The sequence below is a fragment of the Myotis nattereri genome (assembly GCF_964212035.1).
Source record: "Myotis nattereri genome assembly, chromosome: 3".
NCBI classification, from domain to species: Eukaryota; Metazoa; Chordata; class Mammalia; order Chiroptera; family Vespertilionidae; genus Myotis; species Myotis nattereri.
The window spans coordinates 67,952,383-68,096,561 of record NC_138077.1 but is presented as its reverse complement, the minus strand read 5'-3'; the positions used below and the strand labels follow the sequence as shown (position 1 = coordinate 68,096,561).

Sequence of the window (144,179 nt, the reverse complement as noted above, 5' to 3'; positions counted from 1 at the left end):
TGTTACCAGCATTGTTGAGCTCTGGACAACTGGCCTGAGCTGAAAGCAAGCTATTTTTCCACATGAGCCATATGTTTTGGGAATCACTCTGTGGGTAGATTTATAACCCTTTGCTGTGATCAGGAGGAAAGTAGGTGTTTCCCTAAAATATACTACACACAATTCAGGCATGACCAGGAAGAGCAGTGTAGTTCATTGCCAATTCTCTGGTCATATAAATACAAAAAGGACAGAAAGTGGATTGTCAGCATGGGAAAAATCAGACTATAGTTGTATTTTCAGGAAACCACATTTTCCCTGAAATGTTCCTTTGTTTAATCTATTTCTTTCTTAAAATATTCTTGCAGTCTTTCTAGATAAGTTGAATTTGCTTCTCTAATACCCACATCAAAGTATCTCACGGCACAATATTATAATATTGAAAAGTTAGGAACAAAATATTTTTAAATAACCTTACAGTCTCTATGATGCAATGTTTATTTGACTTAGTGCTCCAATGTATTATTTTTAATGATTAGTTGCTTTGGTAATGGTCAATAATCAGCAGTTTCATTGTCACATTTCTTAATTTTAAAGGCCTATATGCTACTGGAGACATAAACTAGACATACACTGAGTGGCCAGATTATTGTGACCAGCCAGATTATTATGACCACCCCATCAGTCCTTCATTGACACTTCTAAAAATACTGACTATTGAAAACTTCCTAAGAAAATACTCTCAAGGTTTTATTATTATTACTATTTGTATAACTAATTCACTTCATTGTACTGATGGAATGGTCATAATAATCTGGCCAGTCATAATAATCTGGCCACTCAGTGTATATAACAGTAAAAATATGTTGGAGAATGAACTAAGTCATGTTTATGCTTGAACATGGAGAAACAGGGTGGCCTTAAAACTAATTCATCAAAACCTTTGTTTCAATACTTCTGCTCTTGCATTATTGAAAGAAATGTCTGATAATCTCATTTCCTATATAATCTGAATGGGCTACACTGATCATTTCCATTCTGCCCTATCATTCAAAATGTCTTTAGCTCCATGGAAACAAGTAAAACAGAGAGAAGAAAAAATAATTGTATCACCAAGTTGCATATTGTTACAAAATACCTTCTATGCTCCATCTCTTTTGGTACTCCTATCAACTATACCCAGACACTGACTTATGCAGAGTTTCTTGAGTGTCATTTTAAACACCTATGTGCTTTCACTAACAGCAGGACCAGAGTAGCAAGTAAGGATGAATCTCCAAGTCTTCTTGATACATCCAAACTGCCTTAGAATTTCCAAGGAAGATAGCCCTTCCTTGACCCAGAAGCCCATAAAGTGCATTTAGTCAGAGATACTAGAAAAGAAAGGATACACAAATACAACGGTGGGCTGACAACAATGCATTAAAGAACTGAAAATATGAATGGCTATAAGGCTATAAAAAAGTTATAGTTGCTACTAGTATTTTTGTTTCCAGTTCAGTTTTTTTTTCTTTTTTAATTAAGTGAAAAGCCCTAGGAGAGATGCTGCAGATAAGAACATGAGAGGTGCTATGGTGACAGAAATCTCATGAAGTAGCCAAGTTCACCTAAAATGCCCTATTCCAAGAGCACAGACCTCAGCTAAAGATACACTTTGGTATGACAGAAGTGGAATATCAGTTTTCAAAATTAGAAAGAACCTCAGAGATTCTCCCAAGTTTTAAATGATGAAAGGAGATTAATAATTACTAACTTGTTCAACCTCACTCAAACAGATGATCTCTCCCACTTTGAAAACCTACACAATATAATGGAATTGTTTCCTTTGTAACCCCTCCCAGAGTTCATCACTATCAACTATCATGATATTTCTCCTAATGTCTAGATTGAATCAGTCATGCTGTAGCTTATGCCCTTTACCTTGAAAAATAGGATAAAACAAAATACACATATTCTCATTTTTGCATCTTCCTATGAAACATTCTTCAACTTAAAGAACATATGACTTTGGAGAATCTGTTTTTATAACTGACAAAAAATATTCTGATTCATACCCCATTAACTTTTCTTTTTCAAGAAAATTCTTTCTCCACTCCTTCACTAAAGTTGAAGCATTGCTTTTTGCAAATAGACTGTCCTACTATGATAATAGCTTTGTCTTTAAATGTTAAACATGGTGACTCTTCAGTTATGCAGAGTTTTGATAATCAAATCTATATTAAAGTTTTTTAAGAGACCTGTTTTTAATTTTTTTGTAGCTTTGCTGATTATTGCTCTACAGAATAACATTAATGTCATACAACAATGGAAATTAAGAATATCCTTGGAAAAGCCACCATTAGAAATTCCTTCTTGAAACCACGTTGGTACAAGGAATGCTTGGCAAAAATGTACCTGTGGGTAACAATAGAATGCAATGGTTATGCAAAGCCTTGGTTACCTATATTAAATTTTCTTTATCAGGAATGTATCAACTAATGGGTCCAGATATTAATTTACACATTAGACCATATGTTTCTTAGAATGTAGGTAAAAAGACTTTTTTTCACTCTAGCAGGAATCTGCCAAGTTATAGAATATGTTTTAAAGAAGGTATATCTTTGTTAAGCATTAACACATGCAGTACAGAGAGAACTTGCCTAGGGCACTGACACACAGTAGGCATCCAAATAAGGTGTGTTGCTCAAGTTGACTTGTAATAAGTAGAATCACTGAGGCCACAGTTCCCAAATTATTGAGGTAACCAAAAGTGGCCATTTAAATCCAAATTCATGCCTATTGAGAACAGAATCTTGCTGGCTAAAGAATGACTTTGGAACATTGTGGATATTCTCCCTTCGTTATGTTATTTTCCTTCCAGTAAAAACTCATTAACTGGCATTGTGCAGCTGATGCTAATTTGATGCCTAATATGATGTGTTGAGCCTTTTTTCAACTTTAATAAGGAGTGCACCCTCCCTAGGAGCTGCCATGTTTTCAAACTGCTGGAGTTGAGAAAGTCCTTACACATTATTCAGTTCAATCATCCCCTTTTCAGATAAGAAACTCAGATCAAGATAGATTGAGTTATTTGCTCAGAGCACTCAGCTCATTAATGACAGGGCTTCAAAGAAACCCCAGGTCTCCTGACTCCCATGCTAGTGTTGATTGCAGTCCATAAAACTACCTCTTAATCCCATAAATAGGAGATTGGAGGAACTTCTAGTTCAAAGTCATGATGAACCTTGTAAAACGCAATGTGTTGTAAACCCAAACACTGAAAGGGAATAGAGTAGGACCCACATCTTACAATAAATGAGTGCAAAAGACTAGGGAGGGCTGGCTGGGGAATCCCTGGTGCTGGGTGGAGGAGAATAGGAAAATCCCTGGGGTTTGGGGAACAATCGACCTATTATTTTTTTTTAGTCTCATCCCTTTTTATTAGAAGCCAATCCAGCCTCAAGTAAGTCCTTCAATGTTTAAATTTCAGTGCCTTAAACAACAACAAAAGCCCTAGTGTTTCTTGAATGTCTGTTATGGGTCAGAAACTATGTTAAACTCTTTAACTGCCGTATTCCATTTAATTACTACAAATTTTTTGTGTGTGTGTGTGTGTGTAGAAAATATCTTCTCTGTAATCCTCAGGTTGTACCTCCAACCTTCCATTAGGGAATTTGCCTTCCCAGAGAGTTATATTTAGATCCTGCATCTTTGTCCAGCAACTGGACTGGATTTGACTCTTCATTCTGGCTACATCATGGACAGTCAGACTAAGGATCAATCTTCCTCAATTCTTTGTCGCCAGAAAACCTTCATTGGTCTGCCTTCCAGACAAGATGAAAGGTTGCAGGTATACCCTGGAGATAATAGCAGTTGACCATGGAACTCGGCCTCCACTGTGAAGTTCCTGCCCCTTGAGCACTGGGAAAACTCATTTACCCCACTAGCCTGTTATCTTTTGTGTAGCTGTGGTTTAATATTGATTTTTAAACTACAAACCTTCCATGTCTATTCAAAGTTAAGGATGTAATGTGATAGTACAAAGTTCATTAGTCTCATGCTATCATCCTGAGCTTGAGTTCCTCTTGAGTCCCAACCTACTGATTTAAACCAGGTTAAAATTCTCCACGCTAATTTACCTCTCTGTGACTTCACACCAGCTATGTCCTCTAGTTAGAACACTCTTCTTCCTTCATCTCTCTGGAAGTGTTCATTCATCTTTCAAAGCTCAGCTCAAAAATCCACTCTGTTGAGACTTCTCTGGTTACTCTGTTCATTTTCCACTGCAGAAAGGATGTATTTGTAGAGGAAGAAAAAACAATTATGAAAAATGAGTTCTGAAGTTGTCAGGGAACTTAGAGATCAATTTATCAAAGTTTCAGTTTTCAGGGTGAAAGATGAAGAAAGACAGGATGGCTAAGATGACCAATGAATAAAGATTTTTTGATGTAGAACAGAAAGTATGACTCAGGTTTTCTCACTTCTAAACCAAGGCTATCTGCACCCCAAGAAGTTGTGGTTCACATTGAATTTTGGTTCTTACATTCTCTACAAAGGAGATGCATTTGGTTGGCTGCTCAAACCCCTTCTGTGATTGCACCACACAGGACAGTAACTGCTTTAATTTTTAAAATATATATTTTATTGATTTCAGAGAGGAAGAGAGAGGGACAGAGAGATAGAAATATCAATAATGAGAGAGAATCATTGATCGGCTGCCTCCTGCACGCCCCCTACTGGGGATTGAGCCTGCAACCCAGGCATATGCCCTTGACGGGAATTGAACCGTGACCCTTCAGTCCACAGGTGGATGAGTAACTGCTCTTAAAAATGAGGTTGAGATGAGCATTTCACTATATATTTCTGAACTGAGACACATTAATGGAGCGTTCTGAATGTTAGATTAAGATTAATGTTATCAGAAAGAGGCAGCATAATCTGCCTACTCAGTATTATGAGCAGTTTTGAAGAATGAGGGGAAAGAAACAAGGGCCAATGAGGACAGAGATCACTGAATAAGGACAATGACAAATTTATATTTGAATTAATAAATAAGAATCTTCAGCCTACCAGTTTCTCTATGGTTAACAGTTAAATATCTACCTGTTGTTAGAAAAATATCCACTGGATGCTAACATGACCCGTAATATTTGAGAAAATTAAAAGCTATTAAGAAAATAATAGAATCAAACAGACAGTGAAAATTCAGAGAACTCATCAACAAAAGAGAAGCAAGCAACTTGCTTAGACAACCCATTCTAAATGTGCTATTGTATCCAGAGGGCAAAAAAAAAATTGAGAACAAATTTTCCAACAATTGAGTTTATGGTAATGGAATGTAAACACATCAGCCCACCAGGACAAAGTACTCAAAAGATAGAAGAGAAGGAAAAAAATAACATTGCCCTTCAGAAATACATATTTTTTTAACTTTAGGTAGCAGGGGTTGAGAGGTTTCTTGATGAAAAATGCCTGAAGTCCTGCTATCGCATCAGCTTTTATGGTTTGGAACTGAAGGGTTTACTAAAAGCACCCTGAGATCAAAGCAGAAGGTGAATGTCCTGAGTCTGATAGTGTCAGACACATGAGGAGAAGCAAAGGCAAGTTTCCTGTGAATGCCAAGTGTATGTTCCTCTGGGCAAAAGGGAGGACAGCTGTTGGATTGCTCCTTGATGAGGTTAATCTTGACAAGCATTTTGGCAGTTGTTTCATCTTTATGATACCACAAGATAAAAATAGTGGTATCTATTTTTATGTCTTTACAGTTTCTTAAATGTTTCAAATTACTCGACTTTTAATAGCCTATGCTGACAATCATCCTGTGAGTTAATGCATTTTCATTGTCTGAGCTTATCTGTGGCAAGTCACAGTCCCTTCTACTCTGCCCCCAGCCATCACCCACTCCCATGTGATCTTGAACCTGTTCCCTCCTGTTGAATGAAGTCCTGACTTGGTCAGTGACCATGGCTATGACTTCCATTGTTTGATCTGCCCCTGCTCTTTGAGCTTTTGAAAAAATGCTCATGGATTCATAGCCAGATTCCAAGTCCTGCAAACACTTGAAGTTACTCATCTAATTCTTTATGCTTTTTACTACCATTCCTAACCTCCCACCTGGATACCCCACCCAGCTAAACCTTCCTTAACTCACCCAGTTGGTGGGTAATAAATCCTAATACTTCCCTGAATATCCAATATTCTAGATGGGCCCATTTTTTTAGGCAAAGAAACTGAAGCGGAGAGACATTACATTGGCCAAACTCACATAATTCATGCTTGATTTGCAACCCAAATTCAAGCTATCTCTTATCATCAATATACTATACACTAACCATTCATTTTTACTCTCCCCTAAAATATCATTTGATAGCAAATGCTGTTTCATTGTAAATGAACTGCCTCTCCTCTAAGGAGTTCAACATTGGAGCTGCCTTCTGTTTGTTAATTTTGTAGGTTTAAGACAGTGTCGTGGGCTTCATATAAGTAATATAAAGATCCAATAGAATAACATAGTAAAACTAAAATTACAATTAGGGATGTGTGTGTGTGCATGTATCTGCGTACCGGAGAGCAAGTTGGTAAGGATGATCAGTAATCAAGTTAAAGGAGTGATCAAGGCTCTCATCATAGAGACCCTGTATGCCATATTAAGGAATTTAGATTTTTCCTTGAAGACTTGAATGAAACCTTAAAGTGATTTTTATGTAAGACAGTAATCAAGTCATATTTGTATTGTTTACATTTTATGGCTTCACCCTTCTGTGGGCTACATATATATTCCCAACTGACTTAAAAATAGGGCGGGGCGGGGGGGAAGGTAAAAGTCCTGAAGAGCTTCCCAAACCATAAGCAAAACCAAAAGGATCATCTTTCATCAAGCAAATTAATTCCAACATCTATGTTTATATCTTTCTGATAATTTGTAAATTTCATATAAAACAAAGGTTAAATTAAATTATATATAGAAAATATATTTTAAATCAGATATCAGCTTCAGGGTTATTGAGCCATTTTCCATCTCATTTCAGAATATAATTAAAGAAAACATATTTTGTGACATAGTCTGTGTTGTACACCATTTAATTTCCATTAATAATAGTACCCTCCTGGATGTGTCCTTGGATGACCTAGCATTGTCTCTCAAAAGCAAAAAGATAAGTAACAAGTGGATTGTTCATCAAGTGACATTGCTTTTGTCTGGAAACGTATTGCTGTTGGAAGTTAAAAAAAAGGTTAAAAGTCCTGAATTGCCCGAGTTGCAGTTTTCTCAGATGAATATATAATAAATCATACTCAAAGCATGACTGTATAAACAAATAGTTTCTGTTTTAAAAACAGCTTGCTTTGAGGATCAGAGAATCAAAACAACTTTCAAGAAAACTAAAATAATACCATCAGCCTATGTAAATTATTTCATGGGTCACAATAATAAAAGAGCAATGCTTAGACCCAAAGAGTGGCATCTACTGTGGTCTGTAGTTCTACCTACAAGAAGCAGGGATGGCCCATAGGCAAAATAATCAACATGCCATGCAAGCAATTTCTGAAAATCAGATGAGTAACTCCTAGGAGTTGTCCAGGCCTACCAACACAGACAGTTGGTTCTAGCCCAGAAGGGTTATAAAAACCTCATTAATCAAGAATAAAGCAGGAGGCTACCATTGGATATTTCAAGAGCTATAACTTCATAAGAAACCTGAAGTGCTAGAAGCTAAACCGCAAAGATCTAAGTTAGAACAAGTAATGCCAGGAGATGGAGAACTTAGAGAATTAACACTGAAAATGCTTGGTTCTCATTACTGCAGCTCCCATGGTATGATGCAGTGAAATATTCTCATGTTGAAGACCTGGTAACATCATGTTCATATGCCAAGCCTTAAAAGTGATATTTTTAAACTCAAGCTTCAGCATTTACTTACAGCGATGGCTCAGGTGTGTGAGGAAGAAAAGGGAAAAATGGCCCCATTACCAGCCCCAGGTTCTGTACTCCACTCATCAAAACAGAAGTCTGGTGTAACATGTTTGATCCTCCTTAGAAAACAGTTAAGGTACTATCTGCTGATATACACCCTATGCGGGTCTGCTTCTTCACCCTAAGTGGCTTACCCAAATATTCCTCCCAAAACATACCCAGACCCACCCCCATCTATTCCCACCCAGGAATTCTTATTCATGAACCTGTCTCTATCTTTTTACATTCTACGTAACATTTAATGCCCCAGTCAACTGTTCAGTTGACCGGGCTCTGATCACAGCTGGATGTCAGCCATCTGAAGAGCAGCTACACATAGTCAGTGCAGCTTATTGCTTTATGGAAAATTTATAGTTTATCAGGCTTATTTAAATGCATTTCTCCATTTACACATAATCTATCCCTTAAAGCATGCTTCTAGATTGTGCCTTACAGCACTTCTCTGTGCCTAGCAGTAATTGCTAAAGGGGAACAAAAAGATTGCCCTTGCCTTAGGTACCTAAAATATAAGTGAAGGAGGAATTACAATCTAGGTACAGCACCTGATGATATTACAGGATGTGTGTAATGGTTTAGAATATACCCTCTAATACTAATTGTCATCATGACTCTAAGAAGCAAAAACACTAGTGGGTAGAATAAATAATCCCTTGAGTAAGTAGTATGATTTGGCAGCTCTATCAACCTTTGTGTGTCTCTGACAATGGTGGAAATTTTGTAATTAACTGATTGTTTTGAAATATGATCAAGCTGAATCTTTCACCATATGTTTTATATGACCGAGCTGATTCTTTCCCCAGCAATTTGTAGAATGAACTAAAGGAAACTTTTTTTGGAGTTAACAAGAGCACAATTTCCAAGTCTTTTTCAAAATTCCATTTGTTTAGAAGTCAGGTTTTCTTTTTAAAAATAGGGAATTTCAACTATAGTAAGATTTGACCAAGTTTTAAAAAAATGGAAGTATAGATGTATTTTTACATGTCAATTTCATGTACTCATTATATCCAGTGCTGGGATAATATAAACTTCACAATTAACATATTAAAGTGAAAACCAAGGACAACTTAACTTTCATGTTATTCAGTTCTAAATCAAAGCATGTTTATTGGGCAATTATTCAATAAAGAAGATGATATATGAGTCCCTGGTCTCAAGGTACCTAAGTTGTGGCTTCACTGCATGAAAATGGAAGTTAATTTGGTGGCAGGCTTGACACATTTATGACATCTCCTCCAACTTCCCATTAAAATACCAAGGAACATACCAAAAAAAAAAAAAAAAAAAGCTTTTTAAAAAGCCGGCAACATCACTGTGAACTGAAGAGAAGACAATAAGCCAAATTCACACAGAATCTCAACTAATTGCACCAGTTGTGAGGATAAAGTCAGTACATTTTTGAACTGTACAACATTTGCTCTAATCTCTGAATCAGACCAGGCTGGATGCACCTAACAAGGTTAGAAAACACTGCTTCACCTTCTCTGTAAGTGCTTCATTGTGAAACTGAAGATGAACTGACTAGGAAAACAGGTGGCCATTCTCCAACTCCAGAGGAATTAATTTTGTAGCCAGATAGAGCCAAGGTCTTAACCCCTTCATCTTTATCCCTATTATATTCTTTTTATTACCATCATTTCAACTTATAATTACCAGAACACAGCACAAAAGGAAGTTCATAAGGATGAGAAAGGACTTGCTAAGACATAGGATTTTTGTCCCCTAAACCTGGGCAGAAGAATGTTAGAAGTGCAGAATGGAGCAGGTGAGCCAGGGTGCCAGACCAAGGCGGGGCGCTGGTCGCTATCACTGGGGCGAGCCTCCAGTGGTTACTGAAAGTTCTTTGCTCCCGAGTGTTGCAGTCCCGCCTGGCACTTGCACCTGCTGCTGGTGCTAGTCCCGCTCACACCCGCTACCAGTGCCTGGCACTGGCCCCAATCACCCCTCAGGGCTTCTCTGCCTCCCCCTGCTTCTGAGGGGTGATCTGGGCCTGCAGCCACCTCTTGCATCCACTGCTGGTAACAGCCCTGCTCACACCCACTGCTGGTGCTACCAGACCCACTGCTCACAACCACTGCCAGCGCCAGCCCCACATACACCCACAACTGGCTCCAGCCCCAATCGAGTCATGCCTTCAGCAGGTGCGAGAGGGGCTCATGCCTTCAGTGCATGGGAGCAACAGTGGGAGCAGGGCTGCTGGCAGACAGGTGACTGGGGGCCGTGGCAGGAGGGGGTGGGCTCTGAGGATGGGCCAAGACCTGCCCCTGTGCCTACCGCAGCCTCGCGGCCCACAGTTCCTTTCAGGTGCACAAATTCATGCAGTGGGGCCCTAGTATAAATATAATTTGTATCTCTTTCTGTGCCCCCCTCTCATAAAAAAGGAAATCTAAAATAATGGGACAGAAAATATTTAACATATTTGTAATATTGCCAAAAATCTTTTAAGACTTTAATCTATAGTCTGAAAAAATATACTATGATGTGAAAAATATGTACACAATACTCGAAATAAAGAAATGTATTCTGGTAATATTATGATCTTCAAATAGAAGAGGGACAGACATTGATGATTGAAAGCTAGTCATTTGTTATGGGAGAAAAAATAAGATTCATTTCAGACTTTTCCACAGTAACTTTTATCTTTAAAAATGCTATAAAATCCCCAAGGGAAGAAAGTGTGATCCAAGGATTTTATACCTAACTCACCTTTCATTAAGATATAAGAATAGAAGAAAAATAATTTGGAAACATATCAACGAAAGAAGAACCAAGAAAACAGGAAACTACAGGAAAAGAAAAAGAAAAAGAATCTCTAAAACAAATTCCCAGTGAAGTGGTTAGCAGAATCATTTGCAGACCTCAACAAGCTCCTTACATTTTTTGAAAACATGGACCTCCAACACTGAAAGGTTTTCTTTAGGAGAGAGGGATGTTCATGGTGCATTATCTTTTTACAAGTAAATCCATGATGAAAAAAAGAAACAAACCAAGCAAACCAAGATGGACATATTTCTGAAAAGATTGACACAGAGGAACCTCAGGCAGGTCCTTCAGGAGGCATTACAGAAGAGAGCACAGCTGCCATGGGAGATGACAGCTCCATGCATGCTTTTGCCCCTGCAGGCCTTCCAGGGGGGGCAAGAGTGGAGGTGCTAAACAATGATATTGATGATCCTGACCTTGTGCACATGTAGACTAATGTGCGTTTGTGTCTTATTTTCAACAAATAAGTTTTAAAAAATTAATAATTTTTAAAAATAGAAAAATGCTTATAGAATAAAGATATAAAGAAAGATTATTTCTGTACAGCCATGTAATGTGCTTGTGTTTTAATTTCAATCTTACCTAATAATAGACAAACATGTAAATTGACTATCCCTATGCTACACTCACCGGCTAATCAGGAGAGTATGCAAAGTAACCCAACAAAGATGGCGGTTAATTTGCATACATAGGCATGAAGCGGCAGAGCGAAGACTGAAGGCTTGGGTCCCGGGTGCCGGAGGAAAACCGGTGCCGGCAGCCAGAGGAAGGGAAGGCCTATTGCACGAATCCCTTTGTGCAACGGGCCTCTAGTGTTATTATAAAAGAGTCAAAAATTAAAAAAGTTTATAAAGTAAAAAAGTTACAGTAGGCTAAGGTTAATTTACTATTAAAGAAAAATATATTTTTAAATTTAGTGTAGCCTAAGTATACAACATTTATAAGGTCTGTGGTAGTGTACAGCAATGTCCTAGGCCTTGACATTCACTCATTGACTCACCCACAGCAACTGCCAGTCCCGCAAGCTCCATTTGCGGTAAGTGTGCTATCCAGGTGTACCATTTTTATCTTTTATACTATATTTTTACTGTACCTTTTTATGTTTAGATATGGTTAGATACACAAATACTTACCATCGTGTTACCATTGCCTACAGTACAGTAACAGGCTGGCTGGTTTGCAGCCCAGAAGCAATAGCTATACCATACAGCCTGGGTGTGTAGTGGGCTATACCATCTAGCTTTATGTTACTGCAGGCTCTGATGTTTACCCAGTGACAAAATCACCAAATGATGAACTTCTCAGAACATATCCTTGTCATTAAATGGTACACGACTGTATAGGGCTTGTGAGCCCAGTGAATGTGGAAATTAAGGGTATAATCAATAAATATAAAAAAAGAAATTTCAAATAATAATAACAACACTAAATAAATGAGTAGGGATTAATGAGTTAGAAATCAGAAACTTCAGAACAAATAAATCTAAGAGGTGATTATTTTATAGTAACAAAAACTGCAATAATGAACTAGACTGATAGAAAACTAAATTAAGTAAAATGGGGATAGCACACATTTACAAAATAGCTATAACTAAAGGATGACTTTATCACCTTTAAGAGACTATAGTCTAGTACCTTGATAAGAATGAGTGATTTTTCTGGCAGTCACAAATACCCAACATTGATCCCAAAAAGAGAAAATCTGAACAGTCAGTTACAATAGAGGAAAAAGAGGAAGATATCAAAGAGCTAATCTTTAAAAAATGTTCCAGTCCCCAGATGGTATCACAGGGGAATTCTACTAAAGCTCTAAGGGGAGGATAACTTCAATGCTTCTGAAAATGTTTACTAAAATAGAATAAAAAGGAAGCCTACCAAATTATTTTTAAAAAGTGAGTATAACATTGATACCTAAACCCCAGGCAACAAAACAAAAACATAAAACAAGTTATCTACAGAGGAAAATTACCAGGCAGACCTTAAACTTCTTTGGCATTGAACACCAGACAACCATAAAACAGAGCAAAATGTTGTGACCCAAAAAATTTGAGTCAGAAATGTAGTCATTAGGTGTGACAGCAGCAGAAAAACAAATGTTTAGTTATGCAGTGGCTCAGGAATTATACCAGCTATCTACTGTGCTTGAGAAATCTGTTTGGAGATATTTTATCTAACTGCGGTAAATGAAATAAATAATTAAGGAATGGGGACCTCTAGTATAAGAATATTATCATTACTGCTTTATGACCCAGTGATTCCACTTCGGAGAATTTATCTGAAGAAACCCAAAACACTAATTCGAAAGAATATGTGCAACCCTATGTTTATTGCAGTGTTATTTACAATAGTCAAGTAATGGAAGCAGCTCAAGTGCCCATCAGTAGATGAATGGATAAAAAAGCTGTGGTACATTACACAATGGAATACTACTCAGCCATAAAAAGGAAGAAAATGTTACTATTTGTGACAGCATGGATGGCTCTGGAGAACATTATGCTAAGAGAAATAAGCCAGTTAGATAAAAACAAGTACCATATGATTTCACTCATATGTGGAATTTACTGAACTACCAAGCAAAATAGAAACTATAGATAGAGAGTAGGCAGACAGCTCTGGTGGGCAGGAGGGTAGAGAGATTAAGCAATAAAGAAAAAAGAGAGAGAGAAAACTCATGGATATGGACAACTGTAGTGTGTAGTGATTGTGGGGGCAGTGGTAAGGGGGTGGAGGTGGAAGAGGATATAGAGGGGATAAATGGTGGTGTGGAAAAACAGACTATAACTATGTTGAAATAAACATTTTGAAAAGAATATAATTTACACTAAAACACATATGTGTTTTAAATTATTTTTACATATAATTTAAGTTGATCTTAAATGTCCACCCATAAATTTATTTTAAAATATGGCACCAAATGAAAATTTAAATGAAGAAACACCTCCTACCAGCTGGAAATGGAAAAAAAAAGAAAACCTGTAAAGCCACTGGATCAAAGAGGAAACTAAGATACAATTCAGACTTTTGGGTTCCTATAGGTCAACTGCAGTTTCCTCGTATAAATCTCTCCATACCTCTTCCCCCTCCCCGAAAATGCATACAGATACACATAGAGGGGAAATAAAACCATCTACCACTCATTCTTATAGCATAACTAGGAGACAGAATATAATGCATCAAATTACATGTATAAAAGAAATGGGGAGTAAATATTCCAAAATATTCCAAAACCAGGTATAGAGCCATGCCATAATAGAGAATGAATGGCAGAATATACTAGTAAATGAGAAACTAGCATGGCAGAACACAGATAATACTTACATAAATAAAATTTTAAAATAGAAAATAAAATGAATTTAATTTCCAACGCAGAAAGGTAGGTGAGGAAAGGAGAAAAAGCTCTAAATATAGAAATAGAAATCAATGAAATAGGAAGCATGAAAAGAGTAAAACTAATAAATAAATAAAAATGCTGGTTCTTGGGGAAGATTAACAAAATAAGTATACCATCAGCTAATCTAACCCAGAAAAAGAGGAGATGACACAGAAACATAAATAAATTATGTGGGGAAATCACTTTTAAAATAGAACACATTTTTAAAAATATATATTTTATTGATTTTTTACAGCAAGGAAGGGAGAGGGGCAGAGAGCTAGAAACATCGATGAGAGAGCTAGAAATATTGATGAGCGTCGATCAGCCGCCTCCTGCACACCCCCCACTGGGGATATGCCCGCAACCAAGGCACATGCCCTTGACTGGAATCGAACCCGGGACCCTTCAGTCTGCAGGCCAACGCTCCATCCACTGAGCCAAACTGGTCAGGGCAAAATAGAACACATTTTAAATGTGCCAAGAAACTGTTCTATGCAAGTATGTTTGAAAAATTAAGTGAAATGGACAGCTTCCCACAAAAGTACAATTTGGTCAAAAATTTATCTCAGTTGAAATAAAAGACTTAAGCATATAACTTTTCACAGGAAAAGTCAATGAGCTACGAAAGAATTATGCCAAAAGAAGTACCAGGTTCAGACATTTTCTCAAGGGAATTCTAACATTCTTGCTCCTGAGCATAGAAAAAGAAGGGAAACTTTCTAATTTCCTTAATGAAGCAAGTATAACATTGATGCCTAAATCACATAAAAGAAGAAAAGAAAACTTAAAACAGTCCCATTTGTAATATTGATGCCAAAATTCTAGGTAAAACATCAGCAAACAGATGCTAATGGTATTTTAATAAAATTTACCACAATCAAGTGATTTATTCCAAGATGTTTTACTATAGGAAATGTATTAATACCACTCACTATCATTAATAGAAAAGGGGAAATAATAAACTAAAAAACCCAATGACAAATTTCAACACTGATTCCTGATTTTAAAAATATATACTCAACTATTGATGGGCACTTGGGTTGCTTCCATAGTTTGCTATTGTAAATAATGCTTCAGTATACATAGGGGTGTATATGTTCTTTTAAAATAGTGTTTGAGTTTTTTCAGATATATACCTAAAGGCAGAATTGCTGGGTTACAAAGCAGTTCCATTTTTAACTTTTTGAGGTAACTTCATATTGTTTTCCACAGTGGCTACACCAGTCTGCATTCCCATCAACAGTACATGAGGGTTCCCTTTTCTCCACATCCTTGTCAACACACCTTGTTCATCGGTTTATTGATGGTAGCTATTTTGACAGGTGTGAGGTGATATCTCATGGTGGATTTAATTTGCATTTCTCTGATGATGACTAATGTTGAGCATCTTTTCATAGGTTTTTTTTTTGCCATCTGTGAGTTTTTAATTGGATTGTTTGCTTTATTGATGTTGAGTTTTATAAGTTCTTTATAAATTTTGGATAGTAACCCCTTATCAGTTGTATGTAGAATCTAAAGAATAAAACAAATGAAAAACAAAGTAGAGACAGACTCATAGATACAGAGAATAGACTGATGGTTGCCCAAGAGGAGTGGAGTTAGGGGGCTGGATGAAAAAGGTGAAGGGATTAAGAAGTACTAATTGGTAGTTACAAAACAGTCAAGGGGTGTAAAGTATAGCATAAGGAATCTATACTAATAAAAGGGTAATATGCTAATTAGACCAGGAGACCTTCCAGATGTCCTTCCGGACAAAGCCATGGTGGTGGAGCCAAGGCAGAGGTGGTTAGGGGCAATCAGGCCAGGAGGGGAGGGCAGTTGGGGGCAATCAGGCCAGCAGGGGGGTGCTGTTGTGGGTGAGCAGGCCAGCAGTGCAGGACAGTTGGGGGCGAGAAGGCCGGCAGTCAGAGTGGTTAGGGGCAATCAGGCAGGCAGGCAGGAGAGCGATTATGAGCCAGCAGTCCTGGATTGTGAGAGGGATGTCCGACTGGGCAGTTGGACATCTCCCAAGGGGTCCCAGGTTGGAGAGGATGCAGGCTGGGCTGAAGGGACACCCCCCACCTCCCCACCCCCGTGCATGAATTTCATGCACCGGGCCACTAGTATAGTAAATAATGATGTAATAACTATGCATAGTGCCAGCTGGGTACCAGAAATGTCAAGAGGAACATTTTGTAAAGTATATGACTGTTTAACCACTATGCTGTACACCTGAAACTAATACAAAATAATATTGAATATACACTGTACTTGAAAAATAAAACAAGCCCTAGCCAGTTTGGATGAGTGAATAGAGCATTGGCCTGTGGACTGAAAGGTCCCAGGTTCAATTCCGGTTAAGGGCACATGCCTCGATTGCAGGTTCAATCCCTGTTCCTGGTTGGGGTCTATGGGGGAGTCAACCAATCCATATCTCTCTCACATCAATGTTTCTCTCTCTTTGTCTCCGCCCCTTCCTTCTACTCTTTCTAAAATCAATGGGAAAATATCCTCCGATGAAGATTAACAAAAAGGTAAAATATATAAAACTAAGTGAAAAGGAATATATATATACTCAATAAATAAAAGTTGATTCTTTTTTAACACTAAATATATATAACTCACATCTAAAGCCATATTTTTACTTAATAGGGAAACTAGAGGTAGTCCTATTAAGGTCAGGAATAAGTTAAAGATGCCCACTATCTCTTCCATTGTTTAATAATATATTATAGGTATTAACTAATAAATGCAGATAAAAGATTATTTGAGCCATGAAAATTGAAAAAGAAGAAGCAAAACAACATATTTTTGAGACTATGATAGAATATGTATCAATTCAAAGTACTAAATAATCAAACTAAAATAAATAAGGAAATAAATTAATGTATAAAGATACAAAATTAACATATGCAGCTAGCCTTTAAATATATAAATAATAACCAATTAGAAGATATAGTATAACTAGAGGCCCGGTGCATGAAAATTCATGCCCGGCCTGCCCCCCTCACAGTCCGGGAGCCTTCAGGGGCGGGAGATGACCCAGCAATCAGGGGAAGGTGATGCCTCATCACACCTCTGCTGCTGCCACTGCCAGCAGCACAAGCCTCGGCCGGCCCTGGTTACCTGAGCCTTGGGTGGCCCTGGGTGGCTGGGCAGCTGCCATCCGAGGCTTGCCTGTATGGCTAGGGGGTTGGGGGAACTGGGGGACTCCAGAGGCAGGCGTGCGGCAAGGCCGGGCCCACTGTACCTGGCCTTCCCATGCGCCTGCTGCCCTGGCGGGTTGAGGGGACTGAGTGCTGCCATATTGTGGCTGTGGGAGCCACCATCTTTGAGGGATGGGCAGTAATTAGCATATTCCCTCCTTATTGGCTGTGGGCACTGCCATCTTTGCAATGGCATTAGGGTCAATTAGCATATTTCCTCTTTATTAGATAGGATGATAAGTAACTGAGCTGCAATAGAACTAAGAATTAACTGATATTTTTCTCCTTGTGTTCCTGCTAGTAGTCCCAACTTATTTTGGTTTTACTTTAAGCTTCTTTTTAAGGGCCATAATCTTCTGTTTAAGACTTTTCTTTCTATATCTAGGCTATGATTTCAATGCAGAAAAATCAAATCATGAGTTTCTTGAGGGGAAGAATTCTTTCTTACTCATTTTTTTTTCTCTCCAGCATTTAATAGTGCTAAGCATATAGAAACCCCATAAATTCTTAATTTGGGAATAAATAAACAGAAAAAATACATTGTGAAAAATATGCAGATAAATCTTTAATTTTTTTCAAAGAAATTTATGCTTAAAATCTAAAATAATACCACCTTACTCTACTTAAACAAAGACAAAGATGAGATGAAGTAAATTAAGGACAGATGAAGGATAAAGGGATGGTAACTCTCCTTTGTAGGAAGTGACATCATTCTGGAGTTTTGTTTTCCTATTCCCTGTCCTTTACTTTCAGTGACTATTTCATCAAGTTTTCCTGCAGAGTCCCTGATGATACCGTCAGTTATAGCCTTGAGCTGTACTAAATAAAGGAAAATTATAAATTTCCTAGTGAAGGTCTCTCTGACATTTCATTCTCTTGTGGGGAAGTATATGAGAGAGGAAGGTGGGTAAAATATCATGATTACTTTTTCTCATCACTTCCTTTTTTCTCTTGCCCATTGTATGTTTTACTACCATCCATCAGAGTTATGCCAAGAACAGGTTTTACCTAAAATAGTTGAAAATACCATAGTCCATCACTTAACTCTGTCAGTGAGTCCATTTGAAACTCACTATCTTTTACTAGGTCAAAAGGAATTGCTAATATTTTTAGAGAACATGATGGATTATAGTTAGGATTCTATCAAAAGATGACCAAAATAAAACATCAACATCATTTTTATTTCTGAACCAGATGGAAGAATGGGAAGAGCATAGAAGACATTCCCCATTCAACCTTATTTGCCATGTATTTTGAAAGGTAGGGAGAAGGGCAATGAGAATAAATTCCAAGCCATCATTTAGAAACGTGGCCACAGGCACTTGTTATTGATATGTCATTGCATCATGCTACTTGATAACATTTAAAATGCATTTTTCTTTCCCTGAGTCTGATTTAAGGTTATCTTGCTCCAAACTCCTCCAGGGATGCTTCCCTCTTTGTGTCTTCATTTTTCAAGGATTGTGAGTTTTACATGAAACTTTTATAGAGTTTGGCCTTGAAATCATAGAGGACAGAAACTTGCTGTTTTGTGGAATCAGTTCCCCCTCCTATAGGGTACTCTCTGAAATTCTGGTGTTCTTTCCAGATAACTCCTGAACTAACCAGAACCACTACCCCCAGTCTCCAGCTGCATTCAATATATGCCTTTGCAGTCATCACTTCAGATGCACCTGGTTAGTTTCTAGTGCTTACTTCCCTAGCACAATGGTGTATAAATTGGTGTATAAATTGGAATACTTCAGGGGCAAGCATGAGGGGTGAGGGGAGTACAAAAGAATTGTAAAATCTGCCTCCCATCCAAAATACTTCAGGGGCAAGCATGAGGGGTGAGGGGAGTACAAAAGAATTGTAAAATCTGCCTCCCATCCAAAATTTATCCACAAAACTTCTGCCTTTATTTGTTTTATAGGTTAAGGTTAATTCATACATCATATTGATTAAAGGCAACACTGGTTTAAAAAGTTGGAAAACCATTGCTCTATCTAATTTAGACAACAGAAGAAAGGCAGAAACAAAGAAATTTAGAGATAAAAGGGATTTAGGTGACAGTTAAATCTAATTGTCTGATTATATGAATGAGAACATTGGGATAAAGAGCATGAAGGGTCATGTCTGGGCTCATGGTTATTCTAACCCAAAATTATTTATTTGTTATATAAACATTCAACAATGCTTAAAGAATAAAAAGTGAGGAAACATCTTTTCAATGATCAATTAAACATCATGATGTTGCTAGCTATATTAAAAATCTTATGAAGTATTAAGACAAATTAGTCCCCATTAGAACATCCATCCATCCATCCATGCATCCATCCATCCATTCATCTGTAGCAAAAGAAATGTAGGTTATTGCTAGAAGCCAGTTACTGATATATGTATATTTTAAGAATTTTTATTGGTTTTGAGAGAAAGAGAGAGGGAGAGAGAGAAACATTGATGTAGCAGGGATTGAGCCTGCAACCTGGGTATGTGCCCGGACCAGGAACCAAACCATCAACCTTTTGGTTCAGGGGATAATGTCCCACCACTGAGCAACACCGGCCATGACCCTGATTATATTTTTTTACAACATGAATACCATAATGAATCCATATATTTCCCAAGCACTTTACATCTGAAGATTGAAAGCATGTCTTCAAGGACTTATATGAGGGCATATATTCCAGATCCTATATATAAGAGAACAGTGAACAAGAGAATGGATACATGCATAATATAGAACTTCTGATCACAGATTTCTGGGGACTTCCAGAAATAATTCATATTAAAGAGAGAAAATTCCTGCCTAGATTTTTCTTTGAAAACCTGGTTATTGATATATCAGGTGGAATTACATACTGATGTCACTTTTTGTCATAGGAATCCAGGTATCTTCAAGACATACATCCTCTCTCCTGGACCTGTATTATGCTCTCAAAGTGCATAAAACAAGGGAATTACAGTGTCATTAACAACCTGGCTTTCACTGGTGCTTACTGTTATCTGCTAGTATACAGGCTGCCCTCCAAAAATGTATACACACTATAAGAGCTGATAGATCAATTTTAAAAATGAAATATCCTATATAATAAAGAGGTGATATGCAAATTAACCCTCATGCCCTCACAAAATGGCTGCCTATGACCAGGCTGGCAGGGGGGTTAGTGAGGGATGACCAAATGACTGAACAGCAGGCTGCATGGGTGACCAGGCGGTCAGGGGGGCCATGAGAGGTGACTGGGCTGGCAGGGGGGGAAGTTGGGGGCAACTAGGCCAGCAGGGGAACATTTGAGAGTGAACAGGCCGGCAGGGGGTGGGGGAGGCAGTAAGAGGCAAGGGGTGACCAGGCTGGTGGGGGGTGCAGTTGGGGGCAACCAGTATGGCAGGGGATGCAGTTGGGGGCAAATAGGCTGGCAGGGGGGGGCAGTGAGGGGTGATTAGGTTGGTGGGGGGCAGTTAGGGTCAACCAGACCAACAGAGGGGGCCAGTTGGGGGCGACCAGGATGGCAGGGGAGACAGTAAGGGGTGACCAGGCCAGTGAGGGGGGCAGTTAGGAGTGACCAGGTTGGCAGGGAGGGAAGTTAGGGGCAATCAGGCCAGTACACAGAGGCAGTGAGGGGAGATCAGGCCGGTGGGGGGGGGGGAGTAGCAGTTAGGGGCAACCAGGCAGGCAGGCAGGTGAGCAATTAGGAGCCAGCGGTCTAGAATTGTGAGAGGGATGTCTGACTGCCGGTTTAGGCCTGATATCCTGGATCAGGCCTAAACCAGCAGTCAGGCATCCCCTGAGGGATCCCGGATTGGAAAGGGTGCAGGCTGGGCTGAGGGAACCCACCCCCCATGCACGAATTTTGTGCGCCGGGCCTCTAATATTTTAATAAACTGCCATGATAATTATTCGAAGTGTGTATATATATATTGTTGAGACATCCTATAGTATTGCCAGCTCCCACACTTACCCCCCAGTTTGTAACTGGTGTCTCACATGTGCTTCAGATAGTTCTTTTAGTAACCAAAAGCCATATGCCCCTTTCTTGTTCTGCTCCAGACTCACTCAGAGATGCCTGGTCCCAAAGCCTCCAGTGCATTTGGACTCACATGAAGGTACCCTACATCAGCGAGCAGAGTCCATACTGATTCTCTCTCATGCAGGGTACTGCTTCATTCCTGGGTGTCAGTATTGGCTCCACTGGGCCCTGATGCTACTGGGTCTGGTCCCAGCCCCACCCTGGTACTGCTTCTTCTAGAGTGCTGTTAGAAGCCGCTGCCACAATATTCCTCTCTCCTCTCAGCACACCACCACCACTAACTGTGGCTGCCATCACTCCTGCATATGAACCATCAGGGAACCTGGCCCAAAGTTGTATGGGGCTCTAAGGACAACGAAATAGCCATTATCTCTGCCTTGTGTTCTTCTCTTTAGTGAGCTGTCACAAAATGGCTGTTATGGCTGCAAGCTCTACAGAGCTTTTATTGAAATAGCCGTGATGAGATCAAATTAACACACAGATGTTCACAGCTTTTTCTTCTTTTTATTTCCACTTAGCTTCTTTGCTTCCCTCCTCTGTGAAGAGATAAAGGACAAAATCTAAGTGGTTGTTTGAGAAAAGCAATCAAGGAAATAAAAAACACATCTCCAGCCCAGGCCAGTGTGGCTCAGTTGGTTGGGCATTGTCCCATGCACAGAAAGGTTGCCAGTTTTATTTGTTTGTTTGTTTTAAATTGCTTTCTTGTCTGTTTAAAGTATTACATATGTCTCCTTTTTCTCCCATTGACCCCTCCCCAGCCACTCCCACCCCCAGGACATGCCCCCACCACCCCAGTATCCATGTCCATTGGTTATGCTTATATGCATGCATACAAGTCCTTTGATCTCTGGCCCCCTCCCCCCACTCCCCAAGGTTGCCAGTTTTATTCTCTCGGTCATGGCACATGCCCGGGTTATAGGCTCAATTTCTCGTAAAAGGCAACTGATCAATGTTTTTCTCTCACATCAATGATTCTCTATCTCCCTCTCCCTTGCTTTGACTCTAAAAATCAATAAAAAATCCAAAAAGAAAAAAAAATCTCCAGGTGAGGTGGAGTGGGGGGCATATGGTAGAGGCATATGGTGAATTCTGTGTGCAGAGGAGAGGGGAGGCTGATGGGCCAGGATAGAGAGGACAAGAGTATGTAAATGAGAAAATTCTGTTAGGGTGCAATAATGAGAGACTTCCAGGGATTTGGGGATGCTCAAAAGTTTGGAGAGTGCAGGAGGCTTTTGTTAGAATAGCTGTGGACTAAGTTTCTCACAAGATGTTGGAAAAATAAAGAAGTATTAAATTTTAGGCTGGACCAGTGCAGTTTATACATACTATGTAGTTATTTCTGTAGTTTTGTACCAAACATCATTTTATCTCCACCCTATTTCTTTTCCCTCCGTAGACTAAGGTATGAGTTCATACAGACTAAATCAGGAGACAAATATAAAATAGAGACAGGATGTATACAAAATTTCCACTGCCTCACCCGTCGGTGTGTTCAGTGGTTGACTCAGTGGTTGAGAGACGACTCTTGCACCAGCAGGTCCCTGTTCCATTTCCAGTTATGGCAGATGCTTGAGTTGTGGGCTCAATCCCCAATAGGGGGTGTGTAGGAGGCAGCTGATCAGTGTTTCTCTCTCATTAGTGCTTCTATCTCTCTCTCCCTCTCCCTTCCTCTCTCTGAAATAAAAAAAATATATACATTTTTTTAAAAAAGTCCCACTGCCCCTTAAGCCTGGGGTTTCATGGCCAAGCCAAGCCTGATTGTGTATCTCCTGCCATGAGATGAATTCTCAACAAGACTACCCTCAGTCTTATAAACTTCTGGTAGATCTGCTTCTGAGTTGACCAGAGTTAGCCAGCCTGGCCTGAGCCACAGCCAAAGGAACAGAGTTTAGGCGCACTGTGACCCCCACCATTCTCACTTTCAATGAAAAGCAGAATCGCGATTTGGATCAAGCCAAGTAACTTTCGCTTTTGCACTTGAGTTCTTTGGGTGCCAGTGTAAGCTGACACTTTCATTGTTTTCTCATTCCTTCACTCCAATTTTATAAATCCCCAAATTAATTCAGAGCAGCTGAAGATGAATCTGCTTCAAAAGGCGACATACTTCCCAAAGTATCCCCGTTGATTTAAAGACTGATTTATTGTAGACTGTGGGCTCACCAGCTTTTAACTTCATTCTGCTTCCCAGATCGGCATCTGTGTTTGTTTAAAAGCCACAGGCTGAATTACCCTTAGAATCATGGAAGCCATGTGGAAGGCCCAAGGGCCACATGGCTCTGCTCCTGAAGTGACACTGTGGGTGTTTATATCACTTGTCAGGTTGGGATTTGTTTTGTGGAAATTGATTAAGCTCAAGGATTGAGTCTGCAAGTTTCCTGGAAAAATGAATCTCAGAATTCTCAGTGACATGGAGTTTTCTCAGGCATGTCAATATGCGTTCCTCCTAAAACCAAAGTTGAGATGAAGCCATTTTCTGAGAGCAAGGAAGTTAGATATAATTTATGTTTTCAAAGTTTATTTCATTCCTACCATGTGCCAGCATGAGGTACAGGAGTCCCTGAAGTCTCCATTCTCAACTCAAGGAGTTCACTACTCCTACTAAGGGAGCAGATAGCTACCAGCCACTAGACAGAGTGAAATACACGGGTGTACTCAAGGTGTGTGCCTGGATTCTGATGGATTGGTGATCAGGTTTTGGCTGTGGAGGGAGGAGCAGCCTGTGGAAGAGCAGAGTGAGGTGAGGATACTTAGCCATAAATATTTACATCACTTCATGAGGGGAGGCACTTGGCTTAGAAACCTTTACAACTGCTCTTGGTACAAGTCCCTGCTATCTTCCCCCAAATGCCCCCTCCCCGAGTTAGTGTGGTGGTTGCATATCAAAGCATTTAAAGCACTTTTGAAATGAGAGATGCCCAAATCCCACCACAGACTGACCAAAAGTGGATCTTAGGGTGGGGTGAGGGTTGGGGATCTCTATTTCTTAAAGCTTTCTTTGCAGAGGTGTGCTAGAGATTCAGCCAGGCAGTCTGGCATAAGACTTTAGACTGGCCTCTGAAAACCGTTGCTCTAAAAGTTCTCCCCAAATGGCCCCAAACAAAATCCCTTAGAGTCCTCCATTGGAGCTGGGTGAGTACCCCCTGAAGTGTGCCATGTGACATCATCTGCCTTTAAAATTTCAGCTGCAAGCCCAATCTGATGCCTGGGCAGAAGATGGTATAGGCCAGTGGTCGGCAAACTGCGGCCCCTTGAGTGTCGCTCTTCCACGAAATATCACGTGCGGGTGCGCACGTGCAGTGTGATTGAAACTTCGTGGCCACACTCAAGGAGCCAAAGAGCCACATGTGGCTCGCGAGCCGCAGTTTGCCGATCACTGGTATAGGCTCAACTTGGAAGTCCCCCAAGGCTGTTTTGATACTATCCTCCATGTCTAGACTCTCATTTGCCACCATCAGATCAAGTAAAGCTATTTAGGACACAGGCAATCAGACTGCCATGGGCCATAGGGTAAGTAGAAGAGTCCAGCTTTAGGTTAGCTTCAAGGTTAGCTCTCAGCTCCTGCATACATTCCTGAAAGTATTTATTTGTTAGTCAGGTTGAGTGTTCCTACTCCTCTTGTGATTTGAGGATATGCAGCTTAAGCCACTTGCTAAGATCAATGAGCTGACTGAAAACTTACTTTGCATCCCTGAACCTCAGATGTCATAGGCACCCTGACCACATGCACTTCTCTTGCCCAGTATCAACATGGTAACAGGGCAAGACACCTGGCTTCAAGTCCTGACTGTGCTACCATGTGTCTGTGTGACCTTGGGTATCTCACTTAGCTTCTCTGGGTCAATTTCCTTGTCTATAAAATGAGGTTATTGGACTGGAAAATTGTCAAGATCAGAACCTTTTTTCATTGGGGTAGTGTAGGATTAGTAGTGCTTTGGAAATGGTTATAAATTGATTTACATAGATATTGTACCTGCCAATGTTTTAAGTAGTTAGAAATGTGACTACAAGAAGCAATCATTTTAAAAAATCATTTTTATTAATTAAAATGAGAAAGGAGAAAATAGCCAAATATTTATTCAATGTCTATCATGCACCAGACATTGTCTTGGAGATAGTTTCTTTTGTGAGCTCATCTAACCCCTCTAAAAAGAAAGAAAAATTCATGTTCTAGGTAGAAGACCTTGTAAAATACTCATCTATATATATACTAGAGGCCCAGTCCACAAAAATTTGTGCACTCGGCGGGGGTGGAGGGGGGTGTCCCTCAGCCCAGCGTGTGCCCTCTTGCAGTCTGGGACCCCTCGGGGGATGACCACCTGCTGGCTTAAGCCCACTCCCCGGGGGATTGGGCCCAAGCTGGCAATCAGACATCCCTCTGGCAGCCCAGGAGCCCTCAGGGGATGTCCACTTGCCAGCGGGGAGCAGACCTAAGCTGCAGTCGGACATCCACTGCTGAGGAGGCAGGAGAGGCTCCCACCACCACCACTGTACTGGCAGCCATCAGCCTGGCTTGTGGCTGAGCAGAGCTCCTCCATGTGGGAGTTCACTGACCACCAGAGGGCAGCTCCTACATTGAGCGTCTGCCCCCTGGTGGTCAGTGTGTGTCATACTGACCAGTGATTCCCAGTCGCTCTGTTGTTAGGGTCAGTTTGCATATTACCCTTTTACTATATAGGATAGAGGCCTGGTGCCTGGGTGGGGGCCGGCTGGGTTGCCCTGAATGGTGTCCTGTATCAGGGTGGGGGTCCCACTTGGGTGCCTGGCCAACCTGGATGAGGGGCTGATGGCTGTATGCAGCTGGTCACACCCCCTTCAGGGTGGGGGTCCCCACTGGGGTGCCTGTTTTCAGGCTGGCTGGTGACTGAAGCTCCCAGCCTCTCCTTTTTTTCTTTTTTTTTTATTCTGGGATTTATTTACTTTCTATAATTGAAACTTTGTTGCCATTCCAGCTCTGAGGCCAGAGCCTGCTGAAAGCAGGTATCTGGGGTTTATTTAGCTTCTATAATTGCAACTTTGTTGCTTAGAGTGGAGCTCAGCGCTGGGCCATGGCAGGCGGGGAACCTTGTCTTCCTCCATCACTGGAGCAAGCAAGCCTCCTGCTCGCTTCAGCTGGGTGGCTGCCTGCTGCCATCTTGGTTGGGTTAATTTGCATATCCTGTTGATTAGCCAATGGGAAGCGTAGCAGAGGTATGGTCAATTACCATGTTTGTCTATTATTAGATTAGATGAAAGGCTAATATGCAAAGTGTCCCCTCAGAAGACACTTTGGTCCGGGAGACCAGGAGTTTGATGGCTCACTATGGCATGCACTGACCTCCAGGGAATGGCCCAGAATGAAGGAAGGCCCAGGCTGGCAGCCAGAAGGCCCCGATCAGCCCTGATTGCCAGCCAGGCCTAGGGACCCTTCCCATGTATGAATTTCGTGCACTGGGCCTCTAGTGCCAAATAAGAAAGCAGACTCAGACATAAAATAATTTACCTAAGTTTACAGAGTTAGTAAATAACAGAAATAGGGCTCAAGTTCATGTTTTGTGTTCTACATCCAGTGCTGTCGATAGCTTAAATTCTATTATAATCCTGCAGGTGGAAGAGGCTTTTCCCTATAATTGAACCAGCCCATCTACTTCAGTGGAGAATGACTGGCTTACAATTCGGGCAAGCACTGATATTTGCCTTTCATTTCCTTCAGAGTTCTCCATAAGGCTTACATTAGCAATTCATTATCATAGTTACCAAATGAATGTCTCTGTCCCCTTTCTGCTCTCACCAGCTCTCCTTTCTTAAAGAGGAAAAATAAAAATAAACCATATCTATGTATTAAGATGAAATTAATGTTGGATTTTTAATCATGTAAATGCCAGCAAAAATCTCAAGTTTAAAATCCCAAAGCAAACATAGCTGAGCCAGTTGTATTATCACAGGAAGAAATTAATTCTATGCATGCTAATGAGAAATTCTAAGTATTTGCTAGGATATTTTCTGCCTTCCTATATGACTAAAATATCTATGTTGAGACTGCATTAACTTTTGAAAATTTATTTATTTATTAAAAATCTTTATTGTTGAAAATATTACATATGCCCCTTTTTACCCCTATTGACCCCTTCTATTTTTGGCGGGGGCTGAAGGACCCAAGATGGCCTCATTTACTTAGAGCAGCGGTTCTCAACCTGTGGGTCACGACCCCTTTGGGGGTTGAACAACCCTTTCACAGGGGTCGCCTAAGATCATCAGAAAACACATATGTAATTACATATTGTTTTGTGATTAATCACTATGCTTTAATTATGTTCAATTTGTAACAATGAAAATACATCCTGCATATCAGATATTTACATTACGATTCATAACAGTAGCAAAATTACAGTTATGAAGTAGCAACGAAAATAATTTTATGGTTGGGGGTCACCACAACATGAGGAACTGTATTAAAGGGTCGCAGCATTAGGAAGGTTGAGAACCACTGACTTAGAGCCTTGGTACTGGCTGCCAGTTGGAGCATCTTGTTTCTTTTCCAAATATCAAAGAGTCTATCATGAACTTCTTTACATGTCAGCTGACTTTCAAGAAGGTGAAAATGTGAAGCTTCAAGGCCTCTTAGGCCTATGTCCAGAAATCATCATATTCTAGTGACCAAAGCTAATCATAGGACCAGCTCAGATCAAAGGGAGGGCAATTAGGTTCAACCACTTAACTAAAGGAGTGGCAAAGTTATATTGCAAAAAGGCATGCAGGATTGTGGGTTCTAGCTCGTCTTCAACCCCTACCCCAGGCCTTTGCCACCCTATTGTTTTAAGGATAACTCTGTATCATTTTATTAAACAGTCTTTAAAAAGTGAAGCATCACTAGACAGACCTGAAATATTAAAAGGAAATACATGAAAGTGTTATTAGCTGAATTAGCAATCATCAAAGATGAGGAAACCGCTTGAAATGACTCTGAGGTCACACAGTAAGGACTTTAGGTTGTCAAACTCCAGTTGACCTTGATACCTGGCAAATGTTTAAACAACACAACTGTGGACCTATTGTTTTGAGTGATAGAAATGTCTCTTGTGAACTCTACTCTGACTACCTATCTGCCTGTCTGCCTATTATCTATCTATCTATCATCTATCTATCTATCTATCTATCTATCTATCTATCTATCTATCTATCATCGTCATAACTGTAAGCACAGTCCTTCTAGTCTGGATCTGTGATATTTTTCAGGAATTTTACTGTCTATTTTGTTATCTTAATTTCTCTGGTTTGGTTTCAATATAGACTCAGGAAGGCCAATAGATAAAGTAGATATCACTGGTTTGCGGGAGTAATTGCTTTAATGAGGGGTCTGACAAGCTTCTGTTAGTCCCCAGGAAGCATAGCAGAAGGGACTGTGTTTATAATTGACTCTAATCCCCTCTAATCTTTCACCTTAACTTCATGAAGAATTAAGTGATTGATTTTTTTGATTTCTTGAAAGAAAATAAAGACCTCCTGGGATGAAACTTGGCAGTTGCCCAAAGACAAAGGGACAATCAAGGTCTGGCACCATTTGTATTTGGATGTGGTGAACTGTCTTGATCTAATCAGGCAGTTTCCCTCCCACTTCACAAATGCTAGTTCTTGGTTCCTAATTGAGCACTAGCATGATCCTGGGTCAGAGGTTAGATAGAATTTCATTACCATGTCTTTACCTCAATGCCAGATACCCGTTAGACACAACATGGCAAAAATAGTGTAGGCAAAGATTATTCTTTAGTGCCCTGCTTCCTCTAAGGATCATCCCTCACTTCCTGACTCCCAAGTCCAAGGCCTGTGGTTCTCAGTTTGCTGAGCTTAGGCTGAAAGCACAACCCTTTTTCTCCTCGCTCCACTCAAAAGAGCCACAGTGTGTAGTCTCCCTCTGACAAAGCCAATTGCCCACATATATTGATGTTAGCTAGTACAACAATGAGCTGTTAGAATAAGGAGCAGCTAAATTTCAAATTGGATATTATTCTACTCCTTGTTTTTTAAGCCACTAGTGAAATTACAGCAAAAAGTATGATCCAGTGGGAATGGTGAACAATGGAGAAAAAGTTGACCTTCTCCCTTTTCTCCCTTCTCCCCTTCAGCCTTCCTGTTGTCCCCATTCTTCAGCTACCTTCCTAGTTTCCATTACAGCCTACATACCCCATAGTCAGCAAATTTACTTGTCTCTCCTTTTCCTTCTGTACCTGGACCTCTCAACCGTCTAACGTCACCACCTTACAAGCAGTAACCGCCTGTCACACATTCTCCTCTCCTGCTCCCTGACAGTAAGTACCACTGATTCCAGTCCAAAGTCAACCTGTCATCTTGCACCACATCCTCATTTCTGCTCAGGAACCCTTTTCTTTATTTCTTTGACCTCCTGTCGCCATCCTCCCAGTTGCTAGTTCAAATCTTCCTGCTTCATTTTCCTCAGGGATCCTCTCACGGATGTTCAACAAATGCCCCACCTTCTCTTCTATTTATATCCAAGGTTGAAGACTCAAATCTGAAGGTTTTTAACTTCCTTACCTTCTACATCCCATTACTAGCATTTCTCACCATAATGTTGTTCCTTTGTTAAAGGAGAACCACTTTGATTTTCCTTGTCAGTCTGATTACTCCATCTATGCTCTGGAACTCGGCTCCTTAATCTTATCCCAGATACGATCCTTTATATTTGCCCCTTTCCCTGAATTATTAGTCTCTTCTTCTTACTCTCTGCTTCTTCTCAGCCTAAAATAAATGCTGCATTATCAAAACTCTGTCCTGAAAGTACTTAACTGCTTCCCTCTCCTGCTACTTCTGACTCTGCTTATTTCCAGAAGAATTTTCTGCTCTCAGCCTTCGTGCACACTATTCCTTTGCTGCTGCTTGTTTGAACTTGCTGGTGAGAAACAGAGCAGAAAGGTTAGACAGAGAAGAAAAGAAGAAAGAAGACAGAACTTCAGGTAGATGATATTGTGGAGTGGAAGGTTGAACGGCCTACAAAGAAGAAGGAGAAGAGCTGTCCACACAAGTGTGTATGGAGGTGGGGTGGTGGGAACAAAAAAGTACTGCTCTGGACTTGCCTTTAGAAGTCAGAACAAGTTTCACAGGAACCCCACCCTCCGAGCAAGGGGAGCTGGGATAGGAACGAGCCAATGTTCCTTTCCAGCCAGGCGACCCCTTAACCCAGTCAGTTCCTGGGTGTGTTGCTGGGACAGAGTGGAGCCCCAGTGCAGCAGGTATAGGGCTGGCTTTGATCCTCCTGCCAGGCACTGCTGGGCAGAGAAATCAGTCAGTTGCTGATGCTATGGGGCCCAGAAATTCTAGATAGAGCTACCAGAGAATGAAGGTATCTTCTGATTGGGTGGTGTGATGCCTCTCACCTCTCCCCACCGGCCCATCCACCCACACCTTCCAACCCAGGTACTTCTGTTTTGACAAAGCACTATTCATTTCCAGGTTTTGTTCTGATTCAAAGTTGTCTACTTTTTTCTCTGTGCCTGTGCCAGATGATGTCATTTTTTTTTAAATTAATGGAAAATGTTTTTGGTCTTCCACTTATCTGCAAACTTCAGACCTATCATCAAACTTATATTTTTAAGTAAAAAGAAAGCCAGACCAAGGCTCAAGTATAACTCAAAGAGAAGAGGGTACTTTATTATTTTGTCACACTGAAGCCTTGAGCCAGACAGATCAAGTTTATGTTAGAAAGGATTAAAGAACCAACCCTACAACATGTGGATTTGGGGGCATATGTCACATTGAATATAGGAAAGAGCAGAATATCCCATGATTGGGTATAAGGGAAATATCAGAGGCAAGTATAGTCAATAAAAACCTAAAAGGAAAGGAAACCAGTGCCAAAAGAGCCCTTGAGTTTTTCTCAAGCAAAGGAAACGAAGCTCCTCACTCAGATAGACAATACTGCCTGAGTAATACCATCATAAGAGTATTCAACTTTGTGTTCTCACTGTCTTTTATGCTATCATTATTCTAGACAAGGATCATTTCTCTCTGGTTTCCATTGATCCCCCAAATATCACCAACACATAAACACTAACTCGCTTAGGGAACTCCACTGGCAGCAGAGCCCAGGGAAATTGTGTCATCCATTTAAGATGTCTCACATCCTAGACACACTGGTATCCTGGGCCATTCCTGGCTCCCTTGGAAGCAATGAGCAGACAGTACAGGAAGCTGTCAGGAAATCCAATATCTAAACACAATATGGGATTGTGGCCCCAATCTAATAAGAATAGATTCATTTTGCTTTATTCCTATTCTGTCACCTGCTTTGTGGGAAAAGTAAAACATGATAAATCAGAACATTTTGGCCACCTCTGAGTACATATTGATTCATCATTCCCTGAATATTTATGAGAATGTGAGCTCCTAGCCTCTTTATGCCTAGTGTTTTGAACCATGTAAATTTGTGGAGAATGAGTGTTTTAATCATCCCCCTTTTCTATCAAGGTGTTACAACCTTCTTCTGCTGCAGAAACTTGAAAAACTTCCTCAAGTTTAGCTTAAAAGACTCAGTTGCTGAATAATCTGGTGCTAACTTAAATTCACAAGTGAATTTGATGGAGATGTAGACATTTGTATGATCTAGATTAAATAACATAGAACCAACACCGTGCCAGGAAGTAACTGGGGTAGGAGCATTGGTTAACTTGCCTATGACTTCCACAGAACCTGGTTTTAATAAAACTTAAATTTGATTTGTTCAAAATTGCTAAGGAGGCAAAATGATAGAAAATATGAGATTCTAGCCTCTTCCAGTTTAGAAGTTTTTTTTAAGTCAAATTTATCTATTAAATTTTAAATGTCTTTTATAGTGTCTCTATGCTCCAACTAGTACATCTATATATTGGATGGCTGTTTACTTTAGATTTTTATGTAAGCTCTAGAAAGATCTTCCCATTAAGCCAATCATTATAGCAGGCTATGATTAATTCACTGTAACATTGATTTTTAAGGATCAGAGAAAAAGCCTCCTTAGTGGTGGGCGGGAGAGCATTAAAGGATTATAGGCTGCATCTGCCAGAGCTAACATATTCACTCATATAATTTATTGTAATTTTTTGTCTTACATGGCCTATCCATCTCTATATTTTATGGATATCTTATGCTTCATAACTTAATGGCAGGCCAAGCAGACTGCATAATGTTGAGATCTCTCAAAGTCATTTAGTGATGACCATTAAACTTATCTTGAATCAATGAACTAGAGGCCATATTCATTTGTGTGATCTTTAGCAGTTTACTATTTTATTGATGAGGAAATGCGAATCCAAAAAAGTTAAATGACTTATCTTCATCACTGAATTGGGAAAAAGCTTTGTCTGGAAATTTTCCTTCTCTTACCTCCTCTCCTTTGCATCTTATTTTTATGGACTTTATTGTGGCTTCATTAGCTATACTATGAGCCAGGCTCTGGACTGAGTACTTTTATATATGCAGTCCCACTGAATTCTCATAACAACTATACTGAGGCTCAAAGAAGTTATTTGACCAAGGTTATTAACCGAACATCTAGTGAATCTCAGATTTTAAATTAAAGCTAATTTCAATCCACACCTTAAGTTCCTGACCATGCCCCATATATAACATTGCTTAGAAAGATGACATTGTAATATTCTCTCTCACTCATCTCATTTCCCCAATGTCTCTCTTAAGGCAAAATGTGATTTTCTAAACTATTCCTCTGAGCTCAAATCCTTGTCTGAAAAGCACTTTTTTTAGCCACCTTTTGCTCCATACATCACTGTCTGTGTTAGGGACTCAAAACATAGCTGGGGACTTCAGTTAATGTTGGATAGCACTAACCAGAACACAGATCACTTTTCTCCAGCTCTTTTGAATCTGCTGTTGACACAAAGAGGAAAAAAATTCAAATTGTTTTCATTAAGGGAAGAATTGGGCAATAAATACAAGTCAACATTTGGCAAAAGATCATTGTTATTATATTTTGTGTTAATTTAATAGGTCATTTTACAGTAGCTTTATTTTGGTGCCAAGCACTGTATATAGCATCAATCTTCACACCCATCTGTTTTACAGATGATAGGACATAGCATCTCAGAAAGTTTAAGCATCTTCTTTAGGTTACAGAACAAAATGAAAACAACTCTTACGATTTCCTTTTCTTTTTTCATGAGATCTTTGATGAGAGCCTCTCTCAGGCATTGCCAGTAGGGGGAGCTCTATCCCATAAGATTCACCTCATTTGCATATGACTAAAGAGACATTTTTTAAGCCTTTCTCTAAGGAAGAAGAGTCCTCAACTATCATCCTGCTGCACATTGTTTGACTGGTGGTTTCTGAGGTAGTAGGCTGGGCAATGAAGGGTGAGCCCTGCTCTAGTACAGGTCGACCCGTAAAGAAAGCCTGTGACCTCTCCTGTTACATTAACTGAAGACCACATAGCTGGTATGCTGCACATTACCTGTTTGTCCCTCTCTGGATCCTTTGGGAGGCTAAGCTGTGTGGACTGTGTAAACGAGGTCTCTTGATCTCTGGCTTCAGCAAATGAGTGCAAATAACTATCTGACCTAACTCTCCTTTTTCCCTCTAAGAGAATGAAGTCAGGATATTTATGTCCCCAGCTCCTTTCCTACCTGAGGGTTTGCCAGTTTGCACTTCTATACTGAGGCCACGTTCCTGTCAGCAAGTCCCTCCCCACAACTACTCTCCTGCTGAACCTCCCCCATTTCCCCTCAGTTCTGGGGGAGAAAATGGCTTCCCCTTGGTGGTAGTCCTTAGAACTATGTCAACCCTTGTCTCCCCTACACCCAACCACAACTTCATAAATGAATTACACATTAAACTCTACCCGATTATCACTTTTGAGTGTGCCTTCTGTTTTCTGCTGGGATAAAATTGGCTTACCATGTCTGGAGTAATGCAGCTCCCAGGGAGCTATAACTTTAGTGAATGCTAAGCCATAGTGACAGCAAAGATTGCATTGTGGCTTTTCTGATATTTTTAAATACTATGTGTCTATATGTAAGAGCCCTGGATTTTATCACATTCATTTTCCCATAGTTATAGCATTATACCCTTTAACTCTCTGGTTATCAGAGAAAAAAATCTTGTCTGATAGACATTGGTAGGCTTAGATTTGTCACCCTAACTTCTATCTTAAGAACTGCTATTGAATTTCAAGTCTTATGTGACAAGATTTCTTTATTTTCTCCAGTTGATTTGAGCACTTGAAAAGTCAGCCAGGAAATGTCTTTAAACTTTATATTCACTTTGTCAAGGTACATATTGTCTGTACTTTTGTCAGGGAATATACTGTTGGCACTTTTATGAGCTGCTAGTTTTTTTAGTCTTATATCCTTCCCAGGGGGCCTAAAGGTCATATTGGTGGTGAATCCAACAGAGGTCCTTGAACTGCTCATACTTATAGAGGTCACCCCTTTCCATGATAATGCTGAAATGGCGCAGGGAGAGGTTCTTTATCTTTATCTCTGAGTCAATCCTACTGCCTGACATGTAGATAGAGTCCAATATTTGTCGAGGAATACGTTGGAATAAAAAAAGTCCTATTTTTAGGACTATTTAATAAGTTTATTTCAATATTGTAAACATTGTGAGATAAGTATGCTATATTGTTGTTCCCCTTTATGGGAAATGGTATTACTTAGTCAAGAGAGTATCACCCAAAATATGTACATAGTACCTATGATGTGCCCACTACCATTCTGAGGACTGGGGTTAGAGCAGTGAGCAAGGAGACACCATAACATGCACTCTGCCCAAAAGCACAGCCTAAGGTAAGGGTCTGTTTACAGGTACTTTGGACTATTATTCTCTGGAACAGGAATGGGAAATTTAAAAAAAATAAAGCAGGGAAAAAGAGAATGCCAGTCCAAAGGTGCATTATTAAGCAGTTTGCACCATGGACAAATGTGTCTGGGTACCCTGGGCACCCTCTGAGGAGCCATGTAAAATACACGTTGAGATCAACCACCTAAACATCTGAAGAGGAAGGATTTATACACCAGCTCCTGCTCCCATGAGTCATGTGTTTTCTTGTGGGCTGTTGACTTCCATGAACTTCCAGGGTTGTGCATGTGTCAGGATGGATGAGGCACTGTGTCTCTGCCCCAAAGATGCCACCTCAGAAAATGGGAGGCATTCGGAGCCTCTGAGGAGAGGTGCCGTCAGGTTGTGCATGTGAATAGTTGGTTGCCTTCATAGCAGCTGGAGTAAAAGGGAATTTTGGGAGGTATAACAGATGACAAATATACAAAGCCCCTGTCCTCAAAGAGTTTATAATCTAACGGAAGGTGAAAACATACAAATACGAAAATAAGCAACCTACCTTCTCATAGTGATAAGCACCATGAGGGACGTACAGCTCTTGATGTGACAGCGATCCATGGCAGGGGCTCCCTTAAATGCTTATAGGACTCAGGAAAGTTTGCGAGGGGAGAGGGTATTCGAATGACCTCATTTATAAAATGAGTGGGGGGTGATTCTTCAGATTGAGAGAATCCAGTTAGGAAACAAGTCTGTGGAAGAGTATTTGAAGCAGAAAATTTGACAAATGCCTCCTGGGGTTTAATGAACAAGGATCTTCTGAAGGATAGAAAAGATAGAGGAGGCAGAACTATGGTGAATGAGGGAGTGTGGGATTGAGCGGGGGGGAGAGGGAGCCAGGGTCAACCGAGTCATGCTGGTCCTGGCAAAGCTGTGGTGAAATGTTGGGTTCCTCTCAAGCATCTGTAACTTAGCGCCCACATTTCACTCTGCTTCTTTTACTCCTCGTCATGCCAATAGCAACATTTATGACGTTATTCATCTTTATGAGGGAAGAAATGGCCCAAGGTAAAGCCAAATTCTTGAGTTGGTATTTATGTTATACATAACTATGTGGCTTCAAGTTTATCATTTCTCTTCACGGGGCACCAGATTCCTCATTTGTAATAAGGGGAGGGGGGTGAGTCTTCTGAAGTCCCCTAGTTCCATAACTATGGCTGGAGGATGAAAGTGATACAAATATTCCCAATTCCAAGGCGGTTCTAACATCCTCAAAAGCTACAAGGCATGATTTTGCTTTAGGATAGAAAAACTTTGAGGATCCTCGCTTGTTTAAGAGGACTCTCCACACAGCATTTTCCTTTGCTCATTTGTTTGCATCATCATCTGGTTCTCCTAGAAATGGGGCCTTCCCAGCTAGGCATTGGGTAATTAGGGCAGCTTCCCCATGCAGCCAGGGGTTGTGTGTGCTGAGGATCGATGAGAGGCTAAAAAGAGAAAGAGAACTGTTTGGAGATGTAAATAGGAGACCCACACTGCTTTTTCTGAGCCAAACTAAAGGGAAAAATAAATACATAGTAAATGGCTAAAGAACCATGAAAGTGAAATGAATTGATATTGAGTTATATAACACCAGTATGAGGTTAATTCAATACCTTCAATACAAAATAGTGTATCTGGATTTACCCAGAGTTGGTCAGAGTTCCTCCAGGAAATCAAATTGAACAGCGAGCAAGTGAACAAAACACACAAACAGAAGCTTCTTGAGCAAATATATATATATATATATATATATATATATATATATATATATATATCCTATCTAATAAAAGAGAAACATGGTAATTGGTATATTACTGCTACCCTTCCCATTGGCTAATCAGGGCGATATGCAAATTAACTGCCAGCCAAGATGTTGGCTGGCAGCCAGGCAGCTTAAAACTAACATGAGGCTTGCTTGCTTCAGTGACGGAGGAGTCCAACGTTCTCCACCTGCCGCTGCAGGCCTCTGAGCTGCAACTCTAAGCAACTATGTAACAAATATAGAAGCTAAACAAAACCCCAGAAACCTCCTTTAGTCTGCTGGGCTTCAGCCAGCAGGATCGCAACATTGTAAGCAAAGACCAGAAACCTACTTTCAGCAGTGGTGGCCTAAGAGCTGGAGTCAAGCCTCAAAGCTAAAGCTGGCCCAGAATAAAAAAGAAAAAAAAGAAAAAAAGGAGCGGTTGGGAGCTTCAGTCACCCCCAGCCTGAAAACAGCCCTCAGCCCCTCACCCAGGCTGGCCAAGCACCCCAGTGGGGACCCCCACCCTGATCCAGGACACCCTTCAGGGCAAACCAGCCAGCCCCCACCCATGCACCAGGCCTCTACCCTATATAGTAAAAGGGTAATATGCCTCCCATCACCGGGATCAGCGGAGCCGCGAGGCCTCCCGGCACCAGGATCAGCGTGACAGGGGGCAGCGCCCAAACCCCCTGATCACCCTGTGGCTCTGTGTGTGACAGGGGGCGGAGCCACAACCTCCCTATCCACCCTGCTCTGTTCGTGACAGGGGAAGGCGCCCCAACCCCCTGATCAGCCCTGCTCTGTGCCTGATAGCGGGGAGCTCCCCAACCCCCTGATCACCCTGTGGCTCTGTGTGTGACAGGGTGCAGCGCCCCAACCCCCCCCCCCCCCCACGGGCCCTGCTCTGTGTGTGACAGGGTAGAGCCATAACCTCCCCATCGCCCTGCCCTAAGTGTGACAGTGGCGGCGCTCCAACCCCCTGATCGGCCCTGCTCTGTGGGTGATAGAGGGCGGCGCCCCAACCCCCTGATGGGCCCTGCTTTGTGAGTGACAGGGGGCAGTGCCCCAACCCCCTGATTGTCCTTGCTCTGTGCATGACAGGGGGTGGCACCTCCCCATCGACCCTGCCTTGAGTGTGACAGGGGATGGTGCCCCAACCCCCTAATCGGCCCTATCCTGATTGTGACTGAGGGTGGCATCACAACCTCCTGATCGCCCTGCTCTGTGCATGACAGGGGGCGGCGCCCCAACTCCCCAATCAGCCCTGCTCTGAGCCCGACCAGGGGCTGCACCTAGGGATTGGGCCTGCCCTCTGCCACCCGGGAGCAGGCCTAAGCCAGCAGGTCGTTATCTCCCGAGGGGTCCCCGACTGCAAGAGGGCACAGGCCGGGCTGAGGGAGCCCCCTCCCCACCGAGTGCACAAATTTTTGTGCACTGGGCCTCTAGTGTGTATATATATATGTTACTATTGTTGCCTCTGTGATATATAGGTAAAGGTTAATAAAGAGAAATGTCATGGGAATTACATTTTTTGTAAGGTATGATTTCTAGACTGGTTCTTATTTGTCCATATATTAGAGGCAATTTGCACTTTAATTTGAAGAATGGTTGGTTTTAACTGTTGATTATGTTAAATTAAATAACTTAATAGTGTAATATAAGACTCAATATAACAAGTAGTATGGGATTCTTTACAACAAGCTCATTAACTTAGGCATGGCACTTTTACCTTTCAAAGCTCAGTTTCTTCATCTGGTGGTCTCTATAAGAACCTCAATCACCAAATAAAATGACATAATGTTCATCACAAGGTTTTCATTGAGCCAGAAATGTGAAACAATAACATAAAAAAGATGTTCAGCAATGAGAACTAACTTTCTAACTTACTCATTTTTCCTCCCCATTACAATCCTTCCTCCAAGAATTTGGTTTAGTTCTTGGTTAACAGGAAAATACTTTAATCATGATATATTTTCTGATAGCATTACTTAATTGAGGTTGTATTGAGCTACACCATCACAAACAGTAACAAATATCAAAGTGCAAGTTCCCCCTTTCTCTTTCTCCCTCCCTCTCTTTCCTTTTTCTCCCTCTCTCTCCCCTTCTGCTCTCTCTCTTCCCTTCCTCCCTCTCTCCCTCCTTCTGTCTTGCTTTCACACTCAGAACTCTATTTAAAAGAAAAGTTGGAGGGAAAAAGTAGGATGGGGGAAATTACTAGCAAAAGATCAGATCCAATCCTTGGTAAATTTTACCTAACCTATTGTTTTCACCAAGTATAGAAACACAATATTTCATTGTAAATCTACAGTTGTAAAAATACAATATAGTTAAGAATATTTTTGTAACACAGACAATAGTGTGGTGGAGGCCTGGGGTGGAAGGTGGGGGCAGGCTAGAAAGGGTCAATGGGGAAAAATAAAGGGGACATATGTAATACCTTCAACAATAAAGATTTTTCTTAAAAAAAGAATATTTTTGTAGCTATCTACAAAAGGATCCCAGTATGTGATTTAGCTTTATACTATTTTTTTAAGGTCTAAGCTCACTGGTTGGGCAATTTTGTCTGTCTCAAGCCTCCAGTAAAGCCTTTATTCAATGATAACAATCAAATCACTGAATTAACCTTTAGCTTCAATACTACCAATTGTTTGGTTCTTACTGTTTTCTCTTCCTGGTGTGGCTTACCTCATGGACTCCACCAGATCCCCTTCTAGAATATAAAGGCAAATTTAGAATTCACACTTCATAGGCTCCTGTCCCACTTGATCCCTGGGAGATCTCCTCTTGTCTAAAGGCCTGTCCTACTTCCGCTTTTGATCTTGTGCACTGTGTCACTCGGGGATGTTTTCTCCAGCAAAATGGTAAGTGTCTAAAGGATAAGGCATGGTTTTTACCATTTATGTTTTTAAATCACCCGGAACTATGGATCTTTGTAACCTTCTAAGATTTGGCACTCAAATATTTTTTTATTAGCACGAACAGCATTATGGTTCCTAAACATTTTGGGAGAGAAACCTACCACTGCACATTTTGTGTGTGTGTGTGTGTGTGTGTGTGTGTGTGTGTGTGTAAGTAAAGAATCAAATGCAAGACAAATCAGTAATGTTTGAGTTAACCTCTATGAAAACCACAAAAGTAAGTTTGCCATTTTGCTCAACTTCCTATTTCTGATAATGTCCTTTTCTCATTGAGGGTAAGTGTTTAGATGGAGCATAAAAAAAGTTTGTTCAAAACAACCATTTATGGCTCGCCAGTAGCAGAAATAATGTGTGTCCCTGCTTCTCTTTGTAAATAATTGAATTTGCCTCTGAAGTTCAAGGAGTTCAAGATTTCTTTTTGTGTGTGAAACTGACTGCTTCTGTTTCCTCTTTATATGAGCAGAGTATACGCTAAGACAGAAGAAATGCCATGCAATTGGGATTTGGTGAGCAGCGAGGATAATAGAAGAGATTGACATGACTTCTATAGAGGAGTTATTTTTAAGCTTAGAGAATGCCTATCCCTATGCTGAAAGGGGCTTTTGAAAATACTATTGGGATTGAAAGACAATGGAAGCAAAATTCCCATATCTGGGAGAGCTGTGCTGGTCTGCAGGGTGTTGCTGCCACCTGCTGCTTGAAAACCGCCGTGGAGCAGCTGTCACCTGGGTCTCGCAGCTGCAGGACACCAGGTGCATTCAATTAAGATTCTGTGCGCATCTGAATTTCTTTTTCCCTCTCTTAGAGTCTGGGTGAGTCCCAAAGGAAAGCTAGTCAAATCTGATGACCTCCGGCTGCAGAGGTTTCTAGATATAAGAACCATGAACCAAGCCCTGAATAAATACCCAGAGAAGGCTGATTTGCACAGCAGCCACTGACCAGGTACTTTGAGTAGTCAAACCCAATGAGAGGTAAGGATTTCATTAAAAGGGAACAGGTAGCTCAGGAAAATATATGACAATTTCCTTTTTAAAAAAAATTTAAGGTGTTTTATTTTATATTTTTAATCTTTTGTGGAGTTGCTTTACTTTAAAGCAATAAGAAACAGGAGACATCTAGCCCTGGCCAGTATGGTTCACAGTTGGTTAGAGTTGTTCCCCACAACAAAAGTTTCAATTCCGGATCAGGGCACATACCTAGGTTGAGGGTTTGGTTCCAGTTGGGGTATGTACAAAAGGCAATCAATCAATGTTTCTTGTTCACACAGGTGTTTCTCTTTCTCTCTCTCTCTCTCTGAAATCAGTAAATGTTTTTCTCAGACTAGGATTTTTTAAAGGAGATATCTAAATACATTGAGTGGGGAGGGGTATTGTTCCTAGAGAATTCAATAAATTTACATGTTTATTGGTTCCACTTAGGTAAATTCCCCTTAATATGAGAAGTGGTGAGGTAACTAAATTTCTTCCCCCGGCTTGCAAAGTGTCCCAATTTAATAGGGACACCAACCTATAGCTCAGGATCTCCCCAGTATATCTATTGAACTATTTTTACCTCTATAGTCCATCACTGTCATTTACTGGAATTTCTAGGGGAAATGAGGAAGAGATGAAGGCATAAAGTGCCATGATGTCTCCTCCTTTCAATCAAAGACTCTAAACTCCCCAACTCTCTCTGAAATATCCTTGTCATCACCACCTAACCCAACACCTCCAGTAATCTGAGACTTAGTGGCCAGGTTAGGAGTGGGGATGGGGTAAATGCTTGAAGAGGCCTAAGTTAGGAAATAGGTAACTCCATCTTCTGGCCTTTGCAGGAAACATCATGAGCTGAGGCGTAAAGAGTAAGTATGACAATCATGGCAGGTATGTGTACAGGGGAGCCTGGACATCCAGGAAGACGGTAGCCCTGTTTCACCATCTGCAAATCTCTCTTCTTCCAGCTAAAATCTAATCCCCTCAATGACAGAGGTGATACTTATGTCTTAGCATCACTCATATTCACCCCAAGTCCCTGAATTGGGGAGGTCAGTACACACTTAATGACATGATGTCATAATACATGATGACATGATACAACCTGGTGAAAATTCTCTCTCCCTGGCCTCCCTCAAAAAAAATTGTCACCTCGTGAATGAAGTTCCACCTTTGCCTTTGTCTTTAGGTTTTCCGGGTGCTGCCAAAAGGTAGTAGTGAGACTGAGGTCACAGAATACGTCACCCATTGTCCATACAGTTGTATGTTGACACGTATATTACTCATTTTTATTCTTCGTTTATTACACAACACTGCAGTCTTCCAACTAATGCTTGTCTTCTTAATGTTGGAAGGTGAAGATGGTCTATTTTATACTAAGCTAGAAAACCATGAAGCATATCTGTCAGGGGATAGTCATTATGTCCAAGGAGTCACTTCCCTGTTGTCCTATCTTGGTCCTCTGTAAATGGAAGTGACTGGGCTGATGTAACATGCTTGGTGGCTAGCTGAGGTAGGAACTGCTCTTCCTTTGCATTCTGATTGTTTCAGGCTTGCTCTCTATGGTTTTGGGCTGAGACACAAGCTTTTATGCCATGAGCAGAAGAGGCCTCACCCCAGCACTGCGGGAGACTTCCCTGTCTAACTTCCAGTTCTTCCCAGACCAGGGGCAGAAAAGGAGCCCTCACTCCCCCACCCCCAGGAAATGTGGGTCCCCTGCAAGAGGGGAGACAATAAAGTTCGGTTTGATAGTTGATGCTCCCCTCAGTTACTTTTCTGATGTGTTAATGTTTTGTTCTTTCACCCTGGAGCAATTCCGGAAAGCAAATACATTTTAAAATTGAACAGAAAAACTATTATAAAAGATTATAAAAGACACGAGGCTCACATTTGTTAAATGACTTTGTGCTCCTGAAAGAAGTGCGTGAAAAGCACATTATGAACTGCTCTGCGTGATTTCCTTTGGATTTTAGAAGCAGCTCGACTGACACAGAGATCCTGACGGAGAGAATCTGTGTGTTCTGAAAAGTCTTTTAACGAAGGTGATACGCAAGGTTTCAGAGAACAATTTCAACTCTGTTCTGCTGAAGGTTATATTGAGCTGTGAACCACATTACTTTCCTGTCTACGTTTCATTTCCTGGGGTCTTGCCAAGTGATAAACAGACACGGGCGTGTGGTAGATTTGGGGTTTTTCAGTGCGAATAGGGTGGCTCGAGTTTGTTTAGTTAAAGGCATCAGTTGACTTCTGTGATCATGGTGAAAATGCTGCTGTAAGGCCTTCGGGAGACGATGGAGAAAAAATGGACATACCGTGCTGTCTATTCCATCATCCAGATACATTTTGTCAGGGGTAAGGCTTCCAGTTGTACTTTTCTTGTCAAATCAGCCACTTTAGGGGGCGAGGGAGGCCTCTTGCTCATTGAGGATGCCTGTGACTGCTGCTGAAATTGAGCACAAAGGCAGTTGTTGCGACGGTTTTCAGTTATGTACTTAAGCAGCAGCTATGGGGGAGCTGTTAGAGTCTACAAAGGATTACTAAGGAACAATAAAACCAGGAAGGGGATGGGTGGCTTGTGCCATTGCTCAGAGACATTTTTTATCCATTTCCTTCCTCAGAGAATCTCTGGAGTAACTGGGAGATTTCGCTTCTTAAAAATGAAATGTTCTCCAAATGGTAGTCAGAACAGCTCTGGAATACTAAAAAAATAAATAACTCACAAAGCCATCAGTGTTCCGAGATCTTTGCTCAACTTTTTTCTCTCTTTCAACTACCCTTTTTTTCCCTTCTTTTGGATATAATAAGCATTTCTCCTCCAAATACGAATGTCTTTGGCAGTTGAGCATATGTTGCATTTAATGAGGCATGTGCAGGTAACACACCTGGGAGCCATAGCAGGGTCCTTATGACAGTGGGAACCAAAGCCTAATGGGCCTATTTAGAAATGGTAGGAAGAAAGATTAGTTCTGTATCCCACAGCATGAGGGTATTATAGTGATCCTGAGTGTCTTAAGAATTAGCTCTGCTTTTCATATAGAGCTACTAAGATTTTTAAGGAGAATTTCTAAATCAAATGAGACTTTGGAATATAATGCAGTAGATAGGATCAGAAGCATATTATCCGGCAAAGGAGAGCTCACAGGGAGATACATTAAACTATACTAACCTCTGCCTACCCATGCTTTTGCATCCATAAAAGTATAATAATTCCTGTTTGTCAAGTACCTTTGAGAGCCTTGTTTCTTCGCAGTTGCTTGTCATCTTTTTATCTTTTTCCTTTGTTAGCTTCTGTGGTACTTGTCACAATCATATATCATTCCTATAAAAGTATTCCATGTTCATTCTAAAACTGAGGCCTACGTTATTGAAGGTATGTCAAAGATGCAATACTTTAAGTGTCCTGTACTATTTGGTCAGAGAACTGATGGGAGAGAATCTTCTTTTATATCTAGTATTTCAAAGCATTGATTATAGATGATGCTAAACAAATGATTTATCTCTAGTGGAAATTTTACCTGAGGTGTTTTCTGCCCTTTTCTCCCCGTAAACTCCAACTACATGGAGATAAAGGCCCTTTCAATCCATATATATTGAATATGAAATATCCTACCCTTCTTAGCCAAGCTGGGGGTCATTTTGGAGGTTATGAGGTTATAGAAAGTGTGCAGATTCTAGGCAGCCCATTTCATATTCTTTTACTGAGGTATGACTTTGAACAAAGAACTTAATCTGCCTGTGCCTCAGTTTCCTCTTTGAAAAGGAGTGTTAATAATATCACTCTAGTATGTGAGAAGGATTAAACATGACAGTATGTGTAAACACCTCTTGTACATATATTTTTTAAAAACTGCTATACAGAGTTTGTAGTTGTTTTTGTAGTTTTAGAAAATATCACTTGAGTGTTACATGCAGCTGTTGATGCATAACCAAAAAAAGCCAATTGTATTAAATGTAAGAATAGTTTGATGGTGAATTTCAACTTTAAAATGGTCTTGATTTTATTCACCGGTAGCTAGAGATCTTGCTATTTTTTAGGTTAAACCAACCACCAAAAAGTAAACATTCAAAAGTCAGTAAGCTCCTCTCGTATCCTAAAGTTAATGCCTCCTCACATGTATTGAGATCCATGCTTCTCTATCTGGGTCATGCAGGAGCTCTCTCCAATCCCCGAAGCAGCCAGGGGGAACATTCCCATGGTGCTCACTCACTTCATCAAAGTCATCCAAGTTTATAACTAAGAGTCACTCCATGTGAATCATGTAAACTGATGGCTTGTGTTCTTCCTTTTCAGGAATATGGGAAGGAAAATTCAGCGCAGGAGAAGACATTTATGCTTTACCTGGCTCTGATGTCAATCTGACCTGCCAAACTCAGAAGAAAGGCATCTTGGTGCAAATGCAATGGTCCAAGGTCACCAAAAAGGAGGACCTCATTGCCCTTTATCACCCCCAACATGGCTTCTACTGCACCGGTGGGGTTCCCTGTAAGTCACTGGTGACTTTCACAGAAACTCCTGGGAACGTGTCAACATGGACGCTGCACTTAAGGAACATGTCCTCCTCACTCAGTGGGAAGTATGAGTGCAGCTTTATTTTTTACCCACTAGGCAGTCAGACTAAAATCTACAACCTTCTCATTCAGAAAAATGGTAAGCACAAATATGTATTATGTGCCAACTATGGGCCAAGCATGGTACTCAGTATGCAAAGTTGAACAGAAAGCAGTATTGCTTGTAGAGGAGGTAGAAACTGACCAAATAATTCTACCAATACATGTAAAATTGCAACAGCGATAAGCAATAAGAATTGCAATGGTCTTGTGAGCGAGCATATAATAACTGTCAGGGAAGTTGTCTCTGAGAAAGCAATGTCCAAGCTGAGGTCTAAAGAAAGACTAGACGTTCACGCCATTTCAGAGGTGGGAGGTTAGTGAGTGACCCAGCGAGAGGCAACAGCTTGTGTGAAAGGCTTTGCAGTGTCTGAGGAAATGGGAAATATGAGTGGGACTGTGGTGCAGAGATGAGGGGAGGAAGTGTGAGATATGGTAAGGGCCAGATCATGTAAGACATTGTCAGCCATGTTTGAGGTTTTGATTTTTATCATGGGAAGACATTGAAGCATTTTTAGCAAATGATGGTATGACATTGATAGCCTAATTAAACTTGTGTTATGAAAAGATCATCCTGACCTTAGTATAAGAATGAAATGAAGGTGGATAAGAAGGAGATGTTGGAGACAAATTAGGAAACAATCTCAGGAGCTCAGAAGAGACAGAGTGTTGTTTGGATTGATATAAAAAGAAAAATACTAAAAAAAGAAAAAGATAAATTTTATGCACGGGGCAAAAAGAGACATGACTCGGTAATATAAGACAATTGCAGTATGAGCGAAGAAGAGAGAAGAATTGAGGTTGATATCCAGGGGTGTGGCACACACACCTGAATGGCAGTGCCATCGGCCAAGATAGGAGGCAGGGAGGACAGAGCAGGTTTGTGGAGGAATGCACAGAAGCGCCCTGGATGTTATTAGTACAGGGTAGCTAAGGGTGCCAACAAGGCTGCTGCACACGTAGCGTTCACACAAACATGCTTTGGACACCTGCTCTGCGGGCAGGAGTCCTAGGCTTAAGTTCTAGCTCCTTTCTGGCTAGAAATGAATTTCACCTGGGATCTGTCCTGCCAATTCTCTGAGTCCATCTGGAAAATCACCATAATAATTCCCACCCTAAACTACTTGGTCATAAAATACTTCTATTTCTACTAATAAGTCAACAAATGAAAAATGCACTGGAAATGGAATATTTTTAACTCAAGGCAAAGTGGCCTAGTAATACAAGAAAAAAAAAAAAAACTTCATAAAGGCTATGCTAAGGGGGGCATAGAGCTGCCCATGGCAAGTAGGTATGGATTTATTGCCTCCTCTCCATTTATTATCAAGAAACAAGACCATGGGATTGAAATAGACCACCTAAAGACTAGAACCTTTTCCACCACCACCTTACAATGCTCTAGTCCCATTGCTGTTTGTTTTCCAGAAAAACAATTGCAGTTGAGTTCAACTGGGGACAGGGAGGGGTGGGGTTGAGTGAATAGGAATAAGGAGAACATCATTTGTTCATTGGGGTCAGGCGGGGGTCTCAGATTTTAATGTTGACTCTGTCGTTTACTATATACATCATCTTTGCCAAGTTATTTAAAGTCTCTAAGCTTTTGTTTCCTTATACAACAAACATAATAGGTACAGTGCCTCCTTCATAGATAGCATTATTTTGATGATTAAAAGAGATAATTTATGTGAACCACTTAGCATGGTTCCTGGCGAAGGTTACAAGTGTGGTAAACTGTAGTTTTCATTAAGTATAATATGTACTGAGTAAATTATTTTTCAATTCTTATGAAAAATGAATCCCCCTCCCTCCTTTTATACTTGCCTAATTTGGAACCCAAGAGTACATTTATTATATATGAGCACAAGTACACATTGACCTTGGCTTAGACATAGATTTTTCACCTCTGCCTAGATCTGGAAACTATACTATTACATATCCGAGGACTTACTGTTTACTTTTCAAGATTGGCAACATAGATTGATATGCCTCTAGGAAATAGGATGCAGATCCTATATGAAACATGATATCTTCAACATGAAGTCAGAAATGGAGAAGAGGTAGTATGTTCTCTAAAATGAAGAGTGGTATTGCCTTTAATGAAAGTGTGTTTCTTAAAATAAAGGGTAACCCAAGGGGCCCAGTTGTAGCTACAAAACAAAACTGCACATCAATAGACAGACAGTGCCAGGTCTGCATCCTGTGTGGTTAGAAAATCCCCCGTCTTCTGATTTAGCATTGCTGCAGGTCAACTGGATTGGATGAAAAGCAATGGCTTTGGTGTTAGGAAAATGGTTCTAGTGTTGCGTATTTCGGTAGAAAGGGAGGAAAATAGAAAGAAGGGAAAAAAATTCCTCACTGTGGAGCGACTAAAAATGTAAGCCTGGCATAGAGCTAAGGGGTAGACGCTTCACTCAGAGAAGGCAGTTGCCATTCAAAAGCCCTGTCAGGCCCCCACACAATGATACATCCTTTCCCCCTTTATTCTTTTGATCTTCTCTCACTTCTCATACTCGTGCCATTTCCCTCTTAAATCCCTGAGAGGTCTTTACATTTGCAAGCTAGTTGGGTGGGCAAAGCACACATGAGTTGCAAACATTTATGATGTACATAAATAGATGCAAACTGAAGTGACATATAAGAATCTAACTATGAAAATGCTGAGAGACCAGAGGCAGTGGGGACCTCTTCCTGTTTCCTTTCTGTTGTCATATGGGTTATTCTACTCCCTCCTCTGCTCACACAACAGGGCGTGCTAACTCCTTTCCCCTGTTCCTTGAGGGCTTAGCTGAGAAGGGATGTTTTTCTCTTTTCACAATATTTTGTTCCTTTGTGTTAGTCAGTGCTCTGAGGCTGTGGATGAGGGTAGAAAATAATAAATATTGTTTTTTTAGACTTGCACTGTGAGTTTTAATTGAAAATATTCGAACAGCTTAGTAATGAATTATAAAACTTTGATAATTAAGTTGTACTACCATTTATGAAGCAAATATTACTTTTGTAGACCTGAAAGAAACTTTGCATACTTGTATTTTCTGTTCTCCATTTCAGAGAAACTATGAAGAGGTCTAAAATATGTACAAGTCAAAGCCCAACCGAAAAGTGAAATATAAAATATAAAGAGAAAAAAATCTATAACAGCTGTACCGTAGAAGCATAAGTGGTTTTTAGCTCGTGTTTTGGGTGTGAAAATTTAGCCCATCTCACAGGATACAAAAGCAGGTGCAATAATAGAGCTGAATCATGTAAACCCTCAATCAATTATTTTTAGCATGCCTTTTAACTTTCCTTTCCCCTGGTTTCTTGTCTTCTGTGCCTGAGTCTTGAACTGGTAACCACAGGTGTTTGCTTCTTTTTAAAAAATATATTTGTATTGATTTCAGAGAGGAAGGAAGAAGGAGAGAGAGATAGAAACATCAACGATGAGAGAGAATCATTGATCAGCTGGTTCCTGCACCCCCTCTACTGGGGATCAATCCCACAACTGGAAATCAAACCATCATCTCCTAGTTCATAGGGCGACGCTCAACCACTGAGTCATGGCAGCTGGGCTGGTGTTTGCTTCTTACTCATTCTCAACAGGGTTTCCTCTTAGGTTAGGAGCTTTCAACTTATTGATGTTGTAAGATTGTATGATGTTGATGCATGTTAAAATTTGTAGTTATTAGGATTCATTAAAAGAGTATAATGTGACTTTAATTTCCCAGATTACAACAAAAGCCTTAGAGTACTTTTACCTTTAGTCACCGTGCTGTATATTAGCTCCCTAGAACTTATTTATCTTATAACTGCAAGTTTGTACTTTTTTTTATCACCTTTACCCATTTTTCCAATCCCCCACCTCCACCTTTGGCAAGCACTAATCTGTTCTCTGCATCTCTGATTTCAGTTTTATTTTTTAGATTCCACGTATAGGTGAAATCATGCAGTACTTGCCTTTCTCTGTCTTATTTATTTCACTTGGCATAACGCTGTCAAGGTCCATCCATCCTATTCCAAATAGCAGGATTTCCTTTTCATGGCTGAATAATATTTCATTGCGTATTAGAACATTTTCTTTATCCATTTATCCATTGATGGGCACTTATGTTGTTTCCACATGTTTGGCTAGTATAACTAATGCTGCAATTAACATATGAATGCAGATATTTATTGAGACAGTAATTTCATTTCATTTAGGTATATATCCAGAAGTGGGATTGCTGGATCACATGGTAGTTCTATGTTTAATTTTTTGAAGAATCTCCATACAGTTTTCTATAGTGGCTGTACCAGTTTACATTCTCATCAGCAGCGTATAAGGCTTACCTTTTCTCCACATTCTCACCAACACTTGTTATCTCTTGTCTTTTTGATAATAGCCATTCTAACACTTGTGAAGTGACATCTTATTGTGGTTTTGATTTGCGTTTCCCTGATGAATAGTGATGTTGAGCACCTTTTCATGTACCTGTTGGACATGTGTATGTCTTCTTTGGGAAACTGTGAATTCAATTCCTTTGCCCATTTTTAAATCAGATTGTTTGTTTTTGTTATTGACTTGTATGAGTTCTTTATATATTTTGGATAGTAACCCTTTATTAGATATACTAGAGGCTTGGTGCACGAAATTCGTGTGCAGAGGGGTGTGGGGGGAGGTCCCTCAGCCCGGCCTGCACCCTCTCACAATCCAGGACATCCCTCTTGCGATCCGGGACTGCTGGCTCCTAACCACTCACCTGCCTGCCTGCCTGATCACCCCTAACCACTTGCCTGCCTGCCTGATGTCCCCTAACCACTCGCTTGCCTGCCTGATTTTTCCTAACTGCCTCTGCCTGCCTGATTGCCCCTAACCACTTCTGCCTGCCTGCCTCATTGCCCCTAACCACTCACCTGCCTGCCTCATTGCCCCTAACCACCTCTGCCTTGGCCTCCGCCATGGCAGCTTCATCTGGAAGGACATCTGGAATGATGTCTGGAAGGTTGTTTGGCTGTCTGGTCTAATTAGCACAGTGGTCAGCAAACTGCGGCTCGGCAAACCATGGCCTGTGAGCCACATGCAGCTCTTTGGCCCCTTGAATATGGCTCTTCCACAAAATACCGACTTCTGAGCATGGGACATGCAGTTTCAATCGCACTGTATGTGTGCACCCACATGTGGTATTTTGTGGAAGAGCCATACTCAAGGGGCCAAAGAGCCACATGTGGCTTGAGAGCCACAGTTTGCCAACCACGGAATTAGCATATTATGCTTTTATTATTATAGATGATTTGCAAATATTTTCTCCCATTCAGTAGGTTGCCTTTTCATTTGATGATTCCTTCTGATGTACAAAAGTTTTTAGTTTATTGTAGTTCCAATTACTGATTTTTCCTTTTGACTTTCATTTTACTGTTAAATAAAAAAAAATTTCAAGTTTTTAATCCATCTTGAGTTGAATTTTGTAAATGGTGTAAGGTAGAGGTTCAGTTTTATTCTTTTGCATGTGGCTGTTCAGTTTTTTCAGCATCATTTATAAAAGAGATTGTCCTTTTCCCACTGAATACCCTTGATTCCTTTGTAATAAATTAGTTGATCATATATGTGTAGATTTCTTTCTGGCCTCTCTATTCTGTCCCACTGATCTATGTATGTTTTTGTAGCATAAGTTGTTCTTGAACTTAAATGCTGGCTCTTCTTAAATTGTATTAACTCTTCATCTAACAAATATTTTTAACAAATATATTAGTGCTAGGCTTGAGGGATACAGTGGTATGCATTAAACATGACTCTGCCCTCAGGAATCAGGAAGTCCAATGAGAGGAGACAGACATTAATCAAATAATAAAACAAATATCAAATTGCAATAGTGAGAAGTGCTCTTCAGTAAGAAAGCAGACAGTGTTACAAGAGGGCATAACAGAAAAATCAAGAAAGGTTTCCTGCAGAAGTGACACTTGATCAGGCATTAACCAGGTAATGGTGGGGAATATAGCTTTACAGATAACAGAGTTTCAAAGACTCTGTGGTAGGAGGAAGATATGGCAACTGTGGGGAATTTTAAAAGGTATTATTTTTTAAAGGAGCATGTTTGAAAGGAAAGCAGTTGAAGATAAGGCTAGAGAGATTGATTAGTCTGGTTAAGCTTTGTTTTTACCCTAAAAACTGTGGAAACTTATTAAAAGGTGGCTTGTTTTTATTTTTATTGTTTTATCTTGCATGTCAAAGAGATTATTGTGGCCAACATTTAGAGAATGAATTGGAGGAGGGCTGAGAGGATAGTTAGTGTAGGCCAGTTAGAAGGCAATGACAGAAATCTAGGTGAGAGATACCAGTAAAACTGAGAAAAGTGGCAGTAGGTGGAGAAGAATGCTCAGATTAAAAATATGTAGGAGAATCAACCTATAGAATTTGGTGGCAGGTTGCTTATGTGGAGTGAGGAATAAAAAGCAGTCAAGGATGATGCTTTGGTTTCAAATATGTAGAACAGGAAAAAATGAGAAATTACTCATTGTGTTAGAAAACAGATTGCATCGGGATTATTTTGAATTTGACTTCATCCATGTTGAGTTAGACTTGAAGTTGAAACATACAGAAGATGTCAGGCAAACAACTGGATATACAATTCCTGATCTAGATAAAGATTTAAACAGAAGATATAAGCTGGTGAGCCACCTGAGTGTGGGTGCTAACTGAAGTTCTGGAAGTGAAAGAAATCATATAGAGGTAGAAAATCAACTAAGAAAAACAATGTGGCCCTTCAACAGAGTCCATAGTGATGGATGGAGAAAAACAAATGTTCAAATTGAATAGAACAGTAACTAAAGAGGCAGGAGTAAAATTGGGAGAGTTATATTATAAAAACCTAGAATAATAATAGTATTTAATAATGGAAGTAGCCACTGATTCTGATGTTTCTGAGAGGACAAAATGATTATTGTACTGTATTTATAAACAAAATGTATTGATCACAAGAGCTGTTTTGTGGCATTATTAGAGTTGGAAGTCAGAGTGAAAGGAGAAGAGGTATGAATAGAAGTCAAAGAAGTGAAAACAAGCCCACACTTGTATGCATGCATATAAGCATAACCAATGGACACAGACAACAGGGTGGTGAGGGCATGAGTGGGGGGTTGGGGGAGTAATGGGGGGGATAAGGACACATATGTAATACCTTAATCAACAAAATTTAAAAAAAAGAAGTGAAAACAGCAAAATATTGACACAACTAAGAAATGTGTTAGTAGTAATGCAAAGGGTAGGGGAACTTAAATGAGGATTTTCATTCACGTGGTCACGGTGATGGTGGTGGCAGTGATGGTTTTATTTAATGACAGACATTGACTGTTGTTTCAAAGCCAATAAGCAAGATGCAGTTGAGAGTAGTTAAATATGCAATTAAAAAGGTAAATTAAATAAATTAAAGTTTCTGAGAAGATGGAGGCATTGAGATCCATAACATTAGTAGTAGGACTATCTTGAAATGGAAAAAAGAACTTTTTTTTTATTATACCAGGAGAGAAGGAAACTAGGATGAGTACATATGATAAGCTATGTGCCATCTTGTAATCTTTTCTCTAAAATGAAGAAGATTATCTTCAGGCAAATAAGGAGGCTTCAGAAAAAGACATTTGGAGAGGTTTGAAATACCTTCTATAGATAGAAGGAAAATGAGTTCACTAGGTACTAGTAAATGTATTGGATATTGAACATTCATTTGACTGTGGTATGAAAGTGCAGTGAAAACAATTTGCACTGTGGCTTTCTCCAGCACTGCTTGGCTGTTTGGGTCTGTGCATTAAAAAGTAAACAGTTTGGGTCTACCACAGTCCAATTCTCTTTAAACAGATGGGGAAAAAAGGCAAGGGATTTGGGATATTAGAAAGAATATTATTGAAATGACAGAAACTATGGAAGTTTAGCTTGATAATGAGGGAAGAAAAGAAAGAAGACAGGTGATGGATTGAGGGAAAGTAGAGATAGCAACTCATTAAAATATCCAATAAGGTCAGAGAACAGTTGAGATGGACTAGTTGCACAAGAAGAAGATGTGTTTGTAGGTTTGAATTAGTGATTTTGTAGGTGGAGCAATAGTGCCTGGTGATAGGCCTGAGATTTGACTGTGAGAGTACGTGGCTGAAATGGAGTGGAGACAGTGATGGAGATGACAGTGGAAAGAACTGAGAGGCCAGGTATTGAATAAGTCATCTACATGGTCACTGAAATTACCCAGGATTGTATCAGGGAATAATGGATGAGGAAAAGTTAGAGCAGGAGTCAGCAAACTTTCTCTGAAGGGCTAGATAGTAAATATTTTAGGCTTTGTGGTCCATACAGTCTCTGTTACAACTACTCAACTCCACCTTTGTAGCATGAGAGCACCTGTATACAATATGTATGTTATAATAGAACCTTATTTACAAAACTAGAGGCTTGGTGCACGAAATTCATGCGTGGATAGGGTCCCTAGGCCTGGCTGGCAATCAGGGCCGATTAGGGCCTTCTGGCTGCTGGCCAGGGCCTCCCTTCCCCAGCTGCTGGCTGCCAGCTTGGGCCTTCCTTCATTCCGCACTACCCCCTGGTGGTCAGTGCACATCATAGCAAGCGATCGAACTCCTGGTCTCTGGTCCAACTCTGGTGGGGACAATTTGCATATTAGGCTTTTATATATATAGATCAGGCAGCAAGCCAAATTGGGCCCACAGGCCACAGTTTTACAACCATTGGGTAATAGGAATGAATTGGGGGGTGGAGGAGAGGGATTCTTTAATTTTTCTCAAGTGTGTTACATATAGCTGCTAGTATCCGAGATGATTTCAGGTGATGCATGAAAAAACTTAAAAAATTCCTAATTGTGGAAAATTTCAAACATATACAAAATTACATAGAATAGTATCATGAAGATAGCTGGAACTTATGAGAGATGAAACTATAACAAAATTCTAAACATATAACGTCAACAATTATCAACTCATAGGCAATCTTATTTTCCTTAAACTCTTATCAACTGCCCCCTCACAAAATACTTTGAAGAAAATCAAGATACCCTATTAATTTTACGATAAATCTTTAAAAGATAAAGATGTTGAAAAAATATGTAGCCATAATACCACTATCAGAGTTAAAAAACAACAACAACAACAAAACTAGTAAGTCCCTTTGTCATCAAATATCTAGTTGGCCTTATAATCTTTATTTTTACATTTGGTTTAAATTAGGATTCAAGTAATCTCCATGTGTTGTGATTATTTAATAAATCTCTTTCATCTGAAGGCTATTTTACATTGCTTATTTTTCTTTTGTGATGTATTTGTTGAGTAAATTTGATTATCTGTAGCCTGATTATCCCATATCTGTATGTTCCTCTGTCACCTTTTGGTTAAATACAGAGATTTGATTACATTAAGGTTTTTGTTTTTATGTTTTGTTTTTTGGCAAGAGTACATCATAGATGATGTTATAGAATTACATCAGAAGCACATAATATCTGGCCATGTAATATAAGCAGCCACTAATGAACATTACCTAGATCCATTAATTTATTATGGATTGCCAAACAGATGTTCTAAATCTACCATTCCTTCATTTATTAGCTGATGTATTCTTATAAAGAAAACTTTCTCTTATCCACCAATTATTTACATGATATACAGTTTGTCTATGAAAAGCAGAACAGATACTTACTTGGTCCTTTCCTTTATTTACCAGTTGTAAAAGTAAATTGGTTCACTAGCACTCTTAAGTGACAGTAATTATTTTGTGTTAAGTGTCATGAATTTATATAATTTAAACCCATTATGAGTTTTGATTCATATGGTTACTATCTTTATTATGCTGAAAATGCCCCATATATGAAAGCTATTAACCGTTGCATATAAGTTGCAAATATTTGCCCAGTATGTTGTCTCTCCTTGCTTTCTATGATAATGTTTCCAGGGCAGAATAAATTTTACTTTTATGAAATAAAATATTTCACTCTTTTTTCATGTTGGTCCTGATTCTGAATCACAGGAAAAGTCTTTCCCATTTCCAGACTACACAGGGATGCAGTTGTTATTTCTAACACTTCCATGGTGTTTTTATTCACATTTAAAATTGTTAGGTTTCAATTGTAAAAAAAAAAGTACCTAAATTTATAAACATCCCTAATGTGTCTTTTTCTATATTTGCTACTTTTTTCTTTTCTGTGATTCACTTTATAAATTCTCTATTCCATCTCATGAATTCATCTTTTGTAATGTACAATAGATTTTCAATCCCATCAAGTTGCTTCTCAATTTCTGATATTATATGTTTAGGTTTTTGTTTTTGATAGATTTTTAATTCTTTTATGACAACCTCACAATCTGGACAAAATTTACAAAAATGTAATACTTATGTATTTGGGTAATGTACATTAAAATATAATTAATATATAAGGTGGATTTTATGGACTTCACAAATATTAGTGCCTAGATAATTGTCTGTTTAAAATAAATGTATTTAAGTAAAACAATTACAATATTTTCAAGAATAAAATTAAATAGTAATAGTGATGGTATGCAAATATGGCAAAAAATATTGTGATGGTGGTATACAAAGAACTTTATTTGGAAATACTGTTATAGCTAAATGTCTTTAACTATAAAGGGAAGGTGTGCTTTTTTTTTAAGTTATGGGGTTGGAGTAATACTTGAAAGTAGCAATGGAGAGCAAGGAAGGTGCTGACACAACTCCTGATCTTGAGGAAATAAGGGTACAAGAAAATAAGCAGCTATTATTTGAAAATGATGCAGGGAAGATGTTCCCTGATGGGAAGGCCTGGTTTCAATTCAGCATAGAAGGAGGAGAGAGTAGAAAGAATAGCTGGAACTTATGAGAAATTAAACTATAACAAAGTTCTAAAGGCTAGGTAGATATACCCTCCTCAAACTGAGAAATATTCCACTCTAAATATATATACTGTTGATAATAATGAGAATATTAATCCATGATTCATTAATCATACTCGTGATAATTATTCTTAAGTAGCTGAATGGTCAAAAAAGCTATTAGTATAGGATGATCTTTGCTATATAGAGTGTAATAGTTTAAATAAAGTAAGAATCCAAACTATAAGAGCATAATCATTCAATAATTGGAAGTGACTAAACAAATGACGATGGGTATATATGATGGAATGACATAAAGCCTCTAAAAATGTTAACCACAAATTGTTTAAGAATCATGCAAAACATTTTTAAGTAAAATTCATAGGTAACATCTTTTGGTTAATAGGATTGCAAAGTATGAGAAACACATGCACACAAACAAGATTTGTATATATATATAAAAATAAGGTTTTTAAGATATTAGGATGCTAAAGTTGTTTTTATTATATACCAGAGGCCTGGTGCACAAATTCATGCACCGGTGGGGTCCGGCTGGTGGAGGTGCTGATGGGGAGGGGGTGGCCGGAGGGAGGGGCCACAGGTGGTTGGTGGCACAGCCTGGCCCCCTGGTCAAACTCCGAGTCGAACTCCCGGTCAAGGAGACAATTTGAATATTAACCTTTTAGTATATAGGATTATTATTTGATGTTTTAGTTTAATAAAAAATGGATGTGTGTGTGTGTGTGTGTGTGTGTATGTATAAAACTTTCCACACAAAAAAGTCTATAGACAGCTATTTATCCCTTATCACTTTAAAAATGAAACCAATGTGTTAATGATGTCTCCCTAGATTTTCCTTATATATTTTCCTGTATCATTTTTTACTTGAAGGAATTTATAAGCTCTATAAAGACAATTATAAAAACAGGAAAAAAATCCGTGGTTGACAGGAGTTTGGTGGGAGGGAGGGATGAATAGATGGAGCATAGACCATTCTCAGGGCAGTGAAATTGTTCTGTATGATACCACAATGGTGAACACGTCATTATACATGTGTCAAAACCCATAGGCTGCACAACACCAAGAGTGAACCCTAATGTAAATAAACTATGCAGTTTAGGTAATAAAGATGAGTCAGGGTAGGGTCATGATTGTAACAAATATACCGCTGTGATTAGGGATGTTAATAGTGGGGGCGGTTGTGCAAGCATGGGACCAAGGGGAATATGGGAACTCTCTGTACTTTCCACTCATTTTGCTGTTTTAGGTTCACAGACATAAAACTATTAAGTCTATTAAAATTTAAAAGGCAATTATAGGCTAAGATTTAATGTTTTACATTTTATCTGATTAAGGAAATGTGATCTGAAGACTAAAGCACGAATTTAGGGATAAATCAGAGGAACATGTCAAAATGTGAACTTAATTCTTTTAGGAAAGAGTCCCTATAATTTTTCAGTGGTGATTTTTCTTAGTGACTTTGTTTTGCCATTTACACAGTAAGGACTCTAATGGGATTTCTTCTCTTTACTTCATAGGTATGCCCTGAGGATGGATGAATCTTTATGCTAAAACGGTTCTCGTTTCTTTGATAAAAGGCACTTTATAAACCAATCACAGATCCATGTCTTTTCCACCTTATGTTTTGTTGCAGTTACACAGGAAGAATGGAGAAGCCACAATACAATAGAAATAGAGATAAATCAGACTCTGAAAATACCATGCCTTCAAAATATCTCCTCAGGAATTTCATCTGAGTTCACCTTTGCATGGTTGGTGGTAAGTGCTGCCCTTTTCAGTGAATACCTGCAATGATCTTTAAATATTAATGAAATAAAAATGAATAACAAATAATAATAGCGAAGGAAGCACATACTGGATGAGGGACAGGTATTATGGGTCAGGTTGGGAATGGTTGTGGGGAGGCACTCAGCAAGTCTCTGGGTCTGTGCATGCACTGATTTAGAAATTAGTTTCTAAAGGTTAGTTTCTATTTCAAGCTATATGCCAAGCCCCCATTACAGAAAAGCATGTGATGGTGTCCTGGAGAAAAGCCATCTCCAGAAGCCCCTACTCACAAATGTTTGTTTTACCAACAATGTATACCTAGGGATAGACTCCCTTTTCTCAGAATGCTTACCATCACATCCTGGGAAATACACAACATTGCTTTATGTGGGGAAACACGAAATCTAACGCTTATAAAATACTAGGGGCCCAGTGCATCAATTTGTGCACCTTGAAAGGATCTGTGGGCCACGAGGCGGCAGTCGGCACAAGGCGGGTCTCAGCCCATCCACCGCACCACTGCCCGGCCCTTCCTTCCATGACCACTGGTCCCCTGTCTGCTAGCAGCCCCACTCCCACTGCTGCTGCTCCTACACGCTGATGGCGCTGGCCCGGCTTGCACCTGCTGATGACATGGAGGGATTGGGGCTGATGCTATCAGCGGGTGCAAGCTATGGCTGCTGCCCCGATCACCCCTCAGGAGCAAGGGGAGGTGAAGAAGCCCTCAGGGGTGATTGGGGCTGGCACCCACCACTTGCACCCGCTGAGGGCACCGATCGATCGGACCAGCGCCAGGCAAAGAATTTTCAGTAACCACCAGAGGCTTGCCCAGATAACAGCGACCAGCACCCCACCTTGGTCTGGCGCCCCTGCTTACCTGCTCCACCATCCCACTGCAGCTGACATCTGCCATGTTCTGTGCTCTGCTGCCAATGCCTGCCATGTTCCGCACATGTCCCCTGGTGGTCAGCGCACATCATAGCGACTGGTTGTTCAGTTGTTTGGTTGGAAGTCAGAGTGAAAGGAGAAGAGGTATGCGTATTAGGGTTTTATATAGATAGATAGATAGGTGGAAAATGTACCTTACAGAAGGAGGACCTATATTGCAAACAGCCACTGGTTAGCTCTATTACTGCCACAGGGATCGGCAGGCCTATAGTTGTCTTGTTTTCTGACTTCAAAATTCAGAAATCTGGAATTTTATGAGAAATTTTCTAAGCCAATCAAATGGCAGCCAGCTATTAACCAATATACATAGTCCACCTCTAATACTGTTAAATCAGATAATGTTACCGGACTGAAAGGGCATTTGCCTGCACACATCAAAGCCCCATAAGACATGAACAGGAATTTGCAGCCAAGAAAGTACAGATTTATTAAGGATATGGTGCCAAGCCCAGAGTCACAGGTAATTGATCATTCCATCTAGTCCTGATGTGAACAATGGAGGTTGTTCTGTCCCATTTCACAAGGATTTGTTCTGTGGGATTGTTCCGTTTTCCAGAGCTAAAACATAACTGAGGCCAAGATATTATTATTATTATGATTGAAAACTCTGTATCTGTAGTCAATATACCCAAGACTACTGGATACTGACCAGAACCTCATTGTCCTGAGACTTAATAATTAAGCAAGGGGAGGGAGGTAGATGAGTCCAGGCACTGGCTGAGGCCAGTTTGAATCAAAGGGGGAAAAATCAAAATAAAGGGAATATTTAAAAAAATAAGATTAGACACCTCTCCAAAGAGGATGTACAAATGGCCAACATATATATAAAGATGCTCAACTTCACTAATCATCAGAGAAATGCAAGTTAAAACCACAATGAGATATTACCTCACACCTGCCACAATGGCTAGCAACAATAAATCAACAAATAACAAGTACTGGTGAGGATGTGGAGAAAAGGGAACCCTCGTGCACTGCTGGTGGGAATGCAAAATAGTGCAGCCACTTTGGAAAGCAGTATGGAGTTTCCTCAAAAAATTAAAAATGGAACTGCCTTTTCACCCAGCTATTCCACTTCTGGGAATATATCCTAATCACCAATCAGAAATAATATATGCATTCCTACGTTCATAGGTGAATTACTTACAATAGCTAAGGTTTGGATACATCCCAAGTTTCCATCAGCAGATCAGTGGATCAAAAAGCTGTGGTACATTTACACCATGGAATACTATGCAGCTGTAAAAAAGAAGGAATTCTTACTCTTTGCAACAGCATGGATGGACCTGGAGAGTATTATTCTGAGAGAAAGAAGCCAGTCAGAGAAAGACAAATACCATATGATCTCACTAATATGTGGGATCTAATGAAAAAAATAATCTGATGAACAAAATGTAATCAGAAGCAGAAATACATGGAATGCTAGACTGGCTGATGCACAAAGGGAGAGGGATGGAGTAGTGATTGGATAAAGAAGATGAAGGAAATAGCTACAGAACACCTATGCATATTCCATAGACACAGACAATAATTTGGTAAAGTCCAAGGAAGAGGTAGGTAGGGGAGGGTGGAGATAGGCAAAGGGGAAAAGTGTGTGTGTGTGTGGGGGGGGGGGGGGGGGATCAGGAACTCCTGCAATAATGTGAAAACAAGGTTTCTGCACGGTTACAATAACACAAGACTAAAGGAATTATAAAGATAATCATAAACATAATTTTGAGAATCACAAAATGAGTATTCATTTAGATGATCCAGAATATGATTATATTATTTTTTAGCTTGTCATCACAATAAAAACACAAAATTTAAAAATTATTACAGAACCATAGATATCCATGAACTTAGCAGCTGATAGTTTGCAAAATACTGCATTTGCATGAGTTATCACTCATATTTCAAGTTGACCTAGATTTTTGTGGACTGTCTTGGAAAGTAGACCCTTCATATAAAAAGATTTCTCTGGGGATATGACAAATCAAAAATAACTGACCTGCCAATAGGCCTTGAAATACAACCTACAGATAATTTCTCTCTGGCTACATATATTTTGAGTAGTCAGTAAAATGAAAGGAAAAAATATTCTAAAGTATCTTTCTCACTGTGCTAAATTGTCCAATGTCTCTTCGTTATCGGTCAGAAAACACTCTTATTTTTTCATAGTGTTTGGTTTTTAAAATATAAGGCTTTCTGGGCATGATGCCTATGGTTAGTATAATTCAACTGTTCTTAACAAATGCGATCCAATTTGGTTCTTAAGAAAAGGTTCTGAAGAGGAGAGGGCCTGGGGCGGGGGGCTGGCGGGGGGAGGGCAGAAACTTACAATACTAAACATTACAGTAATGGAAATGCACTTTCTATACCTTGGCTTACATTTTTAATGTTTTCCACGAATAGGAAAACAGTTTCTACCCCAATTATCATAAACTCAACTAACAGTGGGAATAATAAAGCTTAATAATAATAAATAATAATAAAGTTTAGTAAAACTTCACTATCCAGATTTTTGCTGGCTAAGTAAGTTGATTGGTAGTGTCTTATCTTATCTTTAGGGTGTGTGGTCTGTTTTTCCAAGCAAATGTAAAGCCTTCACTTGATCTGTGTCCCTTGTGTGACTATGAGCTTCTCCAGCACATAAAGTTATCACTCACTTCAAAAATTCTTAGCATTTGGTATAGTGCCTAGAACATAGGCACTCAGTGAATAATGGAATGGCTCTGTGTCTCTTTGTCTCCTTCCCTCACAGTCCTATTCCTTGTCCTCATATTAAATTGATGGTCACTAAATTGATGCTGTGCATTTGATTGATTAATGAATAGCAGCTCATTAAGTGTCAGTGACTTGATAAATGGTACGGCATCCTTATCTAGTAATTTTCTTTAAAGAAATGAAAAAGACTAAATAGACCTCATCTTTGGATCCTGCCAGGACAGTTAGGATAAATGAGGGGCAGAGAGAGTGCACCTAAGGTCACACACTGAGAGAGTGAATCCTAAACTTCTGCTGGAACCTCAAGCCATGCTGTCACTTCAAACAATGCCTCATGATACAGAGAACCGGAGGTGTCTTTTTGAAAGAAACCTCTCTTCAAAGGAAATATTATATTGGTAAATGTGCTGATTAAATTCCTACTGTGCATTCCATTTTTAAATGTCAAAATCTATTTGCTCTTCTGATTTACATCCGTGCTCCATGCTGTTGGAGGCTGCGGGATTCAGCAAGTCTGATATGAAATTATCTAATTTCCTCATATTAAGGAATAAACTGCAGCACTTCATGCCACGACTGTTATAGGTCTGCAGAGGACATAAATATCCTCTCCAATCCCTATTTTAGTTCTTTAATCTCTTGTTAAATTAGCAATAACAATCATAGCAATAAGCCAGTTGTCCTCACAAACATTATATAATGTGGTTTTTATAAAATTCAGAGATGAGGGAGATGAGCTCAGGAGGACAGACACCTGCTGTAATAAACTCAGTAGCTCCAGGAAGCTATGCACGTTCCCATTTTCAAGTCTGCATTAGAGTCTGCAAACAATTTTACAAACTAAAATTATTTTAATCTAGGTCACTGGAAAATAAAAAATATGCCCTCCTATGTGTAGCATTTTATAGCATCTAATTAAATCAGTTATGACCCTCATGGAGATTATTAGGATTCTCTGTTAACTTTAGAAAATTATTTGGTATATGTATCTGACCCCATATGAAGGCTGTGCTAAATGTGTTCATGGGCAGATCCTTTGCATTTGGGGAAGTTAATTTCCCGAATTGTGACTACACTGAAGTAGACAGGCGTCAGGCACAATTAGGGTATCCAACATTGATCTAGCATGGAAGGTAGCTAAGTGAGCACCAAGGGTTAACCCTTCAGTGGACACTGAAGGTCTGAGTGAATGGCAGGTGATATATTAGAAATCGCACAATATATGAATGTTTAGATGGGATGCAGTTGGTAGAGAAAGGACAAGTGATATGTTTCCCATTTATGTCCTGGGGCACAAACATACATTCATCAGGGAAATTCTGCAGGCTTGTCCTGGGAGCTTCTACATATATCTAATATTCTGTTTTTATTCCAAACGATCATCCTGATTTCCCACAGTATAAATTTCAATTCAATCCAGTAAACATATGCAAATCTGTTTTGGGTACTAGCTCCTACAGGGATACAAACTATATTGGACATATTTCCTACCATGAAATACAATTTTGATAATTTTTTTTTAAAAAAGAGGGAAAATAGTTTGACTCTGACTAGATGGACCTGGGAAATCTTTCAAAGATCATGTTTGAGCTGAATATTTAAAAAAACAGTTGACCAGCAAATGACAGACATGTTCTAAAACCCTGGGACCCATGAGTACAATTTGGGGAGATAAGGGGCAGGAAAAAATGTTTATTCCCAAAGTTGTAGATAAAGAGAAACCCATGTTTTTTCTCTTTAAAATCACAACAAGAAGGACAGAAATATTTCAGCAAACAGTTCAATATTAGCGATAAAGGCATATAACTAAAACCTAGATGCTGCCTGGCTGGTGTGGCTAAGTGGCTAAGCGTTGACCCAGGAACAAAGAGATCACAGTTCAATTCCTGGTAAGGGCACGTGCCTGGGAATAAGTCCCCAGAGGCGAGTATGCAGAAGACAGTCGATTGATGATGTTTCTCTCTCATTTATGTTTCTATCTTTCTATCCCTCTCCATTCCTCTCTCTCTAAAAATCAATAAGAACATTTTAAAAAACCTAGATGCTTATATTTTTAAACTTTTTATCTATAAATGTATGTTTATAGATATACTGTTCTTTAATATTTTTGATGTTTTATAGCTAAACTAAAAGATAAATGGTGCTAATGAACAATGCTGGTTTTCCATGCCTATGAGAAGCCTAGCAATTCAGAAAACAAAACAGCTGCCTTCTACCAGATGACAGTAGCCTCTACTTGTCTTCATCATAATCAAACTTAAAGTGCCAGCCAACCTACAAAGTGTTGACAATAATTGTGATGATTAGAAAAATATTGTTCTGGTGCCCTACAGAGTGGGCCTGGGGGCTTCACAAGCAGCTGCTTGGACAGCACTGGCTGGATGGAGAATAAACAGGGGGTGTAAAGATAGGAAGCAGTGTGGAGATACAGAAGTAGCAGGCAATACAGTTAACCGAATTTACTGAATGAGCTATAGGCACTCAACACCCACCATGTGTTGTAGTCAACACCGCCAGCTCTGACTCAGAGCTTGCGGCATCCCAGGGACGAAATAATGTCAGGGATGAAATAATGTCATGAAATCAAATAGTAACAATGTCCCTTTTCTGGATTGGCAATTCTGATTCTAGTAAAAAAACAGTAAAACCTCCACCACTCATTCCCAGGTTTGTCAGGTCTTTAAGGGACACAGGGAAGCAGTGTTTCATGATTCAGTATGACCCCTTATCATGCAAATTACCTAACTCTTGTTCATAACTTAATTATATGTTTATTTCTCTTCTATAGGTATGGGGTATGGTTTTGTATTTATTTTTCTTGTGCATTAATTCTTCTCAATAGCCTCTAAGCAGAAAAGGCAAGGATTGTTTATCCTACTACATTTGTGAGGCTGTATATAACAAAGTCATTAACAGCATGGCTTTTGGAGGGAAATTATTTTTTCAAGTCCTGGTTCCTCCATTTACTAGCTGTGTGACCTAAGAGCCAAGATTAGGGTAAATAGGGCTCACACCTTGGATGACAATTTAAGGGAGTGCCGAAAAAATCAGTAACCAAGATATACATATTTTTTTAAAAATATATTTTATTGATTTTTTACAGAGAGGAAAGGAGAGAGATAGAGAGTCAGAAACATCGATGAGAGAGAAACATCGATCAGCCGCCTCCTGCACATCCCCCACTGGGGATGTGCCCGCAACCCAGGTACATGCCCTTGACCGGAATCAAACCTGGGACCTTTCAGTCCGCAGGCCGACGCTCTATCCACTGAGCCAAACCGGTTTTGGCACCAAGATATACATATTAATAAAATATTTTAAAATCAAAATTTAGGAAAAATTCCTGATGAAGAAAATATCAACAATTTAAATAAAGGCAGGCTGCTGTTTGTCCATTTTGAGACCCAGCTATACTGTCCAAAGAACGGTGTTTCCCAATGAGGCTGTGGTCCCTGAGCCTCATGGCATAGTGTCCCCCACGGCCACCTGTAGAAGAGTTGACAGAGGAGAACACATTGAGCAATGCACTGCGTTATGTAGTCATTAAGTTGTTTTTTTATTATTATTATAGAATTTTTATTGTTTTTCCACTTAGGCAAAATTTGGAAGGGTATTTTGATAAGTGCATATAGGAGTGCATGTCTTTCCTTTGTCTCAGAATTCATGTCTTGGATATGTTGTGTAACCTAAGTTTTAGTTACCTCATCTAGAAAACGGGATCATTATAGTACCAACCTCACAGTATTATTGAGAGGTGTGAATAAGGTAACAATTGAAAAACTGAGCACATTCCTGTTCTTACTATGCATTAAAAACTAATCTCTAGAGAGTTGGTTTTATGACTTTCCATAATGCCTCTGTTTATCAGGCAGATAAAGAATACTCATGAAGTAGCTGGTTGATCATCAGCGAGGCTGGAGGACAGTTTGCATTAATTGAACATATAATACATATATTGAGTGTCAGGACTAGTGTAGGTATGCCAGTGCAATCTATATTTCCCATTAAATCATAGGGCCCATTAAGTTGGAAGTCTATGAAAATTGCCAAAAATTTTTCTTAAAAGAACAAGAAGAGAAAAACAGATAAGAATAAAGACTATATAATAAGAACCTCTTACCAGTCTGTTTCCTGCTGACCCTAAGGTTATCATTATCAGGTGGCAGCTGAAGTACACTCTATGACCCCTAGGGTCATAGGGTATCAAGGACCCTTTCAATCAGCAAATTGTTCACACCTCTGTAATCAACCACCTACATAAAGGCCTCTGGCCTCCAGGAATTTCTTTTAAATTTTTCATTTCTGATACTCCTGGAAGTGGGTTTTTGGTGTGTGTGTGTGTGTGTGTGTGTGTGTGTGTGTGTGTGTGTGATGGGTTGGTTTTCATTAGTGTGTGTTGTCTCTGAGGCTTACTTGTCCCTGGTCCTGGGCATCCCTTCTTTTTGATGCTGTGACTTAAGTGCCTTCTTATTTTGCATGACCTTTGAGCAAGTTATTTAACTTCAGTTCATTCTAGATTGTTGTAGGGAGTAAATAAGACTTGGAATAACTTTGCCCAGTGCCTAAAACAGTAGGTGCTAAATAAACTTAAGCTATGACTAATCTACACTAATAAAAGAGAAAAATGGTAATTGGCGTACGGCGATACCATTTTCATTGGCTAATCAGGGCTATATGCAAATTAACTGCCAATCTTAGTTGGCAGTTAACTGCCAACAAGATGGCGGCTAATTTGCATATGTAGGCACAATGCAGGGAGGCGAAAGGGAAAGCAGGAAGAAGCCCCCTGCCACTGACAGTGATCTGAAACCCAGGGGGGAGCTAAGAGCTGGGGGGCAGGGCAAAGGCGGCCCTGGGGCCGCCTTTGCCCTGCCCCCCAGCCATGATCGGAGAATCAGGTGCCTTTGCCGCCCTGGCCAGTGATAGCAGGGAGTAGGGGTGGAGCCAGCGATGGGAGCTGGGCACGGTCGAAGCTGGCAGTCCCAGGAGCTAGGGGTCCCTTGCCTGGGCCTAAAGCTAAGCCCACGATCGCGGCACCCCCCGCTGCCACTGCAGGTCCCCGCTGCCCGGGCTGGATGCCTAGGCCAGAGGCGTTAGGCCTGGACAGGGGCGGAGCCTGCAACTGCGGGGAGCTGGGGGTCCCCTGCCCAGGCCTGACACCTCTGCCGGAGGCCTCAGGCCTGGTCAAGGGGCCGATCCGGTGATTGGTGATTGGAGGGTGATGAGGGTCAACTCCTCTGGCCGAGGCATCAGGCCTGGGTGGGGGGCGGAGCCGGGGATTGGGGGGATATGATGGTACCCTTGCCAAGGCCTGAAGCCTGGGTCAGAGGCGTCAGGCTTGGGCGGGGGGTGGAGCAAGCGATCAGAGGGAGATGGGGGTCCCCTGCCCAGGCATGATTCCTGGGCCAGAGGCCTCAGGCCTGGGCAGGGGCCAGAGCCAGTGATCGGGGGGAGATGGGGGTCCCCTGTCCAAGCCTGACACCTCTGGCGGAGGCGTCAGGCCTGGGCAAGGGGCCGATCAGGCGATCGGAGGGTGATGGGGGTCAACGCCTGAGGGCTCCCAGTATGTGAGAGGGGGCAGGCTGGGCTGAGGGACACTCTCCCCCCCAACCCGCACACCCAGTGCACGAATTTTGTGCACTGGGCCCCTAGTCAGAATATAAAATTTTAATAGTGGTCATTGCATGATATTGGTATTATTCTCCCCTTCCCAGCTCTAGATATTTCAATGCTTGACTGCACTAGTTTTTTCTGCCTCTCGTCCCATTTGCTCCGTGAAAGCAGCCACTCATGGGCAGTCTTGCCTTAGCCCTTTTATAACTGGGATTCTAGACTCTTTCAGGATCTCTGAATGTTGTAAGTGACCAGGCATAACTTTGCAACTGAATCCTATCTTTCCCAACAAAGGAACAAACTTTTTCCTCTACAACAGTCAACTGCCCAGAAAAACAAACAATCCTGGAGCAAACTGGGGTTTGGGGAGGTTTTGTTTTGTTTTGTTTTGTTTTGTTTTTTGTATCTTTCCTCCACCAATGAAACCACCCAGGTTAGTCACACTCAGCTACACAATAAAGGAAAAAGTAGTTTTCCTTGCCAGTCCCCAACCGTGGCCTCTGACTGCCCTTCTTCCCACAACAGAGTGACAGATGGAAATGTTCCAGGTGGCAAGTCATTTACTAAAGGTCAAGCAGCATTTTGAACTCCAAGATCCTCACCAAAACAGTCGCTGTGCATAAAGCAGGATCTCTAAAATCAAGCTTGTTGAGCTGGAAGACCTGTAGGGGGAGCCTGCCTCCTTAATTATTGGGCTCCAGGTCTGCAGATGCTGAGTCAAGTGCCAGTTAATTCTTAAGGCTCCTTTTGGAGCCCTTGTCTCCAGAATATAAGCTCTCTCCCTTTAACTTTCTGTGTACGTCTTCATTAAGAAGACAGCAGGATAGACACATAGGCCCTTCTTTATGTGAGAATAAAGGTGTGTGCATTGCTTCAGGAGTAGGTCTTAAGCAGGGTATGATATACATATTTGTAAAGATGATACCAATCCCAGCCATAGTTATTTATAGAATTGTGTCTTACATAAGAGTTTCTACTGAGCATATTCTGGAAATATCTATATAAACTATTCAAAAAGTCTACGTTCTTGTTTCCACTGTTTCTGCTCCTACCCCATACTTGAATTCTCTCACTCACCTGCTTCCATTTCTTCCACCCTGCATCTGTCCCATTTTTTTAAACTAGAGATTCCAAATCAGATCACTGTTCTCATTATTTCATGACTTCTTCCCCACCAGATGCATTCCTATTCCCCTCATCCGCTTTAGTTCCCTCCATTTCCCCTGGCTTCTGTGCGTAAGACCCACCTGTTGTTTAGAGTTAGACCCGTGGTTCTCAGCCCTGCCCCACTGAGGAGCTCATCCCAGAACAACTGAGTTCAAACCCCCCAGAGAATAAATTTATGCATCTGAGTGTTTTCAAAGCAACTGAATTGAGCATGTTGTTATACTAAAGGGTATAAGGACATACCCCTTCCTCTGTCCTGTGCCCCTCTAGAGTCCCCTCTTCACTGGGCCCTTAGTCAGCAGAATGACTGAATGGACCAGTGCTGTGACATCCCCAGGACCTTGTCCATGGAAATAATGAGGTGGGCAAGAACAGTGGGAGCTTTTCTTCACAGACCCAAGAAAGGATATAGAAGAGTGGAAACAAATACTCCAAATGATCTCTGGTCTCCAAAGCTCAGATTAACATTTACAGCCTACTCTTCATGTGTCCTCTTTGAAGGCAGTACAAACATAGAAATAATAAGGGCAGAAGGGCAAGGACTGACAAGGCTGAGGTGAGGAGGAAAGGAAGTGCCTACAGCATAAAATTTAAGGAGGTGCTCACTCTCAGGTGCCCAAGGTGCGTATACAAGACACTGAGAGTAAGTGCCTCCTTAAATTTTGTGCCCTAGGAGTCTCCTTACCTCATCCTAGTCCTGGCCCTGAGGGGACCTAAATGAGAGCTTTCTAAAGTTATACTGGGAGAGAGGGTGACTATAATTATCCAGTTCAGTTGAAGATTTTATAGGCAAAACATAAAGCCTTCTCAGCACACCTTGCCATTAAGATTTCTGAATCTAGCATGAGGATTATCATCTGCCATTAGCTCCAGTGCTGTGTGCCCCCCAAATATGCAGCTTATAGAGGATTCAAAGGGGGAGTTCTCAACAGAAGAGCAGCAAGTATCTGTTCATATTAGGAGAAACTGACAATTGTTTTTAGCTGAAAGTCAAGGGTAATGATGTTTTGTCTAGTAACATACTATATACTAGTACCTCTTCATTTTAATCCTTCGTTCATATCTCTCTTTTTACAAGATATAAATTAGTACTTGTGGAGTACCTAGCCCACTTGAGTGCTCAATGACTGGTAACTATTTTTCTCACCAGGAAGATAATGGAACTCAGGAAACACTTTTCACCCGGGATCACCGCATCAGCAAATCCACATTATTTAAAGACAGAGTCAAGCTAGGTGCAGACGATGGGCTCTACCTCTCTCCAGTCCAAATCCACGATGATGACCGGAAGTTCTCTTGCCACGTTACAGTCAGGCCTGGCAAAATCTTGAGTGGCTCCACCACGGTCAAGGTTTTTGGTAAGAGAGTTTGTTCTCTGGATTCCCCGCCATCCTGCCATCCCTGCTGCCTGCCTCACTTTCCCCCTGGAGAGGAAACAGCCTGTGACCTGGAGGGCAGCCATGCAAGGCTAGCTATTCAGGAGTTTTGTTTACCTTGATACCTGCCTTTCATGTTGGGGCTGGCGAGGAGGATACGAAGTGAAAGAATAACAATTCTGTTATTAGATGATTGAAATCACACAATTGGTCAGTTTCCTGGTGACCACTCCCTTACTTACAATTTTAATATTTCCTAAGAATACTGGAAATCTCTTTAATTATAGCTGCCAAAGTATAATTGCTTAGCTGTCTAATTGTCTCAGTTGCTTGCTGGAGCAAGACAGAATAAGGCCAGTGTGAGAATATAAGGATGATGAACAGAGTTCCAAAGACGCTCTCCGGGCATCGCCCCCATACCGCGCCAAAGCCAGCTGGGGTGAATTCAGGCCAGCTCCTCCAGCAAGGACGCCCACAGTAGGGGCCTCTGACTCTGCAGGGTCCAAATTGGGGAGAGAGGGGGAAATGTGAAAATTCTATTTTGTTCAGTGATGCAAGGAAATGTTAATAAACAAAAACTCCTAGCTTTGAATATTTTTTTCATCTTTGTGACTAAGAAATGTGCTTTTTAAAACAGCATTTCTAAATTAAGGCAAAGAGAAAAGCAGTGATGCAGGTGAGCAATTAATTGATTTTGAAAATGAGGTAAACGGAAAGAAAATAACTTTACAAAACATAAGTCACAACTGACAGAACAAGTAAAAAGAAAATCTTTGTTTTTACTTACAGTCTCATTGCACTATTATTAGAGGTCACACAATTCAGTATTTTGAAGGAAATGCCAGCTCTGCAGTTCATATAGATGTAGTAGCTTACAGCCAAGATTAATATAGTTTGAAGCCTCTTGCTTATAGCTTTCCTCTGTCTCTTCCTCCTGCCCTCCTTCCCCAACTCTTCCTATGGACAGGCTAGGAAATAGTCAATCGCCCCCTGATGGTCAGGTTCCTTATGGAGCCTAAACAATGTTCTGTGAAGAGTTGGGAAAGACTGTTCATCTCTTTTATCGATTATCACCCTCGGCGCTCTTACCGAGGTGTGACTGTCTTAGCACAAACATGAAACCAACTCATCTGGTCTTACTATTGGCAAATCAATGAAGGCAGCCATCCGGGATGTGCAAAGAAATATCAATTCTAAATAATGCAATTTGTGTCCCTTTTGACCAAGGGTTTTTTGCACTGTAACTTGACCTGATTGCCTTGTCAAATTAAACTGTGTCCTCTTTGCTGCATTAAAATGCTTTCATCTTGGTCTTGACTGCTTCTGACTTTTACATCTCACTCTTTTCTCCCTATTTATCTGTACATCTGTCTCAACATTTCTGTTTCTTCTTTGAACTCCTTCCAGTACATGCTTAAAAATAAGAGATTCTGCCTCCTTGTAGATATAATTAGATTTTCTCTGCTTCCTGGACTTTCTCCTTTACCAAATGGGCTAGATAGGTTGTGTTAGAATAGTCTCATCTAGTCTGAACCTATTTGTGGGTGTCACCTGAACATATATCATCATGGCCCTGGCATAGAAGCACAATACATAGTTCATTTAGAATCCACTCTGCATTCCTTCATTATTCCTCAAGTAAATGAAGCCAAAAATAAAAATATGAAAACCTCAAAATAAATACCCAAGTGTACCACAGACCCATTCTACATGCCCAAATCCAGCTCTTTTCTTCTTCCTGACAATGCCTTTACTCTCTAACAGACCAAGGATTGGACGTTTGCCCAGCTCCTCTGTGGCTTCCTGCATCTCTCTCACTCGTCTCCTTTAACTTTCCTTTCCTTAGTGGTAAGTCACCTGCCATCACAAATTCCCGCTCCTCAGCTCTAAATCTGATTGTCCTGAGCTTCAAAAATAATCTCTACCACCCCTGCAATTTTTAGTAATTGTTCTTTCTTTGGGGTCCTTTATTCTACAGTATTTGTTGCCAATAGAAGGTCAGAAATGCCCCTCCTCTCCTCAGTGTTTTAGGGTTGTATTTTGGTTTGGGTTCTCCTGAAAGAAAGCAAGGAGAGGAGGATTTGGGTTGAATTCCTTTGTTTGAGAGGTAATCCTCTGAAACATCAGAAGAGGAAGGAAGATAATAGAATGTACACGATCAAGCTGTGGGTTTGGAGCTCAAACCCCTGGGGAACTCTGGAAGAACACACATCAGAGGCAAAGAAGCTGGGGTATCAGTCACCAACTCCCCGTCTGTTATCGCCACAAACTCTCTGGGATTTCTTGTTTGCCCTGCTTGTGGACTCAGTGTGCTCCCCTAACCGCAATAAATCCTTAGGAGAGTATCACATTTGCCTCTACTTGGTGAGGTCTCTTGACCAGCAAGTAAAGGCAAATGTCAAATGAATTTGCAGGTATTAACAGCACCTGTGACAGGGTCTTAATATTTTAATATTTTCTCCACTGGTTCATAGACGGCTTTGTCTGCTGTACTCAAGAATTTACTTGAGCCCAACCAGTGTGGCTCAGTAGTTGAGCATCGACCTATGAACCAGGAGGTCATGGTTCAATTCCCAGTCAGGGCACATGCCCGGGTTGTGGGTTCCATCCTCAGTGTAGTACATGCAGGAGGCAGCCAATCAATGACTCTCTCTAATCATTGATGTTTCTATCTCTCTATCCCTCTTCATTCCTCTCTGAAATCAATAAAAATATATTTAAATTTTTAAGAAAGAATACTGACTGGTTTGGCTCATTGGATAGAGCATCAGCCAGCAGACTGAAGGGTCCCAGGTTTGATTCTGGCTAAGGGCACATACCTAGATTGCAGGCTAAATCCGACAGTGTGTGGGAGGCAACCAATCAATGAGTCTCTCTCACATCAATGTTTCCTTCTCACTGTCTCTCCCCCTCCCTTTCACTCACTCTAAAAAAAAAAAATCAATGGAAAAATATCCTTGGGTGAGGGTTAACAAAATAAAAATAAAATGAAATTTTAAAAAATTTGTAAAGAACTTACTTGAAACCACTTAAGTTCAACATGATAGAATTAATACCTACTTTGGATTGGACTTTGTTAAGTGCTTGAGATGAAGAGATGAATAAAACAGTCTGGCTTTGAGGCACCTATAATCTAGCAGGATAACAAAATCATTGAAATAGTTCCTAATAGTTTCTAGTACCAAACAACTAAAGTATAAAGTGTCTTTCCTGTCCCTTTCAGAGGCCTATACATTATACTGTATTTCTGTCCCTCCCCTCCCCCACAGTCCCCTTTTCACCTGGCTCAGTAGTAATTATAATTCAACTATCAATTAGATGTCGCAAATTTCAAAAGCTTCCTCTCATTCCCGAAGGTTGGGTTAGCAGTTTCTCTTAAAAGCTTTCTTCAAATCCTATATGTCCTCAATTATGGTATTTATCTCAGCGTTTTCTAATTTCTTGTTTATGTATCTGTATTTTTCAGGAAAATATAAATACTTTTAGCACAGTGAAGATTATTTGCCCACCTTTGTTTCATAAAAATCTAACATTCTTCCAGGCACACAGTGAGTGTTTAATATATTATAAATGACGAATTTTTTACACACACACACACACACACACACACACACACAGACACTAGTAGTCAGGTAAGATGGCATTACGTGCCACTAACTGTGTTTTCTTTGCCTTTAAGCTAAGCCAGAAATCCCCATGATTGTGGAAAATAACTCCATGGATGTCTTGGGAGAGGTGAGTCACATTAAAGCCTTTGAAAATTTATAGTATAACACGCCGAGGTTACATCGTTGTCCAGAACATTTTTCCAAAGGATATTACTCTTTGGCCCTCAGCCAATTAATTTCTGGTGAGGTAGAAGGGAAGTTGAATTGAAGCTGGAAACCTAATGGGCATTCTTACTTTCTGATTTTGGGCTCTCAGAGTATGTGATCTGTGGTCCTGAGTCCTTATTTTTTCTGAAAAAAAAAAAAAGTCTCAATAGCTTAAATTTCTTTTTAATAAAAATTGAAGTAGATAGTGAAGGAAAAGTAGGGCAGAGAGCAGTGTGAATCCTGGGGAAAGAATGAGTTTTATGCTCAGCTGACATTTAATTTGTTCAAAGCCATTTCCTGTACCAGCTTTCCCATTGTTTTTATTTTGAAGTTAACAAGAAGAAAGCTGTCCTTATGTACCTCTCAGAACCCAGCTATTTCTTAGCAGCAGGAGAAAGGGCAAGAGAAAAGGGGAAGTCAAGTAGACCCTCTGACTTCAGTTTCTTGTAGGTAGTTCCCAGCCTCTAATCACCTGGAATCTGAGCTCAGAGCTCACTTGCCAGCTCTCCTCTTTGCTGGCTGTGGCCTTGGGCAAGTTATTTCACAGCTTTGTAGTCAGTTTTCCCACTCATATAGAGGGGATTAGATGGGTATCTGCACATTGTTGTTTTTAAGAATTAAATGAAATAACCTATGAAAAGTTCTTAGTAGATAGTGTGACATATATTAATTGCTCAATAAATACCATTTTGTTGTTTTGTTCATATTACTATTATGCATGTTAATCAACTGTCTTGTGGCATTATGATTTTATTCAAGCTTTTCATAACTCCAAATAAAAAATATTCTCATTAACTCTATTTCCTATTACATGGGATGAGAGAAAATTATACTTATATTCTAGTCTCGTCTAGTCCCAAGAACATTAAATTACTTATGATTTCTAGTCCTGCTGAATATCAGTCATGTAATTTGACAGTTGAATTATAGCTCAGACTCTGTGGGATGGTTTTAGATGAAATATATATATCTCAAGTATTTGTGTCTTTTGCTGATTTTATGTATTAGTCTTTTAGATCATTGCTATTGAAGTTCTGAGCATATAGGAAAATATTTTAAATTGTCCTGTCACAATTAATTCCCAATTTTATCAGTGGACTTCATTTCATTAATTTAAATAAAACCAATAATCTAGTGGTATAATATTTGGTAGGTATTTTGTTTCTTATAAAGACTTCTTGTAGGTTCTTGGTGCCAGTGTTTATAGGTAATATTACTCAATTAGATATGTAACCATAAAGTTGGACCCCAAAATTCCAATTTTTTAAAAAAGGACTTTGTCTTACATGTTATTAAATTTCCTCTTCTGTACCAAGCTTGCGTAGGTGCTGAGAGGGAAAACAGGAGAAACTTACTTCCTGGGGAATTAGTGAATAAACTCTTACCAAATCCATTTAAGCAGCTACAGGACACGGCTTGTCTATTGATCTTTTAACATCTTGCCAAACATTAATGATTCCTCACTCTGATATTCTTATAATTTCCATTGCATTTTCAATAAGTTATGAACTCTGTAAATCCCTTTCACATGCTTTCATCATGTGATGCTCCCAATGAGGCTCAAAAAAAAGGTAGGTTACCTGCCATTTTACAGATGAGAAATTGAGGCCTGGGGAGTCTGAACAACTGGCTGAGTCATTACTAAAGGGCAAAGCTGGGGTGAGAATTTAGCATGCCCATATCCAGGTCAGGTGGTACAGTGAAAGGAGTCAGCTCCAGGGACAGGTAGAACTACTGTCAAATCCTAATTAGACCACTTACTAACTACATATCCTCACCAAGTAGTTAACCCCCATGAGTCTCAGCCAACTCACCTCTAAAATTGGGGTCATAATACATACTTTTCAGGGTTCTTAGGTGAATTAAATTTATGCACAGTAATGAAGTACAGGACACACTGCAAATGTCTCGGGAATATTTCTTTCCTTCCCAGTATTTATCATTCACTCACTCTCTTTCACCCATTCCTTCCTCTGCATTTATATTCATAAATCTACTATGTGATTGAGACAGTGTGGGATAATGAAAACATGGAACATAGATTGTGGAACCTGATAGACCTGGGTTGAAGTCTTACCCATCACTTATTGACTCGACCCTGGAATCTCAGTTCCTTAGCTTCCTCATCATTGATCCCAACCTCACAAGGGTGAAGTATGGATCAGATGGGAGCACATATGCAAAGCATCTGCCACCTGGCTACCATAGGTGTTGAGCAGTGGTAATTTTCTATGCCCTCCCTTCATTCCTTAGGAATTAACTCTCTAAGTCAACATGAACATGTGAAATGCCTACTATGTGCTACATATCACTACACAAGCAGCACGCAGTGTTAGAGCAATGGTCATTTGGTCAGTTGTGAGTAGTATTTTTCCAGCAATACTAAAGTTATAAAGTTTATGGCTAATGTAGTTTTCCTGTAAGATAGACAAGTTCCCAAATTATTGTAACAATGATGCCTCTCAGGCTTAGACAGGCCAGGGGTGTCCAAGTGTTACACCTGTGATGGCATGTTCTTGTGTGTTCCTGAGAGGGAGGTTCCACCAGAGTTCCAATATGGCACGGAACCTCCCTTCATAGCTGAGATGGAAAAGGGACCTTCAGCTTAAACTTCAGGGTCCTACCACGTAGCAGATGTTTACATTAGAGCAAAAGATGCTGAGCCAATGAGCCTCTCAGCCCAGAGCCCCTGGCCCTCTAACCCAGCTCTGATGACACAGCAAAAAAAGGCACAAGAGAGACACATGAAAATTCTGAGCTGACTCAACAATGCAGTCTCTCCGCAAGCCGCATGTCTCTCCTTAGGCCTATGCTTTATACTTTAACTCAGTCATCTCCATAGATCATGTTCTTGTCATTCTTAACCTTTGTTATATTTGAAAAAATTTAGGAGGGGAAATATAAAGAAAACTACCGGACATGAAACAGGAAACAAAAGCAGTTGGGCTTAAACATGCCTAAGGAGGAAGAGAATAATGAGAACCATATAAAACAGACACCATAACCTAAAAGCACATATTGGAAAGGAAAGCTCTAGTCGCTGTTTACAGAATTTGATATTTTGTTTATTTAATTTTGGTTTTGTAAAAGCCTGAATCTTTGGGGATTCCTTGGCCTTCTTAAGAAACATTCTGTGTGTGTGTGTGTGTGTGTGTGTGTGTGTGTGTGTGTGTGTGTGTGTAAGATTAGGTATTGAAGCCCCTTTTCTTTTTTTCTAGCATCATGTAGCACAGTAAGTCTCTGAGTCCAAATGTATGGGCATGAGCCTGCCAGCCAACATCATCCTTGCAGTGGTGAGGGCCTGAGCTTTCACCACACCTCAGAGGGCAACTATACCCAGTGGGGAAACCACATGGGAAGTGAAATCTTTAACATTAGTCAGGTTTCTATGGGAGAGGTGAGGGGAAGGGATTTACAGGACTGCATTACAGCCTGGGTTTTTCACAAGCCTGGTGTTTGAACTGTGTTTGTTCCACAAGCAGCTCACAGGGAAGACGGATCTGGTTGTTAGAGCTGCTGGTGGAGTCTAAGAAAAAGCAATAAGAGGGAGCCATGTAGGTGAGGACTGAACGAGGCAAGACACCATTATTATATGAGGATCTTGTCCACTTTCAGGAAGCACAGTGCCCACAGAGTGCTTAGACTACCTACAAAATAATGAAATGCTACCATCTTTATCTCATCTTATCTTCCCCAGCTTTCACCATTCTGTTTTCCCTATTCCCAGCCCAGTTTTTTTTAAAGGTTCTAGAGGAATCATCCAAAGCAGCAGTCAGCTCTAGCTCAAAGACCAGAGTAATTTCCACCTGGATTTTATTCTATTCCTGAGTTAACATTTTAGGCATAAAGATATGCCTAAACACAGGGACTTTTTCTCTTCCTATGGACAATTAGTCACCCTTTCTTCAAAACATCTCTGAAAATTGAATGATGAAGAGTTTTGAAAACTCTGAGAACAATGGATGGATATGCAGTTAGCATTTCAGAGGTAGGAATAAAATCCAAAACTTACTGCTCAAATGGACAAGTGGTCTGTGTGTTCTGTGGAAAGAAAATAAAAGCAACTGCACTCATTAAAATTGACCTCAGAATTTAACAAAATGTTCTGTCCTTCACTCTCCCAGCCATGGTCTCTTTTATCTTCCTGTGGTGAATTTTGCCTAGGGAGCTGTCTCTCTTCTCTCATCTTTTCATGTTTCTTTATCCCTTTTTCTTTCTTTTTAACTTTTCTGCCTCTGGTCCATATTTTTTCTATTTACCCATCTATCATTTTCTTTTTCTTTTTGGCTTTCTTTCATCTCTTCTTCACTAACTCCTTCTCCCTTAACAGACCTTAATATGAGACTAGATTACATTTTTAACTATGAATACATTTTTATGTCATCTATTTCTTTAATCCTCACCCGAAGATATTTTTCCATTGATTTTTAGAGAGAGTGGAAGGGATGGGGAGAGACACACAGAGAGAAACATTGATTGGTTGCCTCCCACATGTGCCCCAACCAGGGCCAGGGATTGAGTATGTGCCCTTGACCATAGTCAAGCCCTGGATTCTTCAGTCCACGGCCCAATGCTCTATCCACTGAGCCAAACTGGCTATGGCTATGTTCTCTATTCTTAATATTTAATTCAAATGAGTTATAAAGTCTTTCATTCTCTCTGCACTAGTTATGCATTAATCATTTCTGTGTTAAGTTGTTGAAAAGACAAGATTCAGACAGATTAGAGTGATGGAACAGCTTTAATATAAGCAGGTGTCATAGCACTGCCACAGTGGGAGAAAGGTATACATCGGAAGGGTCTGGAGACCTCAGGCTCAAGCTTCTTTGTCCTTCCAGTGCTCAGTTCCATAGAACAAGCTTTGTATCCAGTTCTCAAATCACTGCCAGATGCACGCAAAAACCTCGTCCCCAGGAAGCCTCAGTTCTGCTCCTGGTGGGACTGGCCAGGCAGGCACGTTCCAGCTCCCCGACCAGTCTCAACTGTCAAAACCTCCAGCTTTACCAAAACCAAGTGCGAGGCATACATCCCAGTATTTTCACTCATCAGTGCTGACGGCTGGTACATTGTGACCCAGAACAACTCACAGACCCAAGGTGTGACACAACCTCTATATTTAATCAGTGTATTTTAAAGTTTTAATCAGTACAACACTAGGAACCCCGTAGCTAAACATTTGCTTAATTCAGAACTTGCTGATATTAACACAGAGTATGCAAGCTTTCTCCTAAAAGCAAAATCCCACTAGATCGCCTTGCTGTATATTTAAGCTGGAACTAAAATGGCTCTTTGCTTAGAATCTAAAGTCAGTGTTTTCAGAACAGATTTCCCCAAGCCCGGTTTAAACAAAATGGAAGGGGTGAGCTGCTGCCAGCTGGTCTGTCTCCCTCTGGCGGGCCTCCCTCTCTGCCCTCACCTTCCATTTCATCTCCAGGATGGCCCTTTCCACCTCCTCCACAGCTCGCTCTCTCCTTTCCACAGCCCTCTCCCGCCATTCCACGGCCCTCTCCCTCCTGAGAAGGTCCTTTTCTCTTTGGCTGGCCCATAAAGCCAGGGCGCCCACCTGCTCCAGGAGCCTGGCCCACTCGCCCTCGATGCCCATGGGGATCTGCGGCCCTTGGCCCCTCGGGTCCTGGTGCTGTGCTGCCTGACCGTGGCCACCCTTCTCCAGCTCCTCCCTGTGCATGCTCTTCAGGTGCTTCCACAGGGCTGTGGTGCCCACGTTCAGCCCGGGGCCACGGCTCACCTGCCTGCCACATAGGCGGCAAGTGGCGTATTGGTTGGGGTGGTGCCCAGCACGAGCAGGAGCCAGGTGGAAATACTCCCAGGCCTCGGAAAACCGGGTCCCCTTGTGGTGGGGCACTGGGGGTGGCATGGCACTCACAAAAGGGCCAGCCAGTTCTCCCATGTCACGGATCTCCTCCTCCTCCTTCATCAGTAACTCCCCTTTTGCCATCATCCTGGTTCTCTCCTCTTCCTCCTCCTCCCGCCTCATACTGCCTCCTCTTCTACAGCTTTCCTTGAGCTAAAATTCTCAGTTGAACCACAACTAAGGCCAACTGCATACCTGGAAAGGAACTATGGCAACTCTTGGGGTGTCACAGTAATGGTCAAAGGCTGGCACACCTGGTTGGTGTGACGTTTTCTCCTTTCTGCTTCACTGGAGAGTCAGGGTGAGTCAGAGCCAAGCAAAACGGCCTCTGAGGCTCCCCTGCACATTCCCTCTGTGCTCCGGACGTGCCGACCCCTCCTTGGCAACGCCAGAGTCAAAGCACGTTAGCGCAACAATTGCAAAGCTCTTCCGTCCGCTCACTGTTCTCCATCTACATCCACCACGCCACCGTGTCTTTGAATGTTGAAAATTTTAGGTTTTCTCCTGGCTGCTTGCACTGTCTCTGTGCTCCTAGATCCTGTAAAATGTGTTTGGAGGTAGGACGAACAGCCTCAGTGTCCAGGCTGTTCAGGATGCCCGAGGCTGGAGCTTCCCCAGGTCCCTCTCAGTGTGGGTAGCAGCAAGGACAGATGCTGATGTGAGGGACTTATGCTTCCCAGGCACAGTTACAACAAGCAGTCAGCGGCAACAAAGCCTGCCAGGGGCTGGGTAATCAACTTCCTAGTGTGAGGTCAGCTTATCCCTCCGGAGTCCTCTGGGGCCGGGATTCTAAGACATCCGAGCATCAGGCTTAGCTGTTGTCAGTGGGAGGAACTGGCAGGCACGGAGGAGGAACAGGTGGAACTTCCCCATAGGCTCAGTGTCGCCTGTGGTCCTGGGCATGCCGCTCCGCACGCTCCACCTTCCCCGGCACCATCACCTGCAAAGCCAACAGCTGATAAGACCTCCCTGACAGCAGCTGACTCCAGATGTTTTGCTTATTTACTACATTTTAAGGGTTTTTAAAAAATGAAAATCATATTACATTTTAAAAGCAGCCTGACCTCTGATTCCTTATTTGGGTCATTACTGAAGGGAATGAGAGCCTTATTCATCAAGCTTTGCAACCCCCAACAGCTGGGAAACACCCACCAGCCACAAGTGGTTACTTACAGGCTCCAGAGGCTCTGGTCTTGTCTCCAGTGGCTCCCGTGCAGGGTGAGTGCTCTGTGTGCCTTGAACAGTTAGTTATTAGCTGACTCCTGCCCCAGAGGAGGTACCTCCAGTTCCTGTTCCCTCCTACTTTCGGAGGAGCCTTGTTCCCAAATGGGTGTGTCCCTGCCTGTGGGTTTTTCTGCAACACAGATACAAATGCAAACTTTTTCTCCACCCCTTCCAGCACTAAAAAGATGTTCCTGGCAAATGTCATGTAGTAAAAGAGCGAATCCAGCACCTACATGTCGTAGTTCTGTTTCCAGATGACTAGACTGTCTAGCTTTCAAGCCAAGGAGATTTAACGGGAAAGGAGTGCATGTGGACAGAAGCCACATGCCTCAAGGGCATCTGTGGTTTCAAATATTTTGCCCAATTGTCAGACCAAGAGTCTCAATTTGGTTTAGAAACTATAGTTGTAAATTCAGTAAGTAAAAAGCCAAAGAACTTACAGGAAAGGGAAGATTAAATAAAACATCCCCATTCAAATAAATATAGCCAATTGAGAAAAAATTTGGATTTGCTCTTTATTATATTATGTAACTAGAATTGGAAAAGTGTAAATGTGATTAGCTCCTTCTCTCAGTTGGAATAGAATAAAGGGATAATCTGCCCTAACCGGTTTGGCTCAGTGGATAGAGCGTAGAGAGTCGGCCTGCGGACTGAAGGGTCCTAGGTTCGATTCCGGTTAAGAGCATGTACCTTGGTTGCGGGCACATCCCCAGTAGTGGGTGTGCAGGACGCAGCTGATGGATGTTTCTCTCTCATCAATGTTTCTAACTCTCTATCCCTTTCCCTTCCTCTCTATAAAAAATCAATAAAATATATTTAAAAAAAGAATAAAGGGATAATCACAATTTAAGCAAAAATACATTTTCATATATATTATAAATAAGTGAATATACATGTTTAAATTTAAGAAGAAAAATCTGCCAAGAAGAAACAGGAAGAAAAAAAAAAGAAAGAAACAGGAAGAAAATAATTGAGTTATAGGAAAAATATAGAAATAGGCAGAGTAAAAAACAAATAGAGCCTGAGAGTAAAATTCCAAATGAAAAGGAAGGGGGTAAGGGTGTGGAGGAAGACTCCCAATAGGAATGAAGAGTTGGTAAAGACATAGATAATTTTTTTTAAGGTTTGTCTTGCTAGATTAAAAAACTAAATGCTTTCAAAATGATTCTTTGCAAAGCCTTTTAGGAAAGGTTTTGTCCAAATTTAGGGAAACTAATTATGGGTTAACTGACAAATGATCACCATTTCAGTATTTCATCTGTGGAAATAAGGAAACGGTCAGTCTTACAGCCAGATTTAGATCTTTTCTCCTGACTCCTCAATCCCATAATGCTCCAACCATCTACTGGCTTCCCTCTGCTTCCAGGACAATGTTCCCAGCTCACACCTGGCCTAGGAACCCATTCCATCCTCCCAGCTTTGTGAATTCCCCACTACTTTCCAACAGAGACCACCTGTAGTCTGGGCTCATCTCTTCCCTGTCCACAAAATTCAACTTTGTTCTCTAAGTTACTTTCAGATTTCACTCTTCTCTGAACTCCTACAGAAATTTCCAAATACATTTGGCACTTATTATACAATTCTTTGTGCTATTCCTCACTTATTCCAGGTGGACTTAGAATAATGTGTTGGGGAAATCAATGACTTGGCTTGTCTCACGGAGGCAACAGGCACACAAAGAGTGAGCGAATGATTTAATTTAGAGTAGAGGAACAGGTCCCTGTGTGTGCTTGTATGTGTGTGCATGTAGACTTTTCTGCGTATTTACTTCTTATTTTTTTAAATGTAACATGTTTTTTTTTTTTTTCATACTCACTTGGACCAAGTAGAAGTTTCCAAATAAAGACAGTTCTCTTTGCTCAGCAAAACCATATCTGCTGATGTTTCCTAAGATATTTGACTTCAACTTGAACTACTTTAGTCTACAGTTTTAGAGAGATTGGGAGGAGTTTCAGGACAAGAATTATATTCCTAAACAAAATCTTGGGACACAGTCTGGAGGTGGTATAGAATAATTGAAGTCTAAATCAGTCCATAAAATATGAATTCAGAGAATCTACAGGAGTAAATCTTTTAAACATTTTTTTAAGTTGACAAGAAATTTTTTTTCGGTGAGATAGTACCTTTAAAAAGTAATGGAACCACCACTTGTTACTGATATTACCATACCATTGTCTTTTTTTGGGTTAACTGAGCATGGAGGAACTGAATCATAAGAGTGGTTAAAGGTATTCTATATAATAAAGAGCTAATATGCAAATAGTGTCATGCCCTCTCATTGCCACGCCATCACGCCTTAACTGCTTAGACACTCAACACTGGGGAGAGAGGAATGAGGACCAGCCAGATACAAATGAACTCGTGAGAGAGGAATGGGGACCAGCCAGGCTGCGGCCCGGGAGAAGGACAAGCCACCTGCCCCGTGGTCCTGGGTGCCAGTGGCTGCACCTGCACCTGCAGCCTAGGAGAGGGACAGGCCACCTGCCCCGCAGTCCTGGATGCTAGCAGTTGGGGCTAAGGCCCAGGAGAGGGACAAGCCACCCACCCCATGGTCCTGGGTGCCAGCAGCTGTGCCTGCACCTGCAGCCCAGCCCAGGAGAGGTACAAGCCACCTGTCCTGCGGTCCCAGGTGCCTGTGGCTGGCCAGAGGGAGGGAATCCTGAGTCCTGGGTTCAGGGCAAGGCAGAGGCAGTTAGGGGTGATCAGACTGGCAGGGGAGCAGTTAGGGGCAACAAGGCAAGCAGGCAGAGGGGTTAGGGGCGATCAGGCAGGCAGGCAGGTGAGCGGTTAGGAGCTGGCAGTCCTAGATTGCAAGAGGCAGTTGGACATCCCCCAAGGGGTCCCAGATTGGAGAGGGTGCAGGCCGGGCTGAGGGACCACCCCTCCATTTACAGATTTTGTGCACCGGGCCTCTAGTTGATATAATAACACTCCATTTCCTATAACTTTTACATCATAGAGATAATCATCAATCTTTGGCATTTTATTGGATTAAATAAACTGAATTATTTTTTCTTTACTTAAAAGGTATATATTTTAGGGGACCTATTTTACTTTTGATTTTTTTAGTACAGAAAGTGAAGCAATTTCACAGATCTGCATTCTTGCCACTGCATGTATCTCCACTTTCAAGTGTTGAATGAGTGGGAAAATGGGAGCTGCAATGTTTGATCCTGCCCATCTTGGATACACAACAGATAAATTCCTCTGAAAGTTTTAGATATTTTCTTGAGATTTTTGTAGTGACATACTGAGGTATGCTACACTACACCTCAGTAGGATCTCACCAGAGAAATGTAACTTAGTATGTTTAAATTTAGTTTCTCAGCTCTGTAGAAGGTCCAGACTCTTCGGGGCTAACTAGTCTGTGGGGAAATTGGCACACCGAGCATCACATACAGCTAATGGTTCTTTATTAGTTAACTAGTATATTCATCAATTGGGAAATATTTGAGAACTAAAAACAAGGACTGGTAATATGTAAAACTACACACATCTCTTGATGAGAAAGTAAGTAATTATAAATGGAATTATTATTTTTCAGTATCTCAGATAAAATAATGAGGATACAATAAGTCTTATTGGATATTTTCACCAAGCTATTGAAGAAACCACCATCTCACAAAGAACAAACACAGTGTTGAAAATAAAACATAACTAATCCTACCTCTAAACTTTCTAGTTTTGTGACATAAACAACCTGTTCTTCTATTTCTCTCTTATTTCAATACATGTGTTTTACCAGGAGATATTTTGGCCTGGGATTGAGGTAATATAGTTCCCAATTTGTGCTATCAACTACATCCCACACCCTTTAGCTAGTCTGTGATTCTGTGCTTTGGTTTTCCCATCTGTCAAGTGACAATAATAAGGTGTATCTTTCTTACCCTATAGTATTAATATAATAAAATGAAAATGGATTATGGAAAACTCTCTACAAGTCAAAAATGAGATACTTATAGTAAAGGGTTTCTGTGGCCACTGCTACAAATAATATTTTATATTGTGCTGCGCTCAGCACGGCCAGGGGTAAACCTGAGGGGGATGGAGGGGGGAGGGTTAAAGAAGACAGACAAGAGAATAAAGCTGGGGCTAGGTGGGATGCTGCTCTCAGATGGAGAGACAGTGCCACAGCCTGCAAGCTGAATCTTTATTTTATAGCCAGATCCCAGGAGACAAAGTAAGGGCGTGGTCAAGATGTTTACAATGTTCTGGGGCGGGGGGGTTTCGAATCTACTCAATTACATGTACCTGAACTCTATCAAGCTTTGTTTTGGCAGCAGTTGCTACACATCCCGCAGCCTACATCACTCAGCCACCTGGGACCACAGGTTCAGACCATGAGGGCAAGCTTACAATTATAGCCTTTGGCTATAATTGTGCTGGGAGGGCTTTGCCCTTCAAGCTGGGACTTGCACGTGGCTTTGCCGTGAGAGGACTGTGCCCTCTCATTAGTCCAAGGCTTGAACCTGTCTAAACCCTGTAGCCGCTCTCTACATTATATTATTTGGGGAATGGAAATAACCAAAGTGTAGCATTTATTCTAACAGAATATTCTTCTCTGGCCTCTGCCTGTTAGAGCTTCTTCCTTCTATCTTTTCATTTCCATTTATTACTATTGTATTCTGCCTGTGCAGAGCTGTGATTTTCCTTTTACAAAACCAATAATCCAGATTTGCAACACCAGTACTGTCCTGGATTCTAGAAATTAATTTATAACATCTTTATAAAGAGAAAGTCTATTTGTAATTCCAATTTTTCACACAACCTCTTAAAACATGGCATTGTTAAAAGTGGAGAAAATGTTTTCTGCCAATTTGCCTTTTGTGAGGGTTGGTGGAGATGTAAGGGGTATTCTGTACTTCTGAACTTGCAAATAATTCTTCCTGTGTCTTGTATTTACACCCAGAGAACATTTACCTGCTCACTGAGGAATGTATTTCCTACAGCAAATCTCACATGGTTTATAGACAGAAGTTTTCCTCAAGGTGAAAGAGAAGGTAAGGAAATCATTCAATGGAAATGGGTTTGGCAAAGAAAGAAAACAAAGAACAATAGAAATTGAGGTTGCTTAAGTTTATCTTGGCATTTAAGGACAATTCCCATTCCAAAAAAAACAGCCACTTTAAATGCCACTTTCTGATACTCATCTGGCTCCTCCAAGAGGATGGGGGTATCATTTCCCAGGATGTGAGAAATACACTTGACTTCATCAACTTATATATAAACACTAATGTTTTATTTCACTGTTAGTAAAAGCAGAACTTTTAGATGAGGGCAAAAAGTTTAATTCAACATACATTTAGTAATAATTTCATATAATTTAATTAACTTAGTACCACTGCTTTAAGTCAATAAATGAGTGATTTCTACATTTTCTTATAAGGACTTGGGTGGAGTGGGGGGCAGGGGAGGGAAGGCACTGGAGGAAGTGCACATAGAGAACCTGGCTCCGTGACAAGGAACATGCTCACCTGGAGAATTAAAAGTTCCTGGGGCAGGAACACATTGAAATAAGCTCAGGTGAGACTACACAAAGCTATGTTTTTCACAGGTAATAAACATGACCACCTTTGCTGGAAAAATCCCAGCCAACCCCTGCCTGGCACAATAGCCTTTCTCCTGAGTCATTTCTCCTCAACGTGCAACATATTTTCAACAGTAACTGAACCACAGAGTTACTGCATTTTTTTTTTAAATAATGAGCTTAAAAGTTGGTGTTCATGAATCATTGTGTTAATGCACTTGATTCATTTTGAAACTACTATTGGTTTTGTTATTAGTTCCCTTTAAAACCAGTTCACCCACCATAATGACAGGATGCAATCCTGATAATATCTGTTAAATGTCATTATAGATATGTTCTCCTGTTAAATAAGCCCTGTTTGATGTGTCCATTATGTTACTTCAAACTAAAGGGGTTGGTTTGCCTACTCATCAAAGCCCAATATAATGTGAAGGGTAGTTTTCAGCAAAGAAAGTACAGTAAAGGTTTATTTGGGGAATTGGCACCAAGCCCAGAGGCATAGGTAAGCCAGTACTCTGAAACCTGGTTCTCCAATGACCTCTGGGTGATAGATTAATTATATAGGGGGGAAATTATTAGTCAAGGTGGCTAAGGGAGTTGGGGTTCTGGGCTCTACTGATTCCTCGGAGCCAAAGGAAAGGGAGGAGATGATCATTGCATCGGGTCCCGATGTTGCATGGCGTCATCCTGTCTGATTTCATGAGGATGTGGTTGGTAGTGGTAGGGTTGTTCTGCTCTCACGGGCCTGGGGCTAAAACATAACTGAGGTCAAGATGTTATCTTGAGTTTAGCAGAAACTCTGCTCTCATGGTTGACAGACCTGAGGCTTTGTTCTTAAGACAGAAGTCTGATGCTGACCAGAACCTAACGTCCTAAGGGCTTAATGATTGAAGAGTGGACGTGCAGTATGTGCACAGGTAGAAGGATCTGGTTGAAAGGAGGCAAGTGGGCCATAGCAATATTAGGTTGGACAAGGCTAGCTTGAATTAAGGAGAAAATGATATTAGAGAAATGAAGTTCCTGTGCAGTTATAATTACACTCCCAACTATAAGGCCGGATGGTGTGGTCAGAGTTCTACCAGCATATAACTACATTTAGTTATGAGTTTGGCCAGTAATAAATTCAGAACTAGCATGTAGAGCCTTTAATGTAAAGACACTGTGAGAGTTCAGAAAGTTATGGCCTATGATGACAGACAGTTTTACATTAAATCCCTGCCACCATGTGTGCTGTTTGGAAGTTGAACTAACAGTGGCAGTTAAACAGGGTTTTATTTCTAAAGAAGACTCACAGGACCCAACATGACAATGGTTATAAATCTGCAGCTTATTGCAGGAAAAGGAAACAATAAGCAACACCATTAAAGTAAAGATATGCATGACATGTACATTTGCAACAAGGGGTCCAGTGCCGTCGGGCATGGGCTCGTTTGTCCTCCCTCTGTAAAGGGGACCTGTGGAAGGGGGAACCACTGATATGGCACAGAGCACCTCAGAGTTTCAGCTGAGGTCATTTTATAGTGTCCTGATCACTTAGGCATATCCCTGCTGTGTATCCAGATTCCACAGCAGAGCCCTCAAATTCCCCTGGGCCCTGGTTACAATCCAAACAATCCTCTTAATCAGTGGTTCTCAACCTTCTGGCCCTTTAAATATAGTTCCTCCTGTTGTGACCCAACCATAAAATTATTTTCGTTGCTCCTTCATAACTGTAATGTTGCTACTGTTATGAATCGTAATGTAAATGTCTGATATGCAGGATGGTCTTAGGCGACCCCTGTGATAGGGTCGTTCAACCGCCAAAGGGGTCGCGACCCACAGGTTGAGAACCCCTGCTCTTAACTCATTTCACATCTCGATCATGGACCAATGCCATGCAGCAGCCTCAGCAAACAGTTCCAGTTAGTTCTGGGCCTGCTGGAACATACCCTCACTGCCCAGATACTGCCATTGGACACCTTTTGACTCTCCTTTACCGTAAACCGAACCGTCTCCCGCCAGGCCTTGGCATCCCGGTATGGCTCATGCCAGCAATGTGAGTGACTAATCTTGCTCTTATTCATCTTGTAGAAATATACATTACAAATGAAGAGAGAAAAGATGAAAGTGGATTTTTGAACATAAAGTCTGTTTTCACAAGGGTGTATGGCAATGAACCAGCCCAATCAAACAACCTGACCATCTGGTGTGTGGCTCAGGCTCCGGTGCCTGGAAATAAAGTATGGAATATCTCATCTGAAAAGATCACTTTTTCCTTGGGTGAGTAGTCTGCTAATAAGCTCAACAAGGGGTGGCCAAGACTGCCATAAGTTCAGAGCGTTTCTAATTGGAACAAATAGAATACTTATTTCCATGATATTTTAATCTAGCTACACAACTCAAAATTACTAAATTTCAAAGTAGCAAACATTTTTTGACAAATGGGACCCTACTGAAAAAGTATTCTTTAAATAAAAAGCTGACTCAAGAATGTTTTCAAGAATTTCAGGTGAATACAGAACATTTTCTTTGCAAATTTTATTAATTCTATTAATAATAACTCTTAACTAACTGACATTAACACTACTATATTAATGATCAAGAGAGATGATCATTTAGCATTTTAAAAAAATCCAAAAATTCCTTCTGGATTGCTAAAAACATTCAAATACATATAGCACAATGGCTAAACCATGTATAAGATATAAATACTTTAAGGATAGGGACTGTATCTTGCTTTAGTACCCCTGGTTTGAAGCACAGAGTCAGGCACAAAGAAGATTTTTATGACAAAATTGATATGTAGGATCATTCTACATATTTCAACATTTGACTAACTTGATAAAATAATGAAGATATTACTACATAAAAGAGATGAACATATGTTTTGACAAACACTGTGACAACAGATTACCTATAAAAATAGAAATTTGTAATGAAAACCATCAAATATGCATATATAATAGTAAAGTAATGCCTATAAAACTTAAATAGATTTGCAAGTCATTAATAAACTCTGAAGGACTATTAACATCTTTACCACCTTCCTATTTTCAGAAGTATTGTAGTCTATAACATACTCATAAAAAACCAGAATAATTGATGAGGAAAAGAGTTTCCCTCTGATTCACTCTGCATCTTGGGTCCTTCCCAGTCCTGTCACAAATGCAGGCGGTTAGTTCCTGAGATCCTTAACCAGCAAAGGTAATGGATATCTCAGTGCAAGTTCATTCCCCACTATTCAGAAACAAGTGCCTATTTGATACTGGGACAGTAGCACCATCCCCATCCCTCCTATAACTAATTTTCTCTCTCTCTCTCTCTCTAATATATATATCCTTATTCAACTTTGCCTAATTCTTTCAAAAATAAATACACCTTCTTTGCTGAAGGCTGGGTATAGTTAGGGTGCAGTCTTGGAACATTAAAGGTAACTGGTTCTCACATAGTTTTACCAATAGCTTTGGAAGAACCTAAGGACATGAACTAGAGACCAAACAACCTCAAATTCCAAAGAGAACTGTATTTCTGTCATAAACATATGCTTAAAAAAACAATATTTTGTGATGTTAAAACTGTGCTTGTGTTTTTGTTCAAAGACTCTTTTTTAAAGCAGTTTCAGCTTCACAGCAAAAAAAGAGAGGTACAGAGATTTACTGTATACACCCCCACCCCCGCACACACATGCATTTTCTCCCTCATTATCAATATCACATACCAGAATATGCACTTGGTACAATTGGGAAACCTACATTGACACATCATAATTATCCAAAGTCCATAGCTTATTTTAGGGTTCATTTTTGATGCTATGCATTTGGACAAATGTATAATAATATGTACCTATCATTATAGTATCATATACAATCATTTCACTGCCCTAAAAATCCTCTGTGCTTCACCTATTCATCCCTGTTCTCCCAGACCCAACCAACCCTGGCAAATACTGAGCTTTTTTTACTATCTCTATAGATTTGCTTTTTTGGAATGTTATATTAAAATCATACAGTATGTAGCCTTTTCAGATTGCGTTCTTTCATTTAGTAATATGCATTTAGGTTTCCATGCCGAAACCGGTTTGGCTCGGTGGATGGAGCGTCGGCCTGCGGACCGAAAGGTCCCGGGTTCGATTCCGGTCAAGGGCATGTGCCTGGGTTGCGGGCACATCCCCAGTGGGGGGTGTGCAGGAGGCAGCTGATCGATGTTTCTCTCTCATCGATGTTTCTAACTATCTATCTCTCTCCCTTCCTCTCTGTAAAAAAATCAATAAAATATATTAAAAAATATATATATATGCATTTAGGTTTCCTCAATGTCTTTTCATGGCGTGATAGCTCAATTTTTTATGTTAGCATTGAATACTATTTTGTTGTATGCTTGTACCACATTCATCTACTGAAGGACATCTTGGTGGCCTCCAACTTTTGGCAACTATACATAAAGCTACCATAAACATTCATATGCAGATTTATATGCCATCATGAGTTTTAGACTACTTTGCTATATACAAAGAACACAATTGCTGGATTGTATAGTAAAAGTATGTTTAGTTTTGTAAGAAACCACCAAACTGTCTTCCAAAGTAGTTGTATCCTTTTGCATTCCCAGCAGCAATGAATAAGAGTTTCTGATGCTCGCCATCCTCATCTACGTTTGGTGTCAGTGTTCTGGATTTTGGTCATTCTGTAGAGATATTTCACTTTTTTAATTTCCATTTCTCTGGTGACATGTGATATGAAGCACCTTTTCATATGCTTATTTGACATCTGTATATCTTCCTTTGTTCAGTGTCAAAAGTTTGGCCCATTTTTTAATCAAATAGTTTGTTTTCTTAATGTTGAGTTTTAAGAGTTCTTTGTATATGCTTTGCATAACAGTCCTTTATCACATGTGCTCTTACAAATATTTTCCTCCCAGTCTGTAGCATATCTTCTCATTTTCTTGAAGTATATTTATTTTTAAGATTAGAAAATAAAGAATACTTTTTTGTTATTCCTCGCCTGAGGATATTTTTCCATTGACTTTTAGTGAGAGTGAATGAGAGAGGGAAAGACAGAAAGAAACATCGATGTAAGAGAAACACATCGATTCGTTGCCTCTTACATGCCAGGGAGGAGCCTGCAACTGAGGTACATACCCTTGACCAGAATTAAACCCAGGATGCTTTGGTCCACAGGCCGGTGCTCTATCCACTGAGCCAAACCGGCTAGGGCAAAAGTAATGAATATTTCAAGGTAATAAGGAAGAGCATTCATTCTGATACACAAAGCACATGATAATTCCAATATTATAGGAGAGCCTTGGATCTAATATAATTTTAGGATCTGAGAAGATGGTTATTTTAAAAATTTTATAATGAGTTTTTATCCTTTGTGGTAAAATATGAAAGACAGTAAATCTTGAAGAGTCCATTTTCCCCAAAATATAGCTTGTATTCCAGTCACAGTCTGACACACATCTTTGTGAATGATGTAGAAGATGCAGTTGAGACTCCATAAAATAACGTCATCACTCCATCATAGTTTTCTATTTGTTATTGTCCTTAAACACTCCCAAACATGCTTTCTCTGCCTGTGGTGGTACCACCGGATGCCATATAAACACTGGAGTTAACGTCTCATGATTTGTCTAAGAGTCATTGCCGTATCAAGCTATTGTTGACAGATAGTAAGATGAAAACACAGAAGAAAAATCTGTTGTCTCTGAGTGCTAAGGCAGAGAAATTCTGGAACCATTGCAGAGCAGAAAAGAGATTAGTGAGAGGAGAGCAGTTTTCGCCGCCTTTTATTCCCAGAGAAGAGTAACAATGTTAGAATAAAATAACAAGGTCTGAGGTGCTCTCTTCCCACCTAACCCAGGCTCCCAGGAAGTTCAAATGCTCAGTGATTCTTACTAGGAAAACTCAGGAAGGGAATGGGTCAGGGTCAGGGTGATTGGCAGCTCATCAAGCAGTTATTTGAGTACCAGAGCCTGTAGACTCCTGTAATTGCCAACAGTATATTTAAAAAAATATATACTTTTCCAAAAATATCCTCTGCTGCTGGCCTAGCCTATTGGTATGTGTACTATTGTAGCAATGTGGAGTCCATTTTGGGGCATACACAAAGTGTGTTTTGTTTTGCTGAGTGTGAATACCCCCTGGGGAGGGTAATATCCTGGCTGTCATCAGGCTTGGCTGAGATAGGTTTATTAAATGGATTTCCAACTGTAACTGTTAAGGTCAAGACCTTTGGGATTAGAAAGAGAGTTAAGGATTAATGAGTTCCGTGAGTGTGTGTGAGTGTGCATGTGTTTTGGGGATGTAAAGAGAGTATTAAAACGGGATACGTCAATAATGGGAGGAGAGAACCATTGAATATTGAGATGGGATGTGCCAGACAAATACTTCTTGTTATGTCCCTCATACAATAAAGGACCTTAATATGGATACAAATCACCCAAGGATCTTGTTAAAATGCAGACTCTGATTCAGTAAATCAAGGGGGTGGGCCTGCTATTCTGCATTTCCATTAAGTTCCTAAGAGAAGTCAGGAACCACATTTTGAGAAGCATGGGCCTAGCATGCTCTGGAGTGCACTTCTAGGTGGAATAGCTGAGGGGGGTTCAAGCTCTAAGGAAGCCCTAAAACTGAGCCAGCTGTTCTACTCTATGGGCCAGACACATGGTCATTGCTGCCCACTGCTGGTCCTGAGGGCCCTGACAGGCCTGCTGCAGAGTGGACACACCTGGAAACAAAGTGAGTTGCTTTTGGCCAGTAGCTCAACCCCTGACAACATGATGGCCTGAAAACTGGCTGACATGTGCTTGCTAAATTCTGCATTTGAGTTTCAGAAAATAATTTTTTCCCTGTTAGGATTTAGCCACTCCTTTTTATACTCCCTGAGTTTTGTTTTGACTGAGGCAGAGTTTCGACTTTGCAGGCCAATCTGAAACCAGAAGGATATTTTTGGCCTCAAGTTTCATGTTGAAAGTTCTGCAGGGCTTTTGTCAGACGGGGAGGAGTTCCTGGGAGACTGGGGTAGGTGGGGAAGGGAGCATCTCAAACACTTTTATCTTGCAGCCTACCAACATTGTTACTCTTATTAAAGGCAACAAAAACTGCTCTCCTCTTACTCTCTTTTCCGCTCTGTAATATTCCCAGAATTTCTCTGCTTTAGCACTCAGAGACAACAGATTTTTCTTATATGGATAATACATAAACAAATGGGCATGGCTGTGTTCCAATAAACTCTGTTTGCAAACATAGGCAATGAGTGGGATTTAACATGTGAGCCACAGTGTGGCAACCACTGTGCTAAGCAATCCACAGAGAAAAACACCTCCGCATCATATTTCCAAGTGTGTGCTCCGACTGATGAAGGTTATTCCTTTGGAAGATAAGGCTCATGATGCACCCGTAGTCAGCTCTGTACTTAAAGCTGGACTTCTTCCTTCCAATGTTAAGAGGGAATTTGTAGGCACTGAATCATCCTCCACTTGCATGAAATACAAAAATACAAAGTGAGGAACAAAATAATTACTTCTCTGGAAGGGCATGCCCAATAAGTAATAAGGCCTTTGCAGGGTAAACTCTGAACACATCATAAAGCTCCTTAGGCTTCTTTAAGTTTGAGGAAGTGCACCCCAGGAGGTTTGGGGTGAGAAAGTGTTAGAAACAGCATGCACAAAGATCAAGCGCTCAGAGAGAGCATATCGTGTTTAGGAAACAGGGCTGAGCTACCACCTGCTGGATGGAGAATGTGATCTGAGAGAGATGTAAAAGATGACAGGCAGCATCAGGAAATGAAGTCAGTCGGGGATGTGATAGGGGCCAAATCATGATCAAATGTGCACATCATGCTAAGTGGTCCATCTTGTTTGGGATGGCAGGTGGAGAAGTTGGTCATTCTACTAACCTATTCATATACTCTCCATACAACTACCCTCTCCCAGCTCTGCAGAGATTAATAACAAGGAATCATGTGTGTGATAGCAAATCAGAGCCAGCTGTTAGTGCCACCTACAGCCAATAGCAGTAACAAAATTACCACCAAGAAAAATAAAACATAGATGCATCTAGATGACAATAAGAAATTCCTCCCAATATGCTGTGGTTTCAAGTGACATAATTTTAAAAATATATATTTTTCTCTTAAATTAAATTACAGAATAGAACCAAAGGTATAATTTGTAATCAAATATCCAAATGATTGACATCAGATATGTGGCACTATACCCAATGGCATTTTATCTAGAAAATTACAAAGTCGCCTAGCCTTGAATTCACTTGCCCATATGTAACCCACATATTCTTAAAGTCAGTAGATCCTTTTGGTATTTGTAAATTATTTTGTATTGTTAATAGGAATATTTTACAGTAAAATAATGGAGGCTTTAAGGAATTGACATGGATATATAATAAGTCAAATGACATATTCCAGCGTCTCTTTCATTAAACCCCCTCCCACACACAGAGAGGAAAGTACAGCCAAATAAAAATTTTGTGAAAGAAATAGGCATTTTAGAAAAAGCATAATCATACCATCAATCTTAAGTTCATTAGCGTTATATCCAGTCTGATAGTTGTATCATTGTTTCTACGCTTGCTGATAAAACAATTTTTATGGGTTTGTGGATTTGTGAACCATGTGGTTACTTTTTAAATACTTCAGATATTAGCTGCTGTGATTGCTTTACTAGGTCTTGGTTAAATGTACTTTCTCCGGAAAGCTTTCCTTGACCTCCCGATCTTGGTCGGTGCCCCTCCTTTGCCTCCCCCTGGCCCCCTTCACTTTGACTCTCACAGCATCAACACAGGCCTGGCTCCCCACCTATCCTCTAGCTGTATGCTTTTTAAAGACAGCCCCAGGCCTCTGTTATTTGCCATTTTGTACCACTGCCTTGCCTGTGAAAAGGCCTCAATAATGATTTGTTACATGAATAAACAAAGTTGGGGTGGGAGAGACTAAGTCAATACTTTATCTTTCTATTATAGTACTTTTATTCATGATAAATTTCTGCTTTGTCCTTTCAGGCTCAGTAAACCCTCCGACAGAACCTGCACTAGGTATTACAGAATCTACCCTTGGCACCCAACCTTCTCCAGCCAACGACGTATCTCCCACAGGTAAGAATATTTTCACACTGTTTTAATTTCCATGTCCTATTAATCCTTTAAGAAAGCATACTGATAAAGAAAAAAATTTCAAAACATGCGTGTCATTCATGAGCTTTTCTAATCTATGATATTTCAGATAAACATATAAGTACTATTCTCGAGGTTTCCAAGAGTTAGCACAACTTCCAAAGTCCTTCACTTAAAGTCCTAGGAAAACCAGGGTGAATAAATATTCAGTGAGAAATTAAATTTTGTATTATATTATTAAGTAGGTTAATAAATTGACAGCCCTCCTCCGTCTAAGTGGGATGTTTAAGAAATTGGTTGTAAACAGAGATTCTGTGGACCAGAGGTAGGTAGATAAAATTTTAAATTTAAATTTGTCCTGGTTCAAATTAATTTTGACCAAGTTGATTAGTTAGGACTATGAATTCAGCCTCACAGGGACATTATTAATAATGGAGATCAGGCTGGGTTACTGTTTCTACAGCAAAGAAATAACACTGACTTTCCGAAGCTGGCAAACAAATTATAAATTTCTATGTTCATGTCCTGTGTATTTAACAAAGAACTGTGGTGACTATCTCTAATACAAAAATATATATATTCTATGAAGAGTAGAAGTAAAGTTTTCATTCTTATTTAATTCAAGCTACTAATTTTAGCTCAAAATGAGAACTGAAAATGGAATGAAACAAAAGTGGTCAGTAGGGATGAACAATTCCTGCCTGTAGCCTTTGGCAGATAGCTTGCAGCCACTGTCACAGGTTGATACCTCTCAGAAAATAAAGAGCGAGGCAGAGTAAGTACTACCTGCAAATCAGAAAGTTTACATTCATGTGATTTTTTTCTAGTTCTTAAGGTTTTGTCATTTTCCTTTTAAAGTTTCTTTTTCTTTCACTTATAATTCATCATTCAGAAATAAGCCATTATAGATTTTGATATGCTTCATTTAACAAATATTAGCATATTCGAAATAATACTTTAAATCTGTACGGTACTCTGTGGGTGTCTATTGCTTCATAACAAATCACCCCAAAATTTAGCAACTTTTATAATACTAGAGGCCCAGTGAATGAAATTTGTGCATGGGGGTCAGGGGAAGCGGGTTCCCTCAGCCTGGCCTGCAACCTCTTGTAATCTGGGACCGCTGGCTCCTAACTGCTTGCCTGCCTGCCTGCCTGATTGCCTCTAACCACTCTGCCTGCCTACCTGATCACCTGCTTGCCTGACCACCCCTAACTGCCTCTACCTGCCTGCCTGATCACCCCTAAGCACTCGCCTGCCTGCCTCATCACCTCTAACCACTCTGCATGCCTGCTTCATCACCCCTACCCACTCTGCCTGCCTGCCTGATTGCCTGCCTGCCTGATAGCCCCTAACTGCTCACCTGCCTGCCTGATTGCCCCTAATCACCTCTGCCTAGGCTCCCACCACAGTGGCTTTTTCTGGAAGAAGAGGAGAATTAGGCTCCACTTGTTGAAGGGACTGTATCAAAGTATTTGTGAACAAATTAATACCACCATGTTCAGTCACTTAGAAAATGTTTGGACATAAAATACAATGTGGTGTGATCTTCTTTATTCTGATAGCCAGACAGAACAAGTGTTATCTTTCCCATTTTCCAGATGGGGACACTAAGATGCTGAGAGCATAAATGGTCACATGACTAGTAAGTGGCCAAGTTAGTATTCATACTAATGTCTTCTGATGCTAAATCTAGTTCTCACCACATTAGATATCATGTTTTCTCCAACTGGTCTAAACACTTCATGAAAACAAGGAGCATATTTGTTTTACATCCTAGCACATGTCTAGCACAGAGTAGGCCAGTAAAAAAATACTAGTTGAATAGATGAATGAATAAAAGAATTAATGAAAATAATGTACCTTCATTATGTAGCTATCATTAATAGACTCCATATTATTTTAAAACATGATCATTTGTTCCTGCCTTCTAAAAAGTTGCAGTGTACTTGGATAGAGATGACATGCATACATGGAAATGATAACTCAAAATCATAAAGTGAGAGGTGTTGCATCTTATAGGATTAAAATACACAAGGTGAGGTACAGACCAGTAAGTCTTAGGCTTTGAGCAAAGAAAGGTCCCTATGAGTTTATGGACTCAGATGTTACTTAAGAGAGATGAAATAAGGCAGGCAGGAAAGTGGTTAGGGATGATCAGGCAGGCAGGTGATTAAGGTAGACCTGATTCTTGAAATGTGTGTTGTATTGATTTGACTCGGTTGAGAGCTTGATAAACATTCTAAACAAAGAGAACAAACTGAGCAGTGGTTCATTGGCAAAAATGTTTGTGAGAATTTGAGAAAATGTTTGAAGCTAAGCTTGGGTCCGAGAGTGGGACTGTGTAGCAGAGAAGCACCGATGAATAATGGAAAATGCAGAATAAAGAGAGCCTTAAACCTCAGCCTAAGGATCCCAAATAATCTCCCTTAGGAAGTAGGTCAGGGACCCCATTGAACAATAATTCCTTTATTACATATTGATTGAGCATTTGGTGTGTACCAGATGCTCTTCTAAATGCTGGAAATACAACAATGAACAAAAGAGAAAGAAAACGGTGCTCTCATGACAGTTACATTCTTCCAATTAAGAACAGAAATGAATGTCTTCTAGCTGAGTTTCCTATGAGGTTGGTTGACGCATGCTGTCATGTGTTTCCATCCGACCAAGCACTATTCTTATTTCTGTGAAGAGAGGCAAGGAAAGGGAAAGGACGGTATTACCCTTAAGTCTACTGCTTACTGCAGCTCTAGTATTTGAGAAGGAAGGAGAACACACATAAATATATTTGTTAGAAAACAGAAAAATGCTACCTGTCTTCTGTCACACTATAATGATATAGTTGGGAAATTTCTGAAGATTTAAAGATCTCCTTAAAATAAGATCCTGCCATGTTGGACTGTTTTGTTTATTTTTTATTTATTTATTTATTTATTTATTTATTTATTTATTTATTTAATTTTTCCTTTTAAGTTTCAAGTGCGCATTTTTATGATACAAAATCTGTAGGTGCCCTGACCAGGAATTGAACCAGTGACCTTTTGGTGCATGGGATGATGCTCAACCAATTGAGCCACACCAGCCAGGGCAGGACTGTTTTAGATCCTTGTTTCTCACCAGTGTAGTTTTGTCCTCCAACCCCCCAGGGACATTTGGTAGTGTGGGGACATTTTTGATGACCACAGTGAGAAGGGGGGAGGGTGTTACTAGCATCTAATATGGAGAGGCCACAGGTGCTGTTAAATAGTGTACATTTTGTAGGACAGGATGTCTACAACCTCTACAACAAAGATTATCTGGTCCAAACATCAACAGTGCTGAGGCTGAGTAACCCTGTTTTAAATTAGGCTCTGATTTAAGAGTAGTTTTATTTGTTTGTTTGTTTTGCTTTATAAAATTTCAACCTCTGTCAAGATAGTAACAATAGATTATGTTTGGAACAATTCTGAGTCTGATTTTTATGTCCAAAAAAACCCCACATGTTAAATCAATGGCTGAATATATCTAAATAAAATTTATTTTCTTAGAATAATCTCTGAATTACAACTGGAAACCCAAATTTTGTCTTAGTAAGCTGTAAGGTAATGAGGACTAGCTGCCCCAAAAGCTGGTAGGATTCACCCTCCTGTGTTCCTTAAGAAAAGAAGTGAGCGAGATGGAACATGTCCTGGGAACCAACGTCAAAGGCTATGGTTTCATTTCAGATTCTAAGATGTAATGAACTACATAGTTCAATCATAATTATGAAGCTACATATTTTGCTGCAAACATCCAATTTGTATTTTCCCCTCAATGAAAGGATATTTTTTAAAACAAATGTTGACAAAAATGAAAAGAATATTCTTTAACTAGAGGAGACTGTGTAACTCATAACAAACTTCAAGAGCTACCCAGGGAAACATAGTTCAATTCAGCCTGAACTAATTGGTGTTTGCTGAGTCCCGGCTGCATTTTCTGTCCTCAAAAAAGGAAAAGACATGAGGCTGACAAGCTAAAGGGCCAGATGAAACATGCCCGAGTGCAGCAATCCGAGACAGCTGACAAATCCAGGGTGGGACAATACTGGCATAAATCAGGGGTTTCTCCTGCCCCAGGATCGCCCGCTCTCTGCCTTCTACAGATTATTTATTCAACAACAATTAAACATTGAGTGACTGCAGCGTGCCAGGCATTTCTGAGGTGCTGGGATATGGTGATAGACAAGACAGGCACGGCCAAGTTACACTGAGCTTATGCTCTAGCAGGACCTATGCCTAGCCTTCCATTTCACTGCCCACCAGGCCCCCGACCCTCCTCATTTTATGCCTGTGAAGAATCCTTTAACCTGATGATATTGATTTTAATATTAAGCCCTCTGTAAAAATTTAGCTGGTCCCCACAGTGTGAATATTTCCTCTCTTGGACACCTTGAATAACCATCAGCCAGGTCTCTAGGTGAATACACCTGATCCTTGGCAAGCGGGGGATCGGATACTGAGGGTACAGACTGAAAGAAGCAGCTGCCCAGGGGGTGCAACAAAACTACTAATTTATGAGCAAGTATGTCAGAAAGGGCGGCCGGGGGAGGGGGGACGGTTTAAATTGGAAACTGTGCCTTTGGATAAGGTGAGTCAAATACAAATCACAGGGGAAGCAGACCAGATCAGTTGTGTGCCTACATATTGGTTCTAAAGCTAAGAGGGGTTTTCAGGGAGAGCCTGTAAGGCAATGAGAAGACTCTGGTGATGTGTTGTGACAGCAACTTCAGACACCTTCCCTCGTCATGTCATGCCTGCCTTGGGGTGTCCAGATGCCTCCATTGCTGGCTGAGAGCTTTTGCCACTGTCAAAAGTAGCCAGGCACTGAGAAGTAAGGAAAATAAGTGAGTGCTGAGGGTGAGGGGATTGGAATTGGAGAAGTCTGCACAAGGAAGTCTGGAAGGAGATATGGCCCCAAATGGAAGAGAGATGAGAGACAGATATTCAGACAATAGTTTTGATAAATAAAATAAGGTGAATGCAGGATGTAAAAAGACAAGCGTGATGCGTGCTGGCAGTGCTTGGGGTGGGAGTGGCTGGAAGGTTGCTCAGCTGAGGTGGAACTAGATGAGGGTGAGCTTAAGTTAATGAACTATGGACTTGGCTGTGATCTGAACATCACCAAACAGTCACTGTGGCTTTTTGAATATGTGCATAATGTGAGTAAAACATAAGCTGATGTGTATGGTAAGTAGTAGCAACAAGAACAGGGAGCAGGAAGACCAAGGGATGTAGATTTTAAACAATTTAAAGGGATGATGGTCTGAACTAGAGTGGGTATAAGTAGAAATGGAGAGTACTGGAACAGGAGGCTCAGCAGAGTTGTCTGCCTAAATATGGGGGAGGGGGGATAAAAGGTTTTTAGAAGACTATCACACAAAGGCCTTCCAATTCTTGCCTTAATAATTACTGAAAGTGTTCTACCAACTGACATGATTGTATTAATAGTACCAAGCAATAATATTAACAGTATTTGTTAATATTCAACCTGAACTAATTGGTGTTTGCTGAGTCCCGGCTGTATTTTCTGTCCTCAGTGATTCTAATGGGTCTGATGCCATTCTAAAGTAGTAAATGTATTACTTCTTTTAATATTCTTAGCAACATTAATATAGGGTACTACAATTATCCCCATTTTACAGATAAAGATATTGAGGCACAGAGGTTAAATTACCCAGTCATTCCAAAAGTGGAAATACCAGGATGGAACCCAGACAGTCAGACTTCAGAGACTGATCATATGGTCTCTGAGAGCACATGATGGATGCTCAATAAATACCTTTAGACACTGAACAAATCCCTTCTGGTGTGAAGCTGGTAGAGCTGCTATGAAAAGGTCAACATGACAGCTGTGCCTCTATTAATCTTTCCTTTCTCTGGACCAGTGTTTTCTGGGAGTGAAGTTAACTTCCTCATTTGGAAATAAATCAGAGAAAAAGACCCTCCTCTTTTCGTTACCCCTGCTCTTCCCAACATTATCGCAATTTTTACTGCCCAGAGATATGTGCAAATTCCAAACAAAACTTCAATGCTCTCCCTTGAATTCCAAGAAAGACTTGTCATTATTCCCTTCTCATCACATTTCAACTGGGGCACATGTTACAGGTTGTTAAAGAATTTCTCTTTTTTTTCCAGATTTGTCACTGTAAGTCAAGGGTAGCCTTCTGGATGACTGGCTTACTTTGGATATTTGTTTATTTAGTTTTCCCCACTCAGAGTATGATGCCTCTGAGGAAAAGCTATGGACTACCTCTTTTTTCAGTTTATTTTGTAATTGTCCATAAATGTATCACATGATGTATGATGCACTCTGTCCTGCTTTCTATCCTCTTCCATCAAGAGAATCATGCAGTGCAGCCAGTGTTGCTCAGTGGTTGATCATCGACGAGGGCACATGCCCAGATTGCAGGAACAATCCCCAGTGTGGGACATGCAGGAGGTAGCTGATCAATGATTCTCTCTCATCATTGATGTTTCTATCTCTCTCCCTCTCTCTTCTTCTCTGAAATCAATAAATATCTATATACTAGAGGCCCAATGTATGAAATTTGTGCAAGGGGCTTGGTCTTCGCAGCTGCGATGGCTTGCCTCGGCCCGAGGCAACCGTGGCAGCTGCCGCTTAGTCTGGAAGATATAAAAGGCTAATATGCTATAGATATAAAAGGCTAATATATTAAGTGTCCACTGGTTGCTATGATGCACGCTGGCCACCAGAGGGCAGATGTTCAACACAGGAGTTGCCAAACTGCGGTCACTTGGCAGCACCATGGTTCTCTGGTGACGCACCCCAAAATCAGAGAGGAGGGAGCCTGATTCCTCATGGGGCCACGTGATTACACCTTCGGCTGTGGGTTATGTTGTTGCTGGGGCACTATTGGCCCCGAATCTGGTTTACTGCACACTTGAATTTGCGTTCCACACCTTGTATGACAACAACTTTGCAGAGTGCCCTCTCACACTCTGGGACCCCTCGGGGATGTCGGAGAGCCAGTTTCAGCCAGATCCCTGCAGGCCAGGCTGAGGGACCCCACCTTCCAGAGGGACCCCGCTCACTCCACAGATGCCAGGGAGGGACCTTGGCTACAGTGCGTGTCTGTCCCATCTCGCCCAGTCCTGCCCCGTTGGCCACCTTCTAATTAATTTCCTTTCAATGTGCATGAATCATGCATCAGGTCACTAATCCTATATAATAAAGAGATAATATGCAAATTGATCATCACACCCTCTCTCAAGATGGCCATCCCATATGGTCAAAGATGGCCCCCCATGTGATCAAACATGGCCACCCCCATGTGGTCACAAGATGGCCACCACAAAATGGCTGGCAGAGGAGGACAGTTGTGGGCAATCAGGCCAGCAGGGGAAGGCAGTTGGGGGGGATCAGACCTGTAGAGGAGGGCAGTTAGGGGTGGCCAGGCCAGCAGGGGAGGGCAGTTGGGGGAAATCAGGCTGGCAGGGGAGTGGTTAGGGGGTGATCAGGCCAGCAGGCAGAAGTGGTTAGGGGCAATCAGGCAGGCAATCAGGCGAGTGGTTGGGAGCCTGCACTCCCGGATTGTGAGAGGGATGTGGGATTGGGCCTAAACCTGCAGTTAGACATGCCCTGAGGGGTCCCAGATTGGAGAGGGTGCAGGCTGGGCTGAGGGACACCCCCCAGTTCACAAATTTCATGCACCAGGCCTCTAGCATATATTTTAAAGAGTCCTGCAAACCTTTTGTAGACCAGTATTCCAGCAACACACATTGTCACTAGTCATTCAGAAACATGTTTCCCTAAACACCCTGCCTCCAATGTGTAGACAGGGTCTTGTGCAGAGATTAGAATCTCATACTATACATCTGCTTTATGCTGGCCTGAAGGTCAACATCCACCTCATCCTGATATCAGGGGTTGATGAGGCTGACCTAAGTGTGTTTAGATGTAGTTGTTAGTCACTCTATACTCTTTTAAGTGCAATTCTCCAGTTAATGGTGGTATAGGTTTAAAGGCTTTTTGTGCTGCAGGTGAAGTAATTGATGTAGGTGTTGTAATTGATGGAGTACAATTAAGCATTTGTTGAGAAGATTAGGTGACTTGCCAATAGATGATATGTTGATGGAGTGGAAGGCGAAGTGAAAATATTACTATTTGAGAAAATAAGTTACATTTTCAGGTTCAATTTTACATAGGAATAATGTGAAGTCCTGGATAATTGAGTTTGACTAATCAGATCACTCAAGCAGTAATGGCCTGAATGTATAAATAACTTTTACCTTTGCAGTTAGTTAATAAATAAGATGGCCTGGCTAGGTTAGCAAAAACTAATTTTCTTTTTTTTCCATCATTCCCTGACCAAATGAGTTCTACTGAATAATTTCTTTCTGGCCTCAAAAAGACATTTCAGGCCAACTCCTTTGCTTTTTTTTTTTTTTGGTGATTTTTACATAATAAATGTTGTCTGGTCCCTTTCAGTCACAAGACCAGACCCCTATCAATAATTAAAAAGTCTTGTCAAATATAATGTCAAAACTTGCAAAGGTTAATTCAGTCCAGAACTTCTCTCCGTCCTCCCTTCCCAAGCCTGGGTCTGTCAGCTGTGGAAGCCTGGGACAGGAGGGTATGTGCTTTATGTCAGTGGAGGTGGAGGAGAGATGCCGGAGGTGTCTGTGATTTCCTGGCTTCTTCTTCTCCTCCACTCCTAGCAAATGGCTTGAACCCACGTTGGGGGATCATAAAGTAGAGAAAAAAGGGGAGAGGTAGGTAGGGAAAGACCTTCTTTGTCATGCTGTCTGTGATCTGATTTAGGTGCCTTCTGGATGGGGAGAATAAAAATGGTCATCTTGAACTCATGGGGCACTTTCCATATTTCTCAGAAATCTGTGACTGGCCTGTGGCTGCTGTCCCTTTGATACAGGTCATACCTCTCCTCCATTTTCTGCTTCTTCCCTTCCTGCAGCCCTTGAGTTTTTGGAAGCCTACCTCATTTGGGGGCTTCTTTGTTCCTCTTAGGTATTCTCACAGGGTGGGAATTTTTTGCATGGACTCCAGTTTTGTCTGGGGAAATAGGTTCCTTGGTCTTCTACTTAGGAAAAGTGCTCCTTTCCCTCAGCATGGTCATATCTCTCTTCTCTATGCCCATTTAGCACTGCTAGCCAAGCACTGGCTCTCAACATAGCCTTTTCAACCAGAGTCAGGCATTGGTTCCCTTTGTCCCATCCTCCAGGGCACACAGGCCAGGAGCTCTGAGGAGGCATCACATTTCCTAATTTCTCACTATACGACCAACCTACCAAGTCATAGTAATGAAAACAGTGTGGTGCTGGCATAAAAACAGATACATAGATCTTCAGCCAGTATGGCTCAGTGATTGAGCATCAACCCATGAACCAAGAGGTCACTGGTTCAATTCCTCTTCAGGGCACATGCCCATATTGTGGCTCCATCCCCAGGAGGGGTGTGCAGGAGGCAGCCAATTGGTGTTTCTCTCTCATCAATGTTTCTATATCTCTATATCTCTCCCTTCTTCTCTCCCTAAAAATATCAATAAAAATATATTAAAACAAAACAGACACATAGACCAATAGAATAGGATGAATAGAAAGGTCAGAAGTAAACCTTAGCATATTTAGTCAACTACTTTTCAACATGGGTGCCAAAAGTACACAACAGGAAATGATAGTCTCTTCTATAAATGGTTCTTGGAAAACTGGATAGTGACATGCAAAAGAATGAAATTGCACCCTTATCTTACAGCATACACACACATAAACACTCCAAACACTGCTGCTAGTCACCGCCTGCAGGGCCTGTTCGCCCACAATTGCCCTGCCACTGCCTGGCTCCCAGGTGCTGAGGGAGCCCGGTTGCGGGCCCACCCCCTGCCACCTCTGCTGCTCGTCCTGCGATCAGATTGGCAGGGCATCGGGCCCCTGCCCAGCTCCCTCAGTGCCTGGGAGCTTGACGGCGGTGGGGTGATTGTATCAACGGGTGATCAGCCCCTGCCTGGCAACCAGTGGCTTGCACTGGCCTTGGCCTGGCACCGCCCACTCACCTGCTTCATCATCTCGCCCTGGTCCTGCTCTCATCAGAGCCCAATGGGGCCTGCAGTACCTCCACTGCCACCCGCTGCCAGTGCAGCATTGCCAGTGCCTGTCATGTTCTGCGCCACCACCTGGTGGTCAGCACATGTCAGAGCAAGTGGTCGAACTCCAGCAGAACTCCCTGTCCAGGGGACAATTTGCATATTGGGCTTTTATTATGTAGGATTTCCCCCAGTTAACCCACCATGTATTTTCCTGTCTCTCCTCTAGCAGTGAGAGGACCGGTTACTGGAAAGATGGCTGTAGTCTGGATTAAGAGATTTGCTTCTGCTTTGATGTCATGAGGACCCAAGTAAAATTACCTCTTATAGAACATGCTTCTGTTTTCTCTATTCCACTCAGAACTGACTAGAGATGCCTTTTGACTTAATTGAATTACAATGATAATATTAAGGGGTAATGTTTAATTTTAGTGAGGAATTTTTTTAAGAGTAAAAATGGAAATGATAAAAGGTTTTAAGCCCTCTTACCTAACTTCATGGTAGTGTATGAAATAATATAAACATGATATTTTGTATGAAGGGTTTTCTCCTAAACCACTCGCCTGAAAACAACTTATTATAATGTAATAAGATTTGCTAATAAGATTTAAAACACTAAACACTCAAACTGGAGAATACATAAGCAATCAACAAACAACTACTTGTATACATACTAAGTTATAATATAGAACCAACTATTAAATGTTGACGAGACTTTGCTGTGTTGTGAAGAATAAAATTAACTTTGATACTTAAATATGTGACCAATATGCATTTATTTTTACCTATTTCAGTATTTACTGCCAGTCTCTTTATTATCATTCCATCACTGAAGGTTTTATTTTGATTGCAGTATTTATTTATTTAGTGGGTCCTTTAAAGACTTTTTTAAAATTTATCTTTACTGTTAAAAGTATTACAGATGTCACCTTTTAATTAGGTAACTTTTTTCAAGAAAAGTATTTTTTGAGTTCTTGTTTATATGAGAATGTTACTGTGTTTACTTTCTTTTTATCAATTGGTTAACATTTTAAATTTATATTAATTTTAAGTCTTTACCTCATCACTATTTTCTTCTATTATATCTTCAGATTTTGCTTCTGAAACTTGTCTTCAGTTGCACTTTTTAAAATCTTATCTATGTTCTCCATCTTCCATGATAGTAATCAGTAATTTTCATCTTAATCAATGAGCCCTTTAAAGACTTGGCTAAGAGTAATACAAAATACAATTTTTTTTAAATTCTCTAGTTGATGTCAGGAGATAGATATGTTCTCTTATAGTTACGGAGGTTCCTGGTCAGACTTTAAGAAGGAATTTCATTTAAAAACAATAAAAAGCTGAGGAATAAGCAGTGTTGCTACCACCATGTACCCTACTTAGATCACTGTCCTACTGAAGCTATGGGTGTGAATGGAGACATGTTATACCCCACAATATCACACAGAACAAGCACTCCTTGAAGATTTGTTAAGGCCCACCAGGAATGGACAGGTACACACATTGCTATCACTAAACCACACATGTGAGATTGCCCTCAGGGCCTTTGACTTGCTGTGGCCTGCAAACTACCACCACCCCCCTCTCTTGCCCCAATTCTTTCGCTACTTTTTCAGGGAAGCATTACTGGAACTCTGAATCAGCCCTCCCTCTTTCGTGTGTTCTCATATTTGGATTGATTTTCTGGTTGATGTCCATATCCTCCATGAACTTAAACTCCAGTGCAAAGCACAATGCTTGGAAGATAGAGTCTCCCAAATGCTGGTTGAATATATGAAAGAATGTTTGCCGTGAGTCATAAGAGGTAACAATGTGGATATTGTTAGAGGTCAACTCATATAAGGCCAAGGGGCCTGGCCTGGCTGTTGTGACACAGTAGTTGAGCATCGACCCATGAACCAGAGGTCATGGTTTGATTGCCAGTCTTAGTACATGCCTGGGTTACGGCTTGATCCCCAGTAACAGGTGTGCAGGGGACAGCCCATTGATGATTCTCTCTTACCATTGATGTTTCTATCTCTCTCGCCCTCTCCCTTCCTCTCTCTGAAATCAATAAAAACATTTAAAAAAATTAAAAGGCCACAGTCCTTAACCTTAAGTCATGGTGTAAAGCCGAGGGGAGTGAGTGGGATTTAATTTATCTAGGAAACTGGCGAGTTCTCTAAGTGACGTCGCTCTGCCTTCTATATGATGAACAAGGTCTCGTAGTAAAGGAGCACTCTTTCAATAACCTGTGCAACCTGGTTCAGAGCCTCAGGACAAGACCCAATCAAAATCCAGCTAGAGACCAATAAGACTGAAATGGCCTTTGGCTTCCTCAGGATAGTGATGGGGTGTCATTGACCCTTTTGTTCCTAGCAGCTTATTGGCAATATTCAGCCCTCAGCAAACTCCACAGGCCTGCTTGTGAGAGGAAGCATAGAGCAGCAATGATATCTAAGCCAGGCAAGGGGTACAGTGACATGAAGATCAAGGCAGCATGCACATGTTCCTCCTCCCACGTGGTCCACAAACAACATGTTACATGGAGCTGAATAAGTTCTCCTTCTTTTACAGCAAACCCACAGTAAGCAAGGATTTTTGTCACATTATTTTCTGACCTCAAGAAAAGATCATTTAATCAATCAGTTTAATACAAATGAAATTCCCAGTCAAGTTATCATACTTCGTCAGGGTTACAATGATTCTGCCAGAATTAAATCATATGGAACTATTCAGTGCCACTCAGTGTGGGCAATCGAACTTCCTAGGGAAAATGTCGGTTGCTTTTAAGTAAAAGGTATTTTAAAAGGTAGCCTGAGATGTCTAGGTAATAGTAGTGTAGCTTACAAATAAATGCAATGTTCTCTGATGATTTCCTAGTTCTTTTTCTTTGTCTTTATTATCACCACTAGAGGTCCAGTACATGAGATTCTTGCCTTTTGCGGGGGGGGGGGGGGGGGGGCGGGGGAGGGCGGCGGGGAGGGGGGCAGGTTCCTCAGCCTCAGCCTACAACCTTTCACAGTTTGGGAGCCCTCGAGGGATATCTGACTGATGGGCAATTGGACATCTTTAGCGCTTCTGTGGAGGCAGGAGAGGCTGCCACCACTGCTGCACTCGCCAGCTGTGAGCCTAGCTTCTGGGCTTCTGGCTGAGTGGCGGTCCCCCTGTGAGAGCGCACTGACCACCAGGGAGCAGCTTCTGCGTTGAGTGTCTGCCCCCTGGTGGTCAGTGCACGTCATAGCAACTGGTCATTCCACAGTTCGGTCAATTTGCATATTACCCTTTTATTATATAGGATTGGTACTACATTACCCCTGTTAAAACGATTCCTTTTGTTTTCACTTACTAAGTCAGTGAATTCTATGGAGGTCAGTTCTCAGGTTAAGAGAGAGGGAGGAGGAGAGGGAGGAAGAATGAATGAATGAATGAATGAATGAATGAATGAATAATGCTGACCCATGGGGGGGGAGTTAGGGGCCATAGACTCTCAGTGAAAGTCTCACATAAGTAATGGGGTCCCAGAGTAAAGATCATTTTCATTATCCTTCTGAAAATTGTTCAGAACATGAATAGAGTCTTATTTGTCCCCTCCCCTTCTCCTTCCCCTTTTCATCCTTTCTTCCTCTATTAATTAGGAGGAGCACATCATATCTCAATAATTCACAGTATCTAATGATTATTTATGGCTAGTCATTGCTTTCTTCTATGCATTTTTTTACTTCCCCTTGCTCCCAAAATGACATAACTTAAAAAGTACATAACAATACAAAATTTTAAAAATAGGTAGCTGAAGAAATTGCTACAGAGGGGCAAAGATAAAGCCGTCTCAGTGACAGAAATAAAATTTAAATTAACTCTGTGATCCATAGGTTCATAAAATTATAACCAAGGAGAAGCATAGCTGCTCTTTATATAGACTCTGCTGGGCACTCCTCTTTGATGAGTGGGGGAGTCAGCGAGCTAGAAGTTACAATTACTACACAAGAATCTGAACTACTGGGGCTCAGTGAATTGAAAGAGGAGATGTAGGTAACTGCCAGTAGAAATTACTTCCCCATCATAGAGCTAATGCCCCTGAAAGCTGCCACTCTCTTCACCCCTGCCAATTACCCAGTTACGATGCAGTCTTTCGGGATGTAGTTCTTGACTCGGGTCAGCCTGGGGAAGGAGAGATGAGTTGCCTCGAATGGACCTCCTAGAAAGAACAAGGGCAATGGGCAATTGTAAAACTCATCAGGAGATTCAAGTCTCCTGTCGGTGGGACATGCTTGCATTTTCAACACCTGCGCTAAACTGTGGATGCCCTAGTTTGTGGCTTCTGATATTGCATTTCAACACTTAAAGTGTGAGGCACTTTTCTAAGAACTTGATAGGAATGACTCTCAACCTTTGTGATCACCCTACCGGAGAAGTATTATTTTACAAGTGAGGAATTGAAGGAGGAGAGAAAAAAAATCAATAGACTTCCCCAAGATCATACATCTAACTTAGAACTAAGCCAGGACTCAACCCAGAGAGTCTTGCTCTGGAATTCAAGCTTTTAATACAAAATTTGCAATGTTTTTGCAAGCCTTCAAGTGCTTTGCAAATCTGTCTCCTAGACTCTGTATACAGGTTGATGGGCCTGATGCAGTGGCTTTCTAGCAGTTGAGAGCTATATGGACACTGTCTTCTTGGCAGTGTTGGACATCACTGACCCAGCAACTGGCACATAGTGTTCGCTAACAGATAATTGCTAAATTGTACTGACTTGCCCTGCTTCTGGACACCTCAGTCACCTTGGCTTCTCTCTCACCACATACTCTCTTCCTGCCTCTCGGGACCCTCCTTTTCAATCTTCTTTTCTTCTGCCAGTCCCTTATACAAAAGGAGTATTCATTGTTCCCTATTAGACCCATTTTCCTCCCTGGACCTTCCCTCCCTGGTACTCACACCTATTTCAATTATTGTCCACAGGCTAGTGTCTCACAAATACTATTTGCATCTCAGTTTCACAGTTAAGATTCAAACTCATGTGGTCAGACTTCTGCTGGAATTTAATGTCTCATCTGCACTCAAAATAAATGTGTCCAAAATTTAATTTGTCTTCGTGTCTCTGGCCACTTCCCAAACTGCTTCTTCTCTGTTTATTTCCTCAGTTAATATTAGCGGGAGCCAAAAAGCTGCCCAAGACAGAAATCTTGGACTTATTTTGACTTCTATCTCTTCTTTACTTCCTATGTCCAATCATTAACCATGCTCTGTTGAGCCTTCACTGTATAGTTCAGGCTACCACTGACTTACCCTTAAGGTTAGAGCATTTTGTACGTTCTAGTTGAATGTCAATTCTTCCATGGGCCTTTGGAATATAGCTTTTTCTTTAATTTCCATCCTTATCTCTTTTAAAAAATAATAATAATTATTATTTATTTACAGAGAGAAAAGACAAAAAGAGAGAGGGGGGAACATCACATTGATGTGAGAGAGAAATATTGATTGATTGCCTCTTACACTCACCCTGGCAGGGGGTCAAAACCCACACCTAGGTATGTGCCCCAACAGGGAATTAAACTGGACAACCCTCAACCAACTGAGCCACACCTGCCAGGGCTCCATCTGCATCTCTTTACTGTGCTCAAAGTATCTTCAACATATTCAGCTGGCTTCAGTCCTCTCCTACCTTTCTGTTCACACTGCATGGAATATTTTTCTCCTTGCTTCTCCTCTTTCTTCCCCTAACTCCCAGATTTTCTTAATGAATATCTGTCATCCTGCAGGCTAGTTGCTATGTCACTACTTCCAGAAAGCCTTCCTGAGTTCCCACTTCTGTTGTTATGTTTCCCTCGTCGGAATCCCATGGTACACTGCATTTTCTCCACGTCAGATAGCTCTATCACCTTGAACTGCAAATAGGATTTTACTGTTTGCAAGGGAAGGGAAGCAAACTGCAGTAACAACAAATTCCAAACTTTTCTTTTGTTCATTTATACTTGATAAAGTATAAGTCCATTTATCATTAATAGCCGATGAAGGGCCAAGCCAGCGGCTGGGTGCTCTGTCCCACAGTCATTCAAGAGCCCAGGCTGCCGGCAGCTCTGTCTCCTTTAAGTTATGCCTTCTAAGTCTCCCTGCCCCATAAGAGCTAAATAGCACCCGAGGAAAGCTCACGCAGGATCATGTGTGGGAGGCTTTATAGGTCAGGCCTTGAAACGGCAATCATCACTCACAGTCCATTGGCTCGGACTCAATACAAGACCACACTTAACCACACAGGAGACTAGGAATTCTACTCACTGTATCTGTGCCAGAAAGAAGAGGGCTGGCTTCGGTGATCAGCCAGTGGTCTTCCACACTGACCTTTATTCTCTCTAAACTGCGTTCCATGAGGGCAGAGGCAAGTTCCTCTTTATTTCATCCCCTATTCTATGCACTCAATAAGTATTTGTTGCAGAAATAAAGTTATTCATATCTGGTCTTTAAAACATTTTTTTCTGCCTATTTTCAGGCTGGCTGCCAATTTTAGTTGCTCATACAGCATGATCTGAGGCAGTTCCTAACACACCTGGGGTTTAGCATATCTTTGATGTTCATTGGTAGGCTGCATTGCAAAACGATTGTGGTTGATCATGTCTATAGCTGAACTCATAGATGCATAAACCACAATGCCAATTTATTTATTTATCCTACGTATATTCTTCAGAGATTTGATTACCCATGCCTTTCTATCTGAGGCATACCCTTTCCCAGAATTGAGGTACCTGGGAATCTGGGGTGCCACTCACTGCCTCTAAAGGTAGAGGGGTCATGAGCATGCTGGCTGTCAGAACGTAAGGATCTTTTTTGAGAAGAGTGAAAACATTATACAATATTCTTTGTATCAAGGCTGGGAGAAATTTATTTTTAATTACCATAAAGGGAATAGCTGGGTTTTTCTTAAAAATTGACTGACTATATGATGTTCATTGATGGCATAGCATATACTGTATTTCTTAGCATTGTTACTAGAAAGTTCTGACCAAATGGGGGGCACACAGCAACCAAAAGTATATGACATCAAGAAGTGCATTTTTATACTATCTCTACTCAGGCTTCAATGGAACTCTACCTTTCCTAACTATATTTTCCTTACTCTTATTTTTCCTTTCCACTTCTTTTATCTTTTTGCATTGCATATTTATGTAAGCCACCTAAATAATGTTTTGGAACAGAAGAAAAATGCACATAAATAAAATATATTGAAAATTTGTCTTTCCAAGAAACATGTTTTCAATGAGTGTGGTTAGGTATTTTTCTTCTTTAATCTAATTTGCTTCATCTGAAGAGATATATTCAAATGAATATGAACTAGTCTTTCATTTTAGGGGGAAGAGAGAGGGAAGGAGAATGGGAAATGATGGATTATAAAAGATAGAGGTGACTCTGAATGATAGGAATTAATGTAAATACAAAACCCTATTTACTATGTTAAAATGTTATACACAGTTGTGATGATTCACTATAAGTTCCATGAGGGTCAGAGCCTTGTCTTTATTTTTATTTCCATGTAGGATAGAGTCTGTCAGACAGTCGAGACTGTAACAATATATTTTGAAAGTATGAATGTAATGCACTTGGCGTTAGGAGATTGGGTTAGTATCAAATAAATGATGTTGAATATTCAGTGTGTAACCATAAGCATGTACCTTTTGGACTCAATTTTATCATTTATAAAACGAAGTGAATACCCTGTATTCACTGAGATTCTTTCCAGCTGTAATATCCCATGCTCTGCATGCCACCCTTGTTCATCATAGAGGCAGAGTTAAACATGTGAATGTGAATATCTATGACAATTTGGAAAATTTGTTTTTGAACTAGGATATCTAGCTACGTCTTCAATGGCTCCTGTAGATGTGAGCACCCTGACTCCGAACAACACACCTCAAAGTGAGTATAGCAAGGCTTTCCAAAAATGATTCAAAAGAGACAACAGGCTCACAGTGTTACTACAGACATGATAATGTGGAGGTTTGGACAAAAGGCTATATTTCCTCATTTGATGGTGACATTTTGGGTTTGAGTTGCTTGTTGTAATTTGTAACCTGGTCACTATATATTGATATGACAATCGCTATAATTTTAAAAATAAGGGTTAGTGATTATTATTATACTACTAGAGGTCCAGTGCACAAAATTTGTGCATGGGGGGTCCCCTCAGCCCGGCCTGTACCCTCTTGCAATCTGGGACCGCTGGATCCTAACCACTTGCCTGCCTGCCTGCCTGATCGCCCCTAACTACTCACCTGCCTGCCTGATTGCCCCTAACCACTCTTCCTGCCTGCCTGATCATCCCTAACCGCCTTTGCCTTGGCCCCCACCACCACGGCTTCATCAGGAAGGATGTCGGAATGACGTCCAGAAGATCATTTGGCTGTCCAGTCTAATTAGCATATTATGCTTTTATTATTATAGATACCTTTTATTTGTCATGCGATTTTAAGATAATATTTAAGTAGTCTTGACAGCACTTCTAGTCATCTGAGTTGGTTACAAGAACAGAAAAAGAAAGTAAATTATGACTAGTTGGCATTAAACACAAGCTGCAGAACTTTCCCTCAATATGCCAGCTAGTGTTACTGCATAGGGAAGCATATTTCAATTTTCAGATTTCCCCAAAGTCACATAGATTAAAAATTCAGCACATCACAGCAAAGTTAAATTACATCTTTATAAAAAGCTTGTATTCTGGAAATTTTGTCTTACAGCAAGCAATTCCAGTGTGACTACCCAAGGCTTCAACTACTCCTGGACCTCCAGTGGGAAAGACATCAAAAACTGTAAGTATAACCATGAGTCCCTTTTAGTCCTCCGGGCCCCATTCATTCTTCCAACACACAAATTGAGTGACTCCTATGTGGTTTGTTCATAATATTAGCAAAGAATTATAAGGCATCTACCATATTTGAAGCATTAATGTTGGAGCTGGGCAGACATCTGTGAATAGGCAGATCTAAGTTCCAAATCCTGGTTGAGGAAAGACAGACAAATGATGATGAGTGAGATAGAAAATATAAAGCAGCAAAGGGGGACAGTGAGAAGAAAGGGTCAGAGTGAGTTCCTATTTTAAATAGAGTAAAGCTTTTCAATACCTTAAATTTAAGGTGACATCTGATTAGAGATATAAGTAATGGAGGTAGAAGTGCAAGCTTTTAGTATATCTATAGAAAAAGCATCCTAGCAGAATCCATACTATCACTAAAAACGAAAGAGGGAGCCCAGGTGAGGCACAGAAATGATTTTTTACTTTTAATCTGGCCACCTAGCACCTGCAGGGTCTGCAGCCACTGTGTAGCAGGAATTGACAAAGATCACTATTGTGACAGCATAGCAAGGGATGTGGCAGAAGTGAAACCTTGGATGCCGAAGGGGCGGGGCTATGACTTTATCTGCTAGGCTCTTTGCCATGAACTGTAAATGGCCATGTTCCTTTTGGCATGCATTAAGTTGTACCTTTAAAATTTCTCAAAATCTTTTCTACCCCCTGACTCAGTCATCTCCCTGCTCGGAACTTGTCCTTAGGAAATAAATAAAAGAGAAACATCTAATATTGTTTTGTATAGTGTTATTTATTGCTTTCTTTCATCTCTTTTATGGACATCAGGTTCACAGACTTGAGTTAATCATAATTTTTAATTCATGAGACACTATCAACATTAGTCTGTGTATCACCCTCTATAATTTAATGTCATATTTATTTTAATAAATATGTTAATGATATAAGTTGACCCTTGAACACATGGGTTAGAATTGCACAGATCTACTTATATGTGGATTTGTTTCCAATGAATATATATAGTACTGTAAATGTATTCTCTTCCTCTTGATCTTTGTAATAGCATGTTCTTTCCTCTAGCTTAGTTTATGTTAAGAGTACAGTTTCACACAATATGTATTAATCAACTATGTTATGAGTAAGGCTTCTGGTCAACATTAGGCTATTAGCAATTGTTTTGGAGGAGTTAAAATTATATGCGGATTTTTAGCTACAAAGGGATCAGGGCCCCAAACCCCAGTGTTGTTCAAGGGTTGACTACAAGAGACACTTGTAAACTCACTGTCTAAATAAACACAAGACTGAAAAGGCATTATCAGAGAGAGAGCACACAAAGAGCCACAAATAAGTGGAACTTAGATGTGTGTCAAAGGCAACATAGTAGAGCACTGGGAAGAGAAGAGACTGCTAAGCAAATGACCTAGAAACATTGATAATTTATAAGGAAAAAAGGCATTAAAATGTACTTCTACAAAATAAACTCCGTATACTTTAAGTTTTTTATGTCAAAAGCAAAGCACTAAAACATAATCAAATAAAGGTGAATTTCCTCCAAGCTTTAAGGCAGGGAAGGGCTTAAAGAAGAGAGAAAAAGAACTCACCATAAACAAAATAGAAAGAATAGAATCAAATAAATTAAGAAAAATAATCTTTTATCAAAAGACACCTTAAAGAAGGTAAAAAAAAATAAAGCTATAATATGAGAGAAGATATTTGTCACACATGTAATTGAAAAAGGACTAAGACTATATAATTCACAATGGATCAAAATGTTATGTCATGGGTAATAAAGAATGCCTACAAATCAATAAGAAAAAAAGCACAAAGCAATAAACAATGAGCAAAAAGGTATATTACAAATCATGAAACAGTGGCTAGAAAAAAGGATTCTCAGCTTCTCTATTAATCAGGAAATGCAAATGAAGGCTATAATTAGATAACCATTTTATACCTAATAAATTAGCAACAGTTAAGAAGTATGTAATTACTGCATGTTATACGGCCTGGAGAGCAATGTACATTTTTATATATTGCTAGTGAGAGTATAAATTATGACCATCACTTTAGCATTATGTTTTAAAAATGAATATTTTCATACACTGCAATCCAACAGTTGTTTTCCTGGATAAATATTCCAACACACACACAACAAAACACTAGCTTATATACCCAGGAAATATGTACCCTATTCATAATAGCAAAAATTATGAATAATCTAAATGATCATAGCCAGGAGACTAGATAAATAAATTGTAGCATAGTCATATAATAAAATATCATAGAGTAATGAAAAACGAGTAAATGACAGTCACATACAACAACATGAATGAATCTTCATAACATTGTGTTGAATCAAGAAAGTAAATGCCAGGTGACAATATATGGAATAATATTTTTAAATAAATTTAAAAACAAGTACAACCAGACACCATATGGTTTAGATATATGATAAAAAACTTTAAAACTATCTAAGTAAATGAATAATAGACACAACATGCAGAACAGTGTTTGATTTTGAATGGACATAACAGGGGTGAGATTAGGTAGATATATAATGTCATTTATCTAAAAAAAAATAAAAAATGTGTGTGTATGAATGAGAATGATGGGGTATTTGGGAAGAATTTGTCCAATAATAAGAGAATATGGGATAGGATAAGATAATAAGTCAATGAAATATTATGAAGCCCATTGAAACCATAGCCATAATGTACTAACAGCATGTCTTATTATGTAGACAAGGCTAGGAGCTGGAAATATTTACCAATCGGTTATAAACTGAGAATAAAAATATTAGTTAGACTGGGGATGAAAGCCTACACTTAATAAACTAACATTTATCCTATATGGTGTTAATAAAAAATAGAGTTATTAGTAATAAACTATGCTGAAACTCTACCTCACTAATTTGTCATCCCTTATTCTCAATACTATAATGCAAATAAATTCCATGAGATTTTTTGTTTGCTTACCTGTGTCCCCAGCACCTAAGATAATGCCTGCCATATAGTTAGTTCTCAATAAATATTGTTGAACAGATAAATTAAAGCATACTTGTTGATTATATGGGAGAGGGGAATTGTGTAGCAGTGAGCAAAAAAGAGTTTGTTGGACAATAATATAACAAAAAGCTGAACACAAACTTAAACTTATGCTATCCTATCTAATAAAAGAGAAACATGGTAATTGGCATACGACCGCTACCCTTCCCATTGGCTAATCAGCGAGATATGCAAATTAACTGCCAGCCAAGATGGCGGCTGGCAGCCAGGCAGCTTGAAACTAACATGAGGCTTGCTTGCTTCAGTGACGGAGGAATCCAACGTTCCCCGCCTTCCTTGCCGGCCTCTGAGCTTGCAGTTTAAGAAACATTGTAACAAATATAGAAGCTAAACAGAACCCCAGAAACCTGCTTTCAGCGAGCCCGGGACCTCAGAGCTGAAGTTATACATTGTTTCGATTATAGAACTGAAACAAACCAGATACCTTCTTTCAGCAGCAGAGGCCTCAGAGCTGGAGCCAGAGCTAAAGCTGGCCCAGAATTAAAAAAAGAAAAAGAAAAAAAGGAGAAGTTGGGAGCTTCAATCGGCCTGAAAACCGCCCTCAGCCCCTCACCTAGACTGGCCAGGCACCCCAGTGGGGACCCCCAACCTGAAGGGGGTGTGACCAGCTGCAAACAGCCATCACCCCCTCACCCAGGCTGGCCAGGCACCACAGTGGGGACCCCCACCCTGATCCAGGACACCCTTCAGGGCAAACCAGCCAGCCCCACCCATGCACCAGGCCTCTATCCTATATAGTAAAAGGGTAATATGCCTCCCAGCACTGGGATCAGCGGAGCCACAAGGCATCCCAGCACCAGGATCAGCGGAGCCGCGAGGGCTCCCAGCACCAGGTTCAGCATGACAGGGGAAGGCTCCACAACCCCCTGATCAGCCCTGCTCTGTGCCTGATAGGGGGGAAATCCCCAACCCCCTGATTGGCCCTGCTCTGTGTGTGACAGGGTGCGGAGCCCCAACCCCCCACCCCCCCGGGGTAGAGCCATAACCTCCCCATTGGCCCTGCCCTGAGTGTGACAGTGGTGGCTCCCCAACCGCCTGATCGGCCCTGCTCTGTGGGTGATAGAGGGTGGCGCCCCAACCCCCTGATCCGCCCTGCCCTGAGTGTGACAGGGGGCAGTGCCCCAACTCCCCTATCGGCCCTACTCTGTGAGTGAGAGGGGGGAGCTCCCCAACCCCCTGATGGGCCCTGCTCTATGCATGACAGGGGGTGGTGCCGCAACCTCCCCATCGACCCTGCCTTGAGTGTGACTGGGGGCGGTGCCCCAACCCCCCAATCGGCCCTACCCCTGCGTGACTGAGGGTGGCATCGCAACCTCCCAATCTGCCCTGTTCTGTGCATGACAGGGGAAGGCGCCCCAACTCCCCAATCAGCCCTGCTCTGAGGCTGACCAGGGGCTGCACCTAGGGATTGGGCCTGCCTTCTGCCACCCGGGAGCAGGCCTAAGCCAGCAGGTCGTTATCTCCCGAGGGGTCCCAGACTGCGAGAGGGCACAGGCCAGGCTGAGGGATAACCCCTTCCCACCACCCCCCTGCCAGTGCACAAATTTTTGTGCACCGGGCCTCTAGTAATACTAATTATATAATTACTAGAGGCCCGGTGCACAAAAATTTGTGCACTGGCAGGGGGGGTGGGTGGGAGGGGGGTATCCCTCAGCCCCACTTGTACCCTCTTGCAGTCTGGGTCCCCTCGGGAGATAACGACCTGCTGGCTTAGGCCTGCTCCTGGGTGGCAGAGGGCAGGCCCAATCCCTAGGTGCCTGCCCCGCAGCCCCTGGTTGGGCTCAGAGCAGGGCTGATTGGGGAGTTGGGGTGCCCCCCCGTCATGCACAGAGCAGGGTGGATCAGGAGGTTGCGATGCCACCCTCAATCACGCTCAGGGTAGGGCCGATTGGGGGGTTGGGGCGCTGCCCCCTGTCACACTCAAGGCAGGGTCAATGGGGAGGTTGCGGCGCCACCCCCTGTCACACACAGAGCAGGATGGATCAGGGGGTTGTGGTGCCACCCCTGTCACATACAGAGCCGGCCAATCAGGGGGTTGGGGTGCTGCCCCCTGTCACGCACAGAGCATGGCCCATCAGGGGGGTTGGGGCTCTGCACCCTGTAACACACAGAGCAGGGCCGATCAGGGGGTTGGGGAGCTCCCCCCTGTCATGCACAGAGCAGGGCCGATCAGGGGTTTGGGGAGCTCCCCCCTGTCATGCACAGAGCAGGGCCGATCAGGAGGTTGTGATGCCATCCTCAGTCACACTCAGGGTAGGCCCAATTGGGGGGTTGGGGCCCCGCACCCTGTCACACTCAAGGCATGGTCGATGGGGAGGTTGGGGTGCCAACCCTTCACCCACAGAGCAGGGCTGATCAGGGGGTTGGGGCACTCCCCCCTGTCACACTCAGGGCAAGGCCAATGGGGAGGTTGTGGCTCCACCCTGTCACACACAGAGCAAGGCCCATGATGGGGTTGGGGCACCACACCCTGTCACACACAGAGCAAGGCCAATCAGGGGGTTGGGGCGCCACACCCTCTCACACACAGAGCTGCAGGGCAATCAGGGGTTTGGGGAGCTCCCCCCTATCAGGCACATAGCAGGGCCGATCAGGGGTTTGGGGCGCCTTCCCCTGTCATGAACAGAGCAGGGCAGATAGGGAGGTTGTGGCCCCGCCCCCTGTCACACACAGAGCCGCAGGGCGATCAGGGTGTTTGGGCGCTGCCCCCTGTCATGCTGATCCTGGTGCTGGGAGGCCTCGCGGCTCCACTGATCCCAGTGCTGGGAGGTATATTACCCTTTTACTATATAGGATAGAGGCCTGGTGCACAAGTGGGGGCCGGCTGATTTACCCTGAAGGGTGTCCTGGATCAGGGTGGAGGTTCCCACTGTGGTGCCTGGCCAGCCTGGGTGAGGGGGTGATGGCTGTTTGCAGCTGGTCACACCCCCTTCAGGTTGGGGGTCCCCACTGGGGTGCCTGGCTAGTCTAGGTGAGGGGCTGAGGGCCGTTTTCAGGCTGGCAGGTGACTGAATCTCCCAACCGCTCCTTTTTTCCTTTTTCTTTTTATTCTTGGATGTCACTGGAGGTGAGAGCCAGCTTTAGCTGTGAGACCTCGCTGCTGAAAGCAGGTTTCTGGCTTTGTTTACTTTCTGTATTTGAAACTTTGTTGCGACTTCAGCTCTGAGATCCCAGCTGACTGAAAACAGGTTTCTGGGGTTTTGTTTAGCTTCGATATTTGTAACAATGTTTCTTAGCAGCTCAGAGCCCAGCAGCGGCAGGCAGGGAACGTTGGATTCCTCCGTCACTGAAGCAAGCAAGCCTCCTGTTCGTCAGTAGCCTGGCTGCTGGCCGCCATCTCGGCTGGAAGTTAATTTGCATATCGCCCTGATTAGCCAATGGGAAGGGTATCGGATGTACGGCTAAGTACCATGTTTCTCTTTTATTAGATAGGATATTATCCCATATTTTAATTCTCAGCATAACAGTTACTGTCCGATGTTTTCCTTTGTTTTATTTATTTGATTGTCTATTTAAATTATACTAGAATATAAGATACATAAGAACAGGCACCTAACCCTTTTTCTGTCTTCTTCACTATTGTGTCCTAATGTTTGTAAAATGGCAGGCATACATGGGTACTCAGCAAATATTTCTTGAGTGTTTGAAAGAGTATATGTACACATGGGCAAGGACAAGAAAGAAAACATACATAAATACAGTGAAAAGAAAGGACCTACTTAAATGGAATTTTTAACCTTTTTTATTTATTTGCTTTATTTAAATGCTTGCTACAATACTATGTGTGCTAGGAATTTAAAAAAAAAAAAAATTTCCCCAGGTATCACATCAATATTAAGCAGGCAAGCCACCCAAGATACTTTCTGTCTCAGACACTGGAAAACTGAAAAGACCTTGAAAGTACTTTATAATTTACACAAGTCTATTATTGGTCTTTCTAATAGATTTCATACTGGAATGAACTATTGTAACCCCTCACATTTTCTGTCTTTCCCCAGTTGAAAACTTTACTTATCCTTACACATCTCTTTATCATTTTTATAATGAAAATAGCTTTAGAAATTGTGAAACCTAGAAAGAAACTTTAAAACCCAATAAACATTACTTTTCCTGGCAGTGAAACACACGTATTTTTACTTGTACAAGAATAAGAAGTCCTTGTTAACAAATTGTCATTTTTTATCCCTAAACATAGAAAATTCCCTGCAGTGAGTTGTTCTATTTATAATCATTGACAAAAACACATTAGGATCCAACAAGTACATATTGATTGCTTACTCCCAAACTAGTTTTGAAACATGTTCCTACTCATTGGATTGTGCTGTAATGTGACATCCAATATTAGATGATGCACTTAGCAAGACTCATGGCAGGCATTGGCAATGGGATTTGTTTTCTTCCAGTATGTTTATTTCAATAGATTTATGCAATATTCAGAGGCAGGAAAAAGGATGATAATGGATGGTTTTCTGGTGAAATAATCCCACAGCAGAGTTTTTAAGGCCCTTGATAATTGTGAACATGTGATATGGGATATTTGTTTATATACATGTATTTTATGTAGCTCATATTTATTTGAATGTCATGGTTCTGAGTTCATTGCACTTAGACTAAATTTATAAATATATGGTTTAATGTATTATTTTGTTGTCATCTTGTTTATCAACTTGAAGAAGTCTAAGCTGGGATTCAAGAATATTGAAGCTAACCTTAGTTCAGCTTCCAAGTTTCCTCAATCTGAAACAGATGCTTATGTTACTTTAAGCACCTATGAAATGGGGATACCAATCTGACCAACTAAATGCCCCAAATTTATAAGGTTAGTAGCATCTGAGAACATATTTTCTTCCTGACACTCAGGTGATCAGACCATGGAGCAGAAAATTTGTTTAATTACTTTTTTGTTTTTGGTTTTCCCTGTCATTCATCTGGTCCACTGGAGATGAAAGTCACATTTAATTCAGTCTCTCAAAGTTAGACAAGCAGAAAAATGATATGAATCTCCATGGACCCTTATGCCTCCAACTTGCTCCATTACCAAAAATCAACAAGCTCACTACACACACACACACACACACACACACACACACCCCTCTGGGCCTCAGAGTACCTCTTCCTGACATCACATGGGCTCTTTATTTTGCTCTTTAAGCATGCATTCCTTATCCTTCAAATTTTATATATTCTTCCTAAATCTTGAAGATGCATTGCTTATCCTGCCCATGGTTCTATCTGGTTTTTCTCGGGCTTTTGATAGGTGTGCCTAAAATTTTCTTAACAACCCTTTCTACTTTCCATTGACAGAGGGTGATGGAGAGACTAGAGTTGAGGGGTTGAGGACCTGTGGTAGGGACATAGGAATGAGAGAGCCTATGGCAGCACTGGGTCTAATTCCTATTTCAGTCTCTAGGATAATTTTCAGTCCCTCTGTTCCCTGTTGCCTTGGATGCTGATTCTCTAAATTCACCACTCTTGTTCTCAAATTCTAAAATCTTTTATGTCTCTGATCACATCTCAATCCATTTTCCTATCCTCTGAAATGTTGTTCTCCCTTTCTTTCATATAGTTTCTAATTAGGTCAGTTGCAAATTACAGATGCATTTCTCTGATTTAAAATTATATTTTTTGTTAAACTACCAGTTTCTGGGGACTTCTGCACAGCGAGAACACTAACCTCACACTTTGAAAGCTCATGCATGTTATCTTCTTTTTGTGGCCAGGAAGAGTATGAGGGTCCCATCTTTGGACTAGGTGATCATGGCAAGAGTACACACTGTAACTTGTTCCAGCATTTATGTTCTAGTGCAGTGGTTCTCAACCTTTGGGTCGCAACCCCTTTTGGGGTTGAATGACCCTTTCACAGGGGTCACCTAAGACCATCGGAAAACACATATATAATGGCATATTGTTTTTGTGATTAATCACTATGCTTTAATTATGTTCAGTTTGTAACAATGAAAATACATCCTGTATATCAGATATTTACATTACGATTCTTAACAGTAGCAAAATTACAGTTATGAAGTAGCAATGAAAACAATTTTATGGTTGGGGGTCACCACAACATGGGGAACTGTATTAAAGGGTAGTGGCATTAGGAAGGTTGAGAACCACTAGTGCTGGCCGAGTACATACTCAGCCTGAGGAGGAAGATGAGGCTGAAGACCAAGATCATAGAGATCTCTGTATATAAGCCCTGCATCTTGAGTTATTGTTTACCACCTATGCCATTGTTTTAGGACAAAATTAATGACAGAAGAACTCAGAGTGCCTTAAGGAAGCCTGCATAACAAAAAAAAAAGTCTGGACATGTAAAATGATTCCAGAATTTGAAAGTTCAGTTTGCCACAGAATCCTACAAAAGTAACAGAAATTATCACTGGTTTCATCAAAAGATGAGCTGCCAAACTTCAGGTCACCACAGACTTTGATATGACACTAAGTAGATTTCTCTACAAAGGGAAAAGATGCCTGCCATGTCATAATATTATTGATAACTATAAACTAGTTACAGACATATGTACAAAAAAGTTATTGCAAGTAAATGAAAAATACTGTGCTACTGAAGTTGATCCTGTTTTTACCATAGAAGAGAAGTACACTTTTATGGTAGAATGGTATCACATAGTTTCCTTGTTGAACCTTTACCAAAAGTAAAATTTGAAGAAATTGTGGAAGAAACCAAGGTTATGTTAAAAAAAAGGGTAAAAAATATATTTGAGAAACTCCATCAGTATAGATCCGTGTTCATGTTTTAGCTGATAATGGTGATGTGCTACAGGAGGTTATCCATCAAGCTGGTGTTTATTGTCTAAATGCCAAAGTCATGTTCATTTGTGGATTTTGATGAAAATGGGTACTCTGAGATTTGAAAGGTATTTAACTCTTATATTAAACATGCCTTGAAGAACACAGAATATTTCAATCAATTAAAAGACAATAGCAACACAATTCTGCTGAGACTCTTGAGACTTAAAAATGGCAGATGGGTAGTCAATGTAAAACATATTCTAAAAATATTATAGCTAAATGATAGTGTAGGAACTTTTAGAAAAGTATTGCATTTAGTGAAAGATAACTCATTGTGCATAACCAATTCATCTTACTAAGGATGCTGTAAACAAGCATTCTTCAGGAAGGCCTCCTCCTGTGGGCACATTTATTGCAAAAATTGTTCATCTCTTGATCTTGTTGACTTTTATTTATAATATATTCTTTCTCTTGAAGATTTTTTTAAAATATATTTTTATTAATTTCAGAGAGGAAGGGAGAGGGGAAGAGAGATAGAAACATCAATGAAGAGAGAGAATCATTGATTGGCTGCTTCCTACATGCCCCATACTGGGGATCGAGCCTGCAGTCTGGGCATGTGCCCTTGACTGGAACAGAGCCTGGAACACCTCAGTTCGCAGGTTGATGTTCTATCCACTGAGCCAAACCAGCTAGAGCTCTTGAAGTTTTTTTTGTGTTTTTTTTTTTTTTTTTTACATTACTTAAGTATTTTCAGACATGCTGAATCCATCACCTGGAAGCTCCTTTTTCTTCACCTTTCTCAATACACTCCCCACTGTATTTTTTAAACGAAGTTAAAATAAAATCTTAAAGCCAAAATTAGAGAACTCCTTACTCTTCCAAAATAGTTTTTGTAGTTTAATTCTATCACACATTTTTTGAGATGTCTTTTTACACTTGAAAAATACCTAGAAGTCTGAAAAGAAGCTTTGTGAAATGGTAAAATAATTTGCATGATTTTAAGTATTATAATTTGGATGGATCATACTAATGATATCACCATCTTCTGAAATTGTGTTATGCTTAAAAAAACACCTTGGTATCCACATGTGACTAATCATTACAAACTGTTCTCTGTTGATCTGCTGATAATAATCATGAAATGGAAAAATCTTTAAAAAAAATACCTGTTTTTCTCAGAGGGACAGCACTTGGTCAACCATTTATAACCTTAGCATAAATTAATTTATCACATACTTTCTTAAAAACTGAATTTGAAGAGATAATATATAAAGACATTAAGCCCTAAAAATAGTAACTAAGGGGGACACAATATTGGGGGGGAAAAACAACAAAAAACTGAACAAACTGCCTTCATCATAATTGTACCTAAATCCAGGCCTCGTCCCAATTTCTTTTTATAATTGTTGCTCTTTGTCAATCAAATTCCTGGCTTAATAACTTATCCATTAAAAATGGACATTTAAAAAGTACTCAATATATCATCATCTGAATACCTTGGTAGTCTAGGGGGGAAAAAAGAGTTAAGATCACAGGTGCAGGGTCAAAGAATTATATTGAAGATAAGAACATCTCTCTGGCCTACTTAAACTCAAAACAGCTGTGTACAAAACCACCCTCCCCAGCGGGGTGACTCCCCATGGAAGTTCTCGTGACAGATTGTCCGGGGACCAATGCCTCTTCTGAAGGACCTAATAACATACCTTTGTCTGCAGCTGCAAATGCCCTTGGCATTCAGGGAAAAACCAAGAAAGGGGAAGGCTGAGGCTGGTTTTTGTTTTCTTTTAATGTTTGTTTTATTTTGTTTTGGTTTTTATTGTTTTGGTTTGGACACACTAAAAACACTTAACTTGTAAAATCATGTATGCTAATGTTTTAAATAAATGAGCATACTACTCAGGCACCACTATAGTTATTTTGCTCTACATCACATTATTGGCCTGTTATCAAATACAGTTATGGGGAGTTTGCCAAGAAGTGGATTTTTCTTGCCAGATATGGGGAACTAAACAAAATGAGTTAATGGCTCTATTTCAAAAGCCGTATGTGCTGAGTTTGCTGCCATCCACTCAAGGGGAAGGTTTGCCACCGAATACATCAAAAGTATACACCCAGCAGCTAACAGGCTTGTAACAATAGGGTTCTGATAATTCACTGTTGATACAGTTCAATTTTCACAGTTGAATAAAAATGTCAGCTTACCCACAAATACAAACTATTTTGTTCCCTCATGTGTTCTACCAAGTTCTTCAAAGTCCTATTGGCACCTCTCCTTGACTGAAGGCCACCATAACACACCTGGGCTTTCATTTTCTCCGATTCTTTTAGCTCATCTATGGATGGCCATGAGAATAGTCACAACACCCTCTCTGTGGCTGAAAGAACCTCTCCTAGTATTTTCCTTTCATTTCTTCTTCCTTCTCCTATTTGTCTATAATACAAAACTTCCACAAGCATTACCTCAACTCCCACTTTATTTGGGACTTTCTAATGTGTGCTGCAGAATAGTTCAATGATGTTGCTTTAAAGATATTTTTTTAAATATGAATTTTATTAATTTTTTTACAGAGAGGAATGGAGAGGGATAGAGAGTTAGAAACATTGATGAGAGAGAAACATCAATCAGCTGCCTCCTGCACACTCCCTACTGGGGATGTGCCCGCAACCAAGGTACATGCCCTTGACCAGAATCAAACCTGGGATCCTTCAGTCCGCAGGCCAACGCTCTATCCACCAAGCCAACCCGGTTAGGGCTAAATATATTTTAATATCCCTCTTTTATAACCATTAGATTCAATTAAAATTAAGAAGAGAAAATAACTAGTCTTTTACAGATTGACTCTTCCATTATGTTCTTCCATTAGCAGCTTCATGGATGCCCAGTGAAACATACAGTTCATTCCCCTCAGGTGCAGGCTCCACACTTCATGGTAAGTAGTGGGGAAAATTCACGGTCAGGAGAGGTAGTGGTCTGCTTTATCTTGACAGAGATTAAAAAACAAGGATTGGTAAGAATCCAATCTCAGATAGATATTTAAAAGTGCATCTTGACAATGATAATGAATGGAACCAAAATTCTGCCCAGTCACTGAAAGAAGATAATCAGAGACCAAGTATTAGATTTTTCTGTCTCCTATTTCAAAATTAAATCTATATAGTGGCTTTTTTTAACCAATCAAATTCATTAAAAATGCATTTTGTTTTATTTTTCCACTGGAAAATTGAAAGATTTGTCAATATAGATTTGTCTACTTGAACGTTGCTAAGGAATTTTTATTGACCTTTCCAAGTACATTAGAGTGGGGAGAATCAGTATTTTGATTGGCTAGACCCATGGTCGGCAAACTGCAGCTCACGAGCCACATGCGGCTCTTTGGCCCCTTGAGTGCGTCTCTTCCTAAGCCTTAGGAGTACCCTAATTAAGTTAATAACAATGTACCTACCTATACAGTTTAAGTTTAAAAAATTTGGCTTTCAAAAGAAATTTCAATCGTTGTACTGTTGATATTTGGCTCTGTTGACTAATGAGTTTGCCGACCACTGGGCTAGACCTCTGATATTGTGAGAGAATAGGAATAGACCTCATCTTTCCATGATCCCAACTTAAGATATTTTCCTATAATTACTTAAATTTCTCATGGAAATTCTTTAGCATATATTGGTTTGTTGTGTGTGCTATACAGCTTCTCTCCCCCCCTCCCCCCACCTTTTATTTCTTTAAGCCAATAGGAAGTTTCACTATTTGGTAGCCATATTAGACAGATCCTAGGATCCTAGACTTGCTGTAAATTGGACTTTAGTAAACTTTACACATAAAATTTTAGGAGTATTTAACCCATGTAAATTGAGCTCTTTCTAACAGCAAGTGAAATCCAATCATGATTTTACACCATTTGATCATACTGAGATGGCTATTAGGATCAGTTCAGATAATCCCCTTTCTATCCCTAGGTGATGACTTCATCAGCACAACCAAAGAATTTCCAGAAGTTCCCACAACTGCCAATAGATCTACTAAAAATAATGACATCCATATCACTGGTGAGCCATATGCCATTTAATTTTTGGATGTTATGTTTTATTGACTCAAGAAATATTTATTGAGTATCTACCATTTGCCAAACACTGTGCCAATTGTTGGGCATAAAGTGAAAACACTAACCTCCTGAAGATAATAATCTGTTAGAGATCTTATATAGTGAATAAGTAACCATACAATTAAATTTATTTGTGACATACTATGATATAGTACAAGGTATTGTCAGCATCTAACAGAAATATCTGATTTTAATTGGGGAAGAGGAAAATACTCACTGCAAATATATTTAAATTAAAATTTGAAAAATGAATAAGAAGTAGCCAGAAGAAAGGTATTGAGTAACATTTCAGTCTTGTGAAAATATAGTCTGAATCAAGAAAGAGATTCTTGGAACAAAGAGAATTCCTATATTCAATTAATAAAATACATCAATGCTAAATGTAATCCATTATTTTATATCATAAGAGGGCAAGGGATTCAATAAAATTAGGACCCTCCCAATGCAGGTCTTAATCATAAATTCAGAGGTCTAGTCACTTCTTTGGCTTCAGGGGTTATTCATTTGATTGGTGAGCACTTCGCCTGGGTAATCATTTTATTTCATATGGAAGGTCATGCAATCCTCAGATCATTAGAGCATCATCCTCACACAACATAGCAACAGAGTTGCAAACCGTGGTCCTACCAATATCTTTAAGATATTGGTGACTTTAAGAACTGCCTACTTTGGAAATGGGGCCAGATTGGTGCTCTGCTTCTGCACTGAGACATTCCTGAAGTCAATGGTCTCATTTTCTATATTTGGCTTGAAGAAAATTCGTAAACATTAATTTAACACCCATTTAAAAAACCTTTTGTTCTTTTATTTCTCTAAAACTTTGGTGATAAATATTATTTACTACCATATTACTAGTATAGAGCCTAGCCAATTTTGATTTCACTAAACAGAACTTTGTGTAGTCCTGAGCTGTTCCTTGGGTGATCACAATACTCCACTGATTTGAATTTCTGAACTCTCTTTAGCCACCGATGCATACACAGTATCACATGGTTATGTGTGGCAAGACTACATGAGCTTCCAGGGTACCCGCAGTATCTGTTTTGACAGGGCTGAGGTAGGGTGAGCCTCAGGAAGACCTTGAATCCTGGATGTGTGTTGTGAGAGAAAAAGTCTTCCACACTGATAACCAACACACGGTTAGCTTGACATAATGTGGCTGTAGTCCAAACTATGTAAGACATAGAAAAGACTTGGTACCTAATATTTTAAATCCAGTTTTTTAGACTGTATCTTTATTTTTTGAGACTTGCTGTATGGAAAGCAGTATAATAAATCTAGGCAATAAGAGAAAATAAAAACCTAGTCTCCACCTATGAGCAGTGTATAATCTAGTTGAAATGATAAAAGAAAATCAATCCAGATTAATTCTGATATAAAAATGCACTTTTTGCCCAAATGATCTATGTAACCTAAAGAGCTAAAGATCTATCTGTAATGTATAAGGATTCCACTGGAGTGTTGTTAGAGATAATAAAAGCCTGGACACAATTCAACCACCTGACGTTAAGAGACCAATTAAATAAACTATGGTAGATGCCTACATTTGGGGAACTAGCCAGGAGTTTAATCGAATGAAGTAAGTCTCTATACACTTCATTGGAAAGTATTCCAAGAACATTTTTTAAGAGAAAAAAAGCCAGGGGACAGGCAGAACAATATGTATAGTATGGCTGCATTTGTAATAAAGGGGATGCATATTCATGATACATATATGTGTTTATGTATGCATAGAAAGTTTCTGGTAGGATGTGTAATTAACTATTGGAAGTTACTGCCTCTAGTGTGGGTAACTGGTACCTAAGTTAGTAAGGGCACTTCCTTTTCATTGCAGTGTTATAGTTCTGTGCTGTTTGAATTGTGAACATGATCATGAAATACTTTTCGAAAAGGAAATACTCCTATTAACTGCCAGGTAGAACCAGGCAACCTCATTTACTAAAAAGTAAAGCCATCCAGAGTAGGATATTTATTTTGCTGCTAGTCTAGAATCCATAATATTTTAAAGTCTTTGATTCCTGCAGTTTAACTTAATATTCAAATGTTAATGAATGAGTTGAGGATGGGGATGCTCAGCAAGGATAAGAAAAATCAGCCCATTGGTTACTCACCAGTATAATTTTAGCCAGTCTGTTACTTTCAACTTCTTCCCTTTTCAGACCACAGAGATGGCAAAACCAACTGGTTTTAGTTTTATCCATTTTGTCCCTTCTCCCCTTTCTATTCCTGAAATGGATATGGAGAGTAAAAAAAGGAAAGGGAAGTGATAGAAACGGATAAGAAAATCTCTAGCCTGGTTATGATTCCTTGAGTGACATTCAAATGAGAAGTCTTGGAACATGGTTTTTCAGTGCTACAGCTCCACAGGTATTGTCCAGGGCTTCCCAGCTTTAGCTCTTCAGGACTTTGGAAGGTCACACTGCTTTTTACTCTTTTTTCCTCGTCCTATCACATGTGCTTCCACAAAGCATTTAGTGACTCCTTCAAGAACAAGAAAACCCAAAGGTAGACCATTGTTTCACAGATAAAGTTAATTTACAGATTATTTTAATTTATTCATTCCTGCAAATAACATTTCATCAGGTACCACGTGTCAGGAATTGACCAGGGCCTTGGGAAAATGAGGGAAAAGATTAGTTGTGGAATACATGACCAAGAAAGACATTCATGTAAAAATGCAATTGAATAAATGCCAAACCAGAAAGTAGAACAAGGCATAGACATGTGTGACTGTGTGTGACTGTGCTCAAGGAACACCCTTAAATAAAATATCTGTCAGGTGGGAGAAGTAGTTCAATTAATTCTGGTTTCCAATGGCCAAAAGTTTGGCTTTAAAATTCCTCTCTCTTGATGCCCTTTTCAGTGATTGTGGCTAAGAAGCCCAAAGATGGAACATCCTGGCCAGTATTGGTAGCAGCTTTGCTCTTTTTATGCCTGGTATCATTTGGTCTTGGAGTGAGAAAATGGTGTCAATACCAACAAGAAATGTGAGTATAATGCCAAGATATGCAGGAACAGATACTTTTTCAATATGCATCATTCACTCAGCACTATAGATATCATTCCTACATTGAGCCCCGCTCATATTTAACAGAGGAAATAAGGCTCAGAGAGGTAATATAGCTTCCCCAGCTCCACACAGTTGGGTTTAGATATACAACTTCTGATTTGGTGGCCCCTCTGCCTTGTTCAGGCTGTAACACTACACTCAGCAGGTGGAACAGTCAGTGGGCATTAAATAAAAACCGCGCCTCACCTTACCTCAAAATTGAAAATGATTTTTCTTTTAATCTTTATTATTTTTTCATTTTCATGCATCTCTGACCTGCCTGAGCCTAGCCATGCTGAGATGCTCAAGTGTGAAATTGAGTGAGAAAGGTAATTTGGAGAAATTTCCAGCTGCTTTTCAGCAGAATGAGCTTTTACTGCCCTTTACCTTTTTCCCCAAGAGGAAAAGAAAGTAAGCAGTTGGTTACCCCCCATTTTTTTTTGCCTTATTGAAATATTTTCCGGAACTCTTCTCCTTCCAATCCACAATCTGAAATGACACATAAGGTTACGCTCTACTTTTCTGACAGGGCTATTTTGAATCAGTCCAGATTAGGCCACAATTAGAGGAGACCCTCAAATACATAAGGCTGATCTTCCACATATCTTCCGACTACTATCTAAGATAACATTGACCATCATGCAATACCTTCTTCTACTTTTCTGAGAGTATCCTTGAAGACTCTATCACCATCTGCAGTAAGTGTTTCATGGTGAATAAAACACTAAACCAGTAGTCAGAATTTATGGATTCTTATCTAAATACTACACTTTGGTCACCATGTGATCTTGAGAAATTCAGAATTTACCTGAAAAAAACAGAAGTGCAAATTCCTTAATACTTTATCTACCTTTTGATAAATACTGTGTCCATTAAAGCATCAGAAAACCAGGTAATAGACATTAGGAATTTATATAATAAAATGAGAAAGTTATGGGACTCTGAAAATCTGAAATGTTTTTTGTTGTTGTGCTATAGTCAAATGTCTGTGCTATATAGAAATGAGAAACAATATTTTGATGGGAGAGGGAGGGAGGGAGGGCGGGAGGGAGGGAGAGAGAGAGAGTGAGAGAGAGAGAGAGAGAGAGAGAAATTAAGGTACTATGGATTGACAGACAAGGGCTGCAGGTATTTGGGTCGTGGACATAAATCTGCTCACAGGTATATTTCCATTTTCTATTATCAATAGTGCTGGGCCATTTGTATAGCTAAATCTCACACTCACTTGTATGCTTGATGCCTTTCAGACAAGAGATGAGTTGTGCTAACAGAGAACAGCACTTTATACAAAGATGACATTCAGAATGTTCACTTATTTAAAGAGAAGGGATTCTGGCATTATCTATCCAGTACCAACCAACTCAGGGATTCAGAAGAGCTTTACTTCCCATTTAAACCGGATCCCCACAGCACACAGAATTTTAAAATTTTGTCTCTGGAGGAATCTTTTTAACCCACATAAGAGAAGCACTTCTATTAGGAAGCAGTTGCCATGGAGAGTATGGGGTTTGGTTAAAAGACTTGAATTGCTGGTCTGGTTCTTTCGAACAAGATGATTAAAACCTTTGTGCCTAATTTTTATATATGGAATGGTGACAGTAATATTCAATTTCTAGATACAAGGTTATAACGAAAACACTTTGCAAATTATAAAATTACCATATAAATATTAATTAATGATATTATCGTGACAAAACTAACAAGCAGAAAGTTATGACAAGAAAATTCTGAGAGAGCTAGTGGAGTATGTCTTTCTCTTTCTGTTTCCTACTTCAATCACCCCCTTACATTCTTAGCATTAAAAGAGCAATGTTTTGTTCCTAGCATGGAAAGACCCCCACCTTTCAAGCCGCCTCCACCCCCCATCAAGTACACTTGCATCCAAGAGTCCATTGGAAGTGATCTACACTGTCACGAGATGGAAGCACTCTAACCCTTTGAGACTTTGCCAAACAATGAAACTCTGCTAGAATCCTATTGAGCAGGTAGATATTTTGTTTATTAAATATTCGCCCTCTGGCCAAGCCTCTTCTGTGGCTGAAATGGATGTCTGAAGAGAATGACCTGTTTTCCCAGCAACTTGTCCCCTTTCATCTGAGTATGCTTTTATAGAAGAGTGAGAGGATATGTTATGCTGACACCCAGTGCAATCTGCAGGAATGTCCTTGCTTATGTAAGAAGTGCAAATTAGGCTGCTGCCATAAAAAATGCTTGCAGTGTTTTATTTTTCATTTTAATTATCTGATTGAGGTGACAACAATGGTTTCGAGCATATGTCTGTAACAGAGCTTTTTTCTCTTTGGGCATCTGCCAACATTCTAAACTGTTTGCCAAAATCATGATAATCTCTGAGGTTTTCTGCATTTCCTAGGAAAATTACAAGAAGAAAATGTGAAAGTTCTAGCAGGAGTTGGAAATTCTGTTATTTATTTTCAGTGGAGAAAAACAGGATATCCTGCATAAGAACCCCTTTCCAATACTCCTTCACCTTTCTCCCCAGTACATTCAGCCCAGGCTCCTGCCCCATGGGATAGGGAAGTTTCAAAGAGATAACTACTCAACAACCATGTAGCCTAGTAGATACAAACCTGAACTGGCTTCTAAAATTATATTAGCTAAGCGTGATCTCATTCTTGGCTTTACGTGTGTGTGTGTGTGTGTGTGTGTGTGTGTGTGTGTGTGTGTAACACTGGCAAACTGGTATATAAGTAAACAGACAGCCTAACCCTAATATAACTCATTTAATTCCCATTATTCTCTTTTTCATCTGGGGACCTCTCTGTTCATCCAATGTGCCTGTTTTGATATGTCTTGAAACAAATAAAGAACCTCAAATCAGACCAGCGTTGATGAGTTAACCCTGTGCCTGCCAATCTTTTATAAAACAGTTCAAGCAGAACATACAGGTGGTGGGGAAAGAGACCTAGTCATCCTGACCGGCTCCGTTTTCACGAACAGTTTGTGAGTGAATAAATTACTGATGCCCCTTGTCCTTCTAAACTTGCTCCACACTCTGCTCCATGAGGGGAGAACAGAGGTTGCTGATAGATACAATAGCAAATTCTGTGTGGAATTCAGTCTCAAAAGGAACCGTTACTTCATTTTCAATGTACTTATCCCTGACTGCACATGTGAATAATTTGGAGACCTTTTTGATATCATGGCTGTCTCTCCTGATCAGTTAAATCATCGCTCCCAGATGATTCACGTGCTCAACCAAAGTTGAGAACTGATGAGCCAGTGGAAGTCCCTTCTCATTGATCAGAATCTTGGTTAAGTGCTTAACTCTTGTGGTGACCAGCCTCCAAGTTGTTCCCATGATTCTTGCCTTTTTTTTTTAATATATTTTATTGATTTTTTACAGAGAGGAAGGGAGAGAGATAGAGAGTTAGAAACATCGATGAGAGAGAACCATCGACCAGTTGCCTCCTGCACATCCCCCACTGGGAATATGCCCGCAACCCAGGTACATGCCCTTGACCGGAATCGAACCCGGGACCCCTCAGTCCGCAGGCCGACGCTCTATCCACTGAGCCAAACCGGTCTCGGCTGATTCTTGCCTTTTACATTGTCCCCTCTAACACTAAGTACAGCAAATGTATACAGCTGGCCAGGACTAGATTAAGATAAACAAGGCAGCAAGGATGCAAAATTTAAGGACATATTCACATTCAGGGCATGCACTTATACAGTCTTGTGAGTGAGTACCAGTCCCAGGCCTGGTATAACCAATAAAATTCTATAGAAATGACCAGAGTGTGACTTCCAACGCTAGGTCATAAATTGTATTGTAGCTTCTGCCTTGATCTCTCTTTGACCACTTGTTCTGGAAGAAGCCAGTTGCTATGCTGTGAGGACAGTCGGGCAGCCTTATTGATGTGTCCACCTGTCAAGGAACCGAGGCTTCTTCTGCTTAACAACTAGCCAGCCATGTGATTGAACCATCTTGGAAGCAGCTCCTCCATCCCCACTCAAATCTTCAGATAACTAAAACCTCAGTTGATCTTTTGACTAGGGCCTCATGAAATCCAGAACCATCCAGTTAAGCCTCCTCTGAATTCCTGACCCACACCCACTATGTGAGATAATACATACTTCTGATTAACACCATTAAATTTGGGATAATATATTACATAGTAATAGATAATTTATACAGTCCAATAAATGGAAAAATAAACTAATGTTTGCCTGCCTTAATTACCCTCAATATCTTATTAGTTCTCAAGAAACAAATAGACTAACTTCATAATATAATATATAACTATTGTCTCATGTGCAGTTATTTTTGCTTAATACAACTTAATCATCAGTAATGTGTCATCATTGTGGTTTTATTTTACTGTTTCATCAGAAGACATGAAAACAAGTGGAGGCATTGGGGTAAAAAAAAAATGGCAGAGTTGAAGGATGTTTAGATTCTTTCCATAAAGAGATAGACAGTTTTACATACATAAATACAACATAAGTCATGTAATTTTTCAATCTGTCAGATAGCAGGTGTCTCACAGTGTTTTTGCACTAGCTCCGTTTTGAACCACCATCCTTTGCTTCTATAAATAAGTCCTGATCAGCATTTTCAAAATTATCTCCAACTTGATTAGAGTGAGCAGGAGCTTACCCATGGAGGAATACTCAATCAGCGGTTCACAGGAATTTTTCACAAATCTGCCAATCAGAGGTGCTCGGGATGCTTTTGAGGCAGTGCCATGATCTTGACCTTTCTCATTTGAGTATAATGACAGTTTTAGCTGCAACTTAAAATTGTATGCAAGCAAGTTCATAAAGGCTGTCTCAAAACCAGCAACTCCTCTCCCTAGAAGTGAATTCAGTTAGGCCCCACAGAAGGAAAAGTAGCAACTAATCCCTAAGGTTTCTGCACATCATCATCACTGCCTTTATTTTCACTGAGAAAAAGCCATACATAAGCATTTTCATCACTCATTTCCAAAGCACAGTGTGTTAGATTGTTGTTCAGAACTATTCACTTCCTTATCCACCCACATCATGAGCATCTCTTGACTTTGGGGTTGGCCATGCAATCTGCTTTGGACAATGGAATATCAAGGATATGATCTACCCAAGGCTCGGATGGTGCTCATATGATTGAACTTACTCTCTTTTTCTATGCCATTACCATGAGAACATTTTCAGATTAGCCCGCTAGCTCCAAGAAGATGAGAGACTTGTGGAGAAGAACAGAACCACCCAAGCCATGCTCAAGTTAGATCAACCAACCGCCAACCTACTTCAGAGGGGTATAAATTAAATATTGTTATATGCCACTGAAATTGTGAGATTGTTACACAGCATTATCATAGCAATAGTTAATCTATACACATAAGTCCAGAGGTAGGCACAAGTTTTGCTCATATGCAAGTGCCTAGGATGAGTAATAAAGTAAGTGCCTTAGTAAAAAAAAAAATGTTTCCCTTGATTCAGCATAAACTTTGTTTTAACTGAAGGACATATGGTTGGCTTGATCAAATTAACTTTTCAGTATAGATCTTTAACATTATGAAACATTTAATCAGGATATGCATTACAGATCATGTTACAAATAAGGAGTTAGAGGCTCTGTGAAATTGAGTTGCCCAAGGCCACATAATTAGAAGTGACATAGTTAAAATGATGACCCAGCTCTCTGACTTTCAGTACATCATGTGATTAATCTCTATTAAATCATCATATTTAACTGCTTTTGTATCTCATCCTACTATAAATAAGAACTGTTTTGTGTGCACTTAAGTAAATATTGATTTTTTTTTAATGCCCAGGTTGTATATTCTAAAAATTGTTGACAGAAAACAAAGAAAGTAGAAATAATTGAGCCCTGGGGGTAGCATGGCTAGGAAAGTGTAAGGAAAAGGAGACTATAAATTGAAAAGAGAATAATCAAGGTCAGAAGCTGCAAAGAGAGTTTAGAGAAACTGATCAAGGCCAGAGATAATGAAAAGGCCTTTGTCTCCGAGGCTCTGAGCAGGGGAAGAGGTTCTGGAAGGCAGCCCTCTCGGCACTCTGACTGAGGAGTGTGCCCGTGGCTTGAACCTGAAGGTTGAATCTGCAGAAACACAAAAACTTTATTCTCCGAGGGCTGACATACATAGCTCAAGTTTTTCACAACAGCAGTCAAAAACTTGAGCTATGTTTGAGTGTCTTACAGACACAGCTGAAGTGGTGAATGACAGTTATCACTATTGGAGAAACAGACATTAACTGGCAAAAATGGGCTGATGTTCCAGCCAGAAACATGTGCTGAGTTGGTGGGAACAGGGCGTTTTATTTCCCAGCTCCTGCTAATGGGGCCGTTTTTCCTGGATCCTGTGATTACTACCAAGTCTCCATGCTGTAGCCAGGAAGACACAACCAGAACACAGGAGAATGTGACTTTAGACAAGGTCAGGGCCATGGAACACTTTTGAAATTACTCTTAAACCCCGTTTTGCACTCTGTGATGGGTCTGGACCTTGGTTGGGTGCAAATTAACATAGAATGAGAACAATAGAATCTGAAGTTTTCTCCCAAGGCAGCATCTTTGTACCCTTCTAACTTCTGATATATTCTTTGCCTAGTCTGCTCACTCACATTCCTCATGTTTGCTCAAAGGCTCTGTGAGAGCAGCACAGAAGACAATAAAGGGGAAGAGTAGCAAACCCAAGATCACAACATAAAGAAGAGAACATGGATAGGGCTGCATCCAGCACCCCTTGGTAAATGCCAGCTACATGTGCACAGTTGTCCTAAGTTCTGTCAGACAGCTCCCCATTTTCTGTCTAAAGAAGTCAAACCATCCAATAAAACTGATTACAGAATTATGTCATGTCACAATCACCAGAAAAAACTCAAAGGTGCTGGGAAGGCAGAGTGGAGGGGATGGAACAACAGTTTCCTGAACTGTGAGGACAAATTTGATGTGGGCCTGACCACCTGAGAATCATGTGTGAGTTACCTTCTCTAGTCTGCCTTGTCTCTTCATGACATCAATATCTGCTAATGCTGAATAGGAAGAGGAATGGAGATTTGAGATTTCATATATGGTGGAACCATTTTGCACCACTAGTTTGGGGTGAGTATAAATCCACTTTTATAGATAATTGGGTTGCACTGGATTTTTCTTAAACATAAAATTGTTGCACCGATTCAAAGGGACATGCTTTGATGCCTACTGGATCTGAATCTGACATGATTATAAATAGGAATTGATTCTAATTTCTGTGGCTAGTTAATGGACAAGTATGACAGACACCATTTCTGGTAACTCTTTTGGATGTCAAGTTTAGGGTTTTTAGATTTCACACTCAAGAAACTGATAAAAACAAAAACAAAAAAACAACAAAAAAAACAACAACACTCCAGGCCTTCCGTGAGTATGGAGTTTAATGGGAGAGACAGACATTTAAACAAATACAGTATAATCTGAAACATGTAAAAATGAAAGCACGTACACAGAAGAGAAAAAAATAAAGAAGAGGGTATTATTCCAGGGACAGAGTGTGAGAAATAGTTTAAACAGCTTCAAAGAGGAGACTATCAGTAGAGACTAAGTCAATGCAATAGAGACCCTGATATCTGAGCCAGAGTGATGAAACTTGAAAACCTTACCTGGAGATTATACCAAGAATGCAAGGAGGGTTCAAGTCTATTAATATAATTCACCATATAAATAGGGCTCAAGAGGAAAAGCATAATATTAATTTTCATAGATGCTTAAAAAGCCTTTGGCAAAATTCAACTCCCATTTCTAGTAAAAACTCTTGAGAAAATGGAATATTTCTGTGTGTGTGTGTGTGTGTGTGTGTGTGTATAATATGGGTATACATATCTATTTCATAACTATTTATATATAGCTATACCTATGTATGTATATATATACACTATTATTTAGTGTATAGATATAATAACTATATATATACCATATATACATACATATGCTAGAATATATACCATTATAGTATATACATAGATAACTAACTGTTACTATAACAATAACTGCAAAAAAAGAAAAGATGGATAAAGTTGACTACTAAAAATAAAAACAATTTGCATGAAAAATAAAAAAGCCAAAGGGTAAATGATAAACTAGATGAAAAGATTCACAACATGTATCACAGCAAAAGGGAAATAAAGAACTTACAAATATTGAGAATAAAGAGGCTAAAAAATCCTGTGGAAAATTGGGCCAAAATTATGAACCAACAATCCACAAAGAAGATATAAAAATAACTTTTAAAAACTTGAAAAAAATTTCAAATTCATCCATATTTTAAAAATGCAAATTAAAACTTGACTAAGATATAATTTCTTCCCCATTCACCTGACAAGAATTTCAAAAGTTTGACAATGTGCTCTGCCGTCAAGGCTGTGGGGAAACAGGTACAACCATATGTTGCTGAAGGAAATGGGAAATGGCACTACCAGTACAGACAGGAATTTGAAACTATCTAAGAAAACTTCATAGTAAGTCATCCTTTGACTAAGCAATTCCTCTTTAGGAATGTACCTTGAAGCTCTACCTCCAAAAATATTAAACTATATGGGCACAAGATTATTCTTGGAAACATTATTTATAATTATCAACTATTGAAAAATGCCTAATTGCCCAAACGTAGCAGATTGTTTGAAACTATAGTAAATATGCAAAATGGAGTACAATACAGCTGTAAATAGAAGAATGAAGAAGCTCTTTAATGACAGATATGGACTGATTTCTAGAAAATATTATTAAGTGAAAAATGCAAAGTGCAAAAAGTGTGTAATACACTGCTTTGTGTAAGAAAGAAAAAAAGGAAAAATAAGAAACAAAATTACATATATATGCCTATTACAAAAAGAAACACAGGAAAGATAAACCAAGAAAAGTAGAGTTGGCTATCTACCAGGAATGGAGACTGAAATGAACAGAAGGGATCTGGAAGGGAGCAACAGGTTTCTGAGTATGCTTTTCTGTATAATTTTGTCTGAAAAAAAGTATGTTAATGTTCTACATATTAAAAATTAAATTAATTAAATAAAAACAGAAAGAAAAAAATCCTAAAACTGAAAGCAAACTAAAACAGAGGAACTCGGGCTGAAACCGGTTTGGCTCAGTGGATAGAGCGTCGGCCTGCAGACTGAAAGGTCCCAGGTTCGATTCCAGTCAAGGGCATGTACCTGGGTTGTGGGCACATCCCCAGTAGGAGATGTGCAGGAGGCAGCTGATCGATGTTTCTCTCTCATCGATGTTTCTAACTCTCTATCTCTCTCCCTTCCTCTCTGTAAAAAATCAATAAAATATATTTAAAAAAAAATAAAAACACAGAGGAACTCGGTTGTATTTCAAATAAATACCATAATCACATTGAAAGAAAAAAAAATGAAAGAAAAATAATGTCAATCCAAGTAGCTTTGAACACAGTGTATCACCATATACCCCAAGCCTTATGTACAAGGAGCAGGGGGAGGTGAGAGAATTTCAAACAAATCTGGAAGGCTTTGTAGTCAGCCTTTTTTATTGTAATGATATGAATAAAGCAATTTGCAACTTGTTTTGTATGTATTATAAGACTGAGTAAATGTGTAAATGTTGTGTTTTGGGGAGCCCAGATTTTCAATGTGGGAGAAGGAACATGTAAATATGAAATAGGACAGGAAAGACCCCTAAGTGGATATGGGAATGGATTGGAGGTATCAATGAACTCAGAACCTCTTCAACATATGTATGTATGCATTTGTATTTACATAGATAATAGTATTCTTTTAGGGTAGCACATCTGGAGGTCCATGATGTCCACCTGTCCAGTAATTATGTGGTGGAGAAATTAGACTGAAAAGAATAACTTGACAGACTGATAAAAATTAACATCACCAACAACAGACAGATAGATATTGTTCTCCTCTGTATGTGACACCTAGGTAAGGCAACAATATCACCTATGCAAACACAAAGTAATATAAAAAAATCACAAAATAAGAAATGTCTAAAAGACAAAGAGAAGCTCTAAAAATATTCTCCAAATTAAAGGAAGCTAAAAAGACATGACAATTAATTTCAATATCTAAATCTAGACTGGATCCTTTATTGGAGGGAAAAAAACACTATAAAGGAAATCTGACAAACCATATCTGGTATCTTTCAGGTCATCTAACAAAATTGGAATATGGGCAGAAAGCCAGATAAAAGTATTAATAGCTCTGTTGTGCTTATGTAAGAAAATATTTCTATTTTTACACAATTCACACTGAAGTATTTAGTAGTAAACAGCCATTATGTATATAACTTACTCTCAAATGGGTATGTGTGTATGTATATGTAGTACTTACATGCATAAGTGCATACATACATATAGATAGAGAAAGAGAGAAAGGCAGATAATCAAGATGTTAACACTAGATGAAACTAGGTAAGGGAAATATGTGGAGATTCTTTACTGTTTTTATTTTTGCAATATTTGCTAAAGTTTAAAATTATTTCCAAAAAGAAAGTTTAAAAAGTACTTAAGACACTAATAAGTAATACTAACTTTGACTCAAAATCAGCCCATTTTTCCCAACATTGCAACTCTCAAACAGTACAAGATGCAACAATCTGTTTATTTCAGGGGGTTTTCTTTCTCTAGTCCCTGGGTGTTATTTAATCCAAAGTTCAGAAGAAAATAAACAAGGATTCATCCTGCAAGTCCACTGTTTTTGTTTCATTTCTGGGTCTTATTCTGCCTTAGGTACTGGCTGGGAGCCACCAAAACTTCAATCAATTTTTCTTTCTCCAAGGAAACAAATAGAGCCCTTTGATTTTCCCAGGACTCCAGGGCAAGCTTTTCCTCCACCACTAAACCATTTCATATCAAAGGAGACTAAGCTGTGTTTCCCCATCCTTTACCCAAGATAGAGACTTCAGTTCCTCCTCACACCCTGGGGCAGTGTTTTTGTTCTTCTCCTTAGCAGAAACTATAGAAACAGTTTGAGATTGACAGCAGTCTTTGCAGCCAGATCCGCACCCAGGGCAATGGGTGCAGCTCCCTCCAGCATTTTTACTGGACTCTCCCCAACCCTGGCACAGAAGGCTCAGCAATCATTGCCCTTTCTTCTGCTTCAGAACACCCCAAATTTTGGTAAAGGATGACTGATATGTATCTATATATATATATATACTAGTAAAAACCTAAGTGACCTTTACAACCGAACGACCGGAATGACAGTAACGACCAGAATGACAGGAATGACCAGTCCACCAGTCGCTATGACACGCACTGGCCACCAGGGGACATGTGCTCAACGCAGGAGCTGTCCCCTGGTGGTCAGTGCGCTCCCACAGGGGGAGTGCCAGTCAGCCAGAAGCCAGGTTCACCGCTGATGAATGCAGCTGTGGCAGCAGGAGCCTCTCCTGACTCTGCAGCAGCACTACCAAGTGGCAGCGGCAGGCCCAGCAGGCCAGGATGAGCGTGAGTGGTGCAGCACCTGGCCCGGCTCAGGCTCCTCCCTGGCCACCTGCTACTTGGCGCACTGCTACATCCCTCTGGTGATGTCCCACTGCCGGTTTAGGCCCAATCTCTACAGGCCCTGGGACAGAAGGCTCAGCAGTCCTGCAGGGATCAGGTATAAACCAGCAGTGGGACATCCCCCAAGGGGTCCCAGATTGCGAGAGGGCACAGGCAAAGCTGAGGGGACTCCCCACCCTCACCCCACATGAATCCGTGCATCTGGCCTCTAGTTTGTTCAATAAATACTTAATATGACAATACACTCTATTTTACAGAAACCAAACTTCTTAGTTTGCTGTCATTGCTTTGGTATAATGTTCAAATCAAAATGTATATTGTCACTGCCAGTTAAGCAATTTCAGGTCCTGAACTCCTCTGTCGGACTGGAATGTCCCCAAGAGCATGAGGTTCCTTTACACATATCAGCACCCCAGAGTAAGGGTGAGGCCTGGGACATGTTAATGCTCAATTAAGTATTGGATGACAGGTGTCACCAATGACAGGTGATGGCATATGAGTGAATACGAGAAAAGAAAAGAAAAAAAAAAAGCCTTGTGGATCACAGAATTTAGCCAAAAACAGGTGATGGTCTGTCACTTAATGTGGTGATCTGAGCTTCATTGGATTCACTCAGTCTCACAGACCAATACATCCACTTGCTATTTTCTTCACATTGTTCTTATGGAGGCAGGTCAGTCAAGCTAGGAGAGGTCAGGATCTAAATCTGGGGGGTTTGGCAGATGTTTAGATTGAACAGGCCTCTGGCTCCATTTCAATATTTCACTCAGATTGGTAGAATCAGGCAAGTATCCACTGGTGCAGAGGAAAGGCCAAATCTAGGGAACCAAGGAAGACTAAAGTAAGTCAACACGAATACCCTGGGTGATGGAGGGAATGGAGATATGTTGGTGAAAGGGTACGAACTTCTAGTTATAAGATGAATAAGTTTCAAAAATGATAATTATGTGAAGTGAAGGATGTGTTAACTAACCTTATTGTGGTAAACATTTCCCAATATATACATGTATCAAATCATCATGTTATACAACTTAAACTTACACAAGTCAATTACATTTCAGCAAAGCTGGAGAGAAATAAAAACCCTGGTTAGCCAAGTGAGGCACTGTGGTCTGAAACTGAGGGAAGAACAGGTCTCACAGGTCAAAGGATTGCCATGGGAGTTCTCGACCTGGGACAGAGGACTCCATCTTCTGCCTCCTTCGCGAAACTGGTCAGGCTTTGCTACTGTACACTGGGTGGTAAGACAGGCAGGGCCCTGCAGGTGAAGGTTTTCCAGATCAAGTCAAGAGCAAAGAGTTAAGTCTTAGGTAGGATGTCTTTGGTCTTCTACTCTCTTCAAGAACATGGCCATGTCTCTGATTTCAAGAAAATTTTGTCTCATATCCCTGATTCTCAACCTGCTGTTGCCCCATGCTACCTAAGTTTTGGACAAATGGACAGGATTTTGAGCTTTGACCCCAAATCCACGTACAGTCTTCTACCTTGCTGAACTGGGTCAAAGCATGAGTGAACCAAAAGAGGTTAACTGTGTCTACCTGGATCTTCAATGCCTTTCCCTCAGACCTGAAACTTGCATATTAGGGATCATGACTACCCAGGGATATGGATGTGCTCCAAGAAGGACTCAGAGCCACAGGATAAACATAGAGGATCTATAACCT

General features: G+C 40.4%; 2 protein-coding genes across 2 annotated transcripts; one reads left to right on the top strand and one right to left on the bottom strand.

Annotated features, from left to right (window-relative positions):
• Nucleotides 1-42,973: 42,973 nt before the first annotated feature.
• On the top strand, nt 42,974-133,881 carry CD96 (CD96 molecule; the record flags this gene model as incomplete). Its single annotated transcript, XM_081085991.1, has 14 exons — nt 42,974-43,034; nt 44,974-45,330; nt 57,751-57,875; nt 69,469-69,676; nt 73,374-73,429; nt 85,515-85,605; nt 88,203-88,391; nt 95,125-95,217; nt 113,129-113,197; nt 114,016-114,099; nt 126,763-126,828; nt 127,850-127,939; nt 130,859-130,982; nt 132,869-133,881. The coding sequence occupies 14 exons, from the start codon at nt 42,974-42,976 to the stop codon at nt 132,975-132,977; spliced, it is 1,722 nt and encodes a 573-aa protein (XP_080942117.1). The 3' UTR covers nt 132,978-133,881.
• ZBED2 (zinc finger BED-type containing 2) lies at nt 77,801-79,504 on the bottom strand (the record flags this gene model as incomplete). Its single annotated transcript, XM_081087379.1, has 1 exon — nt 77,801-79,504. The coding sequence occupies one exon, from the start codon at nt 79,502-79,504 to the stop codon at nt 78,851-78,853; it is 654 nt and encodes a 217-aa protein (XP_080943505.1). The 3' UTR covers nt 77,801-78,850.
• Nucleotides 133,882-144,179: the final 10,298 nt, after the last annotated feature.